General features: G+C 43.2%; 21 protein-coding genes and 1 non-coding gene across 27 annotated transcripts; 8 read left to right on the plus strand and 14 right to left on the minus strand.

Moving 5' to 3' along the window:
• Positions 1-2403: 2403 nt before the first annotated feature.
• Positions 2404-2548, minus strand: LOC120444170. Its single transcript, XR_005615636.1, has one exon. It is a non-coding gene; the product is annotated as a U4 spliceosomal RNA (small nuclear RNA).
• A 1987-nt stretch (positions 2549-4535) lies between these two features.
• On the minus strand, positions 4536-8866 carry LOC120453476 (glutamate receptor ionotropic, kainate 2). The gene is made up of 13 exons (XM_039638212.2): positions 8783-8866; positions 8574-8720; positions 8451-8513; positions 7766-7975; positions 7361-7572; positions 7141-7299; positions 6918-7076; positions 6482-6762; positions 6202-6391; positions 5769-6130; positions 5280-5710; positions 4963-5222; positions 4536-4892 (listed from the first exon to the last, which is right to left on the minus strand). The coding sequence occupies exons 1-13, from the start codon at positions 8862-8864 to the stop codon at positions 4707-4709; spliced, it is 2742 nt and encodes a 913-aa protein (XP_039494146.2). The 5' UTR covers positions 8865-8866; the 3' UTR covers positions 4536-4706.
• A 485-nt stretch (positions 8867-9351) lies between these two features.
• On the minus strand, positions 9352-13134 carry LOC120458270 (glutamate receptor ionotropic, kainate 2). The gene is made up of 12 exons (XM_039645863.2): positions 13000-13134; positions 12785-12934; positions 12653-12715; positions 12357-12563; positions 12080-12297; positions 11876-12025; positions 11383-11819; positions 11144-11321; positions 10862-11085; positions 10660-10797; positions 10165-10595; positions 9352-10094 (listed from the first exon to the last, which is right to left on the minus strand). The coding sequence occupies exons 1-12, from the start codon at positions 13100-13102 to the stop codon at positions 9670-9672; spliced, it is 2724 nt and encodes a 907-aa protein (XP_039501797.2). The 5' UTR covers positions 13103-13134; the 3' UTR covers positions 9352-9669.
• Positions 13135-13267: 133 nt separating this feature from the next.
• Positions 13268-14551, minus strand: LOC120444127 (cilia- and flagella-associated protein 299). The gene is made up of 2 exons (XM_039623690.2): positions 14127-14551; positions 13268-14064 (listed from the first exon to the last, which is right to left on the minus strand). Exons 1-2 carry the CDS (start codon positions 14424-14426, stop codon positions 13675-13677), a joined length of 690 nt encoding a protein of 229 aa, XP_039479624.2. The 5' UTR covers positions 14427-14551; the 3' UTR covers positions 13268-13674.
• Positions 14552-14641: 90 nt separating this feature from the next.
• Positions 14642-15533, plus strand: LOC120458271 (cilia- and flagella-associated protein 299). Its single transcript, XM_039645864.2, has 2 exons — positions 14642-14977; positions 15031-15533. The coding sequence occupies exons 1-2, from the start codon at positions 14648-14650 to the stop codon at positions 15424-15426; spliced, it is 726 nt and encodes a 241-aa protein (XP_039501798.2). The 5' UTR covers positions 14642-14647; the 3' UTR covers positions 15427-15533.
• Positions 15534-15625: 92 nt separating this feature from the next.
• On the minus strand, positions 15626-16735 carry LOC120454489. The gene is made up of 2 exons (XM_039639838.1): positions 16594-16735; positions 15626-16466 (listed from the first exon to the last, which is right to left on the minus strand). The coding sequence occupies exon 2, from the start codon at positions 16326-16328 to the stop codon at positions 15675-15677; it is 654 nt and encodes a 217-aa protein (XP_039495772.1). The 5' UTR covers positions 16329-16466; positions 16594-16735; the 3' UTR covers positions 15626-15674.
• An 868-nt stretch (positions 16736-17603) lies between these two features.
• LOC120452900 lies at positions 17604-18821 on the plus strand. Its single transcript, XM_039637362.2, has one exon. The coding sequence runs from the start codon at positions 17730-17732 to the stop codon at positions 18714-18716; it is 987 nt and encodes a 328-aa protein (XP_039493296.1). The 5' UTR covers positions 17604-17729; the 3' UTR covers positions 18717-18821.
• An 89-nt stretch (positions 18822-18910) lies between these two features.
• Positions 18911-21447, minus strand: LOC120458449 (glucosamine-6-phosphate isomerase). Of its 5 annotated transcripts, none has more exons than XM_044006912.1 (6): positions 21244-21447; positions 20732-20836; positions 20546-20673; positions 19946-20487; positions 19566-19630; positions 18911-19099 (listed from the first exon to the last, which is right to left on the minus strand). In XM_044006912.1, exons 2-5 carry the CDS (start codon positions 20827-20829, stop codon positions 19577-19579), a joined length of 822 nt encoding a protein of 273 aa, XP_043862847.1. In that variant the 5' UTR covers positions 20830-20836; positions 21244-21447; the 3' UTR covers positions 18911-19099; positions 19566-19576. The 5 variants fall into 5 exon arrangements, with proteins under 5 accessions (XP_043862847.1, XP_043862846.1, XP_043862848.1 ...); XM_044006911.1 differs by having other exon boundaries at positions 19571-19630; positions 21244-21446; XM_044006913.1 differs by lacking the exon at positions 21244-21447 and adding an exon at positions 20915-20933 and having other exon boundaries at positions 19571-19630.
• A 568-nt stretch (positions 21448-22015) lies between these two features.
• On the minus strand, positions 22016-26177 carry LOC120450531 (lamin Dm0). The gene is made up of 4 exons (XM_039633623.2): positions 26029-26177; positions 24847-25322; positions 23874-24577; positions 22016-23813 (listed from the first exon to the last, which is right to left on the minus strand). Exons 1-4 carry the CDS (start codon positions 26163-26165, stop codon positions 23112-23114), a joined length of 2019 nt encoding a protein of 672 aa, XP_039489557.2. The 5' UTR covers positions 26166-26177; the 3' UTR covers positions 22016-23111.
• A 296-nt stretch (positions 26178-26473) lies between these two features.
• Positions 26474-29322, plus strand: LOC120450560 (ATP-dependent RNA helicase WM6). The gene is made up of 8 exons (XM_039633673.2): positions 26474-26627; positions 26837-27090; positions 27148-27371; positions 27472-27655; positions 27719-27837; positions 28504-28635; positions 28707-29109; positions 29167-29322. Exons 2-8 carry the CDS (start codon positions 26892-26894, stop codon positions 29178-29180), a joined length of 1275 nt encoding a protein of 424 aa, XP_039489607.2. The 5' UTR covers positions 26474-26627; positions 26837-26891; the 3' UTR covers positions 29181-29322.
• Positions 29323-29458: 136 nt separating this feature from the next.
• On the plus strand, positions 29459-31992 carry LOC120450538 (glycoprotein endo-alpha-1,2-mannosidase-like protein). The gene is made up of 4 exons (XM_039633637.2): positions 29459-30123; positions 30232-30827; positions 30889-31117; positions 31180-31992. The coding sequence occupies exons 1-4, from the start codon at positions 29770-29772 to the stop codon at positions 31450-31452; spliced, it is 1452 nt and encodes a 483-aa protein (XP_039489571.2). The 5' UTR covers positions 29459-29769; the 3' UTR covers positions 31453-31992.
• Positions 31993-32032: 40 nt separating this feature from the next.
• LOC120450576 (protein tesmin/TSO1-like CXC 3) lies at positions 32033-32922 on the plus strand. The gene is made up of 2 exons (XM_039633698.2): positions 32033-32316; positions 32378-32922. The coding sequence occupies exons 1-2, from the start codon at positions 32148-32150 to the stop codon at positions 32920-32922; spliced, it is 714 nt and encodes a 237-aa protein (XP_039489632.1). The 5' UTR covers positions 32033-32147.
• LOC120450524 lies at positions 32894-43021 on the minus strand. The gene is made up of 7 exons (XM_039633610.2): positions 42182-43021; positions 36189-36475; positions 35310-36128; positions 35085-35248; positions 33841-35024; positions 33521-33774; positions 32894-33457 (listed from the first exon to the last, which is right to left on the minus strand). Exons 1-7 carry the CDS (start codon positions 42885-42887, stop codon positions 33068-33070), a joined length of 3804 nt encoding a protein of 1267 aa, XP_039489544.2. The 5' UTR covers positions 42888-43021; the 3' UTR covers positions 32894-33067.
• On the plus strand, positions 36629-38255 carry LOC120450543 (ubiquinone biosynthesis monooxygenase COQ6, mitochondrial). The gene has a single exon (XM_039633649.2). It carries the CDS (start codon positions 36716-36718, stop codon positions 38147-38149), a length of 1434 nt encoding a protein of 477 aa, XP_039489583.1. The 5' UTR covers positions 36629-36715; the 3' UTR covers positions 38150-38255.
• On the minus strand, positions 38181-40812 carry LOC120450586 (glycosyltransferase 25 family member). The gene is made up of 2 exons (XM_044006579.1): positions 40439-40812; positions 38181-40377 (listed from the first exon to the last, which is right to left on the minus strand). The coding sequence occupies exons 1-2, from the start codon at positions 40630-40632 to the stop codon at positions 38733-38735; spliced, it is 1839 nt and encodes a 612-aa protein (XP_043862514.1). The 5' UTR covers positions 40633-40812; the 3' UTR covers positions 38181-38732.
• LOC120450569 (cytochrome c oxidase assembly protein COX11, mitochondrial) lies at positions 40990-41903 on the minus strand. The gene has a single exon (XM_039633686.2). The coding sequence runs from the start codon at positions 41773-41775 to the stop codon at positions 41050-41052; it is 726 nt and encodes a 241-aa protein (XP_039489620.1). The 5' UTR covers positions 41776-41903; the 3' UTR covers positions 40990-41049.
• Positions 43021-44692, minus strand: LOC120450552 (putative elongator complex protein 4). Its single transcript, XM_039633661.2, has one exon. The coding sequence runs from the start codon at positions 44427-44429 to the stop codon at positions 43113-43115; it is 1317 nt and encodes a 438-aa protein (XP_039489595.1). The 5' UTR covers positions 44430-44692; the 3' UTR covers positions 43021-43112.
• A 315-nt stretch (positions 44693-45007) lies between these two features.
• Positions 45008-47646, plus strand: LOC120451876 (vacuolar protein sorting-associated protein 52 homolog). The gene is made up of 7 exons (XM_039635887.2): positions 45008-45246; positions 45303-45904; positions 45962-46177; positions 46233-46388; positions 46445-46563; positions 46626-46746; positions 46935-47646. Exons 1-7 carry the CDS (start codon positions 45102-45104, stop codon positions 47562-47564), a joined length of 1989 nt encoding a protein of 662 aa, XP_039491821.2. The 5' UTR covers positions 45008-45101; the 3' UTR covers positions 47565-47646.
• LOC120451907 (thioredoxin domain-containing protein 17) lies at positions 47558-48760 on the minus strand. Its single transcript, XM_039635919.2, has 4 exons — positions 48653-48760; positions 48343-48586; positions 48178-48259; positions 47558-47803 (listed from the first exon to the last, which is right to left on the minus strand). Exons 1-4 carry the CDS (start codon positions 48701-48703, stop codon positions 47650-47652), a joined length of 531 nt encoding a protein of 176 aa, XP_039491853.2. The 5' UTR covers positions 48704-48760; the 3' UTR covers positions 47558-47649.
• Positions 48761-48948: 188 nt separating this feature from the next.
• LOC120451897 (mitochondrial import inner membrane translocase subunit Tim21) lies at positions 48949-49949 on the plus strand. The gene is made up of 3 exons (XM_039635909.2): positions 48949-49152; positions 49214-49623; positions 49679-49949. Exons 1-3 carry the CDS (start codon positions 49023-49025, stop codon positions 49847-49849), a joined length of 711 nt encoding a protein of 236 aa, XP_039491843.2. The 5' UTR covers positions 48949-49022; the 3' UTR covers positions 49850-49949.
• LOC120451887 (transmembrane protein 231) lies at positions 49947-51088 on the minus strand. The gene is given in 2 exon segments (XM_039635897.2): positions 49947-50311; positions 50314-51088. Coding segments are annotated over 2 exon segments (1029 nt in total). The 5' UTR covers positions 50993-51088; the 3' UTR covers positions 49947-49961.
• A 52006-nt stretch (positions 51089-103094) lies between these two features.
• On the minus strand, positions 103095-109106 carry LOC120458466 (T-box protein H15). Of its 2 annotated transcripts, none has more exons than XM_039646118.2 (4): positions 107133-107222; positions 106395-106836; positions 105114-105399; positions 103095-104722 (listed from the first exon to the last, which is right to left on the minus strand). In XM_039646118.2, the coding sequence occupies exons 1-4, from the start codon at positions 107182-107184 to the stop codon at positions 103904-103906; spliced, it is 1599 nt and encodes a 532-aa protein (XP_039502052.1). In that variant the 5' UTR covers positions 107185-107222; the 3' UTR covers positions 103095-103903. The 2 variants fall into 2 exon arrangements, with proteins under 2 accessions (XP_039502052.1, XP_039502051.1); XM_039646117.1 differs by lacking the exon at positions 107133-107222 and adding an exon at positions 108640-109106 and having other exon boundaries at positions 103097-104722.
• Between the last annotated feature and the right edge of the window lie 27939 nt (positions 109107-137045).

Raw genomic sequence — 137045 nt, forward strand, 5'->3', positions numbered from 1 at the left:
AAGCGATTCGGGCCCTACAGTCCATACTCCTTCGGTCGCATTTCAGACTTGCAAGTTTGATTGGAGCCGAGATGAAAATTGACAGACGGGTCGAGCGAGACGAGTCCTATACACTTCGCCGCAAGTGATGATATAATAATTATTCATGGCCAGCCGCACAGTAGTAACTCGCAGCCAATTTAAATGTTAATCAAATTAAGGCGCCCACCCGCTCCAATTAACCGGAAGCCGCCGCCTGTGTACCCGTGCTCCTTCTCATACGGCGTATTTTCGGATTTCGATTTTTTCCCGTTTGCGTGCCAGTACATTTTTTAATAATTTAATCCACTGCAATTGAGCGTCATGGCATGTATTTCAAGCCTAGACAGATTTATCGAAAACACAAACAAAGAGTACACATGCACCGGGCATGAAAGCTAAGAGTGTGGAAAAAAGGAGAGGCAAATATTTTTGCGCAAACATTGATTGGCAATCGCAGTGAATGGAGATGGGAAAGGGGCTGTGGCTGGGGTTGGATGATGGGCCACTTCTCCATGCTCCATGTTAACACACACACACAGCCAGATATTTGTAAATATTTCCATGCAAGCCATCCGCCCACACTTCGCAATAAAGTCATGATTAACTACTACCGCACAATGGGATCATGTCGGGCTTTTCAATTGCAGTGCCAAAACACTTTGCTCCTAAAAGTCTAGATATTTCATCTCGATAATCACTGCTTAAATATGCAAATTAAAAATATCTTGAACCAAACATAACCATAACATAACCAACTCGAAAGAAATCATAAGCATTTTCATGGCTTTAATTCCGGATCCAGTTTATATCCTTTACAAAATTTTGCAATATTTTAACACAATATTTTGCAACAAGACCCATTGTGCGACTCACGCTTTTTGAGTGTGTGTCTTCAACTCAATGGAAAAAGAGCGGAAAAGAAAAACAAAGGAGGTGAAAGGTGAAGTGCAGGGGGGAGGGTGGGGAGTGAAAAGTGGAAGGCAGAAGGACTTGTTTTATAAATGAAAATTCATTGAAAACTGATAGCGTGTGAAAAATAAACGAAACGAAAAGTCGGCAGAAATATGAAGTGTCACTGGTCCAATATACGGAATGACATGGATGCACTACTAAAAATGATATACCATCAGTAACTCAACAAGTATTCATTTAATCAAACTGATGAAGTTTTTTGCAAAAAAACCAACAATTTAATTCACAACATTGATACCAACTAATATGCTTGTATACGATTAAATAAAAAATATTATAAATAAGTGATAAATTAGTCAAAGAGTATTGGAATGCCTACACTCACTCACTTTTTCGGGGAACCCGCTATATATGTGAATTTATGTCAACTGCTGCTTTGCAGAGTTTTCATTGAGCCAAGCTTTTTATGTCATACAATTTTTCCAGTGGCAATTAGTAAGCCAAAGCCTCCCAATTTGTTTTGCCATCCACTAATTAAAACAAATTGACGGATTTGTAAGCAAAGGTGAATGCAAACTATTCACATATATTCGCAATTTCACAAATTGAAAACAAGAAAGTATGTTATAGTCTGTATTTGATATCCGCAAAGCAAAAAACTATCTTAGATAAACCCTTGTAAGGGGGTAAAAGGGTATCTGATAGTCATATCACTCGACTACAGCATTCCCCCGCGTTGTTAAGTGTGCCAGCAACATTTTAAAAACGATGGGTTCATAATTTAAATTTATTTATGCACTCTTCTCGCGAACCACAATTTTGCGGGAAATAATATTTTAATTAGCCCAAATACCAACGGCGGGTGGGGAGGTGGTTGGGGCTGAAAAATAAACTACGAATATCAGAGTCCTGCGAACAACATTTTGTATGCATATCAGAAATAGCAATTACTGCCTGGCAACATTTTGCCGTCCCCGAAAGTCGGTCCCCAACCATTATTTCGATTCCATTGCATGAGGAATGGCCACATCGTCATCCGAGTCGGTGTGTCTGTGCAGTGGAATGTTCAATGGTGCTATGGCATTAACGTTCAAAAGTCAATTAGTGGTTTTTATAAATGTGATTAAATTAAGTGACAGTGTTGTTTACTGTTTTTCGATTTTTGGCTATTAGCTTGCATTTTTATTGGCCTAACATTACTCCGTAAATTGGCTTACCGGGCCACACAGCGGTTATATTGAACTTTAATTGGGCGAGGTAAATTGGAAAATTTCTCGACAATGGACCATTTACACCTCACATACATATAATGGTTGACCATATCTGTTGGCACATTTCATAAGCTGAAAAAAAAAAAATTGTCACTCCCCTTTCCCTGCTATGTAATGGGTATCCGATAGTTGACTGGATCGCTCTCTCTCTCTCCTTTACTTTGTGAGGAAGGGAAATGTACAATGTATTCTTAAGTCAGCCCACTTGGGGCCTAAAAAAATTGCCTTAGCGAAAAGATCGTAGATCCTTACGCTGGGCGAGCTATTGGTTTTAGTTTTCAACTAGCAATAATCGCAGCTCAGTTGCAACTTCATTGCTTGCGATGTTGCCACTGCACAAGGTTGTTGATGCCACCAAATGCAATTGCTTGCCTGCTCCAAGCGGAGTCTGTTAAAACAGTTTGGGAATTAGAAGTATGAATCTATCAAAAGAAGTAGACAACCCGTTGGACAAGAGTGCCACCTCCTATATCCAGTTGCCAATCGGTCAACCCTTAAATTCAGTTGCCCATTTGCAAGGACTTGCTCCCGGTCACAGTGAGCATTGAGAAAGTTGACCAGTGCTGAAACTGGTCTTCCCAGCAATTGCATTTTTATGACCTTCGAAGGCGCCTGGACCCGTTCGATGACGAGCATTGCCCGCATCGGGTCCGCAACTCAGAGAGCCCTGGGACCAACATAAAAGGGAATAGAATGGAAATGGCAGTTGCAGTGCAAAGGGTCAAGTGTTTGCCTGCGCCCGACTCAGATACTTGGATTATGCGAGTTAAGCCGCTTGGCCGCAAGCCGCCCAATTTGTAAGCGGCTTTAAGGTAGTAGTTGTCTGCCGATTTCGCCTTAAAGTTCAGAGCCACTCAGCACATCAGCATTCCAGCCGAGACGGCCATGTCCTTCGAATTTTGCGAACCGAAAGCCAGGACGAAACCGAAAAGCCGACGATTAACAAAGGAGTCCGCTGGCCCGCGAAATGGACAAGCACTGCGCTTTGTAATTTAAATGGCTCTTTTATGGTGGCGGCCATAAAATGTACAAATAAGGGTTAATTATGTCCCGGTAGTTGACGCCAAGCATGCCAACATAAGATGCCCAAATTTGTGGGGTGCAATTGGGTCACGGGAATGTAAATAAGTGCGAGTTTAAACGAATTTTATGCTTTCCTACGCTCACTGAACCGAACCAAATAAATACGAGTATATGTATTTTCCTTTTCAGCTTTAAGTTGTTAAAGCTGATTATAAACTATGGTGTGTGAAGGACTCAAATCGCCGTACGTGCTCTAAATATTTAAATCTGTGGAAAGAGCAGAAATCCCTTCTCATTAAATGGGGCTTATGGCTTGAACTGCCTACAAATCAGTTAACGCACCACTTTCTCGGCTTCTGTCGAAAGTGACAGGCCCACCAGCTTATTAACCCTTGTCAGCAACGCCCCCGGGCAGCAAATCGCTAAACGGATGTTGGCCCTGTATACACGGCAGGCAACAACTTCAACATGGCCAACAAAAGCTACGTTTTTTTTACCAAAAAAAGACGCCGTAAAAAGCAGACTCACTCGATTGCCTCATCGACGAACCGGAAACAATTGACTCGATTACCCGGCAAACAAAAACAACTTGCCAACATAAACATGACATACCAATAAAGGCAACAAAAAAAGGACAACCGAACAGAAACCACACACAAAAACATTGTGGAAAGTGCAAAGAGTGCGTGTGAATGGATGTCGAATGGTCGGGGACTTGGGTTAAATGTGGGTCGACCTCTGTTTAGTTTTCCGGAGTCCTTTGCACTAGATTTTCGCCCATCGGTCTAAGGACTTTTTTGACAGGGTTTTCTACTCGCTTTGATTTCATTTGATTTGATTTGAATAAATGTGTTTGACTCCTCGCCCTTTTATTCGAATTGTTTACGCTGCTGCGAATGCTCCAACCACATTGAACTATTCTGTGTTATTGTTATTTATGCCACAATTTTCACTTTCTTTTTTTTTTGAGTTTGTAAAAACGTTTATAAAAACCACAAACGGTTTTATTGTCAGTGTGTTTTTTATTGCGGATAAAATATTAATTGGTATTTATGGGCCAGCATGCATTTTGCATATATGCATGTATACATGCTGATACAAGGCGATTTGTGTTCTTGTCATGTTCCTCGCCAATAAAGTTAAATAATTTGTATTAGATAGGAAAAAGAGTGTGTAAAGTGTGTTCATACGCATATGTCAAGTATTAGGGTTTATTAACTACCCTTAAATTTATTTAAATTCAATTTGAAGTCCTTGATTTTGATTTGTAAGTTTTGCATTTAGCTGAGTTACTGGTATATTTCTGTATATTTCTTATTTTCACATAAACGTACATAGATTCTTTTATTAACAAACTATCTCTCAATTCTTAGAAATAAGCAAGTCTTTCGCAAAGAACTTCCAAAGGATCCCATCTAAAATATCATTATTCTAACCTAAATTGTATTTCACTGAATGTACGCAAGCCTTTTCACTTCTCTACTTCTCAAGTCGCCTGGTCTTTTTTTTCTTTTTCGCACTGGAAGCACTTGTAATTTGCTCCAGCGATGAGTAACCCGTGGAAGTGGAATCCCGACTCTGTCGATAGGTGTGCAGGGGCTTTCTGGTCAACCAGAAACGAATCACAAAGTAAAACTCTGCCTTCAGTGCCAGCATAGGTGGAATCTGAAATGGATACGCATACGAGTATATACATAAGTAAGTTGCCATCCAGGAAGTGGAGTTGCGTGCATACCTTCTCCTTCACCGAAATGCGCTGCACGTGCCACAAAAACTCGGCGACACCGATCACAAGTCCCACAATTACGCCGACGATCAGCACCACGAAGAGTCCACTCAGCGAATCCATATCGAACTGGCCATCATCGATGGTCGGGAGATTCGAGTCGCAGATGCTCTCATTGCTGGTGAACCATTTGTTTCGCAGCTTGAAGAGCTCACCCCTCTCGCTGAGCCGCAGGATTCCCACGCTGAGATTGGACCGAAAGTCGGCGTCTGTTGGAAAATGTCAGCGAAAATAGATATGAATGTGTATTAATCTGAGTTACTTACTCAACGGCACTGCAATGCCATAGTGCTTCTCGCCGAAACTTTCCCCGATTTGGGTTAGCTCGCAGTTGCGCTCAACGTAATACTGCAGATTGGTGGTCTCCATTAGGAAGGCGTAGGTTCCCTTGCTCAGCTTCACCCGATCCACGCCCTCCTCGTTGTTCTTGGTGAAGGCATCCGGCTTGAAGGACAACATCTTGTTCCACGCCATCCGGTTCTCGGTGTCGTTCGATTCCGAGAAGTACACCGACGTAGCGCCGCCACGTATGGTGCCAAATTGCACCTTGTTCTGGTCGACCAAATCGTGCAGGGAGCCTATATCGCCAGCAATCTTAGCGGAGGTTATAAAGGAAGCCAACTTGGCGATGTATGTCTGCGAGATTAGCAGGGCAAAGATCCACCAGAAGGCTGTCAGCAAACGCATTGGAACGCCCCTGAATAGAAAGATGCATTTGGATTATCCTATTAGCTAGTATAAGATCTTCCACTTGCCTGGGCAAAAGATCGCAGCCTTGATTGAGCATTGAGCCCAGCACCAGCCACATGGTGTTACTCAGATGCCAGATGTTCTGCCGCTCCAGCTCGTGATTCACATTCTCCACTGGCTGATCCCACTCGAATTGGTCTATGCGACCGGTGAAAATCAAGGCGAAGGCCGTGATCATCATGGCAATCATTACGAATAGCCAAACTTCGGCATTATACGGATTGAGGAATGTGTATATATCGGCCTTCGGTGGGGGCTCCTTGTACGAGAGAATACTTATGCCCAGCTGCATGAAGGGCACAGTGAAATCCACCACCGACCGACGCGCCTGTGTTATGGTCAAGTCACAGATTCCGATTTGAGCATTCTATTAAGAAAAATATTACAAAATATCAGAATGTGCAAGATAATATATGAAATATGTATATTATTCCTTACATTATCAATCAGTTGCCGGATTATACCATCCCATTCATCTGTGTTCGCATCGTAGCTTCCATATTTGTTATCCCTAACTGGCTCAAAGTTAAAATCGAACTTGCACTCTTGGGCCAACGAGTAAATCAAATCCACGGCATAGCCCTCAAAGCGTTCATTTCCCTCGAAGTGGACTCCTTCGGGCTCCTCACTAGAAAATAGTCATGATTTTTATACCAATTTCAATATGATAAGATAGACTAAATAAGTCCCTTGATGACATAACATCATATAAACTAACCGCCAGCTGAAGTAGGGTTTGCCCACCCGAGTGGCCACTGTGTATTTGATGGGTTTTTGCGAGAAATCCTCCTTGGTCTGGAGTCTTTTCTGCTTAAGGGCTTGAGTTGAGTTCTCCCTCAGTTTTTCAAAGTCCACCAGCTGAAACTCCTTGTTCCATATGTGAGTTACGCGATCAATGATGGGATTGTAAACCTCAAGATTAAAACCTTCTCGCTGGCCTTCGGCATTTATCTGTAGTCTTTGTGTTTTGAAGGGAGGTTTCGCCAACTTTGGGGAAATCTGCAAAATTACCCAACACAATTATTACAGTGAACTAAAATTATATCAAAGCGGTAGAAGTACGGGGTATACTAGATTCGTTGACATGTCCGCAAGTACGTCCGTTTGTCCGTTTTTCCGTCTTTCCTTATAGATAAATACAAAAGTATTCTTGCCTGTTTCATTTGCTCCACCAGACGAGGTCCTGGCTGCCAGAAGCCACGTCCGCAGCTGAAGTTGGGTATGTAAAACCCGGGAAGTTGACTTATTTCCAAGAGAGCATTGTAGAACAGCACAACAGAATCATAAATCAGCTGACTTCCAAGTGAAGAAAACTATAAATACAAAAGAAAAATCAAATGAGCACAGCATATGGCGACTTGTATTCTGCGATTCTACCCGGGTATCCACACTGTTGTCAAACACATCTATTTCATCGTGAACTGGCGGAGGCACATAGGTTCGTATCCTGACAGCCGCCACCGAGACGGTGAAGTCCCGTGAGTAGAATTGATCAATGCCGCTTATATGTGTATCCAAGTTTGTTAAAAATAAGTGCTGTTGATTCGGAAAATAATCAAAATTAGAACGTGTCTAAAGAATGCTTAAAGTAACTCACATTAAATGAACCAGTCATGTTATATCCAATCGAGGCATTGACTACGTCCACCAAAATGTCGGACGGACAGTCCAGAAGGACAAACTTTTCACGAGCGTCGTTAATGCGCTTCCACAGAATCCTGTAATCATCTCCTCGTTCAAATTCCTGCATCTTGATCCCTGCTTTGTGGAGCTGTTTCCATGCTAGGATGTGCTGCAGGCGAATGAGGTCTTTGTGGGGAAGGAGATGTTAGCAAAACTTGGATGGTTAAAGGGTGTACAACACACTACAACGGAAGCAGGGGTTAAAGTAAAATTTATCTATATGTAATAATAATATTTATATTAGTTTTTAGATTTGCACCATGCATATAAGAAGTTAAGTACTAACAAGCAATCGAAGGAGATAGGTAACAATACATACGGGAACTCCTCTCGTAGGCTATGGTAAAGGACTTCCAGTCGAAGCTCTTGCTGGCCAGGATATCTGAGAAGGCGGCGGACAGGAAGAGCTCCATGGGAGCCACATTGACGGTGAGTTGGTGGTTCATTCGCTCCCTGCTCGACTGCTGGGGATGCCAATCGAACTGCAGGTGCGGTATACCCGTCATATTGCACAGTACCTCGACAATGTCTATGTGTGAGAGAGAGAGAAAAAAGAAAAGGAGAAAGAGAGAGTATGGGGGGTGTTTATTTTTGTTTAGAAAAATCGGGGGAACGAGCAGAACGCACAACGAAAGTGGCGATCAAAACACAAAGAGCACAACGCAAACAAAAAACGCGGCGATTTGTGTTGGCTCTGCTCCAAATGGTCCCCAACCACCGGACGCTTTATTTACTGCAAAAATATTTGGATCCAACGATGATGGCTAGCCCAATTTTATGACCGAATTGTGTGAGTGTGTTTTGGGTATTTTGAAGAATCATTAACGAGGTTGACGAGCCTTTAGAAGATCTCCTCTGATCTCCGCTGCTCTTTTTCTATCCGTTCTCTTTAATGGATTCGTATACGTACATGCAGCTAGACAATATTTTATGACGCCGAACCAGATGATTCGGTTTAAAAATAATATATCCCCAGAGGGTATACGAAGGAAAATGAGACTTACCGCTGTTTGTCTTTGAACTTGGTCCGAAAATAGCAGCCACCCCACTTCCAATCAAATCACAAGCTAAGACAGGAAGATTTATTGGGTTAATTGTGCACTACTTCCGCACCGGACAGGACTCACAAATATCCTGCAGGACAATGCTGTCGTCAACGGTCACATATCGCTTGATTGCCTCCAGTTTCAGTGCGCCATTCACTGCATTCACTTCCTCGAGTGCCGCACTAAATGCTTCGGCCAACTTTAATTCCGTGTCGAAGAAAATGGCTCCTAAACGAAATCAGTCCGTACATTTTGGATATTCTCACCGTACTCTTGAGTTATCAACCAACCGATTTTGACCACTAAGTTATCTTCGTTGGCGCCGCTGGATAATGCTAATGCCAGAAGAACCAGCAACTGTAGACCGTGCATTATTTAAACTTTAATCAAGACACAATGAAGCAACGTAGAACGCACTAAACCTATATATTTTTGAACGCGCAGCGATATTATTCCGACCCAGAAATCGGCCAGTTCCGGGCACCGCTCCACGAGCACTGACAATCACAAAAAATGTATATTTTTTAAAGCTCCGCCACGAGCGATCTCTTCTAGACTTACTACGTCATGGAGAACAGCAGCCATTGTGGGTGGTAGGAGCGCACCGGAGTCCGATTTGTTCTCCGGATTCCACGCTCGCCCACAAGAGCAGCTACCACATGTCTAGACTCTAGACACTAGACACTCTATAGTCTATACTCTTTAATCTAGACCACGCAGACACGAGTATTAGCTGGAAATGGACCAGTGAATGAAAACTAAATGTGCCCTAAAATTAGGCAAGCCGGACGACCACGCCACTTTCAAAACAATATACAGCATTTAATTTCCCAATTAATTGAATATGTAAACACAAATATTAGTTTTAATGCTATTTGTAACGAAAATCATTTATTGTCAACTATTAAAGTATGAGTGGCAATAGAAAATTGTGCTAAAATTAGTTATAATTTCGACATGGCGCAGTTTTTTAAAATTATTTGGCAATTACTAATTTTAACCTCGTAAAATCTCCAAAACATTCAATATACCCAAATGCGCTTTCTGTGTTCTAAAATAGTTCTACAAATATAGCTCACAATATATATGAACAGCATGGAGTGCCTCATTTCGTAGAAGACTCTTTAATGAAATGCCAAAGTAGAAGACGTCAATCGTCCAATTTTCCGACGACCGTCTAGCTGACCGTCCTGCTGCGTGACTTTTCCTTGGAGCTGCGCCTGGAACCGGACGATCTCCTGGACGAAGATTTGTCCCTGCTGCTGGAGATCCTCATGGGCTTCCTGCGGACCCAGAACTTCAGGGCAAAGGTGAGCTCCGCCTTGAAAGCCTGCCACGGCGTCACTCGCTCCTCCACAGCCACCTTCTGCACGTTCCACAGAAACTCATAGATGCCCAGGATCACGCCGGTGAGGACGCCACCGGCCAGAACAAGGAACACGCCACCCAACTCAACTATGGACAACTCGTCACCGTCCACCTCGTGGTAGGAGTCACAAGTGACATTGTGGTTCTTCCACCACTTGTTCTTCATCTTTTGCAGGTCGCCCCGTTCGCTCAGCTGGAGAATGGACACGCTGAGGTTGGTCCGGTAATCAGAGCCTAATTGAGATGGAAGAAGCACTGGTATCGATATCCGTATTCACTGCATGCCGGGGGCATAGCTACTCACCCAGGGGCACGGCCAGGCCGTAGTGCTTCTCCCCGATCTGCTCGCCAATCTGGGTGAGGTCGCAGTTCCGTTCGATGTTGTAGGTCATACTGGTGGTCTCCATGAGGAAGGCGTATTTGCCCTTCTCCTTGCGCACACGTGCCACTCCCTCTTTGTTGGTGGTGGTGAAGGCCGACGGCTTGAAGTCCTTCATCTGGTTCCAGGCACGCTGGTAATCCGTGTCATTCGACTCAGAGAAGAACAGCGAGGTGCTGCCGCCTCGCATGCTGCCGAAGTGCACCTTGTCCTGTTCGATGAGGTCCTGCAGGCTCTTTATGCTGCTCTGCCACTTGTCGCTGGTCAAAAAGGCGGCCATGTTGGCCGTGTAGGTACTGAGCATCATCAGGGCAAAGAACCACCACATCCCAGTGAGTATACGCATGTGTGGACCTCTGTGGGTGCGAAGAGTTTACATTTTGATACCCATTAAAATATTATATTTATAATGTGAGAGACCTTGGTAGAATGTCGCAGCCCTGTTGCATAATGGAGCCCACCATCAGCCAAGTCGAATTGTTCACATTCCAGATATTCTCCAACTCATCTGGATCCTGAATGGCGGGATTCGGAGGCAACCATTCGCGATACGAAAGCCTGTAGGAGAAGTCAAGTCAAAGTAAGCTTCGAGACAGAGAGGTCAACGGTGAACTAATCCCACCTGGCGATGAAAACAAACGCCAAAGTCATGATCAACTGGGCAAAGACCATGTAGATCCAGACCTCGACGGCGAACGGTTTCAGGAAGGCAAACTGGTTCTTCGGTGCCGGAGGACTCTTGTAGTGCAGAATGCTAATGCCCAACTGCATGAAGGGCACCGTGAAGTCCACCACAGAACGCCGCATTTGGGTGATGGTCAAATCGCAGATGCCTATTTGCGCATGCTGCATATGTGAGATACAAATATCAAGTTGAGTTACCATTACATCTCGTGGAACCTACGTGGTCTATCAGTTTCCGGATAATACCATCCCACTGCTTCGTCTCCGGGTTGTATTTGCCATTGCCGTCAACGATCATGAACTCGTAATCAAAGTTCAGCAGCTCGGAAAGCTTGTTAATGAGATCCACGGCATAGCCCTCGTACTTCTCCTTGCCTCTAAAGTTCTCGTGGTCCTCCCTAAAGGAATTGAGAAAGGCTGTAGTCTGCGGAAAACTGAATGAACGCTATATTAACCAACTTCATCATGAAGTAGGGCTCCTCATAGTGCGTTACCACTGTATACACCTTGCGCTGCACCGAGAAATCCTGAGTGCTACCGCCACTTTCCAGTTCCAACGTGAGGCGACGCTTCTTTATGCCGTTGTCCGGTGTCCAGACCAACAATGGTTCGTTCACGGTTGGCTTGTAGATCTCCAGGTTGAAGTGGGTCCGCTGCCCATTCTCGTTCAGCCTCAAGTTCTCGGTCTTGAAGTGCGGCTCCACATCGTCCTCGGAAATGGTCTTCATCTCGTTGACGATAAATGCTCCCATCATCCATGGAGACGCACTGCCGCAGTGGCGATTGGGTGGATGGAAGGGCTGCATGGCAGCAATCACATTTCGGGCAGAGCTGGCAAACAGGACCACAGCGTCGTAGATGAGAATGGGCAACATGGTTTGGTCGCCCAATATTTGCTGGGGAGTACACTAAATAAGATCCGAGGCAGCAGACAGACAGGGCCTCCACTTACATCCACTTGGGTAAGCCGCGTCTTCTTTCTCTCGAATGGATTCGCGTCGACCACTTTTATGCGCACCGAGGTAATGTTGGCCTTGAAGTCTTCGTTATAAATATCCCTCAGACCCGAGCTGTGCGTGTCCAGATGGGTGAGAAACCAGTTCTGAAGATAAGTGACTTGTTATCCGTTAGCTCGCTTTCGTAAATGCGGAATTACCCTAAATGGTCCCTGCAGCTTAAAGTCAATGGATACTTGAAGCAGCTTCTTTAGAGTCTTCGGCTCACAGTCCAAAATGATGCGCTGTTCGTGGAAGGTCTCGTCGGTTTCCTTCCACAATATCCTGTAGTCATCCGCGTAGTCCGCCAAGTTTCGCAGCTTGACATAGTCATCGTTCAGCTCTTGGATGTTCATCAGATCCTGCAGACGCGCCAGACCTACGCACTTGTAATGCTGTTCATATCTGTAATGCTGTCCAATGGGGTCCACTACTTACCCTCCGGAGTCTCATAGACCAGGGTGAAGGTGCGCCACTCGTAGTTGGTTTTGATGATCTCGAAGTAGGCGCGGGATAAGACGGACAGGGAGGGTGCCACATTGACAGACATCTGGTGGTTGAGTTGCTCCTGGCGCGTGGCCTCCAGCTTCAAATCGTACTCAATGTGTGGAATGCCGGTCGCGTTCGCGATTTGCGCAACAATATCTGCCACGGAAGGGGGAAACCGTCACAATCGAAGCAGCATCGAACATATGTTTCGGGCCATGTTCACACACAGTGTGTGCTTTGCTTACCACTGGCTGCCTTTGAACTTGGTCCGAAAATAGCCGCAACGCCATTGGAAATCAGTTCACATGCTACGTGGTACACACGGAAGATGAATTTCTCGTAACTTGTCTCTCCCACAACCGAGCGTATTTACTTACTAATCTGCTGCAGAAGAAAGCTGTCGTTGGTGGGCATAAATCGCTTGATGGTCACGAATCGCAGCTCCGAGAACTTCATATTGTTGACCTCACGGAATGCCTGATCGAAGCTGAGCTCGATCTCCTTCTCGTTCTCGTAGAAAATGGCACCTTCAGGGGCAAAAGGTTGAGCAATTGCTATCAAATCAACTGATTGGTCAAATCGATGAACCTACCCACTGTGATTTCATTGCGCTCGTCGCCGCCGAGGGCGAAACTCAGCTCCAGAAATCCACTGATGACTAGAAATGCATAGATGACGACTGGAGAAAGGCGCATTTTGCTGCCTCCAAATTTCCGTTTACCTCAACACACTCGAAACTAATTGAATTTTCTAAATGCAGCAGCCATTTCGTGTTCACTTCTCAGCTGCATATGTACAAATCTATATCTACCGCCGCACACACAGACTGCCACACAAAAAAAAACTATGAAACGAGCAGATACAAAGTGCTGTCTTCTTCACAATTTATTTTCACGCAACGGAAGCACCCAGTCTTGGAGCGCTTTGCACGGCTACTGACTGCCGGAACTCACTGGCACGGCCAAAAAATGGGATCTCAGCCGGGGGAATCTCTCTCCAGTCCGTCCGTCGCGAGAGTCCGTCCCACACGTCGTATACGCAACGTGCTCTCGCGCATTTCCCGGCGACGCTTGTCCATGACGTCGACGGCATCAGTCAGTCTGGCGATTGTTTATCCCCTCATGATCACGATATTGTTTTGATTTCTATAATGCTTTGATTGCGCTTTATGGAGTGTTTTGGTGCTGGCAGCCAGGAGAACCTCTTTGATGCTCGGTGGAAGTGCATGCTGAATTTACGTTTCGATTATAATGCGATCTGGCAGCAGTCACATCTTTCGCCGTATTTGATGATCGTATATGACAGTCGAGCCGTGTTTCGGCGATTCTATAAATTTGCACAGCGGATGCTCCTCGGTAATGTATTTCTCTATGCAGAGCATCGAGCCATCGCCCTTGTGCGAGAAGCACAAACCCTTGACGGCATCCGGTATGACCTTGTAGTTGTCCGAGTCGTTGGAGTACACCCGGCCATTGCTCCAAGTGATGAAGCTCAGATCCAGATGATTGGGCTCCAGGCGGCGGCGCCCGGCGAAAATATCTGCCCATGGATGGGACTTGGAGCCTGCGGTCTTGAACCTGCGCAAACTCTGCTCGAAATCGATGTAGCCGGACACATTAAAGCCCTTGGCATCTCGGGTGCTCACGAATACGATGGTCTAAGTAATAGATAATGGGTATATAGAAAAGTTGACTAAGAGTTTAATAATAAATACCTTACCGAAATGGTTTTGGTTACATTCAGCTTCTCGCGCTCGACAAGTGCCATCATCAGTGGATCGTTGGCGACACCATGCTCGCTGAAGTAGAAGCACGTGCCCAGTGGAGAGAAGTGCACCTCGTGGAACTGGGTGGGCGTCATCACGACCGTTCCCACTGCGGCCCTCAAGGGGACCAGTTGGTGTATGACATTATCGTTGGGTAGATACCGCTTGTCCTCCAGCTTGATGAACGAATTCAAATATTGATCGTAGGCTCGATGTCCTCTGGAAGCAGGGTTTTTCCCCTGCGAGTCCTCCATTTCGTGGGCTAGCAATACAAATGACTGAATACAAAAGTAAACTTTTTCCCTGTGTATGTTGTGACAGCCAAACAAAATGTAGATAAATACACTATTAAACTCTGACACTAGCACACGACAAATTAAAAACACTCACACTTAAAGGGGCTTTTTCCTGAACCACACAAAGAGCAAGGACCTGCTCTTGGCTGAAGTCCATCTACACCAGCAGTAGGATTAGGATGGGCTCACAGGGAAAGAATGTGGACTTCAGCGTATTGGAGTTTGACAACTACACTGACTACATCTCCTCGTTCGCCACCGTCACGGACCACAGATATTTGGGCAATGAGAGCACGATCAAGACCATCGTCCAGCTGGGCTACCGCACCACCAAGATACCCTACACCGCAGAGGAGTACGTGAAGAGAGTTGACATAGCCCTGGAGGCCATTAGACCAAAAATGGCGCATGTGGGCCTGTTCAGCGATTTGTTGCCACCGACGAACACGGACCCAGTGCTTCTCGAGTTCAAGGCCCGCGAGCTGCTCAACTTGAACAAGATTCTTTCGGTAGGTTCGCAACCTCAGCTAATACCCTCGGTTTCTGAATATCTTCATTGCAGACAATCGTGTTTACCTCGTACATCCACGTGGACGGCTCGGAGATCTCCGGCTACATAGACCTGGACATGAGCTGGCGCAACTGCTACCGCGAGGCGATCAAGCACACGGACTGGCGGGGAGTCTTCCAAGGTCGCTCGCGCCTGAAGCCCATGCCCCACCATCTCAGCTACTCGAATCCCAGGTACAACATGGTCAAGTACACGGACAGCGACAACTACCAGGTGATGCACGACCACCACTTTGGACTCATGTTTATGCATCGCGGAGATCACAAAATGATTTCGGTCGGCGGCCAGAACAGCATTTACTTGAGAAACGCCAAGCGATCGATGGTATACTCTCCCAAGTTCGGGTATGTCGTCTTCTACGATCACTTTGTCCGCAAGAAGGTCTAGCACGGTGAGATGAGGTATCAAAATTATAACTAAGTTGCATGTGTAAAATATAGACACTGTAATGTTCCCATAGAAGCCTAAAATATACCTAGTTTAAAATACAAAAACCCCTTTTAAGAAGAAATAAGAAATTTGGATTTCCATATATTGATACTTATTTTTAATATTTCCTAATCTTAGCAGTGTATATGTACAATTACAACAAGAATAACGACTAAATTACCTAAGACTTAAACTACAATACTGCATTAATCGATGACAATGACTTCCGTGTGATCCTGGGGATCCGAATCCACCTGCTCCTCGACCTCCGGATGCGGATGCCAGTACTTGACCTTGTTCTTGTTGCTGGGCTTCTTGGAGGAGATCAGGGTGCGTCGTTTCAGGCGCTTGAGCTTCTTTTTCTCCCGCTTCTTCATCTTCTCCTGGGCGAACTCTAGAATGGTGCCCCTCAGCTCCATTCGGTAGTTCTTCAGGTGGCTCAGTTCCTGGGCCAATGGATCCTCAGCTGTGGGAGCACGGTTCTCCTCATCATCCTCGTCCGAGTACAAGGATGCGAAGTCGGTCCAGGACTCGTTGGTTTCGCCCAGCCGTTGCCTTTGCAACTTGAGCAGCTCCTCGGTGAGTACGAGCTTGGATGTGGCCCACTTCATCAGCTGGTGCTTCTTGCAGCCCATTTGCTGCCGATAGCTGAACAAATGGAAGGACAAATTTGGCACAATCTCCTGCGGCTCCACCACTTCCACTGGCTTCAGCGCCTCCTGCTCCTTTTCAGTCACGATCGGAGTGGGCGTGGTGTTTGTGGCACGTGCCTCTGAGCAGGACACCTTGCGATCCATTACGTTGCCCATGTTGTTGTCGATCTGAAGACTCGATTCTCTCTGACAGCTGCAATCCCCCATCTCTCTGTCTTATATGCCAAACCGAAAAGGGGTTTTTGCAATACGGGCTTTTACCTGCAGAGGAGCTTTACCTGTCCTCAAAAATTCGGGACACTTTCCTTTCCAAATGCTTCGCTGTTTATGGCCCAAACACCTGGACTGGATTAACACAAAGTTGACAAAGTTATAATAAATGCTGCCAAGCCACACACTAAATTCAAATCCATTTCGGGATTTCTTCCTATAGACTTTCCAAAAAAGACACGTGGGCTAATTACCTGCTTACCTTGGATAATTTCCCAGTTTCGGTTATTAGCTGTTTGCAGTATCCTTAATATCCTTGGCGTTCCTTAAAGTTCTTATAGTCCTCTTAGCTTTCTGCTTGTGACTGATGATATTTGATTGCCAGGGTTTCCGACTGTTTGACTTTTCTTACCTAACCTCAGTTAAAAAGTGAAATGTTAGATTCAGCAGAGCGAAATATTTGACTGAAATCAGAATTCGGATGAATCAAATTATTTTATAAAATAAGTAAATTTGTTCAAAAAATGAATATCTGCTAGCAAGATGAAAACTTATGAGCCACACGAATTGTGTCCAATTTGGACGGACACATTATTTTAGCCAACACTTACGACCTATTTGACAATTCAAGTATGAAAATATATGAAAATAAATATAAATATGTATTCTTGCTCATAGTTTTCAAGTAATATATTTACTTATGCCAAATCTAAAGTTGAATTTAAAATTCTTTAAGTAATTCTTAAGAAAAATCTGGAAATTAAGTCCAATTTAATATTACATATACATATGTACATAGGGTCTGGATCTAAGCGATAAGCACTGTTACTATTACTTATGGGTTAAAGTATGGTAACACGACTTCTAGTTAATATACGATATGCAAATCGTAAAAAACTTTTTAAATTGTACAGCTTATCTTATTTGAACACTAAAAACGTATACTTTATATATTTACCTATTCGTCTAAATTTGTCTTTTATCAGAAAAGAATTTAAGTTTAATACAACTTAAAACAAATCAAATTTATAAATACTACTTACCAATACATGTTTCATTTAAAACCAAAAACTATATTGCATTAAAGGATGTGTACCACCTAGAAGAACGAGTTTTGCCTGAACTTTGGCAAAATAAATCCTATTGTTAAATATACCTAAATATATACCATTTTCTTAGGGAAAAAGCAAATTGGCAGGCAATAATAGATCTAAAACACCATCTGTTGCATCCCAGGTATAAAATCGGCCATTCGAATTTAAAGCTTCAAAAAAACCCACCTTTTGACCTGCTGAAAATCACAATCAGCTCAGAACACCCAATTGACTACCTGTCGCACTATATAAGCCAACCAAATCAACCACATCATTATCACTCACTCTCCAACCACCGATAGCCATGGACCAGTCCACGAACTCCAAGAAGCTGATGATGTTCCGCACTCCCAACGAGGAGGAGGCCCTCAAGAACCAGATATTCATCTTCAACTCGCCCATCGACTACAAGGACCAGCAGCTGATCGTGTACCAAAAACCGGGGATCCTCACCGGGGACCAAGACTACGGCTACTGTGTGGTGTACAAGCGGGATCACTACGTGTTCAATAACCCGCCCAACTTCAAGAGTCCCACGAAGAGGAGCTTCCTCAACGAGTGCATCCGCCAGTTGTATCTGATGAACGGCATGGGTCACAAGATGTACTGGAGGACCACAAGTGCTATGGCACTGAGTACTCCCGGCGAGGTGTGGCACCAGGTGAACAGTTGCCTGCTCCCAGAGCGACTGACGCCCCAAAAGGAGAGCCTGAAGCGGGTGAAGAGGCAACTTTTCCGGGATCCCCGTGCCGATCGCAAGAATCCGAAGCCACTAAAAGGCAAATGCTGGGGCACCCAAGTGTTCAGCTTCAAATCGATGCGCGAGAAGATTGGCAGGAAGTACATCCGCAGGGGCTATCTGACCATTGCTCGCCGAGAAGCGCTGCAGGAGATGATCCGGGAGCACTTGGCACGCGAAATGGTCTGCACTCCGGCCGCCTGCAAAACGGTGATCAGTGCATCCGACGGCATCTTCAATGTGAATGCCGGCGTCATCGGGGACATCTGCAGCTACCACAGCCACGTGGCACGACATCAGCCCGTCGTGGAGCGGCGCCTTACGGCCGGAGAAGCCCGTCTCCGGAGCAACGAGGCCTGCCTTCTGACTCAGCGGGCCAAGCGACTGGAGGCCATGTTCATACACGAACAGGTGCGACGGGCCGTCCAGAACCATCAGCTTATCCTGGAGGAATCGGTGCGATCCATCTACTATGCCAAGGAGCTCTTTCGCCTGATTGAGGATCACGAGGAATTCGTCTACACAGACAACAAAATCCTGAGCAGGACCTGAAGGGCCTTCTTCTTGACTGGCATAGCCACTTCTTATATACCCGTTAATGTACGCATATTTGTAATTATAGAAAATTTAGATAATAAAATAGAAATCACAATATAATCCAATGGACTTTAACTTTGAATGATTATGGGGAACTTAATCATTTAAACTTTTTAAATGAAATACTACTCAACATTTTTCTCAAAAAGTTTAACATATAAAAATACATTTATTATATAAAAAATTCGTGTGATTTGATTTGAAAACTATAATGCTGGTTCTGATGGTAACGAGTTTTTAGTAGTTCGATGGAATCCAGGTCTCCATATTCGCTTGGTTATCGGGGGTTACGTCGACTTTTGTTGCTCTATCAGCTTGGAATGTACGTCCATTAGGCTCTGCAAATATGTAACGTATAATAATTAATATTAATCGTAACTACTGTTTATATTGAGACCTAATCTTATAAATTACCTTAATGCATATTTATCTATAATATAACAACTTTATATATATTTCAAATCATGTCAAGGTCCTGTGATTTATTTAATCATTACATCAAGTTGAATATCAGGCAAATTGCTTTATTTTTCTTAGAATGATAAAACATGGATAAAACAGCATTCAAAACAAATATTTAATTTTGTTCATAGTTTTAGTTGGTTTATTCTAACTTAAAGCCTAGCATATAAGAACTAGTATTTAACCACAGGCAGTCTTCCATCCAAATCATGATTGCTTGGCAGAGTTTTTGGTTCTTTTGATCGCAAAGATACTCTTAGGAATCAATATCATTTACTTAAATATAGCTTTGGTCTCTAAATGTGCAGTTTGGCATAGAAGAAGCAAAATAAAGCGGTATACTTTACGCAAAGTCAGTTTTTGTAGCCCTCCAGTTGGGAGCCTTCGTCTAGATCTCTGAGAATGCCCTGTGAAATTGTGGGAATGGCCAGTCAGCCAGTCGTTAACAAAGTTCAGTTTTTCTTAAGTCTCTACTTAACCATATACCTACAACCGTGGAAGCATATATATTACAAGCTTATAGGCATGCAAATTCTTAGACCTAACTAACAACCATATAAGAGTGCCCATGTATGCACTTTGGGATCTAAAGATTAGGCAGCAATGATAGTTTGATTAGGGGGTTATTAGACCAACACCTTCGGAAGCCACCTTAGCACCAGGTTACCAGTTCGTCTATGCCCAGTTTTCTACAAAATCGACGAAATGGAGGGCGGGCATACCTTGAAGTATTTCACGGTCTTAACTCTCAGCTCCAAAGTGGCATCCTCGTCGCAGATCATCAGTGTGTTTGCATGCTGCTGGAAGGCACTAACGGTCCACATGTGATTCACACCCTCCTCGATGGCCTTGTACAGGGCGAATGCCTTGTGAGCTCCGGTGATCAGGATCATCACCTCCTTGGAGTCCATCACAGTGCCAACGCCCACGGTTAGGGCCTGCTTTGGCACCTTGCTCATATCGTTTTCGAAGAAACGGGCATTCGCTTCCAGTGTATCCTGTGCCAGAGTTTTCACGCGAGTCCTGGACACCAACGAGGATCCGGGCTCATTGAAGGCAATATGGCCATCGGGTCCAATGCCACCGATAAACAGCTCCACTCCGCCAGCCTCGCGGATCTGATCCTCAAACTTGTTGCACTCGGCCACCAGATCAGCTGCATTGCCATCCAAAATGTGCACATTCCTGGGTTCAATGTCGATGTGCTTGAAGAAGTTGTTCCACATGAAGTAGTGATAGCTTTCGTGGTGATCTCTGGCCAGTCCTAGATACAGTGGATTACATGAAACATTTCTGGTAATCTTTATGTAACAATAACTCACCCACATACTCATCCATATTGAAGGTTTTCACATACTGAAAGGATACCTTGCCCTGCTTGTGAAACTCGATCAGCTCCTTGTACATCCCCAATGGAGTGGAACCAGTGGGCAGGCCCAAAACAAAGTATCTGAAAAATGGTGCCTGTTACCAAGTGCCAAATGTATATACAGTTTAAGTATGCATACCTGTCGGCGCTCGGCTGGAAGTCATTGATACGTTTCATCACATATTTGGCTGCCCACTTGCCAACCGAGTCGCTGGTTTCCAAGATCACCAATCTCATTTCGAATCTGAAAGTGTTATTAAAGTATGAAATAAATGCAGAACTTGCTATCCTTACTTTTCAGTGAAAAACTAAAACACATTACCAGCTGTGAGTGCCGAAAAGCAATGACAGTTTCGATATGAAAAACAAAGGCCTAATCGCTTCAGGGCGTTAACAATCCCAACCCAGGATTTAGATTAGATGTTGATATTGTACATATGATAAGATACAACAGTAATGCGACCCATTCAGCTGAGTTTTTCGTGTGTACTCGCTTGTTTATTGTCCAACTCAGCTGATAAGCCGCAAATACTTGGCCATTATTGACAATTAACCCATTTATGGCGTTGCCCCCACGGAAAACACTTTCGTTCTCACTTGGCAACGCGAATCGTACTTGAGTTTATTCAATGTATAAACTTGGCTACTCACCTTCAAAACACGCGAATGCAAACTGCTACTAACTTATTATTATTATTTGATTTTTGCTTCAACTGGCTTTTGTAGCTTATTTCCGATCTGAGCTGCGAACTGAGACTGTTCAATTGTTCAATTCGAACAGCAATTTATGCAGCGATTAGCTGCGAGTTTGAGTTTGTTTTTGCGGCTGCGGTTGAAATACGCTCTGCGGCTGAAGAAAAAGAGAGTATAATCAGAAATGCAACCGCGAGCAACCTTGAGATACTTTTGTTATCGTTATCGCGGGTTGAACGGTCACTGCATTTTCCAGTTGAACGAACTTTAAACCGCATCTCTCGCCTTTGAGTGGTTTGCATTGAGTGCGTTTCATTTGAGTGACTTGCTCTCTTCATTGTCGCACAGGGTTGACACCTCACAAAATTAAAAGAAACAGTCAGCGGCGGAAAAAGAAGAAATATATTTATAAATATGAAAGCACGTTGGTTTTGAACTTTCTGCTCTCCAAAATATCGATAGCAAATCGAGATTTGACTCAACATTTTTTTGTTTTTGAGCGATTACAGCGCCCGCATTGCATGTGTGCAAGCACACACAAACGTAGAAAAATTAAAATTCCAAAAATAACTCATGGCGACGAATGAAAACGCAAAGCGGGCGACGAAAAAAGGGCCACCAGGCGCCGAAAGTGAAATGCATACCCTGCAATGACGCAATGCGAAAGGGCATATTGGTTTCAGTATACTCTTTACAATGTTTTAAATTACAATTATTTTTTGAAAGTGAATTAAAATTTCTTCTTAATTTTTATCAAACATGTTTTCTTTATTTTAATTATCAAATTATTAGCAATTACATACATAAACGTAGATGTACTTAAAATGTAGTTGTATTAATCAGTTTGTTTTCAATAGTCTGTGTGGGCGTTGAATTTGTTGGGCCGACGTAAAACGCAACCACGCCCACCCATAAAAATGCGACGGATCGCTGAGCCGCTACATGTACCTCCATTTTCCTTCGCTTTTCTTCTGTAATTGTTGTACACCCGTGTGTGTTGTTGCTTATGTTGTTATTGTTACTTGTCCGGTAAAATGTCTGCAGGAAGCTCAAGAACCGGTCTTCACCGGGAGAAAGCCGTTTTTTAGGGCGTGGGGGTGTGGGGATCGTAAACCCTATGGCCATGGCTAAAAATATATATTGCTGGCTGGTTGTCATTTCCATGTAGGCATGATTCTATATATATATATGTTTATAATGTATAATGTATTTTATGTTGATTGTACAAAAAATACTTAAATAAATATGTCTGTTGTCAAGAGCATCTTTTAGTTAATCCTCTTGACCTGTATCTTATAAATTCCTCACTATGTGCTCGTTGTTTGTTATGCTGGTTGATTGGTTCATCTGGGCTATGGCTTAAAAACTATTTCCCTAAATAGGATGGAGCGCAAGTACATCGAAAATATTGTTTTCTTGCAATATTTTCAAAGTTCTTGTCGCCGCAAATACAAAAGTGAATGTGTTACGTAAATTCTATGTGGCATAAGAGAAGTACAGGCCTTCAGTTTATACTAAATAAAGTTTACAGTGGATCAGTTAACGCGGAAACAAAAAACGTGGACAGTACGTTGTCATCGAAACAAAAAAACTCTAGAATTGGTTAAGAAAGTGAATGGATGCACAGACGAAACGAAGATTCTCTCATTGCTGCTTGAGCAGATCTACACAAATGTTTTTGATTAAATTACTGGCATTGCGGCCACAAAAAATAACTTAGCTGAATATTAAATCTCTGTACCTCAGCGTTTGTTTGGGTTCTTGTTTATGCTCTCCGTGTGCTATTTGTTTGTCTGGTTCAGAAAAGATTTGTGTTGTGTTTGATTTTACATAATGGCGCACTTTTCGTTTGACGGCTGAGGATCGCCCTGCTGATGGTAGAGCTGCTCATTGCCGTCCACGGCACTCACGCTGCGGCGACGACTCAGCCTGGAGGAGGATGTGTGATGAGACACCACGCGCTTGACGCGATCCAGATTGGCCACAGCCTCGCCCTCGGAGTTCAGCAGAATCGTCCTGGTGTTGTCGGCGGCCACCCACTTTTGTGACTTCATCACCAGACTCGATGGCGGCTCGTGCGAGGCCTTGGTGTCCGCCGACCAAACGGTGACCACGCCATTTGGCTCGATCTTCACCGACCGATGGAACTTGTAGGTGGTCGATGGACCGCCCTCGTTGATCAGTCGCTGCAGCTGCCAGCCACCGATGGCCACCTCATCGCTGCCCTTGTTGAACAGCCTTACGAACTTGCCCTCGGGATCAATCTCCTTGATCTCCACGTTGCCCTTGGCACTGGCGGACACATAGTAATCGGAGACGCTGTGATCCTCAGACTCGTCGACCACGGCGCGCTTGCGCTTCACTGCACCAGAGGGAGTGCGACGCGATGGCGTGGCACGGGTGGAGCTGCGCAGCGATTGGCTGAAGGACTGCACCGTGGCCGCGTTGGCAGCTGGTGTGATGTTCAGACGAGCCTCCTCGCCCACCAGCAGCTTGTCGTATGCGGCGATTTCCAAATCCAGGGAGACCTAAGCGAGTTCGATTCAAGTATTAATAGGGAACCGTTTTAAGAAAAAGATTAAACTAACCTTGATGTCCATAAGGTCTTGGTACTCCTGGAGCTGCTGAGTCATCTCTTCGCGCAACCGGATGAGCTCTTTCTCGAGAAGGGCAATCTCCTGACCGTGGCGTTCGCGATCATTGTCCAGCTGGCGCTCCAGATCACGAATGCGCGCATTGAGGTCGGCATTGGTTTGCTCCAGATCGTTGATCTTAGCATTGAGCCCATCGATACGCACACGAGTGGAGCGCAGCTCCTCAATGGACTTGTGCGTGGAATTGGATGTGCGTGCGGCGGCCTCTTGCAGTCGGCGGATCTTGTCCTCGTAGAGGGACTCGATGTCATCGCGATTAATGCGCATCTGCTCCTCGTACTGGGCGCGCAGCTCCTGCAGCGATTGCTTCAACTTGGCATCGTACTCGGAGCTAAGGCGACCATCGATCTCGCTGTACTCCGTCTGTTTGATGCGGCGCGACTCGTTGATCTCCTGCGAGTGGATCTGGTCCTTGAAGGAGAGCTCCTCGCGCAGACTCTGAATGGTGTTCTCCAGGTCAACGCGCGACAGTGTCTCCTGTTCCAGGTTCTTGCGCGTTTCGTCGAACTGCTTGCGCAGTCTATCCAACTCCTTAAGCGCCTCATTCAGGTCGTCGTTAATCTTCTTCCGATCGGCGTTGGCCTGGTTATATTTGTTGTTCAGTTCGTTGGCGCGCGACTCGTACATGCGAACATTTCCTGCGGGTTGGGATAATTAATCAATTAATGTAGGTTAAATGCAGAATGGGGTGGATTTGGTCATTAAAAGGGAGTTAAGCTACTTAATGAACATTTCCTTCTTGCTTGAAACCACGCCTTATAATTTGCGACTTCTTCATTTTTTATGATTAATGCCAAGTGTCAAACGTAAATGCGTATATGTACGAAGCTTTTGTAAGTCGATCTATTTCCAACTCGTTACTACAATTTCATAGCTCTACACAACTATCTAGTACCCAAACACTTACCCTCAGCCGTGGTGCACTCCTTGGTCTTCTTGTCCAGCCTGCCCTTCAGCTCCTCGTTCTCCTCCCAGAGACGCTTGATGTCGATCTCGGCACGAGCGCGATCCCGAGCAGTGTCATCCAGAAGACGGCGTGTCTCCAGCAGCTCGGCCTCGAAGATGTTCTTGATGTTGGTGGTCTCGCGGGTGACCGTGTCCCTGGTGGTCTGCACCTCGATGGTGAGGCGGGAGTTCTCCGTCTCCAGATTGCGCACTCGGTCGATGTAGGTGGCCAGACGATCGTTCAGGTTCTGCAGCTCCACCTTCTCGGCCACGCGGGAGTGGCGGGTGGGGCTCAGTGGGCTGGAGGCCGTCTGCGAGTGGGTGGGTGGCTGCTGGTGGTGCTGCTGCGGACCAGCCGAGGGCGCCCGTGGGGTGGAGGTGCTGCCGGGCTGCGGCGTGGCGGTGCCAGCACGTCGGGATTTGCTCGACATGTTCACGCTGCAGAAGAATGAACAAAATAGCACGTGAAATATTTGTGGCTGACCCCTTCAGAACTACACTTGAACAAACGTTAAATAGCACATTTATTATGACTGATTTAAGATTTAGTATTGCTTTTTAGTGAATCGCCTGCCTTGTGAATACTTTTTAATAAAATTAAAGCATCACCTTTAATATATAAACCTTTTCGTTCGGTGTAGGGTATGCTACTTTTGCGCCCTGATAAAATTCCAAACAGATCCGAACACGAAAAAGGGGAAACGCACAAAACGCTCAAAAACAGAAGCTAAACGAGTTTCTCGTGCTGGCTCTCTTTCTCGCTCTCCCACTCACACGCATACACATGCACGCCACTTTCCACTCAAGCGACTGTACTAAAGCGGACGAGAAAAAAAAAGCGAGTTTGTCGGCGTTTGTTTATGGGCGTGGAGCCAAAAGGCGCGGTTAATACTACTTTAATCAATCGCAGCGCTTAACTAATCCAAGCGGCGCACTTTAAGCGATTTGATAAGCTCCCGGAAATTGCACAATATGGCGGTTTTAATTCAATATTTGCGGCATTTTCACGCAGCTGCAGGCAGGGGGGTTATTTCGATTTCGAGTGAAACTGCACCGCCACTTTCGGTTTCGGTCGGCATTTACTTAGTTATTTCAACTTGTTTTTTAAGTTCTCCTATTGCTCGTGGGCCGCAGCGAAACTCACCTGACTTTTACTAACGAACGTAAAATGCACAAATTGGAAAATGAAGTATTTTGCAGCAAGAAAACGCGGCCGACGCTGGAACGTGTAATCGAATTTGTTGCGATGGTTTCAGAGACTAATCGATAACTTTCCGACATGGCCGGTGTGACCAAATGCTTCGCAAGAAAAATGTCCTAAATAGTGCTCAATCTCAAAATTGTTGTTAAAATACTTTAAACGTAAACTTGGCAACCAATTTTAATTTAAAGCAGTAGAAATACGGTATTTCATGAAAACCTTTTAATTATACCTGTTACTCGCAGAGTAAAAAGGTATAACAGGTATATAAAGGTATATAAAGTATATATATTCTTGATCAGGATCAATAGCCGAGTCTATCTGGCCATGACCGTCTCTCCGTCCGTATGAACGCTGAGATCTCAGTTGTTATGAATAACTATCGATATCATTAACGATACCAGCGCAGCTCGTTTGAGGTCTGAAAGAAACTGTGGTCACACTGCTCTGCTCTGTTTTTTTCCTCCGCATCACGTTAAAGGTTTTTGATAGTCAATTTCACTTTAAAAGTTGTATTTTAAAGTGATAAACGTGCCCAAAAGGTGAGTTTAGTCCGGAAATTCATACTGCTCTAAGGAAAGAAACCGCCTGTAATAAGTATTTCGTTCTATTTCGAAATACATGCAATGCGGTGCGGTGAAAAAACAAAATGGCGGAGGGTACGCCGGCACCGGTTCCGCAAAAAAAGCGGCATTTTTTTTTTTACAAACACATGTAACTTACACCAAGTCGCATGCTCTTTATTCCCCAGTATCTAGCTGCGAATTTATAGCCGTTAACCAGAGAAAGAAAAGCAGTAAGCAGCAATGGCCGATAATGACGATCTTTTGGACTACGAGGATGAGGAGCAGACCGAGACCACTGCGGTCGAGAACCAGGAGGCGCCCAAGAAGGATGTCAAGGGTACCTACGTGTCCATACACAGTTCCGGCTTCCGCGATTTCCTCCTGAAGCCGGAGATCCTGCGAGCCATCGTGGACTGCGGCTTCGAGCATCCCTCGGAGGGTAAGTACTTTCCTCGAGTTGCCAAAGGTACAGTCGCTAACGTTGCTCTGCTTGTAGTTCAGCACGAGTGCATTCCGCAAGCCGTTCTGGGCATGGACATCCTCTGCCAGGCCAAGTCCGGCATGGGCAAGACGGCCGTCTTTGTTTTGGCCACGCTGCAGCAGCTGGAGCCGTCGGACAACAACACCTGCCACGTCCTGGTCATGTGCCACACCCGCGAGCTGGCCTTCCAGATCAGCAAGGAGTATGAACGATTCTCCAAGTACATGCCCACAGTCAAGGTGCGTCTATAATTTATACTTTATTTCATCTGTTATACACAAAAATTGAAAAAACCATAAGTTAGCAGACACTTATTGTTAATTTGGAATTTATTTTCAGGTTGCTGTCTTCTTCGGAGGAATGGCTATTCAAAAGGACGAGGAGACCCTCAAGAGCGGAACCCCGCATATTGTGGTGGGCACCCCTGGCCGAATTCTCGCCTTGATTCGCAACAAGAAACTCAATCTAAAGCATTTGAAGCACTTTGTTCTGGACGAGTGCGACAAGATGCTGGAGCAGCTGGGTAAGTTTCCTAACGATCACCCTCAACCCCTCACAATTTACTAACGATCAAACATTATTTTAGATATGCGTCGTGACGTTCAAGAGATTTTCCGTAGCACTCCGCACGGCAAACAAGTGATGATGTTCTCTGCCACATTGAGCAAGGACATTCGTCCCGTTTGCAAAAAGTTCATGCAAGATGTAAATATCAACGTGTTCATAACCAAAATGCTCGTACTTCTCCACCTCGCATCCACCGCTATCACGACAATTAGTTATTATTTTGTAAATGCCACGCGATATCGAACTCTCGATCTTGATCCCCCGTATAAGCCAACCACCATCTTGCAAATGGTTAAACGCGTACACCCAAACGTCCAGCGCTCTGTGAGCATAACCCGTATCGAAAAAGTTAGTTAATAACTACCAGACACCATTTTCTAAATGGTTAATCGTGGAAACAACAACCGTTGCGAAAGCATAAACAACCAGTAACCGCTGAAAGCATCAATTAAAATCACAATGATTTAACAATACCAACGATAGCAAAAGGCAAAATCCGAATAAAACTACAAGAAACAGCAAACAAAACATCCCGCCGACTGGCCGATGAGACAAGGTGAATCCAGAGCGAATGCGATGCGATATGCCGCTCATCTGTAATCCGCACACTTCTCAGAGCGATTGTCGATCCTCGGGAGCAGTTCAGAGTCTTGTTGATGAGATGTGGTGGTCGCGTGGCCGTATGTAGAAAATTCTAAGCATATTGTTGTATGTTCCGAGGCGAGCCTAGTCTAAGTTCGATTTCTGTTTACCCCTCTTAATTGTGTCCTTTAAAATGCGCCACATTCTATTTCCCAAATCTAGCCCATGGAGGTCTACGTCGACGATGAGGCCAAGCTGACGCTGCATGGACTGCAGCAGCACTACGTCAATCTGAAGGAGAACGAGAAGAACAAGAAGCTGTTCGAACTGCTCGACGTGCTCGAGTTCAATCAGGTAAGCCATTTTGGGGTCCTAACTATTATTTATCACTTACTAATGCTGAATGTTTATTATTCATGCGATAGGTGGTTATCTTTGTGAAGTCGGTGCAACGTTGTGTGGCTCTGTCCCAGCTGCTGACGGAGCAGAACTTCCCCGCCATCGGTATCCATCGCGGCATGACCCAGGAGGAGCGTCTGAACCGCTACCAGCAGTTCAAGGACTTCCAGAAGCGCATTTTGGTGGCCACCAATCTCTTTGGCCGCGGCATGGACATTGAGCGTGTGAACATTGTGTTCAACTACGACATGCCGGAGGATTCCGACACCTACTTGCATCGCGTGGCCCGTGCCGGTCGTTTCGGTACCAAGGGACTGGCGATCACCTTCGTTTCGGACGAGAACGACGCCAAGATACTTAACGAAGTACAGGATCGTTTCGATGTGAACATCAGCGAGCTACCGGAGGAAATCGATCTCTCTACATATAGTGAGTTACAACATAATCATCCTATCCAATGCAATGCTAACTTGATTTATTTTCCAGTTGAGGGACGCTAGAGCTCGAAGGTGCATGATAATCGGAACAGAACAGTACTGCGTAAGACTAAAATGCACTTCGAATAGATACAAACTAAAATCTTTTTTAAACTCTACTTTATAACTAAATAAAAACTATTCAGACAATGTGTTGACAAACAGATGCGGATGTATAAATAATTTATTTATTTCGGGAATGGATCTAACACATTATCGTTTTACATTTCCGTTTAATTTACTTTACTAGACTTTATATGAAATAGTTTTTCATAATTTGGGGCATATTCCCTTAAATAACCTAATACAACATTAGCAATATAAATATGTACAATTTTACAAATCAAAACTCAATAAAATGCCCAAAAATCCCCAACAAAATCAGGGAGTTTTCATCGAACCGATGCCTTGATGGTGAAATAGAAAGCGGGAACTCGCCGGGAATAGTTTAGTGTGTCCGTTTCAGGACATGCGCAATGGCCGGGAGCTTCCGGCAGCTGCATTGCGACAGGAAGGGAGGGGGTCGTAGGGGTTGCCCAAGGAGGACGGAAAAACAGGGGACGAAAAACAACGAGGACGTCCAAACAATGTGAGAAAATGCACGCGTGCGAAAATGCTGCTGAAAAAGTATGTGAAAACGCGGCGTAAGCTGAAGATCCTCCTCCTGCTGGCCATCGTCGCCCTGCTGGTCATCACCATCATAGTGCTGGGCTCCAGCGGACGTAATGCGGCCATCGAACTGCTGCTGGACGAGCGCTTCATTGCCCGAGCCTACAGGCCCGGGGACCAGCCTCAATCGCCGGAGAAGCCACCGCCGGTGGCCGTCGCCCTGCTCCAGGCGCAGCGGGAGAACGGAGTGATTGTGCCCGAGAAGTACGACGAGCAGAAGATCAAGGAGCGCATCATTCAGAGTAAAATTGATCTGATGAAGCAGCAGCAGCAGCGGGACCACGAGGCGGAGCAGTCTGTAAGTTTCCATACCAAAGTAGTTGACCCAAAGAAGAGGATAAATCTCGATTCTTAATCATTAAGTGTCTTAAACTTTACAAATGAAATCTTTTTACACTTCGTTCAGTCGAGAACCACTTTGGATGCAGTGATCACCGCAGTGCACATATTCTACACTGCCCCCGTGCCCTGGTACAAGTCCAAGAAGCCACCTCCGCCGCCAGCGGAGCACCCAAACGACGTGCCACTGACCACTCCGCGTCCGGTGAGGATTCTCAACACCGCCTTCTATCCGGCACTGGGCCTGTACAAGCCCAGTGCTTCGTTGCTCGCCCAGCACTTTAAGAACATTCGCAGCTGCGGCGTCGGAGTGCTCATCATGAACTTCTCCGGCGGCAAGCCGGCGGAGGCGGCACTACTGCATCAGATCCTGGAACTGGCGCCGCAGCACAATCTCAGCGTGACCTTCGAGCTCAGTGTGGCTGGCAATCAGAGTGTGGAGTTTGTGCGGCAGCAGCTGCAGGAGATTGCCACGTACACCAGCCGAGGTGGATTTTACAAGGTGTGGAGCCAGTCGAGAGGTGTATCTCTGCCGGTTCTCTACGTGAGCAATGCCTACAAGTTGAGTGATAGCCTGGGAAGGCTGTTGTGTCGATCGCCTTCGCTGGTGGAACCGGATGGCCTGAGGAGGGTTCTGGATGCCTTATTCATTGGACACATAAGGTGGGGCATCATAAGATATGATTCCAAGTACTTCCCATTCCTAACATCCGTTTCTCACCAGGCTTAAAAGCCATGCTGATGTCCTGCGACGGTTGTGCTTCGATGGCTTCTACAGCAAATTGCCCAGCAATGGAGCTGTCTTCGCCAGCACTTGGAAGAACTGGTCGTATCTGAAGTCGTTTGCCTTGTCCTACAAGATGCTCTTCGTGCCCACAGTGGGACCGGGATTCGCGGAGAGGAACAAGTTCCCGCGACATGGAGACATCCAGCGGCACCGCAGCAATGGAAGGGTGAAGTCACCACCAATGGGAAATGCAATCTAATACTGATTTGTGTACATTTCATCCCTTAGTACTATGGCGTGGCCTGGAGAACGGCCATACTCAATCACGTGGGCTTCATCAACATAGCCAGCTACAACAACTGGCCGGATGGCAGCCAGATCGAGGAGGTGGTGCCCCGGGCCGGCTTCCTGGACTACAATCCCGGCTCGAGAACGAAATATCTGGATCTCACGGCCCACTGGGTGGGCAACTTTCTGAAGACGCGGCAGGAGGCGGCGGCTGCAGCCTCGCCGGCATCGCCGCCAAACTGCTACGAGCTCCTGAACGGCACCATATGCTAGGAGCACCGGTCACTTGCGCAGCGGAGATAATCCTAGTTACTTTAGAAGCAATAGCAACGATTGCAGGCCACACAATTACTTTCCAACTGTTAAGAAGTCTTCTGCTACACACTTATACACTACCTATATCGTTTTGATAGTGATATTTTGAATAACGCGCCTAATGTCGAGTTTTTTGGCGGCAAGTTCACTTCACTTCATTCGATTTAAATAATATATGTACTAAATGCCAATCAAAGAGAGAATTTTGCAAGAGGGGTAGCTCTGCTGCCAAATCACTCGACGAAATATGAAAGGAAAGCAATTACGATTGATATCAATTAAAAATGTAACTCTAGAGCCAGACGTACTTTTTTATTACATCTATAATAAATAGCTTTCAATTATCGTAGACTATAGAGGAGAACAATATCATAACTTAACGCCATGCCATATTATGTAGACACCAAAGGAAATTATCTATGTTATAACGATATAAACTAAACACTTGTTAAACGATTGGTACTTAACAAATTTTAACTTTATTACCAGTACGATATATAAATACTTTAACTAAGCTTTAATAGTTTAGTGCCCAAAATCGCTGTTTCATTTCGAATTCCCATTTTTCCAACACTCATTTTTCGCTGACTTTTGAAGTGAGCTGTCATAAATGAGATATTCAATTCATTCGTGGAAGGCATTTAGGCAGCACCATGTCAACGCCGAAGAAGAAAAGTGTGGACAGGAGCGAGGGCCGGAAGGCCAAGGGCCAAGGACCGGGTGGCGTGAAAGGATGCTGCTGCAAGAGGTCGCAGTGCATCAAGAACTACTGCGATTGCTATCAATCCATGGCGATCTGCACCATGTTCTGTCGCTGCATTGGTAAGATTTCTCTACTACATATTCCTTAAACTACTCCTTCTACCACATAACCTGTAATCAGACTGCAGGAACACGGAGGTGCGCAAGCTGGTGGACTCCAACTCCGGCGCCAAGAACTCCAGCGCCGTGAAGAGGCAAAAGGCGGCTGCGATGAGCGCAAAGGCCGCGGCTGCAGCTGCCAGGGCGGGCATCGGTGTCCAGGTGAAGGGGCTCCCGGTTGGCGGATCGGCTGTGGCGCTGCCCGGCAAAGCGCCGCCCAACTTTGGCCTCGTGGCTGGCAAGCAGCCGATGGCCGTACCCATGAACATACCCATCTCCCGTCCCATGGCGACCAGTGCCACTCCAGCCAGGGTAATGAAGCATCCGGCGGAGACGCAGCCCGCTAATGTAATCATTCCGGTGAGGCAGGATGATCGCCGGGAGCGGAACCTCTTCGTCCAGCCGGTCAACGCGGCTCTGCTGGAATGCATGCTCATCCAGGCGACGGAAGCCGAGCAGTTGGGTCTGAACGAACTCCAGGTGGGCCAGTTGGTACTCGACGAGTTTCTGCGCGGCTACAAGAAGATCTTGGAGAAAATTTGCGAGTACAGCAAGGATTATTATTAACTGAAATGCACGAATATCTTGGCAGTACAATTATCGGGCTTATAGATATGTACATTTGTAACTATAATGCAAAATAATACAATATTCGATTTGTGTACAACTAAATAATTAACAAATTCTGTTTGTAAGGTCAAGAAAATGGAAACTACCAATCGGGTGGCTGGAAAATCAATTCCGTAACAAGCATATCGCAGCTGGTTTTCCTTTGGGACAAGCGGGAGCCAGCCGGCGTGGATTTGTGCCTGTCCAGCGGCATCTCACTGTCACTGTCGCTCTCCGACTCCTGATCCTCATCGGACTCGTCTTCATCCTCTTCCATGCGTCGTCGCTTCTTTCTGCCTCCTTTTGGAGCCTTTGAGGATCTAAACTTTTGCCAGAACTGCGCGGGCTGAGCGAACTCAATGTAGTTGGGGAATCTCATGGCCAGCGCTCGGCAAAAGGACTCAAAAGTGTGCCTGAGCTCGGGACTCATGACGGGCTGAAGATTGCGATGGGTTTCCTCCACATAGCGAAGACAACGCTCCAGTTGCTTGAGCTGTGAAGGAATGAATACATGTTTATGAAAGGGATTTCATAATCAGAAGTCAATTAAACATACTGGCTCCTCGGACAAGTCCGCCTTTCGGCCTCTTCCTCTGGCTGTTGCCTCTCCTGCCTCTGGTCTTGGTGGTGGAGGTGGTGCCTCCGATGGCCCATCTTCACCTTCATCGCTGTTGTCGCCTTCGCCCCGAGAACTCTTCTCCTTTCCCTTTCCCTTAGTACAAAAGCAAATGCGCCGCATGATGAAGAGCATATCCTGAACCACGATTAGGGCGCCGGGATTATTGATGAAAGCACTGTCTCTGGTTTTTTCTACAATAATAATTAATATATACTTAGCATATGTTTCTAATAAAAATATAAGATAGCGTTACTCACCTGCCAGCAGTTTTAGTTGACCAAAGTAAAGCAACAACGCGTTCTCATCTACAGAGGACATAATGTGATTGTAGAGCAACCTACGGTTTTTGGCCATTTGTGGACCCTTAAGAGGTGACTTGTAGTTGCCATCCGTCCTCACGCCCCTCAAAACAGCCTGACCATTCAGATCGAAGGGACACTCCTTCAGGCAGTGATCAAATAACATTTTGTTGTACAGTCTTTTGTAGCGCGTGAAGAAGGCATCCGCCTCCCTGGCCACCTCGGCACTTTCGTCCACCAGACCAGCCAGCATGGAAATGAGAATGGGACCCTTAAGCTTGATGTTCCCGGAGAGAATCACATCCTTTACGCACCGAAAGGTGCGCACTCTGGTCATGGCAAATTTCGAATGCAGCTTCGACAGAATCGCCTGAAAGTTACTCTCAAGAATGGATGGATGCTTCTTGCCGAGATCGTTGAGTGCTATTAAGGTGGTGTTGATGATCTGAGGTCTGTCATTTTTGGTCAGAATGGTTCTGTACAGCTTGGATGCGGTATTGGCCAGATGATTCTCCCTCAGGCACAAACGACCGGCTATCACAATCATCCAGTTGGTCATGCGCTCGTTGTCCGAATCGAATTCCGCCTCACTGAGCTTGGTGCACTCCTGCAGGTACTTAAACACAATGCTCACGATCCTATTGTCCACATCCTGGGGCACCATCACAATGAGCTCTGTATAGGCACCCAGCAAGCACTGCAGGCGGGCGTGTTCCTCCTGGAAATTTCGAGCACTGGTCAGAATGCCCTCGGTGAGATCTTCCAGCAAACTGAGCTGCCAGTCTGGTACCTCGGAGGCCATCGAAGGAGACTGGCTCGTAGACAGGTGATGGATCTGGTTGAGAAGGTTGATGGCACTCGAAATGATACCCAGCCAAATACTGCCCGTACGCAGGGCATTCAAAAGTTTTTGGAATAGCTGATTAAGAGCTGGCTTGGAGAAGTTCCCCAGGCAACCAATGATGAGCTGCAGGGCCAGAAATTGATTGGACTTCATGTTGTAGGAGGAGAGGCCATTGAAGATGCCAATCAGTGCGTCCATGTTGTTGGTGATGCGGCTGGACAGGAACAGCAGCAATCCCCAGGCATCGGTGGCCATGGACGTGGATAAGTGGGAGACTATTACGTTTACTAGCCTGGGTCTGCAAATGTATAAGGAGACTCTTATAATCCTTGAGATTCTTGGCAATGGTATAACTTACGTCACTATGGATTCCCTTTCCAGTAGGACAGCGAACCTCTCCTGGAGATAGGCTCTTGGTTGTGTCATCAGCAGGGTGCTGATGATTCGCCAGGGCATAAAGTGCTTGGGTTCGTTGGAATACTCCAGGGGCTGAATGTTTTTCAAAACTATTCTATCGAAGCTCTGAAAGGAAGTTACAAAGTTTATATAATTATGTTTAAAAACTTTCCAAGGGTTTTCCTACCGAAATAGCTAGTTTTTGGAGCGCCACATCCTCATCGCTCATTAAGCAAGCCCAAATCCGGCAGTACACACAAATCAGGGCGAAGCAATTGGAGTAGGCCTCCAGCAGGGTTTCTATGGTATCCAGCGCAGATTTCCTCACGGAAGCCAAGCGATCCACGGCCAGCAAGGAGGTTTCCTTCACAAAATTTGTGTTATAGATGATCAGGGGATTGACTAGGACCAGTCTTTCTAGTAGAGCTATGCCAGCGGATCGCGCCAAACCATTATCCGCAGCCAGGAAACGCTGGTACACCGTTTGTGGAACGTTCTTGACCTCCATCTCCAATTGCTCATGTCCCTGAAAGCTGAAGGCATACTGCACGATTCCGGGCTTCTCGAAACGCAGCTCGTTTTGCTCGACAGAAGGCTCGGCCAGGGCTTCCACATCAGTATCCTCAAACTGAACGAAACGAATGCTCTCCTGCAGAATTTTTTTCGTCATGGGGGATCCTTGTTTCAGGGCCAGGATGAGCACTTGACACGCCTTGCGGCGAACAGTTAATGTACGATCGTTGAGGCAACGCATCACCTCCCTCAGGAGCAGAACCTCTCTGGGTACCTTGGACACCTCGTAGCGGAAGATGCTCCACTCCACCTCGCTTTGCTGCAAAAGGATCTTCTCGATCAGATCCAGAGCACGCGTTTGAATGCCCACAGCATCGTCTGCTTTCACGGCATCCAAAACAAAATCGGCGCAAGATTTGTTGCACTTTGAGAACAGAACCCGGTCGTACTTGGCTGCATAGCCTATAGCCACCTTCTCGTCGTTGCTTTTCCACTGAAATGGTATAGATTACGGGTAAGTAGAGGTATCTCGTGGGGTTTCACATGAACTCACCGCTTTAATGGGGTTGGAAACCACGCACTCAATGTAGAAGTGCAGGATACGGATGACAATGTCGGGATACTTGTCTATGAGTTGGATAAACCAGTCCGATATGTGCTCCCCGTGCTGCATCGTTCCTCCTCGACGTCCTGCTCCAATTATCTGGGGACTATCCGTATAAACGTGCATTGGAAAGGTCTGTCGCATTATCAAGTGAAGAGTTTCGTAGACATCTCCATTGTGCTCGTTGGCTATTTCCCCGAAGAGCTCAAAACATTTGCCATGCAAGCCGGAAGCACCTGGAAAGTACAGTGAATTTAGTAAATATTTAATCGCGTATTTTAAAAGATATTACTACAAAATTAAAATTTAAATGTCCCATAACTAATAATCGAAAACTCGATAAATTTGGTGCAGTATTGCCAGCATGAAAGAGACAGAGAATCGATAACTGCATCGTTTTTTTGGGCATCTCTAGCGGACAGGGGAAAATAATGAAATAATCGTGGAATTACGGCAAACTTTTGAAATTCCGGAAGATGTTGGGTGTACTACGTATCCAAGGAGCGCTGGCTTCGGCGGGGCAGTCGCGTCTTCTATCCGCCCGCCTCCTGGCCAGCAAATCCTCCACTGACATGACCACAAGCCGAGGTGAATCCACACAATCGCCGGCAACCGAGCACTTTGATATAATCATTGGAGGCGGCGGATTGGTGGGAACCACTTTGGCCGCCGCTCTGGCCAAGAATTCGACGCTGGCGGACAAGAAGGTGCTGTTGCTGGAGGGTGCTCCTGAATTCCGTGGATTTAATCCCACTGGGCCATACCAAAATCGCGTATCCGCCATCAACCACAACTCCATTGAGCTGTTCAAGTCCATAGATGCGTGGACGCACATCGAGTCCGCGCGCTACAAGCCCGTCAAGCAGATGCAGGTGTGGGAGTCCAACACGGATGCACTGATCCAGTTCCAGCACGATAACTTTGCCAGCGATGTGGCCTGCATCATTGAGAACGATTTGATCCTGGATGCGGTATATGCGCGGGTCAAGGAAGCTGCCAATGTGGAGATCCTGAACAAGGCCAGAATCCAGTGCGTCCGCTTGCCCAAGGACTCGAACTCCAATGTCTCCGAGCTGCAGCTACAGGATGGACGCTCCTTTTCCTGTGACCTGCTCATTGGAGCGGATGGCGCCAATTCTGTGGTCAGAAAGGAGATGAACGTGGATGTCTTTTCCCTGAACTACGACCGCATGGGCCTAGTGGCCACGCTGGATCTCGGCGAAGATGCCTGTGATAACTCCGTGGCGTGGCAGAGGTTCCTGCCCAACGGACCAGTGGCATTGCTCCCACTAACGGATAGGCTGAGCTCGCTGGTCTGGAGCACCACCAATAAGCAGGCCAAAATGCTGCAAGCCCTTCCCCCGGCGGAATTCGTAGACGCCCTCAACGAAGCCTTCTGCAGGCAGTATCCTCGCGTTGAACTCGCAGACAAGGCTGTTCAGGCTCTCAACTCGCTCTTTGGACACAATGCCACCCAGCACCAGGTGCAGTACCCGCCAAGGGTATGCGGCGTGCAGGACAAGTCCCGTGCCACGTTTCCGCTGGGATTCCTGCACGCCTCGTCGTACGTCTGCAATGGAGCCGCTCTGGTTGGCGATGCCGCCCATCGAGTGCATCCGCTCGCCGGACAGGGAGTCAATCTGGGCTTCAGCGATGTGCGGTTTCTGGTGGAATCGCTGGCAACCGGAGCATACGCTGGCTTCAAGCTCGGCGACAAGCAGCACCTCATGAAGTATGAGCGCAAGTGCCTGGCCAAGAATGTGCCCATCATGCTGGGCGTGCATGGACTGCACACGCTCTACTCCACGCAGTTCAGTCCGGTGGTTTTGCTGCGGAGTTTGGGACTTCAGCTGACCCAGAACTTGCCGCCCGTCAAAAACTTGTTCATGCGCGGCGCGATGGGTCAGTAGAGCAGCGACAATAAATGGTTACAATGGGGAATTTAAATCTTAAGTGTTTACTGTTTGCACATCACTTGTGAGCGGAATAAAGTCAGAGTTTATATAAAGCTTAAAACCTACTTAATAACTAGGTCAATGGCATGCTGCTGATCTATTAGTCTATCGTTTGGATTCGGCCAATAACTTGTGCAACTATTCGACTGATCTACAGCTTGGAGATGCCTATGTCTATTCCAAAAGAAATATTGCTTCTCAGACCAAAACTGGTGGTTTAGGTTCAAAATATTGTTTTACAACAAAAACAAAGTTTCATATAACATTTCTGAGATTCCAAACACAATATATAGTTTAGTACTAAGTGTGTTTTCTTATAGATAACAAATGTTTGTCATTTAGGAACATTTTTGGCGAGTTTAGGTTTTGAAAATTGCACAAAATATTAGGCCAGATAATCAAAGCTTTAACTTAACCTATCATTCGTTGTTGATATTTTTGGTGGATTCGGGTTAAAGGCACATTTGGCAGTTGGCAAACTAAACCTAACTTAGTCTAGGTAAAATTTGGCATGGTTTCGTTCGGAAGTTGCAGGAATTTACAGCTCCTGGTGGCTCTTGGACAAGCTCTCGCCCAGCTTGAGTTCCGGGTTGAGCTTGAAGTCCAGCTCATGATCGAAAACCTGCTCCCGGTCGCTTTTTAGCCTGGCCTCGCCCTCTTCACTGGTGTCCACACTGATTTGCAGCGAGTCCTCGGTGTCGGAAATGTAGCCATTTTCGCCTGTATAGTAAATGGGATACAGCAGGAGTGGCGAGGCACTGAAGGCAATGAGATTCCGCTTGGGAAAGGCTTCGGTCCAGGTTTTGTTGGGATGACGATCGAACATCAAGGGCAGAAACTCATCTACAGGTATAAGTTTGTCCAGCGGCTTGGCTGCCAGCAGCTTCTGAGCACCCTGCAGGGTAATAACGTACCCCAGTGTCCAGTAGGAGTAGCCGGCGTGCACCAGATTATCCGCGTTCGTCACTGCAGGCTCACTCTCCTCCTTCAAACGCTTGCGGCCAAAGTAAATGAGATCGTACTCCGCCACGTTCCTGGCCTGATTTAGGATTCTGACTGCGTTGTGTCGGAAGTACGGCTCGAAGCGTATGTCGTCCTCCAGAATGAGCACTTCCTTCAGTTGCTTGCGCACCATCATCACCCAGATGTTGTAGTGGCTCAGGAAGCAGCCAATCTCGCCCATCGTCATGGCGCGATGGTGGTAGGGATCCTCGTAGCCGGGCAGAAATCGTACGCCGATCTCCAGCAGCCGTTCCGTGGTTAGTTCTTTGCCATCAACAGCCGGGAAGTGCTCCGCCTCTATGCCAATCTCGTCGAAGAGCCGTTCCATTTTCTCCCGCCTCTCCGGTCGCCTTTTCAGATTAATCATAAATATATGGTCCAGGGAGAGCTTGCTTTTCTCCGGTTTCTTTTCCAAATGCTTGAAGTAATCGAGCAGAGGAGGCACAGCCCCAAGGTCATTGACCATGATGCTCTTGAGGTTCACCAGCTGTTGTATGTCGTGGTCCAAGGTATCGCCTGGCTCCAATGGCTGCAGTATGTAACCAAAGATTATATCGTTGCAGATATGCAATGGAATGCCCGAACTATTGGCCCATATGGCGAACACTATGATGTCGTCGGCTGGTCCATCGTACAGTGGATCCTGCTGCCTGCTTTTCTGCATTTCCACCAGCTTGTTCCTATCGAAAGTGAGATTCCTAACCGCTCTGTGGTTCATGTTCACCAAAACGGCTGTGTGGACCATCGGCACTGGGAAACTTCCTTGCTTTTTCACGTGGTAGATTTCCTTGTACTCGTCAGTGCGCCTATAGTAGTAGTCCTCTGACATGCCGCCCCAGAAATTGGAGTACAAGCTCTCCGAGATCAGCATGGGAGCCACAATTGGTAACTGGAGACGCGTGAGGACGGTCAGCGAGTCTTTGGAAGTGAGCAAGACATCGGCGTCTAGGAAAAACACAAAGTCAGCCCAAATATCGCGGCCATACTGAAAGGCCTCCTCTTTCAGAGCGATCAGGTGTTTAAAACGCGATGCGGGCCACTCGTACGGTGAACTCTCGTTGACGAAACTCTGCTCCTCCGGCTTAAACTCGTAGTTTACGCTGTGATAGAGATCCCCCGAGTTATCCAGCCACTGCCGCAATAGCTGTATGCTGTCATCGTTGCTATGATCACAACGCAACCTGATATATTTCGAAACTACAGTTGAGATTCTAGATTCCATATTAAAACAAGTTTACTGACCAATATGCTATTCTTTCCTTGGGGTAGTCCTGCTGCTCCAGATAACTCAGGAACATGGGCAGTATGTGGGCCTTGTTGCGCACCAGCAGGGCAACCAGTACCGTTGGCGGCTCCTGGTAATCCTCCTCATCCTGTCCTGAAATGCACACCAAAAGGCAAGCGAGGAACAGGCCGAATATAACTTGTTTATTCATCTCCACGTCATCGATTCAACACATCGTCGGGTTCAAAGGGGTCACAATACACAATCTGGCGGAGCGGAAGCGTCCGGTTCGTTTGAAATGCGCCGGAGAATCAGATTCGGCGTTATCTATTAATAAACTGCCTCCTTCTTTTCCAGCTCCAGATGGAGTGCAGCTCAAACTGCATCAGCTGTGACGCCTCTCAAACTGTGCGGCGGTGTTATCGCTTGTTATCGATTTCGTTGGGTTTAAATGAATTTCGGTTGGAAATTTGTTGAACTATTTGTTAAATAATAGTTACTAACTTTAAATGCGTATCATTCCGCACAGCTTTATGAAGAAGAACTAGAATACAAAATGACTGGAACATTTTAAAATTGGCATAACAAAGATTTATTGTTTCAAAACAAAGACCTAACCACCTTTCCCTCACGCACTTGCCGCATGGGGTTTTGCATAGCTGGGGAAGTTCAGTTTCAGGCCCTCCTTGGCTTCAAAGAAGGTGTACGAAAGGGTGATGGTGTCACAGGTCTCCAGCGCCGGATCTGCCATGATTTCGGGATCGATGTAGAAAAATACGGGCATGTCCACTTCCTCGTGAGGATTCAGTTGCTGTTCCTCGAAGCAGAAGCACTGGATTTTGTTAAAATAGGCGCCCGCCTCGAAGGGGATCACATTGTACGTGCTAATGCCAATAACCGGCTTATCCGTGGGATTCCGGGCCGTGTAAAAGGCTAAAGCCGTCTCGCCAGGAGCCACTTTAATCTCGTACTGCTGCGGCTTGAAGTTCCAGCGCATGGAGGATCCAATATCGGCGTTAAAGCGAATCTTTAGCACCCGATCCTCAACCTTTTTCATGTGCTCCACCTTCTCGGCATCGTGCCCTTGCGAGGTGGTGCCTCCGTAGCTGTAGGCTTGGCAAAAGATGCTGTACAGCGGCACAGCCGCATAACTGAGACCCACGATCAGCACTCCGCCGGCGGTTATGTAGTAAAGTGTGGATTTCGCACGCAATTTACGGGCAGCTTCCTCCGGAGAATCCGTCGACTTCATCCGCCAAAATTGTTGTGACTTATGGACTGAGTTTTGAGGTCGGATGGAGCTCCTAAACAGCTGCTGGCACTGCCCACGGAGGGCAGAAAGGCTGCGCAGCATCGTTAGATCTTTATTTGTATTAATTAACGTTAACTTCCTTTAGGTTTTCATTTAATTTAGCACTTGTTTGTATAATCTTCAGGTCGTTAAGTGTGCTGCAGTGTGTACACACCTAGTTAAGTCAGCTGTTCGCTGTCGATAGGCAATCAAGTTTGTCATCGGCGGTGAAATTTCTTAAAAAATAGTAGATTTGCGACTGAGCTAAGCTATAAATAGTACTGTTTTACATTTCTTAATTACCTACATATAAAGTTTTAAGAAAGCATTCATCTCTGAACTTTCCTCTACTATATAGTAAATTAAAAGTTTTGGCGCCAAAAAGTTGTTAGCAATAATTTTGACGTTCAGCCTATTCTTCATCTTATATTTATGAAAGTTAATTTATAACATAACGGGCTACACTCACATGTATTTTGATATCCCACTTTAAAGTTCATGTAGATCACCTCCAAAAGACAGCGAATGATGCGGTCTCGCGGCTTGAGGTGCTCCTTAAAGTGGACATAGCGAAAGACGATCTTCAGGTCATCGCAGATGGTCAGGAAGAACATCCAGATGATGTTTGCGCGAACGCTCTTGTTGTTATTCGCTTCCAGCAGCCGGAAGATCTTTAGAACCTGTTCGATCACATCCTCGTCGAAGACGCCAAAGCTCTTGGCTCCAGGAATGGTCAGAGTGAGCAGGTAGGTGCTCGCCGCATTGAGGGCTAGCTGCAGATTGAGGTTCTCGTTCAGCGTTGTCGGAGCAGCCTGCTGCACATGTTCGGGCGGAATGACCAGGCTCACAAGCGAATATATGTACGCCAAATAGCCTTGCGCTGGAGAAACCCCAATTAAACTGGACCAATTGTCGTGGGTGTTGCTATAGCTGGCCTGGTTCTCGTCTCGCATGGCCCGTATGACCCCGGACAAATCCCGGAGCAACTGCAGCTGCGTCTCCTGGTGGCCAATATCCTGTAAACACATGGCCATTGACCAAAACTTCTTGGCTCGCCGCTGCAACGGTTCGTCCTCGGCTTCATCGCCGTACAACCAGTCCTCCACATCCACCCACTGCACATGCGGCTGATAGTACACTTTTAAATCACTAAAAATACGATGCAAATCCGACATGTTTACATTTTAGGCGTCCCGTGCCCAAACACACACCGATAACCCAAGCGAACAGCTGTTCGCAGTGCAGGGCAATCGATAAACGATGAGACGAGAAGAGCGGTTTGTTTTCAAAATGGTACAAAATCAGGGCTGATATATTAATGCATTTACTTGGCTTATTATTATGCAATTTAGTTGTTTCGTGGTTACATACGCGCACTTAGTTTCTAATTCCGCTGACAGCTAGAAATCCAGCGAGGCTGTGGCATTGGAATTGCTCAGTAGACCGGAGTTGCAATTGTCCGGCTTGGCAGATGACTCCTGCAGCTCCGGCGGCAGGTGGAACTTTTCGATGACGAACTTCTTGCGGCGCAACTTGAAGGCCAGGTCCGTGGTGTCCGGCATGTGCACGGCCAGCGTATTGAGGGCCGACATCTTGTGCAAATGGAGCAGTCCACTGTACTCCTTGAAGGCTGGATGCGTTTCACGCTCCGAACCGGCAAACGACTCCAGTTCAATGGCATAGTCCACCAGTTGGCGGATCTTGGGCACCAGGCTGGCATCGTACTTGGCAATCAGGTGCATGGGCATCGTGATCAGGCACACGGAGTTGCAGTTCCGCACACTGGCCATCAGCAGCGTGAGGAACTTGATCAAGTCCTCACCGAAGTGATCGTCGTACCACAGCGGCGATCCCAATGAGGTCAGGCAGACGCGGCACAGGTTCTTCTTGGTCCCAGCGACGAAGCTCTCGTCCCGCAGCAGCTGTTGAATATCGTTGAGCAGTCCTCCGTAGCGGGGGTTGTGGAAGACCTGCGACTGCGACTCCTGGCTGCCTGTTTTTGTGCTACTGGTCACGCTGCTGCTGTTGTTGTTGTTATTATTATTATTGTTGTTGGCAGAGTTCTCCTCCTGGGGAGGCACCTTCTCCTGCGGAGCAGTCTCCTCGCCTGGAATCGGTGGGGCATCCTCCGCGGGCTGCTGCTCCAGCGATGGAGTGGTCGGGGAGCTGCTCTTGGAGAACTCCTCGGCAATGACAATGTCCTGCTCCTTCTGGCTATCGTCCCACATGGTTGTATTGGCGTAGTAGAGCATCATCGAGTCCATTTGCTCCATCAGGTTGAAGTGGTGACCGATTTTGGCTGTCGCGTGCTCTGTATTTACCAGCGGTAGATCATTGTACCGCCAGGCGATCCTAAGGCCATTTTCGGCGCCACCAGCTTCCTGCGCCTGCTCCTGGCACTGCTCAACCTCCGTTTCCAGTTCGGTCAGCGGTTTGGGCAGACGACGCAGCATCTCGGCCGGAATGTCGTCCAGGCTGCCCAGAAATATCTCCTGCTTGGAGATCACGCCCTCGGCCAGAAAGTACTTGGCCAGCACCTTGGCGTGCGTCATGAAGCGATCCTCCTCGATCAGGCAGATCGAACCCATGGGCAGACCGCCGCCAATGACCACGTCCAAGGAGGGATTTCCGCTGGAGGTGATCACCTGCGCCGTGTGCGGCGAGGTGCGGGTGCCGCGGATCGGCTTCTGCACGGTGCGCTTGCGGAAACTGGTCATCTTCGTCGCACAGATTTCGCTAACCTTTATTTTTTGCGTTCTTTTTCGCTCTGTGTTTCCTTCTCTTCGCGTAAACTTCTATTTCGATAGTTTCGATAGATATTATCTATTGTCGATGGCTGCCAATGGAGGCACACTCTCCAATACCCTATCGATGGTGCAAACAGCTGTGAATTCGCCAATTCTGGGCAAGGCGATAGTTTCGTTTTTACTGCTTAAAAATAAATTGGTTTTAATGTTGTATATTTTGCTGAATAATGTTAAATCGTAGGATATGAGAGTGATGATCAGAAATGAAACTCATCGATTGCTTTGCAGTTAAACCTCTGTGCAAATAAATCATTGGAAAGAGCTATTCTAGCCTTTACAATAATAGTTACACAATATGTTTTAGTTAGCTTAATTTTACCTTTTGGTAAATATTTATTTTAAAAATATATATATTATATATATAATATTATATTTTTAAGAAATGATTTCCGAACAGCTATAAGCAAATATTTGAAATATTTAAACTATCGTCAGGGGCTTCCGAAAAGACCATCTCACTCCGATAACAAAAACAGCTGTTTCGGCCAAGTTCCAGTGCAGTTTTGATGACATACTTTTTTTTGTTGGTAGTTGAGGAAAACAATTGGGAAAAATACCTTTAAACAACAAAAAAAAAAAAAAATGGCCGAGGTGCCGTCGCCGCAAATGACGGAGCAACTGGATAACGAGGAGGTGCGGGAGATTTTGAAAAACACCACAGATCTGCGACAGTATTCACGACAGATTGAAAAAGAGTTTAAGGAGGTGGAGAATAAGTCCATAGAAGGTAAGCCCCACGTTCCATATGCAAACATCATTTTATAGATCTCTTATTGTCAACAGACTATATTGCTGAATCCCAGAATATTGCCAACCTGCACAATCAGATAAACGATTGCGACGATGTGCTGGAGCGAATGGAAAATATGTTGATGAGCTTCCAGAGCGTTTTGAACAACATTAGCACTGAGATCACGCAGCTGCAAAGAAAATCCGTATCCATGTCCCTCCAACTGACCAATCGTCAATCGGTCAAGGCTCAGTTGTCCCAGTTTATTGAAGACATGGCCGTGTCCGAGGAGATGATCAACATAATAATGGAAACACCGGTTACGGAGCGGGATTTCAGCACTCAGTTGAATGTACTGAATCACAAACTCTCACTGGTCAAGGAGCTCAGCTTCAACGAGTCCAAGTCCACCAGCGATGTGAGCGACGTGTTGCAGAAGCTTCGACTTAAAGCCATGGCCAAGATTCGCTCTTATCTGCTGGAGCAGATATACAAGTTCCGGAAACCCATGACAAACTACCAGATTCCACAGAACGCCATGCTAAAGCACAAGTTCTTCTTCGAGTTCATCCTGTCCAACGAGCGGCATGTAGCGCAGGAAATATGCAGCGAATACATCGATACGATGGGCAAAATATACTATAGCTATTTTAAGGTTTGTTTGCAATTTTGTAGAAGAAGATTTGTTATTGATTTTATAACTTTCCTGCAGAGTTATTCCACACGCTTGACGAGCCTCAAGTTTGAGGAATCCTGCACAAAGGACGATCTGATGGGCATCGAGGATAATGCATCCAAAGGTTTATTTTCCAAGACAACGAGTCTGAAGCACAAGAGCACCATTTTCACAATTGGAAAGCGAGGCGATATTCTTAACCAGCAGCTGGAGGCGCCTATTATAGTGCCACATGCGCAGCTAAAGAATCGAGTAAGATATATGGTTCATACACTTACAAAAGAGATACATTTTAAATATAAAACAGTACACAGTGGAAGCTCTCTTTCGGTCTGAGCAATACGCCCTAGTAGATAATGCCTGTCGGGAATACCTCTTTGTCACGGAGTTTTTTATGGTTCGTGGCACACAAGCGCAAGATTTGTTTAACCAAATCATGGGTAAAACCCTAACTCTGATGATTGTAAGTAAATGATTTTCATTCCCGAAATGTAAATCACTTATGTTTCTCGAACTTAGAAAAATCTGGAGACCTCCATACACGACTGTTTCGATACCATAGCCATGTTTCTGTGCATTCATCTCATTTTCCGCTATCAGCTAATGTGCCACAAGCGCTGCGTTCCTGCATTGGATAAGTTAGTCCTTTTATGGGCGTTATTTCGGTTCACAATTGACTATTTGAATGTTTTAACTCCAGATACTGGGACTCCCTGCAAGCGGTAATATGGCCACGTTTAGAACTTGTATTCCGCTTGAATATCCAGAGCATACATGACTGTGATCCAACCAAATTCAACAAGGAATTGGGACCGCACTATGTAAGTGTACGATCTGAAGTACGCAAAATCGATTTTGATAGCGACTTTTGATTTATAAAAAGCAATTAATTGGCCAACCACAATAAAGGAATACCAGTATTCTAAATGTCAAGAGAAGGCCAATAGAGATAACTTAAAGCATATGGTTTCAACAAAATGCCTTGTCATATAAAACGTATATTTTACAGATAACACGTCGCTACGCAGAGTTTAGTGCGGCCATTGTGGGAATCTCAGAGCATTTTCCTAATGAATTGGTAAGCCGACTGCTTCTGGAACTGCAAAATGAAGTGGAGTGCTTTATCCTTCGCATGGCCGCAATATTTCCAACGCGAAAGGATCAGCTCATCTACTTAATAAACAACTACGATTTGGTTTTGGGTGTGCTGATGGAGCATACGCGTGATAACTCCAAGGAAGCAGAGGCGTTTAGAGAGCAGCTGAACTCCCGAAGTGCAGAATACGTCGAGGAGATCCTAGCCCCACACTTCGGAGGCATCATTCAGTTTGTCAAGGAGTGCGAGCACTTTTTCGAGAAGGAACAATTGGATGAGCTGCGGAAGCAGGAGCGAAGAAGTCTAGCTCTGGTGGCCAGCTTCTCGGCCAACTGGAAGAAATCTCTGGAGGAGCTGAACAGGGAGGTGCTTCTCTCATTCCCTTCTTTGCTGACGGGCTCACAGTTGCTGCAGCTTGCGTTGGCCAGTTTGGTGCAATACTACCACCGCTTCCACAAACTCCTCACGCCCAATGCCCGCGCCCAGCTGACGAACATCCACGTAGTGATGGTGGAGATCAAAAAGTACAAGAGCAATTACTGAGGGACGTTTTAATTACATGTGTTTAGACTTCTGTGTATTCCAACTTGAGTAAAGTTCCAAAATATATGTATGTAAAGTATAAGACTTAATCCTCATCCTCGAACATCATCTCGACGAGATCCTGATTGGAGCAGCGCTCGCCGTCCAGGCGCTGTGGCTGCTTCCAGCGCAGCAGAGTGGGCAAGAAGATCAGATGTGTGTTGGGATCCTTGCGGAAGGGGCAGTTCAAGTCCTTCCAGCTGCAGCGAAAAATAAATGTTATTTTATTGCTTACCACGGTTTGCTGATAACAGGCTGTATGAATACAACTGAAGAGCATTGTAGAGCTATCGGTGTTTAATGGTTGTTTTTATCATGAATGTTCTCGGCGTGTGAATAAGCACTCGAGTGCTGTTCATTTCATCATCGCACAGCTGCGGCTGAATGACTAGCTACACATTGCCAAAACTTATTAAATTTTTGGCCACTGAATGAATAAGCTTGAGTTTTGTTGTCGAGAGCAATAATGGATAGAAACTTCCAGTTTGAGTTGTTTGAGTTTCACAGTGCATGAAATATTAATTCCTGCTTGTCTGACCGCAGCTGTTTCCCCCAGTTGGTGGTATTAACTTACTATGCCCGCTCGCCCACATCCACATGCACAAAGTGCGAGTTGCCGGGGGCCTTCTTCAACGCATCGTGTATCACCGGCTCCGCTGCAAACATACGTATGTGTGATGAATGTGATTGGAAATCGGATAGGCAGCGGTTAGCCGCATTGGGATCAGGGCATTCTCACCTTTGACGCAGTAGGGACACCAGCTCTGTCCATTCTCGTCCTTGCCGCCGCTGAAGAGGACATGGACCGGCTCGTTGCCGTTCTCCAGTTCCTCCATCTTCTTGGAGAACTCATCGTATCCCTTTACGTTGTGTGTGACCACCATGATATTGCTGGGATTCGTTTTCACCGCGCAGTAGCGTCTGAGAATGCGACCGAAAAGCGTTGGAAGCGACGTGATGGCGAACTTTGGAGTAACTGGCTTCTGGAGGGGAATGGACTTCTCCTAATTTATCAGGTTTTCTGACTTTTTGACGTAAAAAAAGCTTACTGTAACAGATGGTAGGGTTGCCAGCATACGCGCGAACTGATACTTGGCCATTTTCAAGCCAACGCCAGCTATCAATGGAAATAACAGATTTTTAGCTAAAAGTTTAGATGTTGTAACGTATGAATGGGGAATAAAACGTGAATGCTTTGATATAGAGATTGGGTTTTCATTTCAATTCGTAACATTAGTCTTATCATATAGATTTACATTAATAACTGCGGCTATAACTATTTTAGTGGAAATGGCTTGATATCACGCTACGTAATAAACATGTGGCAACACTATTTATATCTCCACTAAACAGCTGATTAGAATTCTTTTTTCATAAAGTGTATTTATTTGTTTTTTACCATTGATTTCGACGTGAACAATGTCACGGTTAGCCATATTGCGCAATTTGGTCAGTCAGCGGCAGAATTTGCTCCCCGCCAACTTTACCAGGCTAAAATGTGCGGCTGCGATGCACTGGAGTCCACATTTGCGCCAGGAAGCGTCGCGCGGTTTGTGCCTCAAACTTCTCATCGGGTTACACCTGGAATATTAACTTTGTTATTTATGCAGAGGGTGGCGGATCTCTTCAACGGTCGCAGGATAACACCCAGGTGTCTACGGATGTGCGTCCCATTGGCGAGAAGATCAAGGAGAACACTAAGACGGCTAGTTATACGGCCATTATAATCGCCGGATTAGGGGTGACCTGTGTGATGTTTTTCGCCATTTTCCGGGAGCTATTCTCCAGCGAGAGTCCCAACAATATATATGCGGATGCTTTGAGTCGAGTGGTCGAAGATCCGCGGGTACAGGATGCAATTGGTGCGCCCATTAAGGGATTTGGCGAGACATCCAGGCGCGGACGCAGACAGCATGTGGCGCACTCCAGCTATGAGCGCCATGGAAAGCCTCACATGCGGATGCAGTTCTATGTGCAAGGCTTGAGGAACAAAGCCACCGTGCAGCTGGAGTCCAGAAGGGTAGCCGTGATTAATATCTTGCATTCCTCATTCGTCTAATCCACAATCTTCACAGAATGACGCTGGCAAACTGGAATATCGTTATCTGTTCGTGCAATTGGATCACTATCCCCGCACAACCATCATCCTTGAGGACAACCGTGCATTTGATCCCGCCCCCGAGCCAGCGTCCGCTGGATCTTCCTTTGGCAACCTAGCCCTGATGTCCAATAGCCGGGATAAGTGAGCGGATCCTTCCGATCCCCTGCTCTCCACTTAAATTTCCTGTACATTTGTTATATTTATTATTTGACTGACAATGAATTTGCATTGGGTAACCAACCACAGCCAGCCTCGAGTCATTCGCCAATCGAGAAGTTGTCCATCTCCAAAATGGCGCCCGATTGGTGTCAGTAGAGCTTTTTCCAGGGTATGATCTCCCAGGAGCGAACGATGTGGCGCCCGAAGAGAAAGTCCTTTAGCTTGTTCATAATGTAAAACGAGATGCCAAAGAAGGAAGCGAAGTACAGCCAAAACTGTCCAAGCCGTTCCCAAATGCTAAGATGATAGCGAGCGGCAACTTGGAGCACGTCCAGCTCCAGGTCAATGATGAGACCTGGTTCCAAGCGAGGCGACGTTTCTCTATAGTATGTCTCCTGAACGGCCAGCTGGAAATAAGCTGGATTCGCCTTGACTTGCGCCAGAAGGATTCCATTTTGAATTGATCTATATTTCCGGTAGTAGAGTTCGTGTCCAAGTGAACCTGGCGAAACTGAGTCTTGATGTTGCGTCCGGGAAATGGACAGGTGAACTCCACGTATTGCTTCAGTTGAAGCTCTCCCTTCAGTTGAATGTGTCCATTTCTGAGGCGAGCGTGGATGGGAAGCTGGAGCTGATGGGCCAGCACGGACGGAGGCGATAGATCGCACTTGTGCTGCAGTTCGGCCTCAAAGAAGACCAACAGATTGAAGCTGACCAATCGCGTGGGCACATCCTGCAGCTCCAGCTGAAAGTGCGCCCGATCTGTGACGCCATCATAGTCCACATCCTCTGTCCAATATCTGGTGGTGGTGCAACTGTTGGTATAACTCGCCATTTGGGCATTGAACTGGCTGAAGCTGCTGCAGGCCACTAGCGATTCCTCCTCCTCGTATTCCCCCTGGTCCGTTGTGCCCACGAATATGTACTCGTAGTTGAACTCCACATTCGGCTGCTCGTACAGGACCCGTGATTCTGATATTCCCGAATAAGGACTCAGCAGGGACACGAGCAGAACGGGCAGCATTACAGAGAGCGCTACGAAAGCCAGGACCAAAAGCGAGGCAAAGGAGCACAGCGAGTTCTTGTACACGATCGCCGTATTCGTCGTGTGCAGCGGAATAAACTTCATCTTGGCTATTTTAAATTAACCTTTTTTGGAGCACCTGCTTGCTTGACACTTGCCACTATGATTGGTTTGCTATGAAAAGTGGTTTTCGTTGCCAGGCAACGTAAAAAAGGAACTTCCACCACTGATTTAAACCTTCTTTTTAAGTATATATTAAGTGAGTATTACGAATATGCGATTTATTTATTTAATTTAATATTTAGTTATTTAGGAATTAAAGCAAAATATATATATATAATTTTCGGGCTTAAGTTTTGCGCCATAACGATGGTATTGCTTTCGATAAGTCGATGTGAATATCGATATGTACGAGGACACATCAGTAAGTCCTTGCGAAGTATCGAAAGTAATGACAGTTTTAAATTCAAAAATATTCATAAAAGGGAAGCTTTCAATAAAATTTGAGGGGTAAAAGTATTGATTATAAAACCGAAATAAACCCAGATATATATAAATAAGTTTCTTAAAAATCCATTCCTACCCCATTTTTCACCTGCATGAATGAATCGCCTCCCAAATCGCTTTATTAGCAACTGGGCCGGTAGTTCCTCCACTTCTCTTAGCTGAGACGAGACTCCAACTCCATTCCCGTCCAAATGCGCATCCGTTCCGGCTTTAAGCCGATACCAAAAAAGTATTGATTGCACATAATTATAGGATTTGGATACGGGCCTTCTTGAAGCTCGCCCAGCCCAACGACTAAAGTGAAAAGTGAGCCTGTAAAGAGGGGCATCCGGGGGAAAAGTGCGAAATTGAAGAACGGAACGCATAACTTGGCCAACATTTGCTCATAATTAAGGCCGCCAACTGGTTTTCGGTTTGGCTGCAGGAGGCTCAAAATGCTTTCGTGTGCACCGCGCAAAAATCGGAAGTAGCAGCTTTGCAGTTAATGCGCTTATTTTAAAGAGTGTTGAAAGCGGAGTACTCAAAAGAAAGAAGAAAATCATACTATATATGAGCATAATTGGACAGGCCTTTCGCCTGAGGAAAATTATGGAATATAATGAGATACTTAATACGATATCTGACCCGATTTTTAGCAGAAAGTTTTCATAGAGCAATAAACTGCAAGGGGGAAATATTCTGGCTTAAATTATTATTTCTTAGTTTCAAGTCCTAATTTGAATATATATATAAATTAGTATTATATGTAAACTAAGAAGTGATAAAATATTTAACATATTCCAGAAATGAACTTGTAATGAAGCCCTTAATCCTCAATTGCCTGTCACCTTTGCAAGTTTCCTGTTTACTTTTGTCCAACCGAAAACTTGTACTTTTGATTGGAGTATTTACCTTCTATTCGTGTCATGTCAGATTGGGTAACAAAGTTTTTCTGATTTGTCTTTTGACTCTTTGCTGTGTGACATGTGTTTTGTGCATATTAAAAATGTGTGGTAAAAATGATGGGCTGCCAGTCGGTGTCAGGAATACCGAAAAATGATGAATAAATAAAAGTGAATCATATTTTGACAGCTATGTCAGCTTTATTTGCGGCTGATCCTCTGACAGTTTTCCCACAATTATTTCTCCTGTTTCAACGACGTAGCATCCTGAATTTAAGTAATCTTCCGCCCGAAAAAAAAAATCAATAACTTTTCTACATTTTCCGTTTCCACATTGCCACGCCATTTTACAAAAGGGCCGAGGCAAAAGAAATGGGCGAAAAGTCTGTATGTAAAAGCCAAGATGGCAGACAAGCAGACAGATAGGGCGGGGGCTATATACGTACATACATACCCATATATACATATATATATATTTAGATGTATACGAACGCAGTTGGAATTCAGCTCACGGCCCCAGGACAATGCCAGCTCTGTGCCCATATATCCTTTTTCAACGAAATTTCAGCTTTCACTCGTTTCGCGTACGTTACCGTGTTGCCACCAAGGAGCTGTTGAAGTGGCAAATTCGCACAGCGCCACCATTCCATTTGCCATTGCTCGGCTGGTTGCAGGTTGAAGGTGGGCTGTTGGGTGGCTCTGGGTGGTTTTGGGCGGTGCTGGGGTCAGAGTGGTGGTGGGTGTGCGCCAGGTGGGCGCTGGCAAAAAGTAGCAGTTTATTAGGCGCACCAAATTAACATAGGACTACTAATGACTGCCACGGCAAACTAACTAGGCGGGCGAAAAGTTGGACTGCGAGGATACGGGCGCAAGGAGGAGCCAGGATGCGGGAATTCGGCTCCATGGCAGTGTCCTGCTAATTAGGTTGTGCAAAAGGTGCTGGGAGGCTGGAAAAATTGTAATTCAGTTGATAAGAAGTAAGTGCCACTCAGCACCTTACATTATCTATGCTGATATTCCAAAAGAAAGTTTTCTTTCAACCACCAAATTAACCATCGGTAAAATAAATGTGATTATTTTTAAATTTTTTTATTGATTTAAGAAACAGTCTAATTACTGAATTTTTACATTGTAAATGCTTACGATTGGTGATTAGTAAAGATCGCGCGCTGAAAAGTATGCTACAAATAAGGTTCAAACTTACTTCGCCAAATAGAAATTGTTGATAATATTGAATATAATTAAAATAATAGAACCATTGTTAGTTTCAGAACTCAAAACAAGCGCGTGAGCCAGTTTATGCCACTCACTCGAGGGTGTTGAGCATTGAATGCCGGTTGAAAGTGATTACAACGCCTGCGCGGACTCACATCCTTTTTGCTCAGTCCAATGCGAATTCCCCGAGCCGACACCCCTTCAACTGGATGCTGGAATGGAAGGCAAAAAGGGGAAATGCTTTCCCTGAAGCTTTCCTCTTGGCTGGCGCCTAGCTCCCCAAGGAAATCAAAGGGAAGCACAACGTATGGGCTACGTTGAGGTTGCTTTAATATTTATGCGGGGTTCATGTCTCTATCTGTGGAAAATTCCCCTTACAACACTCAAGTGGAAAAGTGTTATAGATGTGTACATGTGCGGGGTATTCACTCAAGGAGGCCGCAGGACGAAGGATGGCAAAGAATGGAGGTTGCCGTATGGGGATGCTGTCGAGTTGCTTTGGTGAACTATATTTGACAATCAAGCCGCAAGCATATGTTACCCGATAATTTGCCGAAAGTTTTAATGAAAGACATGGGACTCATTTTTCCTGCCACACTCTCTTTTTATTTGTGTGCGTGTATGTGTGTGTGTGGGTGCAGGAGTTAATGTCCTTTTTGTGTGAGTGCGTACTGCTGCTTGCTCAGTCGCCATTTTGTGCATGTCTGTGTGTGCCAGCATATTTTGATGAGCTCGAGAAAAGCAAGTGTCCTTTTCCGAGAATTTCCGTCTTGCCGTTTGTGGACGTGGGTGGGAGTGTCTGTCCTCGGTTTATGTGTATAATTTCCATTTTATAAATGACTTTTTCCGACGAATTTTCCGACTAGCCGCAGGCCACTGTAATCACGCCATATCTGTTGAAAGTTTACAACTTTTTGCCAGCGTTTTCGGAATACAAATTGCAAGGGTTTAGTTGCTCGAAGTTTTGAGAAAATATTGCGTGTCTAGTTTGGCTTCGATTTGTTAAATAATATTTCACACAATCTCTCTAAGCGTTTGTCCGCTTTATCATCTTAATTATAATTCCCAAAATATTTATAAATTTCTTTTTATTCAAACCTTTGAAAGTATTTAAACATTTCTCAATGGGAAATAAATGAAAGCATAAATAATGCAAAATACCATGAAAACAACAAAGTTTCTGTCATTTCCGCTGTGACAAATCTGTTCAGTTAGCATGATGCTCATTTAAAAAAAAAAAAAAAAGGGCTTTCGGTCACAGCACCGACGTTCAAGTACTCTCAAAAATTAAAATAAACTTGTAGGTGACTATATAGTTATTTTAATAAAAATAATTTTTTTTTTTGAATTTACAACGGCACTGAACAATATAATTTTTCTTTATGAAAACCCAGTGCAATTTACATGGCAAAGGGCATGATAAAAAGAGTCAATTTGAGAACATGGCACACACCCACGAAACTTCGCCACCACATCCCGCTGGGCAGTGGAGCAGACGACTAAAAAGTGGACATGTTCGTGGTGCCCGGAAAGTGGCACGAAAATCGGTGGAAATTTGGGGGCAGGAGGAGACACCATGTCATACAATTTTTCAGTTGTTGCGACTTCCTTGGTCACCGTTGTTGATTTTTTTCGCCCCGCAATGGTAATAAGCGTAAAACTTTGACAGTTTGTTATCCGCATTTGTTCGGTGGCTTGCAGTTTTCATTTGCCAGTTTTTTCCCCCCAGTCTTTATATTTTTTATTTATTTTTTCTGGCTCCCTGCTGCTATTTTTTTGTGCCCCCAGCGAGCACCTGTTAAAGTTGCCGGCGTGACAGCAGCGGCACTTTCTAAACGGCTCGCCCGGGAGCTGCCGCATGATAAGCGGTGTCCACGAATGATCTGCCAGGACCTCGTCCTGTTTTTCTGTTTTTTTTTTTTGTGGGTGTGCTCGGGCAATTAGAACAACAAGAAGCACTTAAACAGATGCATGTTATTTTGCGGTTTTCCCAAACCCATTTTTTCGGCTGCATTTCCGTGTACTGTTCAATACTTTTCTCACCTTTTTCCCTAACGGAACTAAGCGGTTAGGGTTATCTTAACCGTTTTTTCGTTGCGTTTTTTTGGGCCACGCACTTACCACATTCCTTGTGGTAATTATAAATTTAAACATTTAATTGATGGATAACTGCGGTTGGAATAAAAAGTAAAAAGTACGCATGTCGACCACAATTAAGGATCACTTTTGTCAAGTTTATGACATGGAATTAAATGAATTGAACAGTTTTTTAGGGATGGCAAAGAAGTTATTTAAAATATACGTTAACTAAACATACTATTAGTTGTTTTAAATGTTTCGATTAAAGTAAATCTTTGCGGTGACATACAGAAACAGGTAATTTCACTTTGGACAATTATAATGGCCAAAAGTGCTTAGTACGAGAGATTCATCTGCGATACGTGTTCGGGATCTCTTAATCGCCTCGAAAACAACAAGGGCAGCAGCAACAACTCTATATCCTTGGGCCACTATAGCCTTATGCTAGTCCTGCGACATCCATAGTCCGACCAACGAACAGCAATTAAAACGGATTAAAAAGGCAGCAAACTGATTTATGAGCCAAGGAACTCAAATAACGACAATACGACCACTGCGCCCAGAACCACCAACCACCAGCCACCAACCACTGACCACTGACCAAGTGCTCTGGGCATCCGTTTCCTAGTCCGTTTCCCAATCCGGATGCCTGGTGGCTTCCACTCGGACCGCCTCAGTCGAAATTGAAATAATTGCGCAGCGAAGCAATTTAGAAGAATCACTTGCCATTTTCCAATGCGTTCGATGCTGCTCTTGTCTAATTGAAAACATAAGGGAAAGTTGGCGATTCGAACTCGATTTTTGTCGTACTGTGTAGATTATCTCCTCTAGTGGAGTATATTTCTACATATTGCTTAAAAAATCCATTGTTTGTTATGTTTTGAATATAACTTTGAGAGCTTTAAACTGGGCATAGAATTTATAGTATATAATTAGGTTTATGGTATTAAGTAAACAATATATTATACATACTCAAATCACAATATGCCTAAAGCCTGACTTTTCTATCGATATAACCCTTGAAATATGTTTCAAAGCTTAAGATGATTTTATATTTACAGCATCCTTAACCATCTAGTACTCGTAATTCTAGTAATGCCTCTATTACGCGGTATAAATATTAGGCAGAAAAGCGATTGGCTTTCGCCGATTGCGACTTAAAAAGAAAACTCTTTCACTGTTGCTGCTGCTGCAGCTGCTGTTGCTATTGTTGCTGCTGCAATTTGGCGCATGGATCTGGCCAAGCGGAGTCGTTCATGTATTTGGGATTTATAACCGCATATAGCGCACATAAATCCAGCAGCGGCAGCAACAACAAATCGAACTTTATGTGCTGCAATGGCCGCCATATGGCCATGGCATGCCACGCCCCCAAAAACTGGTGGCACTGTCGCCAAAGCTATTGCCACCGTTAGAAATTGCTGCCAGAGATTCGAATAGGAATCGCTTTGCGTTTGGGTTGGGGCTTCGGTGTGGGTGTGTGTGTGTGTGTGTGGGTTTGGGGTTCAAAAGGGCGAGGATTGCTGTGTGTACAACGCTTATAATTGCTTGTTGCTGCTGCTGCTGCTGTTGCTGTTGCACGCATCTCTATCTGCGACACCAGGGGCCGCCCACACTCGGCCAGCGTGCTGTAAAATGTAAAATTCCAAATAAATGGCCACGATGTTGCTGCTGCTGCTGCTGCCACTTAAGCGCCTCCACCATGTGTGTTATGGCCTAAAGTAAATCTTCATTAGATTTGCCAGAGTAACCAAAAGGCTGATGCTGCTGCTGCTGTTGCTGCTGTTGCTGCTGCGGATGCTGATGTTGCAACAGAGCCATAAAAAGCAGCGCAACTGGACATGAGTATTTATGGCCACTTTTGTTGTCATTTTAATTGATTTCAATTTTTGTGCATTGAGCAGCAGCTCCTGGCAGATAAGGATGAGTTGCAAGACGATTGCACAGACGTATGTCTTCTCTATATTGATTCGTTTATGCTGCTAATTTATGTTTCTGAACCCAGATAGTAAATATTTGCATCTGAATATGCGCAGGAGAGCTTTTAAAATTCAATTCATGAATATTTACTTGATGGATACTTGTTTCAAACCCAGTTATTTATTTAACACAGAAGTGGTTGTAAGTTGACTTAATTATGTTATTAATTCCATAAAATTGAATTAAACTGATGAAACCTTTCTCACATTTAATGTAGAAGCCATAAAAGGACGCTGTCCATCTCGTGTTAATCGGCTTGGGCCCACTTTCAACCCATCTGCTCCCTGCCAAACTTTCCCCAAATTGAATTCAACTCGAATTAAATGGAATGTGACCGGAGTGACCAGCGAGTTCAACGTTCAAACTGATCCACAGTAAATGACGGCAGCTGGTGCCACATCGAAGTCTTCAGGGTGCCGAAGTACCACCCTCCTCATCGGTTACCAGCCACTTTACTCCACTTTTTACCACTCATTACCAATTGATGAAGCGCACACGAGAGTGGAGAATCGAAAACTTTATGAAATTTTGTGGTTGCTACCGTTTCTGAAAAATGTCTGCGGTCTGTGCCATTCCCATTTGCTTTCGGCCCATAAAAAGCCCAGCCACATTGGCATACCCAGCCAACCCCTAATTGTTGTGGCCAGTGGACTCATGTAAACCCGGCCATGTACAATGCCAAACCGTCTTGTATATCTTGTATATAGCAGTAAAGTTGTGAAAGAGCAATAAAGATGATTAAAATGTAATTATCCTTAATATTCTGACGAACGAACGAACAACACACACACACAAAAAAGGAAAGAAACTTTCGGGCTGGTTAAATTTTAATTGATGAGCTCCGGGGTTGAACTTTTTCCACCTTTTCAACTTTTTCAACTCCTTCCACTGGGAAAGAAAGGATTGAGGAGGGTTTCTTTTTTTTTTTTGGCTACCGGCAGTTGAGTGCAAATTAATTTGTTTTGAATATTTGCCAAAAACTTTCGCTGGGAACCTTTTTACAGCGATGGGAAAATCTTGAATTGGGTTCATTTCGCTTTATTTTGTGCCCAAAGAACAACTTACACTTGTTACGGCAATTATTGATATTTGTCCTCGGGATTTCCCATTGGGATTTGCGAGCCACATAAAATCAGGGGAGTTTTCCGAATCCACCCTTTTGGGGGTGGCATTTGGTCAACATATTAATCACATATAGGCCCAAAATAAATGTTCCACGAGTGTGTGGCAAATTGATATGTACATGGGGCATATCAATTGCATGGTGTACAATGTGGTTTGATTTTGGTATGGGTGGGAAATTCTTTTCAATTTTCGAGGCTGCAGGTTGAGGGAAAATGACACATGTGCAATAAATTACGTTTTCGCGTACCGTATGAGTCATAGAAAAGCAGTATCTATTCTTTTTTCTGTACAAATTATTTGGTTGATTGAAAATAAATATTTCAAAGTTTTGAAAAATGAATAACTAAATAGTTATAGGTATTCGGCTATAATCTCCCAGCAAGCACAATAAAAATGACTAAATTAAACGTTAACTTGTCCTCGATTATACAAATCATTGTGGTTCAGTTTAGTGCCGCGCCACAAAAGAAATTATAATTCCAAACTTTTCGATTATACGGTTTTATGCTCGAACGGAACCATAAAGGCCAATCAATGAATGTATAATATCCATCAGAAGTGTGGAAACCATTAGGGGCCGCCAGAAGAATGAAATAAATAGTTATGGCCACAGAAATATGTGATAAAATATGCTATATAATTTGGGCTGGCAGAAATATAAAGCCAAGAAATGCGTAAAAAGACACTAAATTGGAAAGTGTGAAGAAAAGTATCAAATAGCTCAAAAAAATAAACATAAAAAGGGCGAACTTCAAGAACTTTGGCCCCGTCAAGTGACCCCTCGCCACTTCGACGATCTGAAGATCTGTAAGAATATAAAAAACGCTACATGAATCCTTCTGCTGCTCGAAATTAAAGCGGCATTGTTCGGTGGAACCACATAATGGACACGAATCGAAGTGGGGAATTTTCCACCCGCTGGGCAGCGCGGCAGGATGTGTGTGGAAATGTGTAGGGGCCGCAAAGAAAATGCCCAAGGAAAATATAACTGAAATGAAATAATAAGCGCTATAGGCATGCTGCCTCATTAGCATTTATGGCGCCTACTTTGAGTTCAGAACTTGAAAAATATAAGACCTAAATAAGTTTTACCTAACTATAATCTATCTTCAAATAGTATGTTTTTTTATTAAAATAGTACATTATTGTATACTATCCATTACACAATTTGTTTATATATCTTACTTTACTCACATATAGGGATTATATTATGATGCATGCATGGGGAAGTTAACCATATAATATGGCACTAATTGATGGAACATCCCACCACCCAAACCACCCACTCCACCCGCACCACCCACTAAATGATGGCTGCGACGTGCCCACGGCGATATCCGATCAATATGCATAATCGGCGTAATCAGTGCGTTGGCACAGGTGAGAGGGTTGGAGGGGGGGGGGGAGACATAGCGATGAGGTGTGTTGCCGTTATAACGGTGTTATGTCGTTAATGTGCAATTGCCATGTTGGCAATACCAATTGCGTTCGCACACTGGCACTTCCACTCGCAATCACGCATCCAGAAGCAGTTGCCTCAAATTGAGGCTGTTAAATTGGTAATGGGGTAATTCCTTACCCAGAAGGTACAGTACGTGCTCGCTAAGAAGCAACGGGGGCGTGACTGTGGAACCATAAGCCATTGCTTATAAGCCTACCGTCTGCGTAATAGTTGTAAATACAGCTGCCATATGGAAGTTAGTTGGCGTATGTTTGGTCCACGATTGAGAATAGCAAATTTAAAATGTTTTAATTAAGTAATATTTAATAACAACCTTAAGCGAATAAGAAGATACTTTAAATAGTATCAAAAGTATATTTACAAAAATAATTGAAGTCTTCTTTTCTTCTTAAGTTGCTTGAGTTTCTTCTGCTTAAGTTGCTTGAGTTTCTTCTGCTTAAGTTGCTTGAGTTTCTTCTGTTTAAGATGCTTAAAAACCCCAAAAATATGATGACTTCTGGGACAGCTTTGTAAACTGGTTTATGTTTCCTACTATTTTCCTTTTGATTTGCAAGGTGTAGTCGCCCACCCACCTGAACTTAGTCCGATGTTGTTGTCTTTCTTACTGCCGGCGACGACATCCAGAAATTCGCGCGCCAATTTAGCACTTGTCATTCGCTTGGCACTCTGCATCGCCCTCATCTTGGGCCTTTTTGGTTTGGGAAAAAAGTAAGAGACGACTGCGATGCGCAGACGTATCATTTTCATTATAAATATGGCACTAGAGAGGGTTGCACTCGGGATGAGCTGGGGTTGGGGGTTGTGGACGGGATTGGGATTGGGATTGGGCTGGATGAGGCAGGAGCGGAAGGTGGAGGTCCCAGGCATAAGCCACGAATTTATGACATTTTGATTTGCGTGAAATTTGCTTTTGGCACGCATGCGTCCTCCACAATCCGTGCCCGTGGGTCCTCCTCATTCGCAGTGACAAAAACAAAAATTTCAAGGTTGAAAAAGATATGGATTTTCATAAATTAATAAACCTATTATTATGTGCGTAGAAATAAAAAATTTAATCAAATGAAGCAGCACCCAAAAGAAGTATGAATTGTATGAATGAAAATGAATTGAGTACTTTACAGCTAAGTAGCATGACTTATGATCTATAAATAAGTGCAAGTAGCAATTATTTTTCCCAGTGCAGTCCACCTCATCCACCTCTGTGTCACGTGCTGCTGCGACTGCTCCCTCGACTGCTGCTGTCGTCGTCGTTATCCTGTTCGTTCTGTGTCACATTAAATGCGCTTAAGGCGCTAAACAAACCCGTCCGGATCGTCCGGATAGTAAGGTTGACTTGGATTCTGGATTCTGTGTTGGCATGGGAGTGAGGAGTGGACCTTGGAGGCCCACCTATGTGTGCGTGCGGTTGCCACATTTAGCGTCATCGTTGGAGGTGCTCATGGCTGGGATTCTCCTTTTTTCCGCTTGCCAATTAAAGCGAAATATGCGCGCATGCGCAGCAGATCCAGATCCAGATCCTGGAGTGCCATCCATGGAGCGGTGTTGGGCATGAGGTGCCGGGACAAAGCCTTGTATGCAACACACCATTTTTTGACATTTTTATGAGCAGGCAGCGCATATATCAAGTTGGAGCAAACAGTGGAGCGGACTCGGCAGTTGGATTCGGTTGGAGCTTCGGGTTTGGGCTTGGGTTTGCACTGAAAATTCCGCACATCAAGTTTTTTGTGTGCACTGCATACCCTTTAAATTCAAACAATTCTTTCGATTTATTAGGTACTTTTATTTTAATTATATCGCTGAATTCCGGTATAAATATATAAAGAAATTTGCAATCTTTATGTTACCTAATTCATTTAAAAATACATTTTACTTAAATTAATTTAAATAATGATAATGCTGTTAACTTGGCGTTATTACTCGTATATATGTTAAAGTTTAGGAAGGCATACAAATTATTTAATTCAATTATTTATTATTTATTATTAAAGAGTGCCAAGTGCTGCGACCAAAACCATTCGCATCTGTATTATTTTCTTGTGTTTATTTTTCCGCGGCGCCCACGTCGAGGTTAAAGAGGCGAGAGGCGCATTTTGCCCGGGGGCGCCAGTTTAGTCCATTTCGCGCCTGCGCAGACAGAGTAACAAAAAAAAAAAAAAAAAGATGGGAAATCCCCTGCCTCCCCACTTACGGAATCCTCCTGCCAAGGGGACATATATCGTGCGAATATTATTTATACGCGTTTCGACCACAAGGCACAAATGAAACGCAAATATTTATCACCATTTCTGTTGTGCGCATGAGCCTGGACCCGAGTCCAAAGCCCAAAGCCCAAAGCCCTACACCCGAACCTCCTCCAATGATATAAGGCATTCCCTACCAATGCCCATCCGCTCACCATTTCCCCCTTAACCAGGTCGAAACAAATTGAACTGTAGGTGGTTGCTGACCGCTTGGCCTCTGCTGTGTTGGCCCTTGTCATCTCCCGTTGTTATTTGGCTCATAAATTTCCTCACCGATTTTTACGCGCTTTTTCGCTCTTGATTTGTATTTGTATTTCAACTTTTGGGGGAGAAAAACTTTCCGGGGCCCTGAATTATTGAACATGGCTGCGATTTATGACCCAGAGAATTTTGTGGCCAGCGAGGGGAAAATGCCTCTGCAATGGTGGTCAAATGGTAGCGCAGAGCCTAACCCCATTGGCTGCAATTTATTTGTTGTTGGTTACGGCCATGTCAAAATATGTGTGATATGCAAAATAATGAGTTGTTGCGGCTTACAGCCCCACCCACATTCAATTTAAAATATTACCTTCATTTCTTGGTGGACATTGATAGGGTTTATAGATAGAATTTAATTATATTTTATTTGCCTTTATTTAAATCAAGTTTATATATTGTAAATATATGAAGCTCCGGAGCGTATCAAAACTAGAGGGCAATTAATCTTTTCTGCTTTCATAACATTACCCTCGCATTCTTAATGCTGACACACATTTTTCGTGTTCCAACCTAACCCCAATTGCCATATAACACATTACCACATAGCCCCGATATCTGATCGAGATTCAAGAAAAATAAAGGAAGATTGCGTGCCTTGACAAACAGATAGGAGCAGAAACGCACGAGAGATACCAATCAGCAGCATGAAAAATCCGAAGAAAACCAAAAATGTTTATTAAAAAATTACGATACATTCCCGGGGCCCTTGATGATGATCTGTAGTATCTGTCCGCCGATCCCAACCCATCCCATCCCATCCGATGCGATCCAATCCCTTCGAGAGGCTGTAGTGCACATTAAATTGTGATGCATCAATAAAATTTGCCTGCAGCAAGTTCCCAAAGCCATGCTACGAAAGTGTTAACTTCGAAATATCTTGCCGCTCTATAATTATGGATGGTTTTTCGGTATAATTGCAGCCGGGCATCGTTTTTGGTTTCTCCATGGCTTGGCTTTGGCTCTCGGCTCTCGGCTCTCGACTTGGTCCAGTCTGGTCTGGTTTTGAGTGTTTCAATCACAGCCGCTGACGAATGGCAGTCGCCGCTGTTGATAGCCCCGACTAAAGGTGCCCCATTCCCTCCACTCCCATCCCATCCAGAACCCAAATCTCTGGCATCCCTAGTTGTGCGTGCATCTGTATCTGTGTCTGTAAATGTATCTGTACCTGTATCTGTGTCTGTGTCTGCATCCATGTCTGGTGCACGGCAGCCGCTTGAAGTAGCGCAAATTCATTTATCTAAAAAACAAGAAAAGAACACCGCTGCCGACACGCCGACCGATTCTAAGGTGTTGGCCGCTGCTTTGGGCCACAAAAAAATCTGAAGGAGACCCAAGTAATTCCGGTAATTTACGAACATATTCCCAAAACACCACACTGACCAAAATAAAATAAAATTTTATTCCACTCCTTACAATGAGCTATCTGTTTCGTTCGTAATGTCTTAAGATATAGCGAATATAATAAATATGTTAAAATGTAGCATTATAAAGTTTGGCATGATTTTGGTTACGATTTTCTGACAGTGTAAAAGCAAACTCCACACCGTTGTCGACGCTTATGAATCATAATCACAATTTCTTCTGGGCCTGGCTGTGTGATGATGATCAATGATCTGAAAAGTGTTTCTTCGCCGGCCAGTTGGAGACTTGGAGCTGGAACTTGGGCTTTATGACGCGGTTTCTGGCCGCCGGCTAAACGTGCGCTCGCCTTAATTTTCAATATGTCTGGACGGCGACGATTCCCCGATTCCCCGATGCCTGATACTCTGATGCCCGATGCCCGATACCCTGATGCCCGTCATCAGAAACCGGCGACTGGGTCAATGCTGATGGCCTTTCGTTTTTATGGCAGACACATAGGCACCTTACGGCCAATTTATCGAGCAAAAACACCAGGCCTTCAGAACCCGAAAAATTCGTGAGCCACTTTGGGAGGGATATGCAGGATATGCGTGTCGCAAAATAATTTAAAAGGGGCGAAGGCAACGGTGTGAGACCAATGGAATTTGCAGGTTTTTTATTAACCAAATTAGAGCTCAGGTAGGAAGTGATATCGGAATTGGGAAGATATTAAAGAAAGACTGTTTTATGAATCAATTAGGCTATAGGTGAAAGGTGATGAGGAGGCAAACTTTAAGATCCTTTAGCGAAATTTTAGAATTATTGGGTATTCTTATAGATTTCTATTATTCAGCCAATTGACTTCCTAATTTAAACGTGAAATTAGCCACTTTGGTACAGCCTCTTAAATTTTCATGGGCTACCAATTTTGTGGCAGCACATACATGCATTCCAGCAACCATTTACGCAATCATTAAGCACGAAGCTAATTTGTGTGCCACAGAATTCAGAGATGTTGGCATGTTGCACGTGTTGGCCAAGACGGAAGACGGAAAGTCAGAGGATGTGGATGTGGAAGGAGCCTGAAATCTGGACACTGGACACTGACAGCTCCAGTCGGCATAAACCCCTTGAATTATGCACAATTATCGGGGCTCCGGAAAGTAGGTGCGATGAGCGCCTGTCCGAGGCCGAGGTGAGCAATAAAATAGCAAAAATAATTGAAATGTAATTTTGTAAGGCTGCGTTGAGGCCTCCGATTGAACCATCTCCATCTCCATTTCCATCGGCGTGTCACTAATTGGAACTGCCTGCGAACACTTCGCCAACACTTGGCGCCCAAAACAATCATGTTTATATACAAACTCTGCAACTAATCAAAATTCCATAAATTCATGCATTTAACGCTGCACTTTTGGCCATATCGAATGCCTTGGTATCCGCATCCACTGGTAGTCCATTGGTAGCATCTATCAATTCGTGTCTTCAAAACATCTCAACAATTCAAAGATCTTCGAAGATGGGAAAAATTGTGCGTGGCAAAATGCGCGTGAAATCGTAATTGCCTTCAGTGAAAATTGTTGTGCAATTATCTCGATTAGTAACGAGTGGAAAATGCTGTTTTTCCTACTCTGTTGATAATGTGTTGAAATGGGGATTTACTGAACAATTGATTGCTTCATGCGATTCGATTTGTGTGCCATCTGAATTAAAGGTCAATCGCTAGATTCACCTTAAAGTTTTTATTGGATTTATTGGATGTAACCTTTTTAAAACGATTTAATAGTTTATTTAACGCTTTGTATCATTATAAGTTAGAAAATGATATATAATGCTTATTTATAAGACGTATTTTCATTTTAATTTCGCATCCCATTCAACATTTCAATGCCAAGATCTCTCAATCAAAGTTTTCATTCGCATATCTTTGTTATTTGACAGATCACAGTTCTGAATGCTCTTGATGGCTCTGCTGATGTCTCGAATCCAGTTTCAATCTTATTTCTATGGCAGACAGAGCAAGTTTTTTAGATTACTTAATTATATATGTAGAACACGGCTAATTTATGTGCGCCCCAATCGGCAATCTTTCCACATATCAAATGGCACAAAAAGACATGTGTTAGCTTTGAAATTGGCCCAAAAAATCAATAAATTTCGCCAGACTTATCTGCATTTTTATTGCATAAATGCCAATCAACGCATTTCGTTCTAAATCGAAGAAGCGACAAAAAAACAACTTGCACTTATTGATTTAAAATTATCAAGCAAATGACATGACAGAGCACAGATATAAAATCCCTCTTATGCAAACTGATAAATACAATAATGAAAACGAGAGAAAAAAGAGACACAGGGCGTTCGAGACAAAAACTGATACAATATCCATAACTCTGCCACTTTACGAGCAATTAATTTATGCGTTGACAATTCTAATGACTCTTGATATATTCTCCCCATCTCTGTGGCCGTAGTTATTGCCTTTCCGATCGGCATTAATATACATACATATGGATTCGAATGCACAGAATGGAGTGTGTTGGCTGCTTGGACCATGGAATCCCGAATCCGAACAAAGCGACAATCAAGCTGCGAATAATCATATAATATTAATAATCATAAAACGTATTGAAATGGGCGCTAGCTAGTTGATTTGATTAAAAGGCCACTCGGGATGCCCAGCGCACCTTCAGATTAGCTCCGATCAGATTATCAAATTCTTGCCCCATGTAATCAGATACTGTGTTATATCTCGGCATATCTGGTGTTTCTGACGAGCTGTTGGCAAACACTTTGGATTTCTGGTCTGTCAACTGGTTTTTGGAGCATTCATGCCGGGTAAATCGAATATTTATTGTGACTACCACAGTGTGTTACAAATGGGAAAATAAACACATTTTACTTGCATTGTCTTGCTTATTTGTATCTCAAATAAATACTTTTCAGGGAAGTACCAATTAGACAAACAAAAGCTATTGGTAATAACTTGAAAACCTGCTTTGAAACTGAACATCTGAATAATTTCTAACTGCACCGGCTGGATTATTCATATTAGCATTAACACAATAATCTTTAATTTTTTGAAAATGCGGCATATGCCGCAGGTGATAAAAGGCCAACAGCCATAAAGACGCACAGAACGGATTTATGATCTCCACTCTTTCTGTGAATAAAATATAATTAAAATCTATTAGCAAGTCTTCGGCGAAAACGATTTAAATGTGGGCATTTTTCGGCTGCCCAAAAGCCAACTTTGTATGAACGGTGCGGAGTGGGTTTTTAATGGGTTTGAAAGCGGTTTTAAAATCAATTTCTGCGAACGCCACTTGGCACAGTTTTAAATCAAGCGAAGCGCCCCAGTTTGACATGTGTGCAACATTGTCGCTTCTTTCAGCCATTTGGGGCAATAAGCAATATGCTATTCCCTTTGTTTTAATGAGAACAGGCAAAAAAGGGGTGCAAAAATTGTTTCATAGCCTGTCATAAATGTCGGCAGCGGGGCCTTTGGCCGGTGCACAATTTCATCTGCCACTTCCGAGGCTCTATACATGTATATACATATATATGCGATCCAGTGCCGCCGCAATTTGCAGCATCTTCATCTTCGGCGAAGGAAGTGGAGAACAGTGGAGCGGTGCTGCGTTATTATGATCTTTTAATAGCCCGCAATTTTCTCACCTCGCAAAGTGTGAATATTATGGTGTAATTGCATCAACGCATCAACTCCTACCAATTTCAGGCTGAGGGCTAAAAAGGCCGCGCCAATTGCCAAAACCTTCCCGAGTCCAGAATCCACAGAATGCCCAGCACCGCCAGCATCCCAACTCATCCCTGGCCCAACTCATCCTGCCGAGAGGAGGACAGGACCAGAGCGATCCAACGCCGCCGGGGCCGGCCCCATCATAACTTCTGTTGGGGCCGCCAAAAGTTGTGGTCTCTCTTCAGCTTGCACTGAAAAAAAAAATATCTTGAAATGATACAAGACGGTGCGAAAAGCGCTCAAGAAATTATCATATCATCATACGAAGTATCTACTTGATCGGAATTTCAATCCATATTTTGAAGTAACCAACTTGTGTTATACATTTGAGCATACATATATTTAAGCTTGTTCGATTTGTTCCCAGTGTACATATGGGTATGATCTGCGCATGTGGGGCGTTGATTGTGGTGCAACTCCTTCTTTTCCGAGCCACTTCGCTGCCATTTGGCCGGGTTTTGTGGATTGCCGACAGGTTCATGTTACCTGATGCGGTGTCGGTGCCTTCTCTTGTCGATCCGCTGCCTTTTATGAAATTATGGCAATAGTGCGTAATTATTTTTTGTGCTCTTAATTTTTGAGAAGATTTTTATTCGGGCCAGCGGGGGGAGGGAGACCATTGAGGTCCGTTTATTGAAATTACTACCTGCATTTATACATTTTTTTGGGCCATAAAGCGGATCAGCAGGTAGTTCGATACTTTGATTAAAATAAATACCAACATTAATGGCAATGATAAAATAATTCGAACTAATTAGTTTAAATGGATATAAAGAGTAACATAAGTAACAAAACATGTTTATAGAAGAACTAGTTATTGCTATCATATTTTTAAGTTATTAAATTATTATATTATTATTAAAATAGTATATTTTCCTTGTAACTGAACATGTTTGGTGCATAATTCACTCCCACACTTGGTTTGAAAGGCTTTTTCCTTACTTGAGAATCCATTCACGATCAGCTTGGAACAACGTCTATATCCAAACCAATTAGAGTCGCATTTTTGCAGCAAGGCAAGTTGCTCTAATTTGCTTACAAGCTCGTGGCTGTTGCTGCTGCCACTTTTCTTGATGTTGCACCTCATGCTGCTGCTGTTGCTGCTGCTGCACGCATTAGGTTCACACCCAACAACATTTTACTTTGCACATTGCACACAAATTGTCGCTGCAGTGCAGCGCTTGTTGCAGGCCCAGAAAAACACGAGTATTCTAGCTGCAACATTTGCTGCTTCTTTCATTTGTTGCTCTTGTTGCTGCCGCTGCTGTTGCTGCTGGTGCTGCATGGGCTGTTGATACCAATTTGATGGCATAATTTCAGCATGCCCTGCGGCCATATAAATTTGTATGTTGCTGTCGTTGCCATCGCCCTGCTGATGTTGCTGCTGCTGCTGCTGCTGCTCCTGCTGCTGATGTCTTCCCTCCTCTGAAGCGGCTGTTGTGTGTCGAAGATGTGGCAAATTTAATGCCAAACAGCGGCGGCAGCCTCGCATCCTGGCCGGGATTTCAATTTTATGCCCAAAAGGTACGTCAACGTGGCCGGGATGGCTGCTTGTCTTGCTTGCAGCACGCCGCATAATTGTCGGTGCTCAGTCGCCTTTTGATACCCATGATGTTCAATGGCTGCAGATGCTCGTTTCGCTTATTGGCTACCCTGCAATTCATTATTAACATACTCGCAATAGGAATTTCTATTATACCAAAGTTTTTCTTGCCAAATTCTGATATGATATTTAATATGCATATATGTATATATAGGTAGAAAATGTTTTAATATTCCTTATTTTGACACCCATGATGGGTTTTCGTTTCACTTATTGGCTACCCTGCAAATAATCATCATTACAGACTCGCCAAAGGAATTGGTTTTTAGTTTTTCTTCCCAAATATAGTTAAAATCATACAATTTATTTTTATAATTTTGTTGGGCTAATTCTAGATTCCTGGGTATCAAACTATTCGACCTGTAGTCTTATCCTTATCCACGGTAATTGCGATTGGATAGAGCAGAGATCGCCTGAGTAACCCATCCGTTCGGCTGGATGGCCACGCTTGATGACCCCCGGAGGTGTTAAAAATTGGAAAATGCAAATGCATAAAAATAATTTATTTCGCTAGTTGCACTTCTAAGTTGGTGCCGCCATCAGCCGCCTTGTCGACGCTGGGATTATTCGGCGGCTCTGGATACAGTAGCTGACACAATTGTCATTTCCGCGGCTCCACTGGCTGCGCGGTGTAATTACAGTCGCGGTGAGAATAATAGGCTTTTTCAGCGCTTTATGCTAAATAAAGTGTTTTGTAGAATTTAAGTATAAGTATAAGTACAAAGAAATACCCTGTTAGGGCTATTGGGTTTAAGGTTTATCTTTTTATTGTTGAATATGAAATAATAAGAGATATAAATTATTTATTAAAACCCTTATAAATAAATCTCAATTAAAGTATATATTTATTTTGACCTAAATTGTACTTGCTGTTGCAGCTTTGGCCGGGTGAAAATCGACTGGAAGATTTATGCCGCCTTGGTGAGGCGTACGGCTACTGGTTTTGTACATGCGCTTTTATTTCCATACCACAAGGGTTTTAATTTCACACCAGACGCCGCTTGCCGCTTGCCAGTTGGCAGTTGGCAGTTTCCAGTTTTGGCCGCTTCCTTGGCTCCTTGTAGTTATGTTGTCTATTATTGGCTGTCAATATAAATGTCAAAACGTGGCTCTTAATGGCCTTTCATAAGGCCGCTCTCGCGAAATCGGGCTGTGGCTAAATTTAATTAAAAATAAGCTGCCTCTTGTGGCCAAGAAAAAGGAAGTGGAATTCAATTACAGCCCAATACTTGGGCATAAACAACCTCAAGGCTTATTAACTGCAATTTCAATTAGCTTTTCCCCAACAATATTTCACCAGTGTGTACATATCCGTTTGTGAGCTCTGCAGATTTATGTGTATGTATACGCTTATTTTTGGGTGTATGGCTACACCCACTCGTGCAAGCAGCGAGATAAACATAAACGCTCTGTTCGATCGTAAAAAACGTAGTAAAGTTGTTGGTAATTTGTAAAAGAGCGCGTCGAAAAGTTTTGCGGCACGAAAATGGTAGCCAAAAAATGTTGTGTTATGTTGTGCCGCCATTTTGTTTGTGGGTGGGCCCAACACACACTTATATACGAGACATGTATAAATGGGTAGGGTGATTCATTGATTTAATTGTGCATAACAAAAGTCACTTAAAAATTAAATGAAAAAAATGAATTAATATACCGATTGTACAGTCGAACTTACTTAATATTCACAAAATGGAGTCAATTACCTTTTTATTTTAAGGAAAATTGCACTAATGATTCAAATGTCCTTTAAAATTTCGAAAGAGGGATTTTAAAGTTTAGGTTTATTATTAAAAATAAAATATATTTTAATTTGTATATTATGGTTTTTAATACACCTTCTTTCATTGGTTCACCCTCGTGCACCACTCAATTTATATAAATATGTTCATCTCGTTTGCTCCTTTTCGGGTGCGGATAGGGTTTTGATAAACTTTTTACACATTATATGGGTAGCATTGTCCCTCCGCCCGGAAACGCTTAACCCCCTTTTTCCGCGGAGTGGGTGTAAAAAAGTTGAAAGCAGACTTAATGGCGCCACTTGCGTTTAAAATTTATTTTATGATGCGCACGCTAAGCCACAGTTGAATTTTAAAATACATCCACATCCTAGGTCCTGGCTTATCCTTAAGGGAACGGGTTCGCTGCTGCCCGAGAGGAAAAACTCTTTCGAAAAAGTTTCGCGCTACTTTTCCGTATGGGGTTGAGAGTGGGCGGAGGAGATGGGGTTTGTTTTTTTGGCAGGGTGGTGCGGAAAATGGCATGTTAGCATGTGCCTTGGCTGTCAAGAACGCTGCGGGGCTTAACGAAAGGATTTATGTATCAACGCTTTAAAATTTGGCTCAGATAACGCGCGTTTAATTGGCTCGGGGAGCGTGTGCAGGCCGGCGAAACTTATCCTGGCTCCTTGCGGGCACCCGGGTTTTTCCCATTCCCCCCCTTTTTTCCACCGACTCTCTGGGGCTCGTATGATTTCCGCATTTTTCCAAACCCCCCAATATGAATTCGGGTGTGTGCTAACTGCGCTAAAATCTTTTTCAAAACTGCGTGTCGCCGCTTATCTCAGTTTTAGAAAATTGAGTGTTGGTCGGTCGGTGTTGGCAGGGAGAAGGCTTAAAATAAGGTTGCTTTCCGGGAATTTTACTATAAAAACTTCCTGATAAAATGTGGATATATACACAATAATAAAGCATTAAATTAGTCTACTGCCTTTTTCCCTACTGTTAACAATTTTTCTGTCATTTTTTCACATGCTCAATATGCTCTTCTTAGCCACACTCTAATCTTCCGCTTGAGCTGCGGCCGTTACGGTCTTTAAACTGATTTTATTGCTTCTGCTCCACAATTATGAAACCCAATTTGGGACAAACGAAAATGATCAACGAAATCAGCATTGTTCAATCAAAATTCCCATCAACGTCGATGTGAAAGGTCTTCACGACCTTCAAAGACTTTGGCAATGGGCAACTTAACACATAATACAGAGCAAAAGTTCTTAAACAAATAAAAATTAGTCTTTCGCCATAATCAAGTCATAATATTGTGAGGAACTGATATAAGCTGCTTAGTCCTAACAAAAGTAGAGTCTCTTGCACAGGTTTATGGCTCTCGAGCACTTTTTCTTGTCCTAATCAGCTTATATACATATATACATGTATATACCTTTTTACCTGAACAAAATAAAGTGTTAATTTGTTTGGAAACCAAATCGTATGCAAACTAAGTTGAGAGATGTTGCGCAAAAAAGTGATCGAATCTCAAAACATGCCAGCCAACATGGAAATACACTTTAACCAGCGATAAAATGCAATAAATTAGAATTTAATTAAACTAAAAGCCGGAGCGATAATTTGACTGTGCCTCAGTTTGGGCCAACTGGGGAATTCTTTGGTCTTTCATAAGCGGGCAGTAAAAATGTCAAAATATTGTGCTCGCCCCAGACCAGAAAAGCTGTCGGGCTGTCAAGCGTATTCGAAACTCAGCTCTCATTGTCATAGACATTCAGAGATTCCCTCAAGCACTGAAAGAAAAAATACAGCCACATTTATAGACAAAATATTATACAGTCGGTTTTTTCATTAAAAGTTGGACATGATTGACATTGAAGCGTGTATTTAAACACGGAGACCAGGGACAATACGGACAGCGGACAAGGTAAGATCGCCTCGGTTAGTGATCCTGATTAAGACTATACGCTTCCTTCCTTCTGTTAATTACTTTTCAACGAATCTAGTATACCCTTTTACTCCTATGGCTTGAAGATGCTGCTGCATTTTTAAGCAAAACTGAAACAGTTGTAATCTTTTTTCTTGGTGTACACATCGGAATAACCAGCTGCCCAGGTGGATCCATTGTTGTGCCCCGCTTCTAACGCCTCACTAAACAACACGAGCTTATGTCCGTAAACCTAATGAACGGATTAACCATCCCCCGTTTCCCGATCGGCAGACCAACCATTTCCCGAGATATTTCATGGTTGGTGCTTTGTGTGAAAGATCTTACATCGGATCAACTGGGGCCGTGTGTGGCAAGGTGATAAACTTTGATATTTTAATGATATTTTCAACAAAACGCTCGTTGCACATAAAAACAGCGCCTCTTTTCCCATTCTTCGATCACTCGCCTGGTGTGGCATTGTGGAAGAATTGTAACTGTACGGCTTAAATCGGTTTTGCTTTATAGCCGCCTAGTGCATCGGTATTGGGAAATACCATGTGGCATTCAACTTATTTTACAGGTGTTTCGTGATTTATGAGCTGTAAAAATCGCAATTTTCAGAGCTGTCACTGATATTTGCCACCATGTGGGATTGATATACGAAAATGCATAGACAGAGTGATTACAATGTATAAAAGGAGTCGAACTGATAGAGATCTAAACAGGATATCTCCAGCAAAATGGTATAATTTAGAAAGTGGGGAAACTTCTATGACAATTTTTTATCATCCATATAATTTTGAACAAGCATCATCGCTTTTAGTCATTTAACGCTAAATTCATGGCCTTTCCTTGTTTTCTGGTATTTATGTAAATTTTTGAAAGAATTTTAAACGTTTTATTGGACCATACGAAATCCAATAGCTTCCCAATCGATCATCTCAAATATCATCTTTCCTCTTATCGAAGTGCCTAACTTGAACGCTCCCAAAAACAATTTGAATATGTTTTTCAATTCCGTGTAACACGAAACTCTTGCCGTTTTTTGTTTTTGTAGTTGTGGAATATCTTTTACAGTAAGAGACTGTTGAGTTTTTCTTCTCAAGTTTTATGGCAATATAAACGCGACGATTAAATCGTGAAAATCAACATTTAAAATCATGTTCGGTTTAATTTCGAATCGAATTAACGTGGATAACGTGGCCAAGTAAACTGGCTGGGCAACGGAGCGTCTATGTGGCATAGGCAGCTATATCAGCTATCCACGGCCATGTCAGACAATCAACTTAACCAAGTTAGTCAACCGGAGTTGGTCATTCCATTCGGCGGCTAATAAAATGCCTGAGTTATCCCACACGAGAGGCAATCGTGCCTCATGGCACATCATTAAAATCAACGTTTACATACGGCAAACATCAATGCAGACAACAAAACTTTTTTAAACTGCAGATAAAAATCAGCAAAGCGGCGCACACACTGCGAAACAAATGTGCAAAAATATTGTATAATTTACATTTAAACGAAAGCGCGAAACACGAACACATCCACATCCACGTTCAAGACTCAAAGAAGGGGTGCTGCTGGCCAAGATTGCCCACTTCCTCCTGAGCAGCAGCTCATTTACAATTCCAATTATGCACAACATTTTCTAATTACACGACGATCAAAATGCTCTGGCGGGGAATGCCTGAGATGCAGTCGGTGCACTGTGAGAAATAGGGGTGTAGTGTGGGAATTTTCAAACTAATTATTAAAGACTGCATTATTGGAAATCAGTTCTCTAGATTTATATTAAATACTTAAGTTAGAGATTAATTAATGTAGTTATTTCGAAAAATGCATTAGACCAGCTCTTAAAAATCCAGTAATTTCTCGTGCTGATTTTCTTTTAACTCAAGTGTATTATTAGTTTTGAGAGCACTGCACCTTTCCGCTAATGTTTTTTGCAGTGCATGCTCTAGAGCACACATATATCAGCGACGTCGTCGCGCTGATTTCATTTGACTACCAAAGGCGTGGGCCGAGTGTCTATGGATATGCCCGCTGGTCATCATCACCTGCCCCCCTCCCCACAGTCCCCCTCCCGTTCCGCCCCCCTTTCGCCAGCTTGGAAGCAAACGCTCCTTAATTATCGTATGGCTTTAATGTGCAGCTAATTGTGTTGCAATCATATTGCCGTATGGTGAGCAGATATTTTAATTGCCCTGCACTTAAATTCAATCATTTTTCTCGCCGCTCGTTTTTGTTGTTTTCATTTTTTTTTTTTGGTTTTTGCATTTGTTCGCTGCATTTTTATTTCAATTTCACATTTTCTCATTTCTGCTGCATTTCTCCGTGCATTTCACATACGCCGTGTGTGCTCGTATATACTATGTGCTGCATGCGGCATATAGTTTTTTTCAACAGCTGTTAAATTAGTTCAACACTTCAGTTGACGGCATGTTCCATTGGCATGACATTCAACTGACAGTTGGTAATCTCTGGCATGTTGGCAATTTCAGACGGAAAAGACGAACGGACCGACGGATGGACGACCGACTGACAGACAAGCAAAATGTGGATGAGATGATGGGCAGGGAAAAGGGGCAGTGGACTTTGCTACTGCGCGACGAGCGTGCACTGGCAGAAAATAATTAAATAATCGCAATTAATTGTTAACTTTGGCTGCATAATTAATGTGGCTGGGCTCGAAATAGAGAGATTATGACGTGGATTGCGGAGTGGAATGTGCACTGCTACACAAAAAGTATAAAATGACTTGAGAGTAATAGGTAAGAAAAAACTTTCGTGATCTTTACAGTTCAGTTTTCCACAAAGGGGAATTGGAATAATTATGAAATCAAAAGAGCTTCCGGAATGAAATCCCGTTTTATCATCAATAATTTATCAAAACAGTTAAATAGTAACTTCGTGCTAAATTAAAATTATGAAATACCCTAAAACCATATTATTAATTCGGCTTTTTGTGAAAGCAACTAGGCACCTGTTCTTCGCAGTGCAACCACTCGCATGCCTCAAGTTCAAGTTGAGTTGCATGCACTGCTGCTGCAAATAAAATTGTTGCACTTAAGCAGTTACAACAGCAACCGACAACCTAGGCAGCCAGGGATTTGGACAAGGGACTCGAGATCTCACTGCATTTTCCTGAGACCCGAGGGCTGCTTGTAAATATGCACGTTGATGTTTTTATTATGATTAGCATAAAGGGCGTGGCCGAGAAATGGGGCGGTGCAGCTATCTGCGGATTATCGAGCCATTTAACCAAATACAATTATCGCACGGCAAGCTCCTTTCTCGCTTATTTTCGAATTTTGATTCTGGGATTTGTGAATTCAAGACTGCGTGGGTGGAGTGCCCCACGTTGTGGCAATGTTCGATGCCCCAGCGATGACGATGCCCCAGACGCAGCGACGACGTTTCGGGTACAGTGAAAACCACCTGCTGTGCGCTGGACACAGGACCCAATAATCAGTTAAATGGCCGCGAACGGGAGACGGACAGCATTTGGCCACAATGAACACGCCATAAAGCAAAAGTCAAACAAAAAATTAATAAAAGCGAACACGGACCCCAGCAGTCTGTGTCCAAGTTCTCAGTTCTTCTCGGTCTCGGGACTTGCAGTTGGCCTTTTTGCATGTCGAACGATCGATCAAAATATAAACGAGGGTATGCAAATGTTAGGGGTCTCACCAGCCAACTACACTCGAAGAAAAAAGGTCTTGCTCTTTCCCACGAATTTTATGTTTACAAACAAGATATATCAAGGCATGCAAATGACTCCGAAATTATGCAGTGAATAATGCTACCCCATGTGTATTATGGTTTCTACTGTGCTAGAAAAGCCATACTTATATACATAGCATACTGTTTTTTTTGCAGTGGAGTCCTTAATTTTCTTCGATGAGGTTCAGTTGCAAAGCTGCTTATACGCATCCTTACGAATTCGCCTATAAAACGGAGAAACATCCACAAATACCTTGGGCATTAAAAGCGCATATAAAACTGTCAAATGGTTTTGTGCCGTTCGAAAATTATGAGCCTTCATTAGCGTACAGCTTGTATGCAGTTTGTTAAGTGAAATTGAAAACACCACTCGCTTACCTGGGATTCGGCCATCGCAGGTCCTCTGGATATTTGGCCTTAACACTCAGGTTTTTTTCGGTCCTGCTGTGCTGACCATTTTTTGGGGTCTAACGCATGTGTTGACAGCTTATTAATGTTGCGCCATAAATCGAGCCGAAAGTTACAGACGACGAACCGAATTTTCGTTTCGCAACATTGTAGATACGGGTAAGATTGGATCATGGAATTTTAGGTATGTCAAATACATTTATTATGTTTTAAGATTTCCAAAATCTAAAGTTATATGAGCCACTTCATATGGTGCTCATTCTATATTTACAGTAGCATTTTGTTGCTTGGTCAGTTTACACAGAGTCGGAGTTTCATAATCCCAGCGATCAACAAAATGCTTTGAAGTGCAGTTAGCTCATTTCAAGCATAAACTGGGTGGTCTCCCAAGCAAATGCGAAATTTGTTTTGCAAAATTGCGAAAATCCGCACCACTCCCCCTTTTTTTCCACAAAACTCACATCGCAAACTTGCCACGAGAGCCTGTAATGCTGTCAAATCTGACAGTTATAATTGCCCCATCATAATGCTGCGTCATGTCTATGACAATTTAATTGTGGCTAGGAAAGCTCGCAATTACATGTCGAGCGGTAGAATGTGTGGTGCCGTGCACTGAAAATGGGGGGAAAAATAATAACAAAAAATTAATATGTAATTGAAAGCAAAAATTTGCATTCCGCAGCAGCGACTGACGGCCTTACCACCCAATTAAAATTGTTCACACTTTCGCATAATTATTGCTCAAATAGAGTACTTTTCATCTTGCCGGTCGCGTCTGCATTGTCTTGGCCCCAAATCCTGGCCCTCAAAGTGCAAATTTGTCACAAGTGCTACTTCTGCGAAGGTCTCCCCTTATTATGTGGCTAATTATGATTTTTAACGAAAACAGACAGCCGTTTGACAGAAATGGGCGGTCGCGCCTGACAATATTTACGCATATGACAAATAAAAATGTTGCAAAAATGCCAAACAAAACAAAAATGCAATGTAAGAAGAAAATTGCACTGAAAATAAAAGGGGAAGAGTGGAAAAGCAGGCCGCCTTTGCCTTTGACTGACAGCCAAAGTGTTGCTTGCCATTGGGCAGGCAAAAACTGTCATCTGTCAATTTGACAGTTTAACTAGGTAATTAGTATGTGTGTGTCAGGAGTGTGTATGTGTGTGTGTGGCGACTAGAAGCGCGTCTGTCAGTGGGCAATGAAGCAAGCCACTTGAGCCTGCCACTGATTCTTGGAGGCCCCAAAGTGCACTGCAAGAAACAAAAGTTTAACTAAAGTATTTTACATTTTTCTACTAAACATTTTGTGCTTCACTCGATTAGCTTAGTACTAGTACTTAGGGAACATTAATTTTATATACAACACTGATCTTTTCTCTTTTATTCCGGCATTGGGGAAGGCAGTTCTTTCCGCGCAGTGTATTTTCCGGCTGACTGCTGAGACAGCCACCGTTTCCCGGGCAGTCTCACAGAGTCTCGGCCTCCGCCAGGGCGAAATGTCTCTCTTCCGCTTGTAATTCATCATTTGACATGGGGCTGACTGCGACTGCACTCGGCGCTGAATGCAGTGTAAAGTGATATGCGACTGCGATGATCTGCAGGCGCGTACTTCCTGCTGCCCGACTGCAGAGCACTTCAGCTTTTGCAGCGACTGCTGCAACTAGCTACTGCAGCTACTGCAGCAATTACTGCAGTTTTAAGTGCTTGACTGCCAACTTCATTGCAGCGCATCGTCATCGTCGCGTTTGTCATTCGCATTGAAATGGAACCAAACAGACGAGTTCGCAAATAAATCATCTTGCCAGGGCCTCCAGTTCGCCCATTCTGCATCCTCTGCTCTACTTTATGGCCACTTTTCCACCGCTTTTGCTTCGCTTTTCCCCCTCTACTCGTATTTATTTGTCTTTTGGGCGTTTCGTGTGGCTTGCAATGTGGCGGAAAATGATGTTGTATGGGGATATTCTACACTGCTGATCGCTATGCAAACACTTGCGAATGAGGACTTCTTGAAATGTAGCTCTGCAAAACTATGGGTTTGTGTGTTGCCAAATAGTTGTGTAAAATTTGGTATTACAAGACAGTTTTCAAAGGCTTTCAGCTCGAATGAAATTGCTTTCAAGATCTGGAATCCACCTTGACCAGTCGCCACATCTCCGTTTTTCTGCCCCTTGATAGGTATTAATCTTCGTGGCAAGTGCAGTTCGCTGCTTAAACTGGACCAGAATGAACGGCCAATTCATTTAACAGTTAATTAACCAAGTGGCTTATGGCTAGAATACAGACGGGATCTACACAGATCCACATACATATATCCGTGTGCAGCCCATCAACTTGCCAGGCGAGACTTAATGAACTGTCTTTAACTATCATTTCGTATGCTTGCAGCAACCGCAGCAACAGCAGCAGCAGCAGGCACATCATTATTAAAATCACCGGTAATCAAGTTCAAACGTCAAAAAAAAGAACACAAGAAGGGAAAGGAAAGAGGGGCAGACAAAATAAGTAAAACTAGTATAAAACTAGAACAGGCTGCGGCGATCAAAACAACATCGAAACCGATTTAAAATCGATTAACCTGTTTCTCTGTGGCACTTCATAAGCCAAGTGGCCGCCGAAAAACGTGTGCGGCAGCAGCATCAACACGCAGCAGCAGCAGCAACAGGTTGATTTACGGCAAATTCTCACATGTCAGACAGCAACAGCAACAACACCCGAGTTTAATGCGGCTGCAGCTAAAGGAAAAAAATCTAAAAATTAAAAAAAAAAACGAAAGAAGAGTGAAGAACACAGAAATGTTGCCGCTGTGGATGCCGCCTCTTTTATGCCGACAGAACGTTCAACAACGAACACGCCCACAACGGCGAAAGGTAAAGGGTAGCAGATACGCCAGCAACCTGAGCAAGGTGAGAAAATGTTTGATTAGAATTTGGGGTCGAACAAGATAAGGCACAGTTCCCAGATCGCGGAGGTAAGGAATTTGTGCACTTTGTATACCTACAGCATACAAATGCCTAATGATTGTTCAGATATATATCGCATTTAATTTGGCATTGGGATAAATTAACTTTGAGCTTGGTTTATTGTGAAGATATCTGAATTTTATATATCTATATACGCTTAATATTACTTTCATGGTACGGTTTTTAATCTTATTTGCCTCTGTTTGCCTTTCATATGCTTAGCACGTGGAAGGCCCTTTGTTTTCGTAAAAAACCCGCATTTAACCCTACTTTATTCCCCTGCCGAGCTAATCTCAATTTCACGCCCAATACTTTAAAAGTGAAATTTTAATTTATTTAGCGGAACAATTTTATAAATTGCTCTCATTGCAGTCGGAACAGGGATAAGGGACAAGGGGTTGTATCTATGGATATGGAGGAACCCGGTAAGGGTTGTTAATCCAGCGTAACTCTGCCGTTGTTGTTGCTGCCACGAGTGCCAAGTTGTGATATTTCGCACATTTTACCCCCTCGATTCGCACTGGGTTCTCTTTGGGTAGTTGACTTCTTTGTGAGGAGGGTTTTCTCGGCCGGCCGGAAAAGGGGCGGTGAACTTTTCCACCATTGGGGTTGACTTAATCAGCGGAGCTTTGTTGCTGTTTTGGCCCAAGTTGACAGTTGATTTTCGTTGTTATCTATGGTCTCATTAACGGGGTAAATCGCCATACATGCTTCAATGACTCTTGACTTTGTTGTTACTTTTGGCCGCTAAAATCAGTCAGGTTTGAAATCAGTTTCAGTAGGACAAGCCTAGAAAGGCGGGAACCGGGTCACGAATCAAATGGGGAAATGATTTAAACTTGGGCTAACTTTAAAGTATTCAGCGGGGGAAGTTTGTGTTATACTCGAAGAAATCGTATTACAAGTGTGCAAACGTGATTTGGATTTCAAAAAGTAGCATGGCTTATTTATCTGTGACAGTCATGTGTGGATATTTATTGAAGGGAGGCTTTCAAAGGCTCACTTTCTTCTGAGAAACATAAGATATTGTCATGCTTATTGGTTTATCTTTATCCATATTCCTTGTTCTGCAGTTTGCTATCATTGCAGCTTTGAGGGTCCAATGAACTCGGACATCTGATGACATATGTCCCGGCAGTTTTGCGAAAATTTTAATAATTTAGTTTTAATGTGTCTTTTGTGTCTTGTGTGTGTGTGTGCAAATAATGCAATAAATCGACGACACGCAAATGGCTCATTAGCCGTGCTGGTGCCGATGGGCTGGCGAAGGGGGAGTGCCCCTAACGCCGTGTGGCAATTAATAAACTTTACAGCTCATTATTAAGCATTATTGTCTTTCAACATCGCCACATCGCCACATAGACACAGAAACTCGACCAATGCCGGCCCATCCTGCCCCACACGGTTGGTAATTGCCGCACAAGCAGCGGCCCATATTAGTCGCAGTCATAACTCATTCCGGCCCATCTTCGCATCAATTAAAAGAGTAACATGTCCGCTATCACCTCTCCATCTGTGATGATGAGTAAATTGCATGCACCTCGATAACGCTTCAGTTGTCAATGCAATCCCGAAACCGCCAAGTTACTGCAGACATCAGTCCTAGTATACGAGTTAGTCGCGAATTCTTGAGACAGACAATGGTCTGTGGGATTGTGTGCGAACAGGCGGCTGCTTTCATCACTTGGATATGTGATGTTCTTTCAGGTTTTTACTAGGCCTCGACATGCAAACATAATTTAAGGGAATATTTAAGGCGCTCACTTTAATCTCTATAAAAGCGAAAGGAAGTTGTAAGTTGTACTCTTACACAAAAGGTGTTTTCCACAGTGGCTTAATTAAAACTACATTTTTTAGTTTTATTTTAGTAATCACATTAACACCACCATGCAGCAAGACAATAGTTCCTTTCAAACTCTGCCCATATGCAAACAGCATTTCACCCCATCACCGAATAGAATGGCATTTAAATTTTGAACAATTCCTACAATTTATGCAGACATATGTTGGCATTGTCTCGTTGCTCTTTTCGTGTTAACACTTTGTAATTTCCCCGTGCGGAATCAGTGAGCCGGAATCTTGTCAAGTGAAAGGTTCACGGAGTAGGCCATAAATCAATCCACCAGTCTCTGCACTAGACTTGTATAAATTTAAATTGAGTGACAAAACAAGGCGAGCTAACTTGTTTGCGATTAAATGATGTGTAAAATTGAACCGTTAAACATGTCCGTAGGGAGCATGTCCTTATAGAGGGGTGTGTGTCCTGTTTCTCCTTATTTTTTTGTTCCTATATCACAGCCTCTTGATGTATGCAAATTGCTACGAGACTACTGCTCCCCGGCTGCCTGATAAAATATTTGCCGTGTCCATCTGCTGTCATATTAAAACTTAACAAACACTTGGCCAGCCCAAATGCTTTTGACACATTTGGTAATTGTCATTTACGGACACAAAGCCGGGCAGAGAGGCCACAGCCACATCCGAGTTGATTTGCTAATTGCTGAATATGTCTCCAGATAATCAATGTTTAAAATTTGACACTCTGTACCAGCACGAGTCCAAGTCCAAGTCGGAGATGAAACAGTTTTACCAAAATTGACACGACATTTACCTGAAACCGAGAGGCCGAACAGGATGGGCCTTCTATGTAAGCGCACACTGAGGAAAATCAAGGGATATATGAGTTCATATGCAGATCTATATAGTGTATATATGTTTCTTAATTTTACAGGTATTTTTCGTTAGTGTTACTCGTTACCCTTTTTGGTCAGCTGCTCATTTGGTGACCACAGCGTGTCGTGCGCTAACAAGCCAGCCTGTCCCCATTCCTGAAGTCCTAAAGTCCTGGAGTCCTCCTGTCCAGTCCTGTCCTGTCCATGGCATCGTGTGTCCTCCTGCGAATGTGTTACTTTTGGGCTGTCTTGAGCAGTTATTGTTATTACAATTGACGTGTCGCAGAGGAGCAGCAGTCGAACCCTCCGTCCATCCGTCACTCATTTTGCGGTTGTGGAGCGTCTGCTGCTCGTACCTCTAAGCCACTAAGCTTTTGCGGTTGCCAATTCGCATTTTTACTACTCATAATTAAAAGCACATTAATTAGTGGCCGAGCACTGCCAACTGCTTGTGTGCAGCGCCTTTGTAGTCTCGGCATCCCATTTGGTGTCGATAGAGAAGCGTTGATGTGTCAACCAAAGGAGCAACAGCGAAGTGCCACCCTCTTTGATCTTTTTATATGGCTGCAATGTGGGGGAAAAATGAAAAGCAAATAAAGTGTAGATAGGAATGCAGTTTTGGGGGTATAAAAATGGACTCATTGCGCTACATTTCGCAGAAATGGCAGAAATCTCAAGACATTTTAAAGATATTTAGTATTAAAAGAATTGATAGCATGCTAACTGTTATTTTAATATTAAACAAAATGTAGGACAATTTCATTTGATACGATAGTGGATAGCTTAGGAGTATATAATTTCAGCAAGGCTTTAATTTGACTATTTTGTTCTGCTGATTTATTACAGGGGCTTTCGAAAGTCGCGCAAAACCCGCCATTTGAAATCTCTATCCGCAGCCAGAGGAGCCCACAAAACGCACTGACTAATGCGCGACGATTAGAAGCTGAGCCAAATATATGACCGCACATATATACATATATATATATATATATAGTCTATATAGAATCAAGACGGCTCACCCACACAGAGAGGCGGCAAAATCTCTTTGCAAAATGTCGCCGACGACATTTTATTTCGCCAGATTTTCTCGACTAATTTTTCATTTTCTTGCCCGCAAATGCGAGTACAGCAAGCGTAGAAAATGCTAAAAAATGGGGAAATGGGGAAAAGAGTAAGCAAAGATATAAGAAGCCATGTATCCGATATATACACTTATTTATGCAGAAGACTCGAGTGCAGTTGGCAGGCAGCACAAGGCACAATTAATCACGGCCACCGGGCAGAGCAGAAAAAAGGGGTGAAGCCGCAGCAATGTGACAAAAATGTCGCTTGATTTTGTCTTAATTAACGCCAAACGCTTCAATAGCGATAAAATATGCCCCAGCCGAAGGCTCCCCAACTCCAATTAATGCCCTGCAGCCCGGCCCCATCAGTCAACGCTCCTCCGCGTGTTTTTTGTATTTGGCTGACTTGGCTTTGCGAAATTCACGCATCATTCGCACATTTGGTGGCAGACACACCGAAGAGTTGCAAGACCCAGAGCCGCAAAAGTGTTTAATTGGACCACACAGAGTTGGCCCAGAGCGGTGACCAGTTCCACTGTATTTAGATACAGTGGGGCTTTTTTTGGTGAATTTTCAGGGCTGAAAAGGAAGTTGAAAGGAAGTATAAATATTCCATGGTATATCATATGTGGGTGAAATGTTTAAGATATTAGCATGATAAATCTCTTTTTAAAGAGCAGTTTAGTTCAGATTAAATGATTAGTTGAAGTTGATAAGAAATGAACTATTCCATGGTATATAAAATGTTGTTTAATTGTTAATTATATTAGCATAAAATCCCTCCTATTTAAAGAGCATTTTAGTAGATATTCAATGAGTTGTGATAGTATTGCATACCAATAGTTGAATTTACATAGCTACGATATGAATGACTACCAATTTTTATTGTCATATTTCAGAATTATAATATTGCACATCACCCCTTTTCGGTTTTTGTGCAAATCTCTCATTTTTTTGGCAACTCAGATGCGTCGCCATTTAAAACATTTGTCTTATTTTGCGCTGACAACTGGGGAAGCTGCTTAACTTTGGAGCGCGGTGTAGGTGTCTGCCGCTTCGGGCTGCCGCATCTTTGGGGGTCTTAAAGGTCGTTGAACCACCGAGTGGCAAGTGGTTCAGTGGCTACTGTCAGATCGGTTATTTATATTTATAAAGCGCCTTTGTAATACTGTTTGATCGGCGGCCATAATTAGCATACCACAAAGTGCAATTTAAATTGTCGCATACAATGTAAGCGGCATTTGAAAGTGGTCTAAATACAAAATTATACAGGAATTTCTGAGAGTACACAGAGAAAACGGAATCAAACTAAAAATGTGATCAAAAATGGAAATAACAAATTGAAATGCAAGTGAGAATAATGGTTGGAGATACTAATACTCCCGCTAAATCAAGGTTTTAAAGCAAGTTGGAATGTTGCAATATAGCACCGAATTGCAGTGTATGACAACACTGTGTATTGAAAGTCGTGCTGTCGAAAACGATCAGCAAACACACTTGTCACCTTCGACATCGACTTCTATTTCCATTTCCATCGCCATGCATAACTTACCTTTTGAGAGGTATTAATGAAGCTGTCAGTCAGCCAATAGCCAATAATCCGATCGTCCAGAGTGAAAGGCAACTTTCAAGAAGCGTTTCGATTCTGTAGGGCCCAAAGGAACCACATCTGACTCATCTACGACTATCCCCCACAATTTCTATACAGAATTTCATAATCGAGGCATTCATCGATCATTCGGAGCGGGCACGTCATAATTCGCTAGAAAAGTAGGGGCATAATAATAAAAAGAAAAAAACCAACTCGAATCATGTTCAACTGTCGCTGGCTCTGAATTGTGGCAGACAATAGCCGCATTAGACTCCCACCGGATCGTGACTGCACATTGTTTATAAGGTGTGAAAATATTTAAGACTTTACATGAAAACGTTTGCCTACAAAACTGTTGATCGTTGAAAATTATGATTGATGACCGCGCGATTGAATGCGCAACAATTGATTTGAGCGAAACAACTTGTCGTCCTTTCAAATGGATTTTCCTTTATCTTTTACGTACACAATTTTTATGACCATGCCACTTCTCTGAAGTTATCATAAAATAATTGCCTCAAGTTTATGGCTCGCATAGATTTATGAATTTTTCGGCGTCCAATCGATCAGCGTTTGTCAGCTGCCCATGTGGGTGGCTTACTTTTTGGACCCACTGTAATAGCCATTGTGTCTGCGTGTGGGTTAGCCGCGGGCCAAAAGTATCAGGTTTTTATAGCCATAAAATGTTAGGCTTCAACGGCGATAGTCTGGAAGCTGGTAAAGCCAAATGTCACTTGTAAATAGTAGGGCACAATTTGTTTTATTTATGAGAAGTATTACAATAACGATATGTAATAAAGTATATGTGCTAAATTTATATAAAAGTAACTAAAGAATAGATTTTTTTATTAACTCTGTCTCAAAGAGTATCTTACATTTCAGCCAACATTTTCAGTTTCTCTTTCTAGTTTCAGCGCGATTCTGTCCGCTGTATTTCCATTTTTATTTGTGGGACACACCTTTCACTTGAGCTTGGCCTACGCACGAAATATTTGGTGTGTAGATTTTGTTTGTTGATTGCCGATATCTTAAAAGACTTGTCAATCAACACAGTTGACAAGGTTTTCGATCGGTTAATTAAGAGTTATGATCGAAGAAACGCGCATAAATTGTGCCCCACGTTGGGCTACCGATCATGGGGCTAAACTGCCATGAATATCGGTAGATATATATGCAGATAACAATGCCCGGACTTTGGCAACGCCTTGGCCTCCAAGTGGCTCCCACTTGTCAAAAGCTAAACTGACTTCCAGGCCGACTTTTTGCTGGGAGTTTACTTGAATTGTTCGGCTTTTAGCACCCCAAAGCAAAATGAACACGTTACAGCCGCACTCACTTCGCATGCAAAAGTGCAAGTTGCCACAGCTCGGTTCAAAATAGTAGTGTTCAATGACTGAATTAAGAAATAAAATTATTTCTTTGCTAATGGGCAATGCATAGGGATTGCTGTTTGCGGTTTACATGTATGTGGCATTACTCGTTTTTAGTTTTATTTTAATGTTATATTTTTAAAGTCTTCTCTCCTAAAATGTTTATTACATCTGTGTGTCCATCTCCTGACATGGCACTCGGCTTTTATCGAGCAGCACAAATTGAGTTTATTGCGCCGCCGCCTTATTGCTGGCAAATTACAGGTCGGCGCTTTTAACTTTGTGGCAGGATACACTGCAACTGCAACACAAAGGGTGCTACTAATGAGCAGGGCCAAGAAATGTTATACTACTGAGTTTACACACGATTCCATTCACATTTCTGAAGAATATTTGTACGTGGAAGAAATCTGAGAGTTCCGGGATAAGCTCGCAAAAAATCTGGAATATTTTCTAATTGATTTATCTTACACATACTAGTCGTGTAAACCTGTCTTATGATACCTTTGGCATCTCTCCAATTCTCTGGCTTTTGCTTTGAGAAATGCTCTTAATTTTTTCTCACCTCGTTGCATTATTTAACGCAAATTAAAATAATTTGCGGTTCCGTTTCAGCGCGGCCGCTGCCCCAAGAAAAAAAAAAGAAGAAAGATATATGGTAAAAAAACAACGGAAAAACACAACAATCCATCTCTTGCGCGTGGAACAGGTTCAGACTTCAGATCGACTTGGACTCAAGTGCGACAGTCCAACAAATTCAAGTGCAGCACGCATATGAAGCCGAAGAAAAGGCCGAGAGAGAAAAATGGGAAAAGATATTGCAATTTACATTTGCTGCAATTATGAAAATGAATTGGAAACTTGAGGCAGCAGCAGCAGAAGTTGCAGCAGAAGTTGCAACAATGCACCAGCGACTTCAATGTCGGCTGGTCACCTTATAAATTGAAAGCAAATGCAGCAACATTTACTCTTAATACACTTTCCGATTGGGGTTTGAAATAAAATTGCTCTGATAATGTTACTTAAATAATATTGCTGTTTATAAAATATTAAAAGGAAATGTTGCTTATGTTTTAATGTGCAACTTAAATAATGCAAATATTAATCTAAGAATAATTGAATGCAATAAACCATTTAAGTGAAATGTGGTTGTAAGTGACTGTAATTGGCTAACCTTGAAATGCCAAAGTGAATTTTCCGTATGGATGAAATTTAAGATTCTAAATGAAGTGATGCATTTGATTGATGGAGTGCTGATGGATGATTTGTAGTTTAATATGTAAATGAAAAGTATAATTACTTAAAAAAGCATAAAGAATGTGTACATTATTTTACCTTCAATTTGCAGAGTAACCAAATGGTGATCCTCTTTCTTATAAATTTCTCATTACATTTTGAGCACTTTTTGCTTCCTTCTGGCTGTCTCTTTGTTTGCCGTTTGCTGCTTCCGCACTTATTATGACAGGTGACAACACTTGAGGCGCGCCAAGAAGGAAATGAATGTGTCGTTGTTGCCGCGATGCCTCTGCATCCTACCTACCCTTTACACGGTATGCGATGTGTGTACGAGTATACTATATTGTGCATATGGATGCCTGACTGACGACTGGCTTAACACTAGGGGTGTATTATCCACTAAGTTGTTTTTAAAAGCAAGACAAGCCATAATTTCTTTCTTACTGCGAACTGGCGGCAACTGGCGAGGCAAAACTTGTTAACTGCTTTTGGCATGCAAATGAGACATTAGTCAAACGCAGTGGCCCATCAGCCTGGTCCGCTGAATATCGCTCCATATACATATATACACGTTATATACGTACATAACAACAAAGAGCTAACCCTTTCGACGGGGGGCCATAAACAAATAAACACATTTAACCCCTTTTGGGGTTCAGCAGGTCCTGCAGGACATACCACACCATACAATAGCATAGCGTACTATACAATAGCATTCCCATTCCCACCTGCCAACGCACATGGCTTAGACAAAGGCATTAACAAATTTACTCCTATTCCGTTAATAGTTTGGCGCCCTGGCACCCAGCACATATTTTCATGTTTTCCTCACGTTTTTTACGACACAAAAGGCTTGGAGTTATGCTTTCCACCTTTGATGTTTATTTGTTTGCCTCCCTGGCGAACTGGCGGCGAATTGCATGTCAGTCAATCCAGGGTAATGCCTAATAGACTGCATTGTTGATAAGAAACTACCATATAACACAAATCAACACTTGGAAAAGTGTTTTGCCCCCCCTCCCCCTTTGCAGCCCGCTGCCCATTTCCATTTCAGCCGCGCTGACAGAAAATCAATTGCAGCCCGTAGTTGGAAAATTCATCCAACATATTTTCTTGTTGACAGCAATTTAATATTATCGCAAAGTTATTTTCTGCACGGACCTCAAGTAGCATATTCCATATGAACATGCAAGGATTGAAGGGGATTGGACAGCAGTGCGTGTTCGGGTTTTGGGATTGGAGTAGTCGATATACATATATGCTGGGAAATATATCTTGGAATGGTAGTTTAAAAAAATTTTTTTTATCACAAATCATATAATAAGGGCATAATCTTAAAGCCACTTGATAGGCGGCTTAGAAGATACTTAGATCTTTTCATACAGTATTTCGTACAAAACATCCATTTTATAGTTCCATTCTTTGGCTTCTTAAGGTAAGGATTGCTTCAGTGCCTTGTGACTCATAAACCACAACACGCAGTCAATCATTGCTGCCACACAGCAATCGGAATCTCGGTCCGCAAACAGGATTCCACTTATCATAAACAAGATGGCGCCACGTGTGGTCCTTCTTACGACCATCAGCAGCGAATGGCTCTAAATCAAAAAATGTAAACAAGTGCAAAAATATCAATAAAGAATGCGGGCGCGGGAGTTCGAGGATTGGGGCACGAGGATCCGGACTCAGCATGCTGTACATTTAATTTTCAACTTTTGACATATTTATGATAACTTGGGTCATTTACGTGCAACCTTTGTCTGGTTGCGCAGCCCCAGAATTTCGAATGCAACGCGAACGGAGAAGACGATGCCAGGTGGAAGAAGTCACATGGGCATGCGTGGCAACAGCACTGAGGAAAATGGGGAAAACCTAACAATTTAATTTTAAAACTTAAAATTGAATACTTACTCATAAATGTATTTCACCTATCGATAACAATGTACTAAACTAAGAAGGTATTTATTTGCAAATTGTTTTGATACTTTTATCTTTAAAGTTGCATCATTTTTTCCCAGTGCCCCACTTGATGGAGGGCAAGCTCAGGCAGACATTCAGTCAGCCTGCCGGCAGGACATCGTTTAATTGCGAACAAGTTTTTTAACACGATGTCGGACAACCTCCGCGCCTTGTTTGCATAAGAATCAAGTGGAGTGCAACATGTTCGTTGCCAGCTGAACTCGTTTCGAATCGCACGATTATCCTTATCCCCTTTTGGGATCCGTACAGTCCTCCATGGACTGATAATGAGTCCTAACCACTTGCCATATTGATCGCAGCTGCCCTCGAGCGGCGGCACACAATTCGCTTCGAGTGGCGATCTTGGAGCGGTGATAACGCGCTGAAAGCCACACCAAAAATTAATTAATTTATGAGTCCGTCATCCGACGGCACACACTGAATGCTGAGAAATGCCGCGCTGATGAGCATAAAATTGCCACGCCAGAGTGCCACAATGCCAGAATGCCAGAATACTGCACATTGCTAACCCACATTTCGCATGTGGCATGGACACCATAAATTCCCCTGCAAATGTTGATGCTAATGAGCGACACGCTAACTGGGCCAGCTCAACAATTGCCGTGGAGCCGAGCCACGTCGAGCCGAGTTGGCCCAGAGTACTGCCGACCAGGCCAGGATATGCATAGTCGAGTGCTCTATCCACAGATGCACAGTGGACAATATCGGAGTAAATCTAGGAAATGTGCTTATCATAGCACTCTTTTAGGAGCCGTTTAAAAGTCCTTTTGAATCAAATGATTTTGACAAGAATAAGATATGATAAGATACAAATTCGTACTTTTTTTATTAGAGTAGCAAAGAATCATTTAATTTTTGCGAGTGCAACTCCTAGCTGCGCGTGTGGAAATGACTATGACGGCGACTGCGGCTCCATGGCTTAGCAAATGAAGCTTGAGCAGGCCATGTCCTTGCCTAGCATAACTCATAATTTTTCATTTTCCGCCCGCTTTTCCCGCCGCCTTTCCCCTTTTCCCAACTTTGGCGAGTCGAGAGCTGCGAGCTGGGCGGCCCACACACGAGTTCTCCTCAGCGTCTGCGGCTTAATTTACACTTTTGTGCCTGGGCGCGTGTTTATCGCTCACACAAAATCTCTTTTGGAAACTTGCACACACACCTACGATGGGTGAAGGGCTAGGGATTCGGATTCGGATTGGGATGAGGATTGGGATTCAGATGGGGATGGGGAGTGGGTGCTGTATATGTGGTATATGGCCATGCGGCCGAGTGCTGCACTTTTATAAGCTGCCAACATGCGAAAATGGGCTTTAGCAGTTGTTATGAGTGTTAACACTCATGGATATGCCTTGGACCCACAACCGGTAACCGGTAACTGCCAACCGGGGACTCTCGTATATTTCACACACCGCCACCGCCACCGAAACCGAAACGGAAAATGAAACCAAAACGAGAACCAAGTCCATGTCACAAGACCATGGTTCTCCAGTTCTCTGCGCTATGACGAATGCTGTGGGATCCAAGGATATATGGGGTATATGGGTCTCTGGGGATTCGAGGATCGTAACTACGAATTAGGAACAAAAAGCAATAGAACAAATATTTTCGAACTTAATATAAGTTATATTGACTAGCTGTTTGATAAGTTGTCAAGTTTATAATAAATAATTATACTTTTCCTGATAGCAGGCTTGTGCTAAGAATTTCAATTTACAAAAAGTACTTGCTCAATGGGTATCCCATAGTCGCATAGACATCTAGTCTTCCACCTTCTCCTATAATATTTTCAGTCTGGTGATATAATATTTTTTACAACCTCACCACCCTTTGCCCCTCTCGCCATCGACTGCGTGCCCATGCCTGGCATTTGTAATTTGCTGTAAATGTTGTAAAATGCCTGGCGTGTAATTTAATTAATAACAAAAAAAACCCAACAACACTGAAACACGATATAAAAAACTGGGTGGCAAAAAACGAGCAGTGAAAGTTTTGCAGTTATTAGTACGTTATAAAAATAGTTTTCGAATGGGTTTTGGACTTCTACCATAAACCCATCCCATTTCCATTCGGGAAAAAAAACCTTTGGCGTGGCTTTTATGAGCGTGTTGGCCAAGTTTGATTGTGGGGGCTGGTGATATGGAATTATGAAAAATGTCAACTGGGTTGGTCAACAACATTTGCATGGCTACTCTTTGATGTAATTCCTCAAATTTGTTGGTGCAAGAATGGGGTGTGTGCAATTACACATACTTATTAAAGGCATACGAACTCGCTCCTTAGGTATTCATTAAATATTTTCATACTTAAAAAAAACAAGAGCTCAAACACAGTAAAATCCTTAAAAAACACGACAAGCTTGTAATCCTTATTGTGGCTTGTTTTTGCATATGTTTTCTTGCCGAACATGATAACCTGCTGTGACGAAAATTCTACCAACAAAGAAGCCAGATTTTATGAATGAACCCAAATTCGTTTTGGAGACGATCCGATATCCGATTCGATTCGATACGATTCGATTCGACTTGGATGCGACGAGATATTGTGGCTACCTGGTTCAGAGAGCCACACATACGTCATTCATAATCGCCGCTAACAAATGTTGATAAATGAACAAATTATTAACCGAATTCGGTGTTTGTTTTGGAGGTCTCCGCGGGTCGCTTGATTTAAATAAATAGTGCCATTTATCATGGCCAAGCAGCAGGCCCGTACAAAGCGCAACAATGTTATGTTGAAACCATTGGTTGGCCAAACTTTTTCATATGTAAATGGGTCGGCAGACCACCCGAAGTATAGCCACCATATGGGCAGGGCTATAGGAAAATCTTCTAAGCTTCGTGGAGAGTGCATTATTAGCCCGGCTTGCTTATCGATTACAACTAATCGTGATTAAGTGCATTCCATTTGGACTGCAACATGTTGCACACTCATGCTGCACGAAGGCGAAGACGAAGACAAAAAAAAAAGGGGCGAGAGGAGCAAGACAAATTAATCGACGCGATCAATTCCGCGACTCTCCGCTGCTGCTGATTTCGATCTTCGACACTTTTGTGACCACTATATACCACTAACCCGGTATACCCCGCCGCCACTCGGTATCCGTATCCCCAGCATCCAGTATTCGCCCAGTCACTGCCGCTGGCTCAGCGTTTCTGGCGGTGTTAAATAGCTTGTTTGTTCAGCTCCCCACACACAGCAGATAAACACGGATACTCCCGGCTGTCTAACGCTGGATATTGCACTCAGAAAAAAGCCTCTTCAAAATTATCAATTTATTTAAATGAATTCATTGAAAAAGCGCGGCTTTAGATTAAGCTTTGAGTAATAAAAAAAATATATGTATTAATAACAGAAGCGATTAATACTTGTATAAACCCAAAGAGATACTGTAATAAATGTTAAACGATTAAATCATACCATTCTAACCGATCAATTTGGTTACCTTGAGTACTTGAGCCATTTTCATTTTTCACCTATTCAAGTAGAACTGGCTAGAAAAACCCATTTCTCGCAGTGCATCCGCGGGATTAGCCGCCTCAAATAACTCACGACCGTTGTTGAGATTGTCTGTCAGTCAGGCGCGCTCAGTGGGTTTTATTAGCACTCGACATTGTTGGGCTTTTTGAAGTGTGTTCTTGCTTGTTTGCGCTGATGTTGCAACAATGACGCGACACAAATGCAGGGTATAGAAATCGTTGATGGACACATTTCTGAAGAGTCATGCCCCGGGGCCAGGCACGCGTCAAAATTGATAGTTGATCGGGGCTCTGTGCATTCGATCGGGATTCGAATCTCAATGCAGTGCGGTGATCGACAAATTTGTGGGTCAGTTGCAAATCTCAAACCACTGCGAAGGTCTCAAAATTCAAAATTCAAAACTCGAACGAGACTTACTGACTCGACCAAAAATCGACAGTAAAAAGTACTTAAAGAAAAGCAGCGCTTCCGTTTCGCATGGGGGCAATTCCAGGAATTGAGTCAAACTTTTTCACACACTCTCTTATAACACACTTGCCGTATCAACAATTATGGCCATGAATCGAGGTACATATGATATGCTACAAATATATACATATGTGTACTATATACATATGTATGTATATCCCACCGATCGTTTGACGAATGGAGCGTGCAGCGCCCGTTGCTGTCAACAAAACTGCAGCGACTGCAATTCTGCGCAGCGGAAGAGAGTCTCACAACAAAAATGTTAAAATAAAAATACATACTATATAGTATGGAAAAAAAAAAACAGAGCGGGCAAAAAAACTCGCTACAAATTATGCTGAAAAATTGCGCGCGCACAAGAAAATAATTTGCCCGAAAAAAAAAAACATATTACCAAAACTGGAAAAACTTGTTGCGAATCTTGGCCAGAAAGAGACGGCCCATACAATTGCGATATTGTGGTAGTAGTTGACGCTTTTCTAGGCGACCAACCAAGACTGGTTGGCTGAAAACTTGCGTGGGCTTTATTGGCAGTTTCGCTGGTGTGGAAAATATTTGGCTGAAAATTGTACAAATTAAATTAACGACATGGCGGCTGTTTGATATATGTGTGCTGCGGAATCACTCGCTTTTTTTCCTTCTTTTTTCACGGGTTGGTAGTAGCAACCCACTCTAAATTTTCATCGTAAAGAAAAAGTTTTCATGACTATAAATCTATATATGTAAATACTAAAGGAAATCGATAACACTTGCAATATTGGCCAAAGTTATACACAAGCCGATGTTGTTTGGAATAAACTCGTAGGTGGTTAATACATTGTACTTTTGGCATTATAAATCAAATCAAGGATGCCCCTCTTCTGCCATCAGTTCTCATGGATTGGTGAGCGGCTTGTGGGGTCGATACGCAACACTTACACACACTCAGATCGACACTCACACTCGCATTCACACTCACACCCATGGCATTCGCAGCGGGTGACAGGCGTTCCATAATTTAGACGGCTGTTCATCAGCGGGCCACGTAGCCAGCCACGAATCCATCAACAGTGGCGCCTCAGTTTGAGTCTGGTTTTTGGCTCTGAACATGAATTTACACAGAAAAAAATGTGGGTATATTTTATACATTTTCCCTACGTGCAAAATGTCCCTACAAAAAGGAATGTAGCATTGAGCCAGCAGCGGTTAGGCAGTCATTTTATTTGGTTAGCTTATATTTAAGCAACAGAAATCAAGCAAAATATTAAGATGCAAGTGTACATCCATTTATTTTACAGTGCACAGTTGCATCACTTGTCTCTTTGAACTGTGCCAGAAATTAATGCATGTAATTAATAACGTGGCTCGGCAATTGTGTCTGGTTCGTGGAAGCTAGTTTCTGCCACCAGGTTGTTTCTATTTTCCAATTTTCTGGCTCTAACCATTTGTGTTTGTGGGCTGGATGCTTCGCCCTGGTGTTAATGGGTGTGCCTTCCATTGTTGCGGTGGTGTCCACAGAACTGGGCCTTGATTTTTGTTCATTTTCTTCCCATCGACCATTAATCACAGCATCTTACAAGTGCTATCTAGACTGCAGACTGCAGACTGATCCCTTCGAGTGTCGAGGGTTTTGGTTTGGGGCGTTGCGAGTCTGATATCAGGTAGCACTTGATTGGGCCTAACCTTTTCCGTGATCCTTTCGATTGAATGATGTATGAATGATGTATGCTGGGGCGAAACACGTGTAAGTTGATTTCTTGATAAAGGGATTGGGTGCTGAGACTTTCTCGGAAGGTGATGCCACTTATATATGTATGTATTAAATTAATTTATTTTTTGTTAATGTTTCTATAAGAAGCAAAACATGTATGCCTTGAAAATTTGTAACTAAGTCACCTTGAAATTATCCCTCCCGAAGTTCCCCCAAAGACTAGAGATGTCCCTGACATCTCCCACAGATAGATGAGAGTTTTCCAAGGACTTTCGTTTAGCTCCAGGCTCAAGAACCGTGCTATTAACCGTCGCGCGTCCGGCAGTGCGTCCTTGAGATCCTTAAACCAGGATGCAGTGACATCCTGAAACTTTCCCAGCGGCAACAAAAACTTGTCACCAGCTCCTGTCGCGTGTCCCTCAACTGAAGCAGCACGACGACTACTTAAACATTCTTCCGAGTTTGTTTATAACAAAACAGAAATCCGTAAGCGAATCGCCAGACAATATGTGTTCAATAAAATTTTACAATCGCCGACGACACCCGCGGATTCGAAGGATTTCTTTAAACACGCGTACGCAGCGAAAGAGATACCATTATTAATTTCGTAAATGCGCGTGTCAAATGTCAAACACTAAAAATCAAGGTGAGCCAGTGCCATTAGTTGCTTGCACCTCAAGGACACTATAGGCCATAAAGACATTTAGGCCCAATCAATGCCTTTTATTGTAGTGCCCTAAATGCTCATAATGAAGTGCCACACGCAGTTAATGGGCCTGCATATATCGGTAGCCTTGACAACCTGACAAGGTCATACTATGTACTCCTAAATACTCCCAAAAAAATCAAGGGTCTTCTAATTATTTAAATTACTTACTTATTCGCAATTGAGTTGAGCCATGCTAATGTTTTCATTTGCCCTAAGTACTTCCGCTCTAGTTCGAGGACCACCCACTGGAATTTCACCCTTTCCCAAAACGCGGTGCCACCTCATTTCATCACTCATTAATCAGATGGCTGCCTTTGATGTGGTTTTTGTGGTGTTTTTGATACGGGGTATATGACAAACTAACTACAACTTAAAAACGTGGAAATGTACCTTAAATACAGATGTATAACTTAGAGTTTACATGCTGAGTAGAGTACCCTCCATTCGTTGACTGCATCTTAAAACATCGAAAAAATCCGTATTTATTATGGTGTTTACTTTGTCGCCTGCCGCCTTAAATTTTATTTTACTATTGTTTGTGCCCATAAAAAACGGGCAGCAACAATTTCCCGTTTCGGTTGTTGTTTCTTTCCAGTTGCGACTCATTTAAAAAGTGTACATCATGTGGCCATTAGCTTTGATGTTCGGCGTTGTGCCGAAGGCAACCTCCCGCCCTGACAATTACGCATATTATTTGCACAAATTACGCATGGCAAATCATTTGTACATATATTTTATTGGACTTTCTCGTTATGCGTGGGCACGCAATCCATGGATCGGTGAATTTCGAGCTGGAGCCGCGACTCTAACAAATTGTTAACAACTTGATTATGCGTCTAATGGCGAAATTGCAAGAGCGGAAATCCATCGAGTGGAAGTATATAAACGAACTGCCATACAGACCACCCCAATTCCAATTTCATATTTTTATGGACTTCGGCTACCATAACTTGACCATAATTGCGTTTTCTTTGCCATACTACATATATGTGTGCAATTTGCTGCCACATCAGAGGCGACATTTTCGCCTGCTGCCCCACCCATCAAAGGAGCACAGAACGCAGAAAAAATGTGACGACGACCACATGAAAGCAGCCAGCAACATAAACATATACTTAATGATTTTGTACACCCAGAAAATATCATATGTACGGGTGGGTATACATATCTGGAAATTCTGGTGCCGCTCTGTCTTCCATTCATGATTCAGTGGGAGGCAATTTCATTGTTGTTTACATAGTAAATTTATACTTTTTTACAACATGTTTCCATTATTTTAGTAGAGTAAACACAGTACTTGTGGCACCACATGTGGCACAAATTTTGTGCGGTTGCAATTGTGAACTTCAAAGTCTCGGAACGTGCAGACTGCGTGGCAACATCCAGGCAAAATATTATAGCCCCCGTCTAACCCAACTCTATTCCACATCCTGCACTTGAAACTACTTGTATTCTGCTTCCCAGACAAGTGAGATATCACTTTCAGTTGGATGTAAAGAGGAATTGTTGTATGAGATAACTTATATGCCAGGTTTTCGTTTTGAATCCATCATAGGCAACACTTTATTGCCTCATAAAACATTAGCCAATCAATCGATCATTATTAAACGTTTTTTCTCCCGTATCATTCCCAAAGATATCGCATTGCAAAATTAGCAATTACATCTCGTCACCCACAAAACAAGAGAGCCGAATGGTTCCCACGCATATATGAGTGTTGGATATGTAACCAAATATATGACGAGTATATACACATATTGGGAAATATGTTTGGCCATAAAAATGACAAGTGCCGAACTCCGTGGAACATCAAAGCCTCGTGAGGCGTGTGGCACGTACACACATGTGGCAGTAATAATGAGGCAAGTGCAACATACTTGCAAAATGTCATTTGGTGTCACCGGCACCGGCACCAGCCGAAAAAATTATATATATTCCCATCAAAAATTGTCTTCCTTTGCTCGTTTGGTGGTTGAACACGAAGTTTTCCCCCTGGAAATTGGCAAATGACAGAAAATTCGCTTAACGATGCGGATACATCTATATATGTGGGTAATTTTCCAGGGGTTGTGAGAGTGGTACAATTTTTAAACCGTTTCGTGTCTTCTCTTTGTTTATTTAACTACCTGAAAGTATTGCAACATTTTGTCTGCCATGCACTTGTCATTTTTGGGGGCGTAGACTTCGGCAAAAACCTTGTATGAAAAAGAGTTAAAGAGCTGACAAAGTTCCCGAAGTTCAAGAGTGCAGTTGAAAACTTGGCCCTGCCCTTCTGACTTCGCTATATTGTATTAAAATTTTTATTGAGACATTATTAGCACAAATATTTATGAGACTGGTTTGAACACAATCTTCTCTTTTTTTTGCATAAACATAAATCATTTAAGTCGTTGACTGTATATTTTACGATTTTTGCATAATTTATACTTATTAAAAGGAAAGAGAAAACAATTAAAAAGATTCGTATCGAGCCCGCAGATTTGTATATTTACAACCATTTCTTACCACGTTTCGGACTTAAGTATTTCTGTTTATGTTTTAAACTTTTTTAGATTTTCTACCTTTCTTCAGGAACATAATCATTTCGAAGCTGCTAATAAAGTGAGTATCTGTTTGGTCAGTTTTATGTCATTCCCAAGGGGCGATTGGTCCAGAAGTCAATTCGATTTTATATATTTTGTTTCATTTGCATGCTACATGGGCAGAACAAGTTTTCTGATTTTACAAATTCGTTTTATCGTAATTTTTTTTTGATTCGAAGATATCGCATAACGTACACAACGCATATCTTATGCTTATCTGCACTCAATGGCAACGTTTCATCAAAATGTCAGCGTATATCATAGAAATCAATAAATTTCAACTTGCCAATGCACAGGCGAAAAATAACAAAAAATGTTTATCAATTTATTGTGGCAGCATTTTGCATAACCCCCTCTTGATTTCCAGTCATATTTTAAAAGCAGTCGCAGCTTGAAAACAAAAGAATCTGAAATGAATGCGAATTTATGTATTAAAGGTAATATATATTTCGCTTTCAAATGTTTTTTTATATCAGGGTTACACTTTACATTCATCATTTTATATATACAATATAAGATCCCATTTAAATGAGCAGAACATTTATGGAATACAATTTATCTGGCGAGCTTAGGCTCCTAGAATAAGTGCAGTAAAGATTCGGGTTTCGTCAAGAGAATGGCCAGTCTCACACATGTTGGCTTTTTCCATCTGACCATAAAGTCACACATTAAGCACACAAGATTTAACAGAATTTGCTCATTTCGCACTAATTTGCAACTAATACCCCAGAGTATGCAGCAAAACACTGACCGCAAGGCGAAGGCCGGTCTGAAATGGCCAATTGTCTGAAACGTTAAGCCTTTTAATCAATTGCCAAAAATACAAAAAGACCCAGACTGCAGAGCCACATATATGTATGTATGCCCAAATGGGGATTTTGTTCATTTCGAAAGGCATTAAGTTCTCATTGAGGGGACAGGCAAGGTTTAGTTTTGGTTTTCCTTTACGGATCTTAATGGCACCCTTTTTTCTGGCCAAAGCTGAGCCTGTTTAGCTCCACACACGCATACCCTTTTATTTGAGTATAAAAATCAATTTTCCTTGGTAATTACAGTTATGCGGGGGCGTAACGAACAATTTGACCTGAGCACTGAGTACTGAGTACCCAAAAAATGATTTTGTTTTTCCGCTCTGCGGTTGCATGTGTAAAATGTATTTGAATATTTGATGACTTTGACAAGTTTGATTCGTTGGCAGAGTGACAAGCCGATAGACAAAGGTTCCCTTCGAAGATATCAGGTAAACGTAAACGTAAACGTAAACGGCATATGACATGGAAATTGTTAATGATACATGAGTTCGGCTCTCCGATTTCCCATCTCGACTTCTATCCATCTAATTGATTTCGCTGTGTGTCCAGCCTAGCATGTTACTTAGTCAGCAGCCTGACAGTTGGACAGTTTTCTAGCTCTCACCCCGCGGACGACACAGGCTGTGTTTATAAAGTCATTACCCACCGGCCAGCTGGAAATAGTGGGTATCAGTGGTAGAAGTTGGGAGTTTCATTCGCATCCCAGCCTGCACATCATCAGCAACGAGTCTCAGCACCTTTTCCAAATCCTTTTTATATCTACAGTCGAACTTCTCTAGAACGAAGTACATGTGTGCAAGTCAAGTAACTTAATGTTGAAAAAGTCATAGGCCAAATCATAATATTCTACAATTTAAATATATAATACAAATATAACAATGATAATATGTTATTCAAAAATCCCTTAAATATCTATAATTTTGGCATAATTCTAAAGTTATATATACTGTATTCTTAAGATACCCTTGTCATTGAAGTTATGGACCGCCAGCTGTAGTATTTCTCCCATTGATTTTTATGCAATTTCACTTAATGACAAAGAGAGGCGCACAAAAAACGTTAATATCTACAAATTTTCACCGTGGCGCCAAGGTGACAAGAGATTTGGTGGCACCTCCATGTCACCGCTGTCCATAAACTCGCAGCCGGCAGCCGTGGCAGTCGCACTTTGTGGCACACGTGCCGCGGCACTTGGGTGCACGTGCCACGCCCCCTTTCGGCCGCCCATCTACCGTTAGACATTTTGCCCGATCATGTTTGGGTTAATGAGTGGGGCGTGGCAGGGGCAGAGGCAGCGCTGATTGTTGATTGCCGGTTCAACTTGCAACTTGCCTCAAACGCGTGGCCACTCATTCTCGCGCTGCAAATGCCACAGAATCTGAAAGTCATGCCAATACCCCTTTTAAGTTTTAAACTGTAAGGAATCAAATGATTTAGAAACGAAGTTAACAACACGTTCAGACTGCATTGTATTTCTTAGCCATTTACTGCATTATTTTATAAAATCTGCATAATTGTAAAAAGATATATATATATTATTTTTTTTTTTAATAAATTCCCCGCCAATTAACCTCTTATGCATATCTATTTGCTTTCAATTATGTTTAATTGTCCGAACTAAAGGAATTGAACTTTTTCTCGCCCCAATAAGCCATAATTCACTTGAAAATATGTTTATTTGAAATGGATTCATTTTCAAATCGATTTCCCTTCGCTGGCATAAATCAATTCCGGGCCAGCCCATCCACGCCCCCCCAATTAAGCGGCTCAAATATTTACAAACGCCCCGCGGGAGAATTTAAATATTTTGTCACTGTTTGTTGGACACCCGACATTTAACCTTAGCCCACAAGTCTGCCGCTCATCAGCCGCCCGACTTCCTCATGGTATAGTACATATATTTATATTTATGGTTTGGTATGGATGCTATGGTATGGTATGGATGGTGTGGTATGGTGTGGAGTGGCGTGGGGGCACCAGAAGCCGCCGAGATCCACAGCTGCGTCAGCATCATTTACATTCAAATTAAAACGAAAACGCCAAAAGGAAATTTATGCCAAGGGAGCCAACCGAGAGTTGAGCCCAGAGTTTCCCCATCTTGTTCTTGTCGGGCAAATGATGAGTTTGTTACCATTTTCGTGTGGGGCGGCGCTCTGTTTGTTTTGACACTTGGACTACACGGATCTGCGGCGTTGTTGGCCTATAAATTACCCCGACATTTGACATATGTATGTACAAGTATATGGGTATATGGTAGTGGTTGCTCCTGTAAAGATCGCCGACCGGCGATAGCCTAATGTTTTGTTTGTTCTCGTGATTAGTTTGTAATTAACTTCGGGTCCCACATCGAAGATTGCCCCTTCAGATAGGTATATCCACACAATGTCCGAGGGAAAGTGAATGAGCAGGTATGGAAATTAAAATTTGGCAAGTGAGGTGCCAGATAGACAAATGCCGATAGCACCTTTTTCAATGAGTTCACCATATAATTAGAGGAAGTGTTATTATTTTTCGAGTCCCCCCTTAACGACAAGAGGTTTATCCCTCAAGTTAATTTCTTTATAATTAGGCAGAGAGATGGGTCCGTCGAGGGCCCAGAGTATATATTTAGTTATCAAAAATGCTATTATATCCGATTAGTTTGGGCTCTCAATCAAAGTGGGAAAAGTGGAAATTTCCAAAGGCCTTCAATACGATTACCGTACGCTTATCCACACCAGAAATTGAGAACCAAAACCAAACCAAGACCCAAATCCAGACCCAGTGCCCAATCATCCATCAAGACTCCACTTAAGACCCAAAACTCCGGCGTGTCAATCGAATTTTCTGAACACCCGAAAGTCTCAGTGAAAAATTTCACTTTGAGTGACCATGAAAATGCATTCGTCGAACACGAGAGTGTGTATCTGGGTATCTGTATATTTGTATCTGAACTGCACATATTCCCAGACCCCTTCAGTCTGTTTTTCAATTTGTTCTGCCGCCAGGACGACACTTGCACCCAAGGAATTACGCCTATGTGGAACAGGATATATCTGCGATATTGTGTGAGAAATTCAAACAGGATTTCTGGCTACTTTGCATAGCTGTGAACTGAAGTGTTTGTCAGGGCGTTATAATGCGTAATTTATGTGGAGTATTTCTTATAGAGGGAGAGCCACCGGTAATTTGAGTATTCAAGATACCCGAGATGTATGGAAAAGTGTTGAAAACTTATTATTATTAATTAACAAAAGCTATTGGCATTCATAATGCCTTGTAAAAATGGTGTATAAAAATCCCAATAATAAAACGTAGGTACTTTTTGGTTCACAAGTTTTTATTTATTTTTGATTTGTTTTTGTATGTTTGTGTTTTTTTTTTATATATTTTTGTTTAATAATTTTTGTTTAGATATTTTTCGTGTTTTCACTTTTTTAGCGTTCACATTGAATACAGATTATGGTTTTACTCTCCTTTAATTTATGCTAAATAATTCCTTATGTTTTCGCCGGATAAATACAACTAACTGAAGCGTCTATGAATTTACTGTTAATACTACGAATATATCATTATATTTAATAGCATTACTAACGGTTTATGCTTACACTACATAGCTATTTATAGTTTACAATCGTGCAGCGTTTTATTTATGTATATATATATTTGCTTGTTTTGCATAGTTTTTGAGTGAATTTCGTTCTAACTTTACACTGAGATGAGTTTGCGAACAACATTGAAACATTTGTACAATAAATTAAACTAGATTACAAAAATTCTCTAGGGAAAAGTGAGAAGAACTGTACAGCTTATGCATAATTTAAAATTTTTACAACAAATAGAGAAAAGTTTTTTCTTTGCCTTTATATAAACAACAAATAATTTACAACATTCAAAAAGATAGCTATCTTTTCTGTTCTGTTTCACTGCACTTAAAAGTCGTCTAAATTGAAAAATTATTGTTGAAGTTAAAGTTTAAACAATTTCATGGACTGAAAGGAAATTCAAGCTTATCATTTGCAAGAACGGATTTTTTATATCCGGATGCAAAATGTTGTATAAATATTTGTTGACCGTTATTGAACTATATGATGTGTAATCCAGGATCTTTTTTGAGTTCAAGACGACCTTTAAGCCCAGTGAATTCACTTTTTAATACTGCTCGTGGCAAGAACTTGGTGGCAAGGGCTGTTAACTTAGTGGGCGGGGCTGCGGGAGGCGGTGACCGTGGGCGGCGAGCCGGCGGCCGAGGAGGGCGGCCCCTGACCGCCTGGCAGTTGATAGGGACTGAACCGCTGATACTGGCGCGGTCGCATATCGGGCGACGGCGATCCCGAGGACGTCGACGAGGGCGTGGATGCGGTGGGCGGGGGCGGGGGCGTCCGGTTGGCGGCCATTGCTGCGGCGGCCGCCTGCGCTTGCGCTTGAGCCTGAGCGGCGGCTTGGGCGGCGGCAGCTTGCTGATTGGCGCTGGCCAGAAAGCCGGCGGTAAGTTGGGGCCACTGCTGCTGGAACATGTGGAAGGCGCCCAGGCCCGGGGGCGGGGGTGGTGGTCCGGCTGCCGCTGCCGCCGCTTGGTACATTTGCGGCATCATCAGCTGGGCGTAGGGGGAATTGCCGCCGAACATTTGCAGGTGCTGGCGCGCCTTCTCGAACAGCGCCATCGAGGAGGGATCACCTTGGGCGGCGAACTGTTGCATCAGCGGATCGGGAAAGAGACGCAGTGGCGAGCGGAGCTGCTGCTCCAGCAGCAGCGCCTCCATGGGATCGCGATCGAAGTCGGTGAGGCGGGAGGAGTCGCGGAAGCCCTTGGCGAACGGATTCGAATCGATCTTCAGCTTGGTGATCAGCTGATTCTGATAGGCCGTCACCGCCGTGAATACCGTTTCCGGGAACACGTAGGTCTTGTGGTCCAAGTCCTGCAGTTCCTTGGGATTCGACGGAATGCTCTGGCCATGGCTCAAACGCACCAAGTGAATTCTGGGCTGGTAGCGATGCATCGAGTTCAAAACGATCTGGAAGGGGATAACAAAGAGAGAAGGGTTTCATTGTAGTAAGTCGATTGAAATTTACATAGCTGGGTATTGGGAAAGTGCTAAACATGATTGATACACCTGATGAAAGTTAGCTTTAATATACATTTCAGGATTATTAAAAAGCATACTATCCTAAAGTTCTTTTCTTGATTTAAGCATGAACATTTTCCATTTTCACAGCAAAGCAACATTAATCATCGAAGGTCTCTAGACTCGCAACTTGGCGAATATTTCTCCGTGTTGCAAAATTATCAATCATTTAGCACTCGCGACTAATCGCTACCTCAGCATCTGAATGTCTCAGCAGCCGAGTATCTGCGCATCTGAGTATCTCAGTAACGCAGTATCTCGGTATCTCAAGTCAACTCACCTGTCCGTTCTTATCCATTTCGTTATTAGTCAGCTTCACCTTCTCGAAGGAGATAACTTGTTTGCGGAGCGCCTCGCAGCTGAAGGGACTGTCGGGATGGGCGTAGAGGCGGGCTGGGGGGGCGGGGTCGGCCTTGCCGGCCACCAGCCAGGCGGACCGATGGTAGGCGTAGCGATACCGCTTCGAGTCCATGGGGATGATGTCCATGAGGACGGCGTAGCGATCGGCGGGCTGGATTTGCCTCAGCGGACCCGAGAAACTGACGCGCACAGTGGGGAACATGCGTCTGGAAGAGGTAACAAATAAAAATTAACTCGATTAGATTTTTGCTTTCATTGAATGCTCCTTCTTTTGGGGATTGCTATTGCCACACAGCTAGTTAAGTCGACTATTTATGGCCCAGACACTGGGGCTGCATACAGATTTTCCCATATTTTCTATTTTCCATTTCGATTTTCCCTGCTTTGACAAGTGCAGACAATGGTAACAAAAGCGAAACTCTTCCCTCTTTTTAGAGTCACAAACCTGTGTCACAAACACATCTCTCTCTCTCTCTTCTACATCCTGTGGTTTAATGTCCCTCCAAAAATCCGGTGACATAACCTCGGGCCAAAAAGGCCAAAGGCGGGAATCGGGGACCGCCCTGATGTCTGCGACTCCGAGGTGTGATTTTTACAATATCATTAAGGTGTATATATCTATCTGAATGTGTGTGAGCTGTGTGCGTGTGGTCAGGTGTGTGGGAGCAAAGGTGTGGACAACCCGTGGTCACTTGGATTGAACTTGTTCCCATTCTCCCGCTGACAACAGCAACGCCCATAGCTCTGATTTTCTCATTTCCTTGCTGCAGGTATACAAATGTTTTCCTTTTTTGCACAGTTTCCCTTTTTGTAGGGAATAGACCCCACACAGCACCTCGAATGGCATGAAATTTGTGTTGACACTGCAAAACCATTTGGCGAGCCAATTTATGGGCATTGAACATAAAGAGTGACTTTGGGAGAACATCTTGGATGATGGAACACGCACACACTTGATTTTTCAATAAAGAAGTTTTGCAGAAAGGTGATGAATGCAAAATATTGTATACCAGAAGGGCATAGATACATTTGAACTATAATCTGTTTAAGAAACCCCTTTGGGCCACCCAAAATCTCCCACGTTGCTCCCCAGTTAAAACTAATGCCTGTTTGCACTAAACTCGACTGACTGACTGATGGTTGGATGGATGGATGGCTAGATGGATGGATGGATGGCTGGCTGGTTGGTTTGGATGCTTACCTGCCCGTTTTGGTGATGATCATCTCGGTGCCGAGGTCGTGAAAGCGATCCCACAGCTCTTTGGTCTCCAGGTGGCACTGCACCGGCTTCAGATCGTCGCAATTGCAGGAGCCGACAATTTTGGGTGCCTTCTGCACCGGTTCCGGTGTTAAACGCTCCTCACTGTCCTCCGTTCCCGGGGATTGGGGCGGTGTGGAGCAGCGTCCTTGGCTGCTGGTGGAGCTGGTGTTCAATTGGGATTCGGCGGAAGCTGTTTGTGCCACGGCGCCACCGCTGTTGCGACTCTTGTGTGCCACATTATTATTGTTGTTGTTATTGTGGTGGTGCTGGTGATGCTGGTGGTGCGGATGGTGGTTCAAACGACGCGCCTTAGTTGGTGGCTCCTCGGCATCGCTGCAGTCGACCACATCAACGTCAACCTCATCCTCCACCGAAATGGGACCTTAAATGACACAAGAGGGAAAAGCGAAAATTGAAAATTAAATCTGAATTGCACCGTTCGTTTGAAATAAATGGAAAATAAAATGAAATGCACATGGGAAAAAGCGCTAAGTAAAATATGCAGTTCAACTTGTTAGGCTTGTCACACAAATATATGCCTTTAATATATGTTTAATTTAATTAGGCACAATGTTTCCTATACTTTTCATCACTAATTCTGGCAGAGATTTTGCGCATTTTTAACGCTTTTTCCGCTGTGCATTTGGCCAAAACGGAGGCCGTGCTTCCGTTGACAACATTGAGTGGTGGTGGAGCTGATTTCGCGGCAGACAGCGTGGAGTCGTCTCATATTCTTGGAGTTTCCGCTTCGCTTCGCGTTTCAATTGCAATGAGACAGTGAGACAGTGAGACGACGACCGCTGGCTTAATTGGCAAACTGAACACAAATCGGCAATTAAACAGCCCGAAACTCTAGCTGCGATTGCTCTTTTCCATTGCATAAACAAAAGCGGAGGGCTGTCGTTCAAGGTGTGTGCAAAAGTTGATGAATAATTTTTTTGGCCACATCCATGGCCGAACTCTTACATACGCTTTCCACTTTCCAGCCAAAAATGGTAACTAAGTAATGGGATGAACTAATACGCTCGTTTTTTACAGGTCAACCCAGACGGTAGGTGTTAAAATGCAAAGTAAGCAAACGGAAAACGACCACAGAAATAAAAAAAACAAAACAAAATATGAAATTAAAAAGCTGCATATTTGATAAAGAGATCGTAAAATACGAACACCTCATAGCTTTTGATTTTGTTTTGGTTTTCGTTTTGGTTTTGGCCGTCGCTAATTTTCTGCGCCTCGTAAAATTAATAAAATGAAGCACATTGTTGAAAATTAATTAACATAATTAGCAGCCTTTGTTAAATATGAATTCCGCGCGATTAGATGCTGTGCACAATTTGCATATTATCATATTATCGGCCACAAAAGAGCGCTGCAAGTGTTTGCCATACACATTCGTACATATATAACATGTATATCTGATCCGCGATCTTTGGCTCGACTTAATTGCGAATGCCGTCGGCTGCAGAGAACTAGTTTTTTTCGCTTTTAACGTGGCCGGAACGCCTGCTAATTGTCATTAGCAATTAAATGGAACTCTGCGCACCCAAAGCGACAACAGTAATTTAATAGATTTGTTGTGCAATCAATTAGCGATTGTCTTGTGGCTAATAATGTTTGCATTCGCCGGTCAAGTTTGCGGTTCTCTTCTTGGGCGTTGAGTTGTTAATCACGTTTAATTTGAATTAATCGTTTAAAAATTTGTGATTTGTTTTATAAGTTTCATGTATTGGTATGTAAAGTAAGTTTTTGTACAGAAATGCTACTTGAATGCTACTACTATGCTGTATGTGTAATGATACAAATTTCACTTTAAACAACTACCTATTGTTAAAGTAGGTAACATGTTTGCTCAATGTTTAAATGATGACCGTGTTCTTAAAGCTTGTCAAATGAAAACTTATTCAAGACAATTGTACCTATTTGTAATCACAACTTCACAACTTCCAGACCTTTTCTTTAAGATACATATTCCTTAACTAACTTTCAAGATATCTTTGATATCCGTAGGTTAAAACGAGGTGCAACTTGTTTAATGGTCAGTATATCATAGAACTACATCTGCATTTTGATGCATAAAAAGATATTTTTTCGAACAGATTGTTCTAACAAACAAATAGAGATTCCTCCGCTTTTCACCAGAACTCCTTTCCTATTTAGGATAGTTTCAAAATGTATCTCGACTTACTTGCACTGCGAATGGAGGACTCCCGACTGGAGGCATCTTCGCGAGCCATGATGGCGGCGATGGAGAAGTCCGTCGCTGAGCCGGCGGCACTTTTGCTGGCCGTTGTTGTGGTCTGTCCACTGGCATTTGGAGCGGTATTTGCGGGGGCGGCGGGCACGCCGTTGCACAAATACGGATGCGATCCAACCAGCATTTTGAAGGGTATGTAGTTGTTCTTAATGGGGTTTTAACTGGGGACGAATACCTTGGAAAGGTATTGGGGTATTGTATATGGTCACTTTTCAACACTTGGCACTTATAAAGCTAGATGCATCTTTAGCTTTGGTAACTCGAGGGGTATGTGTGTGTTTCAAGGTGTAAGTATCTTGTATCTTTATATCTTTGTATCTTTCTTGCTTTCTTTTTGCTGTATCTATGGCGCACGCGAACTGAGAATCTCGCGGACTGAGTGTGTGCGCAACGGAAGGCAGGCGACGACGAACTGAATTGTGTCAGGAAATTGTTGCCGCTGAGAAGCCAAAAACGACGGCAGGCGCAAAACTCGGGAAACCAGTTTTCCCTCTTATGATCCCTGTGTGTGTGAGCGAGACCACCATACAGCTAGTTCAGCAAACACGAGTGCAAGTGGGACAGCCGTAGGGCCGCACACTCTGAGTGAAAACGCCGCTCGCTCTCTCGTTTTCCAATTGGAAAAGCGGCGGGGGAGTGAACGTGCGACAGAGAGAAAGGCGGCGCTGTCAGCAGCTTGCGCCCCTCTCTTTTCTTCGCCTCACCTCTCTCTCTGACGAACGCGTCATAACTCATTTACAATTAAAAATGTCGGCGCTTTTGGCCTTCTCCCTCGCACCTCTCTATCTCTCTATAGCGCGGTCTCATTCTCTCTCTCGCTGCCTCTCTTTCTCGCCCATTTATGAAGTGCCAACGTTTTGCTTGCGGTTTTTCTTCGTCTTTTTTTCTTTTAAACAACTTTTCGCCGTTGTCGTCGCATTCCATTTCCTGTTATCTCCTCTTCTGACGTTTTCTTCCATCTTCCGTCTGTTCCATTTCGTTTCCAACACGTTCCGTATCTCACTCAATGCTGTTTTGAGTGAGTTTTATGTGGCTGTTTTTTCTGTTTTCTGCAATTGCATCCTGCTGTTTTTCCTTTCTTGTTTATCTGCAAGGACATGGACCTTGAATCAAGGTTATTGCAATGAGACGTTGGCAATTTATTAGTTTCAGCTCTAGAAATATTGCTGTGCTTTAAAAAATGTATCTTAAAAATGGGACTATGAAACTTTATAATATTCACTTTTGACAATATTATATTACTAATATAATATATAATTGTATTACTATATAATACAATTTTTATTACTCACTAAGAAATTAAACTTTCAAACATAAATTTATATGATTAGAAGTATCTGGGATAGTTAGTAAAGCTTTATGCATGCATCTATGCTGATTACAATTATATATAATAGAAGCCAATCCTCTGGAAAATTCCCCCACATTATTTAATATTTACAAATGTCAACAAATTGTTGTTTCCCAGGCAAAAGTCAAGACCTTTGTCAGTGCCAATTAACCCGCTAGAAAATGCAAAGAAAATGCGTCTGCGACAAGCAAACTCAGAACAACTGACAGTCCGTCACATTCATTACGTATCGTTTGGAACGCCAATTGCAATGACGGAAATCGCGCGATCCTGAAAAACGGAACCCGGCGGAGTTCCAAACTAACTAACAAGCTGACTAATCCCGCTTATCCTGTGCGAGGAACAAAACGTCTTGTTGTGTGATTTTTGTAATTTGAGACATTTTTTAAGTCGGGTAGCGACAAAGTGGGCATGTCACATTGACACTTTCGCCCTGGGAGAAATGGTGAAAGTGGAGGGGTAGGGATACGTCGTGTGTGTTCTGTTTACAATTGCAGTAAAGTTAATAGTACTTCGAATGCTGGTTCTTAAAAAGAGAATAAAGTTCTTCATTACAAGAATGGTCTTAGTTCTAACATAGTAACATTACATTTTGTAAAACCTATATTTACATTTTAAAAATCCCGCAAATGCTCCTATTAGTTTGTCCCAGTCTGTGCGTCTACATGTGCGTCTTTTTAGGTGGTAGTCGCGTATGTCACCAAAATGTCAAAAGCCAAGGAAAACACGAGTTGTGAAAACAAAGGGCAGCCGCTCTGAAATTTAAAAAAAAAGTGGCCACTTGGCACTTGTAAAAATAAACAATTCTGCTTGTTAATTAGTGCGGCTAACTGTCCTCGTTTGACTTTCTCCTTGTTATGTCCTTTCCCTCTCGAAATCTCAAGTATTTGGCCCTTGGCTTTGTCGGCATTTAATAATTCCTTCGATGCTTTTCCCTTTCTCACTTTAACGATCGTTTTGGGTAATCGAATACTTTCACTTTGATTTTGCCCGACGCAGGACTGTGGAAATTTTTACTGGTCAGCAAGAAGGACATACATACATTTTCCTGCTCCAATTTTCCTGGGCGGTCACTTTGATTGATGATTTGTGGCAATAGATAGCTAATGTATTGAGCTGGCTTTAATTCCATTTTTCACTCTGCACACTTGAGTTTCCCCTGCGTTGTCTGCAGCATTTCCGCTTCTTAAGTTCATATAACACTTTCCGGGGCTTCGATTGCAAAAGGGTTCAACTTCATCCAGGGGGTTTTCGATTCGTTCGTTTTTCAAGCACTTGAGCCGCCCTGAAGTGGGAGGCACGTGTTCGTATTATTTTCATTTTCATTTCCATTTATATTTCAATTTCTTCAGGGGGTCTGAAGACGAGGCAGCGGAGAGTTTCCGCCTGGCACTTGCCGCGACTCCAAATCTGTTTGATAAGCATTAAAAGCGGAAGCAACCCAAGCACTTTTCAGTTTCTATTAATAAAGCGGAATTGCAGCAACATGTGTGCTGGAAGTGAACATGATATTTATATGCACTCCGGATTGTATGATTACATGTAATACATTTCATTTTATTTGATATCACTTTGTGGCTTACTTTGTAACGATACAAAGAAAAGTGTTATCTGATAGCATTTTGTTTCTCGAACTTAAATTTATATATATTTAACAGGTAAACATTTTAATCTGATAAGCTGCTCATTTTCGTAAAAAGAAAAGACATTTGCTCAACCTTTTATTTTTCCCATTCCAAATTTCGATTTATGAACTTTAATAATTCATAATCCATAAATGAGTTTTGATTTCTTCCCTCAAGATCCTTTTCCTCAAATCACATTAGCCATTTCCAGTTTTTGGTGCCGCATTGTCTGGCGAGGATATTTGGCAAATCATCTTTCATCCTTCACGCATATCCCTCGTGTCCTGTGTCCTGCGGCCTGCCCGCAAATATTTACCAAATATTTTCCATTCTTTTCAGTTGTTTGCACCGAGAACGCCCACAAAAAAATGAAAATACAAATAATGAATATTTCTGGGGGGAAAAGAGGCGGAAGGCTGGCCAACCGGTTTGTCTGGATGTTTTGTTCTGGAATTTATTAATGAAACTCATTGGGTTGGGTTTTGCTTTTTGGGCTTTGCCCTGGGGACCCAGTTGTATATAGTTTGTTTTCTTTTCTTTTTTTTTGCTGTTTGGGTGCATCTTCAAACCGGAGCCGACGCTTTGATAAATGCCCGGCACTCTTGGCTACCGGCTCCGGCTTTTCCACTCTTTTTTCTATTTTTTCCTTTTAGCCCGGTAGCAATTCCGCTAAAAGTTGGACACTGCCTGTATTCCCAAGCTATTTGTTTATGCAAAAAACCACAGAAGTGAATGAGGTAGCAAATTTTCTGGGAATTCCCCTTTTGCAGTCACCATAAATCTTTGTGTATCTCCGACCTGACTGGCTTTATATATAAACATATATTCGTATAGTATATATTCGTGTGCAGTAACAATTGTCACACCTTTCGGCGGCCACTCAGCAGAGTCCTCTTAACCCCTCGTTCTCTTAACCCCTCTGTGGTGCTGTGTGTGTGTAATTTGACTCATTAACAAACCGAATCCGAGCCTCAATCTCTGATGTCTGAAGGGTTTTCGGGCTGTCTATGCCACATAAATCACAACTTAAACGATGCGTAATGCTGTGGCCCCAGATCTTGGCTTTATTTATTTGTTTTTCGCTGCACTAAAATTTATGTCATTGTCGGGGAACGCCTTCTCTGGTTTTCCCTTCATTTTTTGTTAAAGGTTTTGTTGCCCCTGCAATTGGAGTCCAAGCTCGCTCCTCTTGCTTAATCTTCACCAAAACGCCCATTTTGTGCACCTTAACACTAAATTTACATATCCACCGAGGCAGCTGGTGGATGCAGCTCTTCTTTCTTTTATGGCCCAATTACAGACGGCGATTTCACATTGCAAATCCGGAGACGGCTCTGCCCGGCAGCTGCAAAATCAGCGGCTTGGGGATTGGATTGGATCCCAAAGATGCCGCCGATTACCCAAGTGCCCATAATTGCAAACGGGCGAAATGAGTTCACTTTGAGTCGGCAATTTGCCGGTAATTATTACCCAATCCGATGGCGAGAGCAGACTGCGAAACAATAATGAAAATTCATAAATTGGCGTTGAATATTACAAGGCGGTGAAATGTGAAATGCAATATAGGGATATTTTATAATGAATGTATTATTTTAAACGTTCATATACTTGTATAAATAGTTTTGCTTGCAGTAAGAATACATGTAGGTTGGGCAATACATAAATAAATAAAATTATATTACTATTCTTGCTTTTATTAGCTTGATGTATGGCTGTTTATTTACTGTTTCGTGATAATCCTTTCTCTTCTATTATATATTTATATGTATTCTAAGCTCAGGCGTCATTGAATTATCCATAATTTGCGTATGCTAATCCCCAAAAGATTTCCCCTTAGTCGGCACATTTGTAGTGGCAATTTCTGCGAATTGCTGCCACTTCCTGGGGCAGGATCAAATGCACCGACCGTTTGACAGATCTCCGCCAGTGCGGTTGATCGGAGGACTCCGTTTTAAGGTGTCAATTACAACAGGTCCCGGGAACAACATTTGCCATTTGAACTTGGCCGACGGGAGGAGTCTCTTGCATTTGTTTGCCAAAGGAGTCCTAAGCCGCTAAAGGCGCAACACCCACTTCTGCAACGGGCTCGCAATTATCCTTTTTGGCCAGTGCCCACCAACTGCGACCCAGGTGCTCGGGTCATGGGTGTTCGAAAAAACAAATACCCAGCTTATGTCTGAAGGAAAAGTGCGAAAGTAGGAAGTGCTCGGAGTCCTTTGCCACTTGCCGCAATCTCACTTTCATTCATTGCACAACATAATTGAGGGCGTCTAATTGCAGGTGGGCGAAAGGAAATATGCCCGAAAAATGGGCGGGTATCCTGGCATTTATATAGATTGACTTCTTAGCGCCTGGAACACGTGCAGCAGTTGATTAATGGTAGCCCAAGGTTGGGGAGTTTTCTATTTCTAAGCCTCAAAATGGTGGTTCCCAAAGATAGTCACAAAAAAAACACACGAAACGGGGCAGCCTGCAAATGTTGCACATGTCCTTTTGTCATAAATTTAACGGAGGGAAGGCAGAAAACAACCAAACCAAATGTCCTTTCTTCCAATTTTTTCCTGCTGCCACAAGGCACAAGTCAAGTCAAGCCGAACCGTTTGCTCTAAATTGAATTCAAATAGTAGACGAATACGAAAAGGGGAAGACTCCTCGAAGATGCTGCTGCATCTGCTCAGCAAAAGATCAGGCTCGGTCCTTCGTCCTTTTTACTCGGCAATAGATCATTTTCCACGCTCTGCGCGTTCGTTCCCCTTGGCATTATATTGAAATTTGTTGTGTTGTGCCAACAAAATATTAAAAAATGTCATATTTGATTTGCATTCGAGACAGCGTCCTTTGAAATATCCCTGCATTGTTCGACTTTTGATGCGGTTTTAATGAGCACTCCATAGATGTGTGGAATCGCTTTTTCGGTTGGGCATCAATCATAATTAGGTTGCTTGTGTGCGGCTTTCAGGATGCTGTTTTTGGGTTGTGCCCAAGAAGGTTTCCATTCTTTCAATTGTGACATATATGGGATTGATTTGGAGGGTTATAGTTGGGTTATGATGGTATGATGGCATTTTTATGAGATATATCTGTTTACTAAGGGTTAACAAAATGTGGCAGCCGAACGGGGTAAGTTATGGATTTTAATTATGGATATATTTAACTATTTAAATGTGATTTTTGAATACTTAACAAGTTTTGGGCAAGTTAAATATTTTGTAAATATATTTTGCATTTTTATTACAGTCAATTTTCAGCCAATACATTTACTTTGTATGCTCCTTCGAGTGATTTACCCCTGCGACTTTGAGCACTCATTATTCACACTCCACACACTCGCACGTTCACGTCCATTCAAATGAGTCAATGCCTTAATCTGCTTGCCTCATGTGAGGTCTTTTGCAACGCCCAGAAATGTTGTTTTTTTTTTTTGTTTCTTGGTGCACGTCTAGGGTTTCGACTCCGTCTGCTCCTTCCTGCTGCAACACCCCTTTTGATGTGGCAATGGCCAAAAGGATACATCGCCCTCCTTGCCACTTTCGGTAGGTGTTGCTAATGAAGCGCTGTGTGCGGTCTCTGGAAATTTGAGAGGCGTCAACAGGCGCTAAATCCGCTTAAATTGTGGCGGAAGCAGGCTCTTTTCGCTGCCCTCTGCTGACACTGAAATATGATTGCAACTGTTTTAAGAAAGAAAAAATAGTAGGCTTCGTTGCTTCTTTAAATTATAAGTACTGGCCAATTGTATACTTCAAATGGTTTCCCTACATGCCACATAACCACAGGAAATCGCACTGGCTTGTCCAGAACTTTTGTTTTACGTAGACTTTTGAACTCATCAAATTCTGTACCTAAATTTTCTTTCAGTGCTTTGCATTTTTGGGACTTGCGTGCATTTAAACAGCCGCCAGAAGCCAGAGTTTAAATGGCTTCGTTGCATTTAGCTTCGTTATCGAATTGTAATGAATTCATATTGCGTTCGATTCCGTTGCCAGCTGACTCCCGACTTAAAAGGATGACTTTGACCTTATGTCGTCATTGCACGCAGCTCGATTGAAGCGTTTAATTGCATCAAGCAGGACTCGTCATTAGCGTAATTAGATCTTTCAGCTCAGCTCAGCTCAGCTCGGTTACAGTATCATGCCTGGCGTGTCCTTCCGCAATGCCAGCTCCTTTCTTTCTTTTTAATTTTATTTCATTTTTTTTTGTTTTTGTGTGGCTCCTGCTCTTGTGCCACTAATTTTGATGCCATGGAACGTGCGCAATTTGTTTACCATCAACATAATTGGCCTGTCCTGTTTCTCCGGGGACCAATTGAGCCGCTTTTTTAAGCGCTTTTTTATTTCATCGGGAAAGTCTTGTGGCCCCAGGCAATTAGTTGGAATGATTAAGTTGATGCCACTGACTACTGAGTACTGACTACTCCCGGCGAACTCTCCTTGGTAATTACATTAGTCGCTGCCCTTCGATGAATCAGCCAAACTGCCACGCACTCACTCAAATTGGCCCGACCATCTATCATAGGGATACATACTTTCATGAAGGGAACCACCGAAAATTCGATCGGCAAACAGCTGCGGTGCTTCAATTGTGACACTTTCCACACAATGCGGAACTGTTTTTCAATTGGACCTTATTCAAATATTGTGAGTCCTTGTTAGCTTGTTTGTTTGTTTGTCGCTTTGTCAATCACGCTGATCGATCTGGTCCACCGAAGCCATCTTTACAGGGGGTTTGTGTTTGGTTTGCCCTGGGTTTGCCACACACACACGCCACCCAGAAATCACGATGATTGATCACACACTCGCATGGCCCAGACACTTTTCCATTTTCTGCATTGATTTCGCCTAGACATTTCACATTTGATCTCTGGAATATGATGGACGATCGGGGATCATGTTGCGCTTAAGTAATATGAAAGGATTTTATTTACTTCTGCTTTGAGTTGTAAATAAAAAAATATATATATTTTTGAAAAATAAAATTGACTTTTATATGAAATAAATTCCCAAACTCTGCAGATCCAATTCATAGATCTGCGGCTATTAATTTCAAGGGTATAATTAGCTATTGTTGTTCAACCAGCAGGCATAATAATCTTCATCTTTACGAGCCTGATCTCCACAGCTCTCTGCGTTTTTTTTACTGCATTTCTAATTTGTTAGGCCACCTTAAAGCGATTGTACGACATTTTAGTGCCCGCTAAATGTAATAACTTAGCTCTTTTTCGTTTCCCGCCTTTCGTGGCACTCCCTTCAGGAATTTCCCCCTTTTCCTCACGTTTCTTATTTTCTTTTTTTTTTTATTGTCGACTGGCCCACTCGCTGACTAAACGTTTACAACTCCCCGAGCGCCTTTGGATAATTTGACACTTGACTGCACGACTTGAAGAATTTTTTGTGTTTCCAAGTTTATGACTTACAACTCTTAAAAAACCGCAGCAGCTCGGCAACAGCTCCCCCACAATAATATACGTATGTAAGAATCCCACACAGGAAAACTAATTAAAAAGACCTTTTCTGGGGCGACAATAAAATTTATGAAAATTAACATAAAAATTTCTGTGCGATTAACTCGAAGGCGCACGCACATACATAGAAACGCTTTTGGCCATATGGAAATATGGAAAATCACATAATAAACAAACGCAACCAGGGCAATAAAAGCAAATATGGCGACACACGTGTTGCAGGGGCACCCAAGACGATGACGATGATGATGATGATGGCTGGAGGATGGAGGATGGAGGATGGGGTATGCGGTATGGAGGCCTGCTTATCATTTCTCTGGGCCCGGAAACACGCTCGATGCCACGGTGACAGTACATGAGCGAGTTGGCCAGGCCAATTTCAACTTTGGCGACAACAAGTCACGCCAACAGCAGCAACTTCAGCAAAAGTTAAGCTCTGTGGCGCAACCAAAGCGATTAGGCTGATTGGAGTCAGTGTGGGTGCACTGGGAAAAATCCCTACTTGATATTGAATATATTATATATAAGTAAACGAGCATTTTGCTTCTTAGAAAACCCAAATTTAGTCAAAGGGCACCATTCGAGCTGTTTCTTTATTGATAAAGTAATGTTCAACTACGAGAATATTTGTTTGAGTGCATTTTTATGATCCTGAGTCAAATGCCTTCGAATGGGAAAGGATGAGTCAGGGGGTGAATTTGGGCTCGATGCGCCAGTTGGCGCTACCCACTTTCGGAGGTGTACTGTGTGCCACATAAAAAAGCAAGCAAATGCTCCGAATCTCACGCACTCGCATTATGAGTAATGTGCACCTTATGCCGCTGCCGCCAAGTCGAATGTGATTAGGGGAAAATCCCTAACGGCCCCGCCCCCTTTTCGGCTTTATTAACCCCTTAACTGATGATGTGGCCGCGTCTGTTGCGAGTGCTGCTGGGCGGCAACTCAAAATATTGTGATGGCATCATTTACACGCCGCTTTTCCGATTTCCGTTGATCCTTGATCTGCACAGAGGGTTGTTAGTTTTATGCGTCTATATATATATTTGTTTCTTAGAAACTTTTATGGTTTAATTTGATTTTGGGCTTAGCTGCTTGAGCCGAAACTAAGCGCATTCTCCACAAAATGACAAACTCTGGCGGAGCTCATCAAAATTAATTTTATGGCCAGCCAAAAACTTTCGACAGCAATTTGGCTTTTCCGCCACCACCCCACGTTCATTAGGTTCATTTCTAAACGCTTTTTTGGGGGGGAAAAACTTTTGGTTAATTAAACGCAAATTGTTGTGGTGGCGGCAAATTGCGAAAAAATTGCGAAACTTTGTCGCCAAGCCATTAAAGGCCTTTTGTCACAAAAGTTTATTGTCTCACAGTCGAAATAATAACAAAAACGGGTTAATTGCGCGCCGGCAAAAATAGACAGCGTGAAAAAAGGCGAAAAGGAAAGGCAAACAAATGACATTCGGTACTTTTTGGCTTTTATGTCGTAGCCATAAAAAGGTTTTTTTTTGTTTTTGGCCAAGAGAGAGAGAAGAAAACCAACATGGCGTCGCCAGCTTCCTTGGGGTTGCCCACTTGAATGGCCAAGTATGTGTTGACACTGGCATGTAGTTGTTGTAAGTAACGAGGAAAATTCAGGGGAAAATCCAAGTCCAAGGGGGGTGGTGGAAAAGTGGTGGAAAAGTGGGGGAAATGGGGCCTGTGGGCGGTTGTCCTGCGTCGCTCTGCGCAAATTTGCCACTTCAACAGCTCCTTGCGGATGCCGTAAGCACTCTTGTGAACGAGCTCTGGAGCATTTTCATTTATTTTCCGCACATTTTCCCCAGTTTTTCTCACTCTCTCTCCCTCTCGCTCTCGTGTCTGTGTCTGTGTCTCTCCTGCCGCCCCCGGAGAATTTATGCTTCTGCATTTTTCCCTCCATTTTCCGCCTTTCCACTTTTCCGCTTCGATTTTTTGGCAAGTTGGAAAGTTGTGAAACGATGCTCACGGAATTTTAAGCAGCCGCTTTCCCAGCTTTTCCTTCTGCTCTCATTTCTTTGCTGCAGTGCGGAGTTTTGCTCCCCTGCCTTTTTTGTCAATATTGTTACCGAGCAGCGGAAAATGTGCTGTGAATTTTAAATTGGTTTTTCTTGGCCGCGCTGAGTTGCTTACATAATCAGCGAGAAGTTTGAGAGCAGTCTCCTGGAGATTCTTGTGTTTTATCTAACTGCGAAATCCACACCAAAAAGTCGGTGTGCAAACAATGGATTTTTAGGCGGTGCTAAAGATATTTGAGTTATTTAAAGGGAGCTGGAAGAGCGAACATTAAATTGTGGTTGCATTTTACATTTAATATTAATGAATTGTTATACAAACTTGTGAAATCATTCAACGTTTAAAAGCTTATAACTTCTTTTATTTGAAATATTACTTAGACAAATGACCTTTTAATATTGTAATTAACCCGAAGCTTGCCTCATATCCCAACTTAAAACCATACCTTGCACCAAGAGACATAACAATTACCTGGTATTTCCCAAGCCAACGGCCCAACTGTTCATTACACTTGGCAAAATGGTGGGTACTCAGTATAACTACACCCCGCCCCCTCCACAAGTGCCACCCAACCAGCATGACCAACGAAAACAATTAAGCCCAAAAAATGAGATAGACAAGTAGTATGTATGTATGTATAAACAGACATGCATAGTAACCGACACTTATGCTTATCTGCATAATTTATGGTTTAAATCGGACGCAACCATTTCCACCGTTTTGTTGGGAATTGCACCACGTGGTACCACCGAAAATGCTAATAGGCGCCACCCAAAAAAATTGTAAAACAATTAAAATGTAATAAGCCAAGGGGTCAGCTCTGAAAGTCACTGGGCGGTTTTCCTTCTATTATTTCCTGACCAGGTGGGGATGGTAAATAGAGTAATTAATAATGGTCGGAAATTTTGAGGGCAGGTAACGCCTCTATTAGGCAAAATATGATAAACAGTTTTTCTTGGCCAACTTTGGTACGCAAGCAAGTAAGTAAGTAATGCCAAGGATGTCAGTGGGTTAAGCAGCGGTTAGGGTTAATGCACAGCACCCGCTGTGCTTTTGATTGACACTTGACATTTCTTTTTGGCCAGCACCGTTAGCGGAACATTTTCTTGACATCGTGACTTGTTGGGTTTTTCTTTTGCTTTTTATTATTATTTTCACTCAGCCAAAGCCAAAGCCAAAGCCAGATGAAAATGTGTTGATAGTGCTGTGTGGAAACATTTGTCAGGCTTTGCTGGCTAACTGTGCTACTCAGTTCAAAGTACAGTTGGTGGAATTATCATAATCATCTTAAGTAATTTGAAATGTTATAACCATTTTAATAATAACATATACTATTTCGCTTTATCGCAGCCTACATGTAATGCCCCAAAATACAATAAAAATCCGGAGGTCTCTCACTGGAACCCAAAGCGTTGAGTGAACATGGCAAACCAGGATACCCATATAAATTTATATCCTCTTACATATAGTAGTATATGTATACACACATATGTAAAGGACACGACTCGGGAGTGGAAAGAGAGGAGAACGAGTAGAAAGGATCCACAGCGCAGACAAGCCCAAAGCGTCAAGTTGTGAAGCTGTGTGCAAAAAATCATTAACACGCACACGCCCACACACACACATAAATGTGGTTCCTCCCACTCAGGATACATATTTATATATGTATGTATGTGTGTGTGTGTGTGTGTGCTAGAGGGACTGAGTGTCATTTTTGGTGCGCTGCCTCTGCGAGACTTGCCTAAATTACTTGGCTTTTTACATGCGGCAGTGAGGCACATTAACACTGTAATGTGCAAAAAGTGTTCCTCTGCCTTTGAGTGTGTGTGTGCAAGTGGCTGGGTGTGTGAGTGTGTAAACAGAATGGCGTCCTTGCTGCCTCAGTGTCTCTGTAGTTGTAGTTGTAGTTGTAGTTGTGGTCCGAGTGGAGCTCATTGCCATGCATAAAAGGTTTCTGGCAGAAGAGGTTTATACGCAGAATTCAAACAAAGTATTTGTATAATAAAACAAGTTCAAAATTACTCAAGGATATTTCTTACTATTATTATAGAGCTGATTAACAAGAAGATTTGCAAATCAATATTTTTAGGCCATTTACTAATTGGACATCTTTTAGTTAGAGACATTCGGAGTGAGTCTAAACAACTAAACGAATGAAATATAAGATTTACTTTTAATTCTGTTTTCTGCCGCATAAACTTTGAGGCTCCAAGGAGCGCTGGTGGGCGTCTGATACTTTTAGTTAAGATTAATTGTTATATATTAACATGGCGTCGAGTTACGAAGTCTGCGAAAACGAGCTATTTACAAGCTAAACGAAAGTTGACTTTGCCGAAACGACCACGAGAAGCGAAACGAGCTGAGTGGAAGCGGATGCTGCTGATGGTGATGTTGATGTAAATGTTGTCTCCTGGCCGAAATGGCAGTGAAAGTGTTTGGGGCATGGGGGAAAATCAGTGGAGTGGGAGTTGGGAAAGGGGGAAAAGGGTGAAAAGAGGAAGAGCAGTGGCACTTTAATAAAGAGCAGAATATTTAAGAACCGAGAGAAGGTCCGACTGTTTATGGCATATCTTTTGTGTGCGTGTGTGCGTGATTTATGTTTGCCCATTTTCGTGTTTTATCATCAGCTGCTACTGCGACTGCGACGGCGGCAGTGGAATTATTCATGCCATTTGCCATGTTACTCATACGCCGCGTATGAAAAGGGTTTCAAAATGGCTGCCATTTGGCCTATTGCGTTTGAATTATGGCACAAAAGGGTGCGTTCTTGGGGGCCAGCTTCCGCTATTGTACACTACGGCTTTATCTGGTAAATGCTGGCCTTGCTTTTGGCGAATGGAGGCTTAAATGTAGTTCGAAATTTGGTGCGAAATGGAAAGCTTGCTCAGATTAACCAGTGGGTTATGGAAAATGTATTTAAATTTATAGGTTTGCTTGCATACCCCATATACAAATGAAGTAGTCTACAGCTCTTTAAAAAATGCATTCTAATTCTTATTCTTTCTTAAAACAAAAATATTTTACTACATTACCATCCTAATCAGCTACATCGATTCCCCATCTAATTACACCCCTGCATTGTAAAATGCACATTAAACATTAAATAAACTTCTTGGGCCATCAACCCCTCAGATTTCATGTCCGTGCCCATAACAATCGATCGTTGTCTGTTCCATTGACATCCTGGCATATGTTTGGAGAATCTGCTACTCGCCCATTTTCCCTTCTGCTTTCCATCGCTGCCCTTGTCAATTTTTCGCAACTGTCGCATTTGGAACCACAAACAAATTTGTCTACGACTTTCGAGATGAACGCACCAACGGTCGCAGTCCAAAGGCATATTGACAGTCCTAACGGAAACTCAATACGGAAATGGTTAGCGAAATGCCAAGCGCACATCCTGCCACGCCCCACGCCCAGCGATGTCCTTGCCGCCCACACTCAACGCTCTGTCACTTTGGGCGCAAATTTCGCCATTTCCACCCTCGCTAATGTGCAAATAAAAATGTTAAAAGGGTCCTGTAGCACTCAATTACACGCCCTGGTGACCATTTCCCCAACCCCCATCCCCGAATTCTCGCAGTGTGCGTGACTTGTGTGTGAGTGTGTTTGTGTGAGTGTGTGCCAAGGATCCTTGCTGTGTAGGGAAAACATTATGGCGCGCGAACGGAAGTTGCCATCTTGTTGATGGCAGTTAAAGATAAGCGAAAGCGAACACAAAAAATAAAATAAAATAAACCCAAGAAGGACGCGGTCTTTTTTATGTTAAATGCCCTTTGTTTTGGGTGGGTTGTATTGGTTATGCCCAATATAAAGTTAGCATAGAAGATATAAAAATATTTAAAAAAAATATTTAAATATATTCTATTTAGCTTAACACTTAATGATGCAAGACTAACGTTTCTTGTCATGTTTCTTGATTTAAGATTTCAAGTTTAATTATTTCAATTTCAAACTTAGACCCACATTTTTTAGGGTATCTTCTCACCAAGTCGACCAGGCCATCGCATTTTGAGTGCCTTCTATCTTTTTTGGCCATTTTCCCTGTTAGATTTTCATGCTTTTCCGCGTTGCTCGCTGCTTGGCTGCTTTTTATTGCCTGCATTTTATGTTATTTGTTTCTATTTTTTGGCTTTCCTCCTTTCTATTCCACTGTATTCCTTTCTGTGAGCGCCATGTTGGCAGTTATCTCGACTTTGGTTCCTGTTTCCGGCCCCTAACCAACCCCCCAGTAATCCTCCGTCTGTCTTTGGCATTTAAGTTTTATGGCTGTTTGCTTTGTTATTCTCCTGAATTTTTTCCACTTGACGCCGGGTCTCCTAATTTGCAATTTTGTATGGAGACATGGACGACGACGCCTTAAAGCGGTTTTGTCATGTCATTTGGTAATTGGGTGGCAGCGGTTGGCACTTTATATATTTCGCCGCCAGTTGGCAGCACTCGCCGTTTGCGTCTCGGATACACATGGTCACACTGGTCGGCGCTTGACAAATTATGATTTGTATGCCAAAGGGGAGTGTCATCAGTTTCACATCTAAATTCGACGGGAAACTGCCCACTCGACATGAGTTTGATTTTTTTTGTTTAATTTTGCCGCCTTATTTGGCCAAATTAAGTGCCCCATAAAGTCCACATTTTTACAGCTCATAAAACAGGCCAGAAATTGAACTTCAACGCTGCCGCAAGGCGTTCGATTGGGTGTATAAATAAAATGTCCGTTTAAAATCAATAAATTATAATTAAATTATAACTTAAGCGCATGCTAATTTCACCGGCTTGTGGATACAAAAATACCTGAAAGCTCCCCTGCGGCGTTTGTCGTCGCATTCGCGCAATGCCTTTTGTGAATTTCATAAAAAAATCAGAAAATTAAACTCGCGCCCGTAAAAGTGACACATAAAATTGGAAAATAAAATTGCCTAAATAAAATGTAAGGACACTTTTTAATGAGCCTTGTAAGTTTTTTAAAGTGAATAAAATGTCAGATGTGCCTTGGGTTGGGCTTAAGATTAAACTTCCTCGTTTTGCCATATTTCTGTACTGCTATTTGGCTAAACAATAAGCTGCGCTTTAATATTCGTTCCATAAATAAAAATAAGCTATTATTCCTACCAATCCTAGCATGGATTCTCATAAGCCCGTCAAACCATAATTTTGTTCTTTATCCGAAACAAAAGTAAACAAAGATCTCAATTATGTTAATAAGTTTCACGCCCTTCCGCGAGACTTGGCAAACCCCTGTACAACCCTTAAGTTTCTCCCATAACTCCCATGCGAGATGCAGACACAGACAAGCAGTCAGCATCCTTTCAGGGTTACCACCTTTCACCCCAAAAGCGGAAAATTTCACCAGCCACAAGGCAAACTCCATTCAACACCAATTAGGGATGATCATCGGCAAAGCAGAGGAAAAGCGCTGTCTGAAAAACCCGGAGGGTGGCAGGTGGATGGCTGACGGAGTTGTCGTCGGTCCACCCCAATTGGGGTGTCATTTGTTATTGAGGCAGAAAAAAAGAGAAAAAAGTTGACTTCACTCCCCGGGTGCCATAAATACATCCCACAGCATAGACAAACAATCAACAATTTATGCGACTTGCGAGTGGATGAGTGGCCCACTTGAGAGGGTGGCGGGGGTGGTGCTGCAGGAGCGGGTGGTGCGGGGTTGTGCGGGTGGTGCGGGGTGAATTGGTGGTGGGGGTGGCAGGATGGTTCCCTGCTAAATTGCTCAATAACGGGGGCGCATGTTAAACATGAATTATGAAATGTTATTGAGATTGATGTTGTTGTTGCTGCTGGTGCACTCAAAATAAATGTTTTTACTTTTAAATAGAACATATATTCTGTTACAAAATACTATTAATATATTTTTAAAGTATGTTGCAACAAAATTATTTAACCTAATCCTTTATTTTTGCAATAAAAAAGGCTTAGATCTTAAATAGTTACTCGCTCATTTAGCAAAACTATAAGAAAAAGAAATATATTACAAGCTGTAAGTCTTGTTCTTTAAGTAATACCTTTTCATTTCGCATACTTTTTTCCAGTGTACTCCATCTCGACAAGGCTGAGAGCTAGCTTCCTTCAAAACCAGCTTGGCTTTGTTTTGTGTGCGGTAATTTCATTGAAATCATGTTGAGTAATTGGTGCTGCCGCTGCTGCTGCTGCTGAATTTTCAGGGGTGTATAAATAACCCAGGGGGTGACTTTGCAGACCTCCGCCCACCCAAAAGCACCCCCCATTCGGAGGATTAGGCCACCGCTTTATGCGGTTAGTATTTATGGCCCGCTTTGCCGCCACTTGTACTCTGCAAAGTGTGGTTGTGTTTGTGTTTGAGTTTGTGTTTCTGCTGGCATTATGCTACACATGTAACGTGTATCTGATTGATGGGAAACCACCCAGGGGGTGGTATTTACAAATGCACCACCCTGCGAGTGGTTGTTTGCTTGCTAATTTGGGCATAATTTGTGACAGTTTATTTATTTTGGCCACTTGGAATTAATTTCCTACAAATTGTGACAGCTACGCAGCGATGGAGTTATTTTTTACATATGTTAACATTGCTAATAAAAAGGGAATGGGTAAAGAAAGAAAACTTGGGGGTAATATTTCCATTTTCAAAATACTACTTGACATATTGCATGGATTTCTTTTTTTAAGAAATTGTTTTTAGCCATACAAGTATATACATATGTATATGTATTAAAGTCCCTTCTCTAATAAGCTCAGCTTAAGACCTGTTTTCTTTTGAGTTATACCAATACACAACCAAAACGTTCGTGTTGAAAAATGTGATGTTTAATTTCGCACATTAAAATCAGAAAATTATCAGACACGAAAACCCATAAACCGCACACCGAATGCCCCCCTCCCTCAACGACAACAAAAGTGAAGGAAAGCAGCTGAAGGAGACGGAGACGGAGATGGAGACGGAGACGGAGACTGCAGTGAGTAAGATTAAAATCTTCCCAGAATTGTGTGGACAAAGCCAAGAGGCAAAGCCACATAAATGAGCAAGAGGGGGAGGGTCTACTGCAACCTGGTGGCAGACAGGGCCAAGCCAAAGGAGTCAAATCGATATTGGCAATGAGAGACGGAGGCCAGACTGCCAACGACACCAGCTGAAACAAGGCACTGAAAAAAAGAAGGAAAAAATGGTATTAATTTTGTCACGAATAAATGGAAAGTCTTTAGGACTTTAACACAAAACTTTGAGTCGCATAAGTACAATTAAATCTTTATATAAATAAAATATTTTATTGATAAATTTACACAAAAGCTTTTCCCTCAGTGCAGCAGCTACGCCGTCGACGTTGGCATGTAAACAAATCGATTTGTTTCATTGATGACATTCTTGGCGAGATTTTTGCAAAATGTCATAAAGTTTATGACTTAAGTCTTTTGTTTGGCTCCGACTGGGACGCAGCCTGAGTTGGAGTCCGCGTCCGCGTCTGAGCCTGAACCTGGGCCAGAAAATATCATTATTAAACAGATCGAAGTGGCACCCAACCGGTTTGCCATTAAAATCAGCAACCGAGTCTCGTCTCAGAACTCAGAACACAGAGCTCAGAACTCAGAGATCAGAAATCAGAAGTGTCCCCACAGCCCGTTTGGCATTCACACCTACAAAAGTGTCATGCGTTTGGCATTTAACTTGGAAATACGAAATGCTCACCTTTCAGCCTTTGGCGTTGTACGAATATAGTGTTTTTCCTTTTTTTGCGCATCCACAAATTTAACGATTAAGACGTGTTAAATTGTTAACAAGCCACTTGCAGTTATTGCCAATAAGCTGCAAATTTACGAGTCTTGGCCTGGGTCTCTTTGTGGGTTTGGTTTGGCTTTCCGTTCGTTTCCACCTTGTGGTTTCCAACGCTGGATGGGATTAGCTGCTTCTCTAGCCCGAGGTCGCCTCCATTTGCATTGAAACTGCATTTCTTGGCCCACAAAGTGGGAATATGCCGTCTGGCGGTTATTCTTCGCTGGTGGCAAATGCATTTGAAATGCGTGACAAGCTCGTTGGGTTGCCTTGTTTGCCATTGCTTTTTATGGCATCGTTTTAAGAGGGGCTAGAACTGCAGTGGCACAAGGTTGGACAAGTTTAAAGGAAGCATTTATTTATAAGAATTCTGTTGGGCAAAGTAAGCTGCAGAAATTTATGTACATTTTAAAGAAAGAGCTTAGGCAGTTCCACTTTCTTCTAGAGCTAACTCCCATTTAGCGCTGAGTATATGGCTGTAATTCCCCTTGGACTGCTCAATTTTCCTCTCGTCTACGATTTCTTAGCCATTATGATGCCCCCGCTTATCTAGGCTCAGCGCAGTTCAGATCACCAAAACCCGAAACCGAAATCCAATCAATAATGGACCAAATCCTCGATCTATACCCGTCCATAGATCAGTCTTAGCCATGCTTATTGCAGTTTAAACAGACACCGATATAGACATAACACTGCCGTTGAATGCCCACATCCAGATACATAAATTGGGGCTATCCAACTATGGCCAGAACCGATATCCAGCTATGAAATCCAGCCAAGATATCCATCAGTGCTTGGCCCTATTTTTGGGGCGTAACTTGCATATAAACGGTGCTAATAACACATTTAAACTGGCCAACAAATTACCGTTTTCACATTGCCTGGGCAGGCAGTTTGATATTCGATTCGTTTAAACATCTTTTCAACAAATTTTCATGCAAATGAGATGGATGTAAATGGTAAATCTGTCTTTTGTTAGCGGCAGTGGTGGTTAGTCGGCGGTTTTCTAGCTGGATGTTACGCTAATTAAAAACTTTTTTAGATACAAGAGATAAATTGTATGTAACAACTTACAGCTGACACTGAAATTTATTTAAAATTGTATTTATAATTCTATTTGTTGCTCAGAGTACTGCTTTCTCATCGAATTTGAATAAAACAAAACCACGAGTACTTGACCAAAGCAGCTTAATTGAAGATATATTTTTTATATTTTCATGATTTTCGTAGCTAACACTCCGCTCCCTTTTGAAGCTTTTTAGTAGGCCCAAACAGATGACCAGCATCTGGCCTAGACAATGCGACGACGGCGGTCCAACTCGGGCGGGCTCATTTGTCGCGGACGGGTTCGAACTTTTCATGAAAACTTTAGGGCCATAAAATGTGTCAAGCGGCGGACAAAGCGGCCAACTGCTGAAAAGAAATTTTATGTGAGCGGGAAAATATCAACAGCGTGCCATTGTCCGGATATTGATTTCCAAAGGTGTGACGACCTCTTTTGTGCGCATTCGATTGGATTTCGAGGCGATAACGCTGGGGGCGATTTATGAATGAAGTCCAGAGACTCAGATACGAATACTTTATAGACATAAAGTCTGGACAGTATTTGGATGTTTGGATGTTTGACTGTTTCGCTTTTTGTTTGGTGACTCACAAGCGTCTAACGATTTTTTTGCCTGCTGCGCGTTTGTCTGTGAAAGTGTAATATTGTGACACTTTTGATTGTGGCCCCCCTCGAGTTTTGTGATTAGAAGCAGAATGGAAATGGAAATGGTAATACAGCACTGAGCTCTGCTTAGCATCCGTAAATGGTTCTATTCGAGATATTGTTGCATTGCTTTCTAATTAGCGGAGTAAAGTCAAAATTTATGTTGCATTTATTACATAATTTGTCCAATTTTATGTCGAGGCTCAAGAGTTTTACGAGCCACGTTTTGTGCCCTCCTTTTCTATACTTATGTACATATATATATATATACTGCTATCCCTATCTACTGCCTTGGCCAAGGTTTTTCCAATTTCAGTGCCGGATTAACAGGGATTTTCCGTGCTGAATACTTGCTCCGCTTTCCATTGCCATTTCTCCTTGTTTTGTGTGACGACATTTTTCAATTAAGAAAGGATCACAAGGCGCTTAGTAAGGCAGTTTGGCTTTGGCTCTGCCGAGCTTCTTCTGTGCAGAAGTTGGCTTTTAATTAATTACAGTTTCTATTGGAGATGAGAAAGTTACACCACCCCATCAAAGAGTTCGTGGCATTTCGAGCAATAAAACATTGCCTTTAATGTAACAACATGTTTAATTTATTTATTGCGTTGCCAACTTAAACAAGTATATATTAAATATGCATACATCACGGAAACATCTTTGGTTTATGTTTCTGTGCAAACTTTTTGGCAGCTGAACTTATGACAAACTTACAGTTGGCAAGTTTACAAAAGAGGTTGGGCATCCTCCAAATTAAAATGCTAGCTTATTTATGGCAGGGCTTCTTACTCCTTTTATCATTTATTGTAACAGTAAGCCGGCTGCCATTATTCAAAGCATCTTAAACTAGACACTTAGCAGCAGTTAGCAGTTAGAACTAACCGGCTGACTAGGCTAATCACACTAATTAAGCGAATGGGGCATTACGTGAGCTGTTTCTCGCATAGCATCACATATTAGATGTATGTGGCTTATATTTTTTGCTCAATTATCTAATTAACTTGTTAACAGTTTCTCAATAGCCAAAGCAAAAGGTGTACTATACTATACGTACATATATGTTTGCATATAATTGCCTTCGTTGTTGTGCACCTCATAAACAATTAGCGACACTCAACGATTTCGTTTGTCGTCGCGCATTAAATTAATCACAAAAATTAATAAATAAATGTGAATAAATGTGAGTAAGCACACACGAGCTGCTAAGGTGAATGGCAAGGTAAAGCTGTTTAAATTATTGCCGTACTTAGGGGCTGGCTGACCACACGACGGCTACGTAATAATTAAGAAATTTACAAACGATTTATCATGTTAATTAAACGTTGGCAGCCGTTGGGTTTCATTATAAACCAAAGCCAAACGAATCGTTTCGAATCGAATCGAATGGATCGAGCGAAACATTGATAGATGGCCAGTGATCGAAATCATTTCACACGATCATATGATTGAGCTTACGAATAAAACTCTCTGCTGATTGTGATTGTAGCTGTTGCTAATTTGCCAACTACTTCGAATCCATTCAATTCAATGGCGAAAGCTGCTCGTTCGACTCAGACTTGGCCATACAAATATCTATGTACATATATGTACATACGAGTATACGAGTATGTAGGCAAAGTGAGAGTAGCTCTTCGAGGAGACAATGAACTCGGCTGGAAATTGAAATGAAAATGGCATACTGCCAGATGTGTGTAATTAAGTAAATGTGGAAATTATATGCTAAAACGCGAATAAACACGGCTGGTTGAGCGATTGATCTATGACTTGATTTCGCTGCGGTGAGTGAATAGAAATTGTACGATCACCAATTTGATGAATTGTACAGTACAATTTCTTTTATATCAAACAAATTATTCATATCAATACTAATTTAACATTTATTTGACTAAATTTTATTAGGAAATATAGCTAGATTTATGGTTATCCACTCCACCGTGTTATCTGTATTACCATTTAATTTTCTGGCCTACAGCATATGGCCATTACTGCACTCTATCGACCACCTTGCCATCCACCCACTCAGACTCTTTGGCCATCAACCAATAATCATCATCATTACGGAGGCCAAATGCTTTTAGTCATCTGTTTTTCTGTTTTTCCACCATTTCCTATATTTGCCTCTCAAGCCGATAAGCGAAATTAAGCGCATTTTTGAGATACTCGTACTGGGAGTCATTGAAAGCTTATCGAAAGAGCAGCTGAAACTAAAGGCCTGCGATAAAGCTAATGAAAATGCGTTTTCTAATTGCACATTAGGCAAAGTGAAACGATTTTCCACGTAAGTGGAAATTCAGCTGGAAAATCCCAATCCCTTGGCAGGAGATCTCAAGTGCAGCTTCTGTTTGTAGGGCGCACGTGTTTGTTTCTTTTTTTATCATTTGTATATGTTTTTTTTTCTATTTGCACAGTGGGTGTGTTGTCGTTGTTGTGGACTTTTTGATGTATCGTGCTGGGCTTGGGATTTTTTTTGTATGTTTGTGCCGTGTTTTACGCACCACTGACTGCCATTAATTTTAATTTGTGCGTCAAACTCAAACGCAAAACGCCTTCGTCTCTCGTTGACTTTTCCGCTGGACAGTGGGCGAAAGTGAGATGGAAATAAAAACCTGTATGAGATGGGTATAGAAGCTGACTGGAGGAGGGAAGGGGAGGGGAGGGGAAAAAAACAATTGCACACAATCATTTTCAATTTAATGTCATTATGTGCAATTTGTCAACAATGTCCACAAAGCAGTCAGTCAGCCGTGTGTCTGTGATTTGCCTAAAAGGCAAGGGCGTAGTCAAGGGGGTTCAATGGAGTTCGAGTCTTGCATCCTTTCATTTATATGGCTAATAGTACAAAAAGTATGTTAAATCATTCCTTTTGGAATATAGCTACTATATATTACCTTCTAAATTAAGAGTCTTTTGTACATGAACTCGTTTCTTATAATTCTAAAATATGTTTATTGTTTTGTGTATCTTATCCCCTTAAACAAATTCCCCACCTTGCCCACTGAAAATATGCAAATGACCACCGGCAGCTCTTCCTGACTGAATGTTCAAATGGAACACCTCCCCTTTGCGATTGGCTAAACCCCTCAATTTGGGCATTGTTTATTTATACGGCTACTTTTTATACATCCGACGAATTCGTGACGAAAAGTGATTGAAAGTAAACAATAAAAGCGACACTCGCCTGTCACTTTCCACTTCCACTTCCAAATCCAAATCCACCTCCACTCGACTACTTGCAGCTAAACAATCTAGCCATCGGCGAATTTCTTTCGCTTTTTCGGGGGCCACTTGACTCACGGCCTTTCATTTGGCTAACAATTTCTACTTGGCGTTTTTTTTTTTTTTTTGCCATCCGCCTGCTAAATTGGCCAATTGCGATTGGTAACAGCCGCGGCCGACATGCCAAACAATTTAATTCAATTAAATATTTTTTCGTTGACTGCCTGTCGTTTGTTATTTAGCGACAGTTGTTGCCTTCGCGGCAATTGTTTTATGTGAAATTTGTCACACTGTCATGTGCGTTATATAAGAAATGTTTGGGGGAAAAATGGGGCCACCAGGTGGACAATGGACAATGAACAATTTGCGCCACTTGAATTATTCAAAATTTCAGTGGAAAATGGCGAGAAAATTAGCTCTGGATCGGGAAATGGTTTAAAAATTCATTGCCAATTCCGGGCAAATTGGTGACAGTTGAAAGGGCTGAGATTTAAATTGGCCGAGCAGCTGGTTTTTCTCCGCTCAGTTCTCAGTTCATTGAACGGAATTATTTTTGGCTTAAACAGTGCTTTTAAGAATGTCGAATATCCAATTAAAAACACTATTAATTTCAGCTAATTCTATACTTATCAAATCCCATTATGTGTCTAACCATTTCCTTTCCCAACCTTTCGAGCCCGCATCCCAAATCATTCATGGTTGTTATCTCCACGATTTAATTTCCAAAACTGCCATCAGAGTATTGTTCCTAAGTCTAAGGCAAATCAACCTCTTGACTTCCAAGTAAAAACACCTGTGGTGTCAATATTTCAACACTGCCAGCGGTGTTGAAGCTCTCTGTCTCCGATTTTTTGTGTATTTCGTGACTGTTAACTGGGAATTTCTCTTTTTTTCTGGTGCGTCCAACAGATTTCTGATTTCTGATTTATTGATCGAATCGAATTAATCAACAAACTTATGAGTCAATACACTGTTTAAACACAGCCAGACAAAGGGCAGAATAAAGCGAATGCAAATTAATCATATGCCCAGATCCCGATTCCGATCCCCGATCGGAGAAGTCTGCTGCTGTTTCCCATTTCCTCTGCCAGTTTCCCCCGTCGAATAATGATGATGGTAATGATGACGAACTAACTGACAGTTGTTTGACATGCCCCAGTCAGTTTCATTCGAATCGAGGGGGGGCAGAAACAATTAAGTGACGCCAGCCAGCAAACAAGTTGTAATTTTTTATGGAAATGCAAAACGGCAAAGTGAGGAGAAAGATCAAAACACAGAAAACACAAAAAACACCTCGAGGCAAGTGGGTGCAGCATATGGCCCGTAATTAAAAGGTTAAGCTGATGTAACTATTACGTTGGCCATGCACTGCACTGCAAGGAAATTGAATTTACATGCTACTTAAAGTTGCAACAGTTGCCAGTGCTTGCCCCAATCCAATGCCCCTTTCGACTTTCGTGCTGTTGGCTGTCATCTTTGACATTTGTACATTGTAAATGTTGACACTTTACCACACACAGACATCGGGGAATGATCTTGTTACACTTACATGAATGATCACCACAAATTGGCATCAGGCAGCCGGAGAATTGTCGCCCAGCAGTCAGAAGCTAGCAGCTTTTCCGGCTCCGTTTTCCTCTCGGGGAGTTTTCATTGACACCTCGCCGCCAGTTTTCCTCCGGACAAACTCGATTCACGCAAGAGCGATGAGGCCCGCTTTTATTTTTAGGTGCGATCGTGAATGACTTACCGTCTGAATGAGTGAATGATGAGCAAATTTATCGCGGCATTGTGTCAAACTGTTTTTGGCTTTCGGCTCTCTGTTGGCCATGTGTGTGGGCCTGACACCATCAGACGATCAGACGATTCCCCCACCTTTAAGATACAACATATACTTGTATGTGGATCTCTGTGTATATAGATAGCTGCTCCAGCTTGTTCTGCTTTGTCTGACAAGCGTTTAATTATTTTGGCTTGATTGCCTACTCCGACTCCTTATATAGCCGCCGATTCATTCATGTCTTGCCATGTAAGTTGTAAGTTGTAAGTTGGGTGGCAGTGTCACATCATTGACACGATCCCAGCTGCTGTAAGTGGATGTTGCAACATCTGTAAAGGTGAACTCATTTGGTATCGTTGGAGCTGTGCTTTATGTTTCTCTGAGGGATGGAAAATGGAAAGTCGTGATTGCGTTAGATTAGACATCAATGTACATGTGTGCCCAGAAAGCCACAGAGCTTTTGTATTATGAACAGTGCCAAAATTGTTTTGCACATACTTGGAGGCAATTATTTTTCTCACGTTCCCCGATCGATGGGGTCACCGGTGGCCGCAGCGTCTTTTTCCAGGGGCAGCTCCTTCAAAGTTTAGCCGCCAACGCCCACAAATATGTGGACCCTCCCATGATTGATGGGCATCTTGCGTACAAATTAACACCGGAATTACTCCTCGTGCACTGCAGGCCAAGTTCGGCGAACTTCCAACGATTCTCGACTCCGCCCCGCAACGCAAAAAGATATAACAAAAAAAAAAAGAAGAAAAGTAACAAAAATGGAAGATGCGTTTTGGCCCATTTCAAATGAAGCCGACTTTCAATTAGGCAAAAAAAAACTGGGCAGCAAAACCAAAAACAAAAGCCAGTTAATGAGACGACGACTGAGTTTGGCCGGAGGTGCGATCGTGACTTCGATGGCGAGTGAGTGAGTCATGCGGCAAGTTAATTATGAGTATGCAACTAAATCATTACATTTTAAGCCAGTGTCAAAGGCGCAGCTGGATATGCTGATTAATCGCCATGAGCCAGATCCTAGCTGCCTCTTATTAATTACGATCCAGCTCCAGATCGAGTGCGTATATGCATGTGGCTGTGGACATGGATATGGATGTGGACATGGACATGGATGTGGATGTGGATGTGGATGTCGATGTGGATGTCTCGGGGAGACGCGTGCTCAAGGCGTGAATACCATCGTCAACAAGCTAGCACCTCTCGCTCTGAATTATTGCTGAAATATTTGCTGATTTATTGGCACCAACTCGCTTGTTGCACTTGGCACGCCATGTGCGTGTTTTTTTTTGTAGCGAGATCCAAAGAGAGAGGGGAGCTCAAGATCACTGGGAAAAATACATCCTCCCAGTTTCCTACCAATAGATAATTATATTGAAAAGAAAGTAAGCTTGAGCAGAGAATGTATTAAAAACAATTTGATCAGTTGTATAAAGCATACGTATTAAAAATAATTAATATTCAAATTTATGTACTATATCTGCCTTACTAACAATTATTTCATTTACTATAACATAATAGCTTTCTCAGTGCCCATGCAACCTTGTTGCAATTAGCTTTTGCATCACCACCCAGCGAGTAGCGAGTAAGCGTGGCGTATCGTCTTACCTTTTGGGCCAACCTTGAACTGGCCAACACTGAGGCCCTAAATCTGGCTCTCTTCTTAGCTTGCCAGCCTTTCAGCCTTTCAGCCCTCCAGTGAGCCACATGACGCGACTTGGCAGCAACTGCAGCTCATCTCATCTCGGTTCAGTTCGGGCAGACTTCCGTGTAATTAAGTGGCGTTCACAATGCGCTCCACCACCCATTGTGTGCTGGATTCCAGACAGAACCCGGATCCTCCCTTCTCCAGCTCCATCTCCTTGGTCTTCTTCTCGTGCCCCACAGATGGTTTCACAACCAAATTCTTTGTGAAGGCCCAGACAAGCGAATGCACATGACTTCAACGAGGAGACGTCGTCGCAAACTGGATTTGGGCGCCAGTTAGCCACAATGGGTAGGATGTCTCTAACAGAGATACAACGAAGTTAATGATACCCTGAAATGTGCATTACTTGTGGTATATGTAGGACAAAATAAGGTTCTAAGATCTAACTTTTCTTAAAAACCCGTACTGAATATTCAAATAAAAATCTATTGAACCCTTTGGCAGTGTAAGAAAATACTCTTAAAATGTAGAAAGATGGCCAACTTCATGACAAAGTCATTCAACCAGAGTTTGGAGCCAGTGAAAATATGATAAATTGGGCGCTAACTCCACAACTGAAGGCAGCTCCTTCTCCGACAAAATCTAGTGGCCATTCTATGACCAAAGTCCTGCTCCGGCTGCGACTCCACATCTTGAATGCCACCAGTGCCACCGTAATTTGAGGCCATTTCGCTGCATGACCATGGCAACGAAATAAAGTTGTCAGCTGCTCCTTTGGCCGCAAAATGCAAATGATGGCCATAGCCCGTTTTGGCCACAGACTGCTGTTAATTTTTGGTCCGTGTCTTGCAAATTGGACTATCGTGGCCTGCTGAAAAGTTTCTAGAATTTCAATGCCGATGCCTGCCGTTTAATCGATGTGGTGGTGGCATCCACGAATCCCCGCCAACCGGTTGCCACACACTCGGTGGCTCTGCGGAAGCAGTTAATGTTCATGGAACGGGTTCGATCCGGACAAGAGGAGGTGTCCAGTTTGGTTAATCTATTCAAAACTCTCGGGCTGATCGAAGTGGGTCACTTGGAAATCGATTTTAATGTGATTTGTTCTTGACATGCAGTGAACAACTTTATTCTGCCGTAATTGGGTCGGGCTAATGCTTAGTTTTTTAACTAAACAGTTACATACTTAAATTATGGCAACATACTAGCAAGGCTATCTATATCCTTTTACTAGTCAAAGATGTAACTGCATTTTGGTAAAGTCCACTGGCAACATGTCATATGGGCAGCTCATTAACGCCAAAGCCAACGTAATTTAGTTTTAACGCTTTGACAACGAAGTGCATGTGTACTTGGCACTTTTATTGATATTGCTTCTATCGATTGCCCGCCATAAAATCGATCATTAGCGCTGTTAATTTGCAGCAACAAAGAGTGTGGCGCGTTGATGGCAACGCTTCAACAGTTCCAGTTCAAATTCACTGGAAATAACGGGGAGTGTATATTAAATGTATGTATTAAACGTTGAATATGGATATGGTTTGCTATATACCGCATTTATAGTGATTTTTTCAGGATCTACTGCAACAATTGTTTCTTATTAAATGTGAATTAGTACACAAGAAAGTTAAACCTTTAAGCTATATACAATTTAACGTTTTGTAATAGTATATGTTGCTATTTATTTTTAATATTATTCTATTTTTTTCTGTGTGGCAATTGCAGTGTAATTTCCACAAAGGCGGAAAGGGTGCAACGGTC

The sequence above is a fragment of the Drosophila santomea genome, chromosome 2L, assembly GCF_016746245.2.
Source record: "Drosophila santomea strain STO CAGO 1482 chromosome 2L, Prin_Dsan_1.1, whole genome shotgun sequence".
NCBI classification, from domain to species: Eukaryota; Metazoa; Arthropoda; class Insecta; order Diptera; family Drosophilidae; genus Drosophila; species Drosophila santomea.

Excerpts from the sequence above, each read along its gene's own strand:
- LOC120450543 (XM_039633649.2), top strand. The coding sequence starts at position 36,716 with ATGTTGGGTGTACTACGTATCCAAGGAGCGCTGGCTTCGGCGGGGCAG.
- LOC120450552 (XM_039633661.2), bottom strand. The coding sequence starts at position 44,429 with ATGACCAGTTTCCGCAAGCGCACCGTGCAGAAGCCGATCCGCGGCACC.
- LOC120453476 (XM_039638212.2), bottom strand. The coding sequence starts at position 8,864 with ATGCACGGTCTACAGTTGCTGGTTCTTCTGGCATTAGCATTATCCAGC. Across the intron at positions 6,392-6,481 it reads AAACCCTACTTCAGCTGGCG|TGAGGAGCCCGAAGGAGTCC; the intron begins GTTAGTTTATAT and ends ACTATTTTCTAG. Across the intron at positions 5,223-5,279 it reads TGGCATTGCAGTGCCGTTGA|ACGCCGACTTTCGGTCCAAT; the intron begins GTAAGTAACTCA and ends ATTTTCCAACAG.
- LOC120454489 (XM_039639838.1), bottom strand. The coding sequence starts at position 16,328 with ATGGGGGATTGCAGCTGTCAGAGAGAATCGAGTCTTCAGATCGACAAC.
- LOC120452900 (XM_039637362.2), top strand. The coding sequence starts at position 17,730 with ATGGACCAGTCCACGAACTCCAAGAAGCTGATGATGTTCCGCACTCCC.
- LOC120458270 (XM_039645863.2), bottom strand. The coding sequence starts at position 13,102 with ATGCGCCTTTCTCCAGTCGTCATCTATGCATTTCTAGTCATCAGTGGA. Across the intron at positions 10,798-10,861 it reads GCGTTTGTTTTCATCGCCAG|GCTTTCGTATCGCGAATGGT; the intron begins GTGGGATTAGTT and ends CTTCTCCTACAG. Across the intron at positions 10,095-10,164 it reads CGGCCTGGCCGTGCCCCTGG|GCTCTGATTACCGGACCAAC; the intron begins GTGAGTAGCTAT and ends CATCTCAATTAG.
- LOC120450531 (XM_039633623.2), bottom strand. The coding sequence starts at position 26,165 with ATGTCGGAAAGTTATCGATTAGTCTCTGAAACCATCGCAACAAATTCG. Across the intron at positions 24,578-24,846 it reads GGAGTGCACCACGGCTGAGG|GAAATGTTCGCATGTACGAG; the intron begins GTAAGTGTTTGG and ends CCCAACCCGCAG. Across the intron at positions 23,814-23,873 it reads AAGACCTTATGGACATCAAG|GTCTCCCTGGATTTGGAAAT; the intron begins GTTAGTTTAATC and ends GAACTCGCTTAG.
- LOC120450524 (XM_039633610.2), bottom strand. The coding sequence starts at position 42,887 with ATGTCGGATTTGCATCGTATTTTTAGTGATTTAAAAGTGTACTATCAG. Across the intron at positions 36,129-36,188 it reads TTTCCAACCCCATTAAAGCG|TGGAAAAGCAACGACGAGAA; the intron begins GTGAGTTCATGT and ends ATACCATTTCAG. Across the intron at positions 35,025-35,084 it reads GAAAGGGAATCCATAGTGAC|ACCCAGGCTAGTAAACGTAA; the intron begins GTAAGTTATACC and ends ATACATTTGCAG.
- LOC120458449 (XM_044006912.1), bottom strand. The coding sequence starts at position 20,829 with ATGAGATTGGTGATCTTGGAAACCAGCGACTCGGTTGGCAAGTGGGCA. Across the intron at positions 20,674-20,731 it reads TTCCAGCCGAGCGCCGACAG|ATACTTTGTTTTGGGCCTGC; the intron begins GTATGCATACTT and ends ACCATTTTTCAG. Across the intron at positions 20,488-20,545 it reads CAATATGGATGAGTATGTGG|GACTGGCCAGAGATCACCAC; the intron begins GTGAGTTATTGT and ends CACTGTATCTAG.
- LOC120450586 (XM_044006579.1), bottom strand. The coding sequence starts at position 40,632 with ATGAATAAACAAGTTATATTCGGCCTGTTCCTCGCTTGCCTTTTGGTG. Across the intron at positions 40,378-40,438 it reads AAGGAAAGAATAGCATATTG|GTTGCGTTGTGATCATAGCA; the intron begins GTCAGTAAACTT and ends GAAATATATCAG.
- LOC120451907 (XM_039635919.2), bottom strand. The coding sequence starts at position 48,703 with ATGGCCAAGTATCAGTTCGCGCGTATGCTGGCAACCCTACCATCTGTT. Across the intron at positions 48,587-48,652 it reads CAACCCTACCATCTGTTACA|AAGCCAGTTACTCCAAAGTT; the intron begins GTAAGCTTTTTT and ends ATTCCCCTCCAG. Across the intron at positions 48,260-48,342 it reads GTGTCCCTACTGCGTCAAAG|CGGAGCCGGTGATACACGAT; the intron begins GTGAGAATGCCC and ends GTATGTTTGCAG.
- LOC120451897 (XM_039635909.2), top strand. The coding sequence starts at position 49,023 with ATGTCACGGTTAGCCATATTGCGCAATTTGGTCAGTCAGCGGCAGAAT. Across the intron at positions 49,153-49,213 it reads GCGCCAGGAAGCGTCGCGCG|AGGGTGGCGGATCTCTTCAA; the intron begins GTTTGTGCCTCA and ends TTATTTATGCAG. Across the intron at positions 49,624-49,678 it reads TGCAGCTGGAGTCCAGAAGG|AATGACGCTGGCAAACTGGA; the intron begins GTAGCCGTGATT and ends CAATCTTCACAG.
- LOC120458466 (XM_039646117.1), bottom strand. The coding sequence starts at position 108,832 with ATGCTGGTTGGATCGCATCCGTATTTGTGCAACGGCGTGCCCGCCGCC. Across the intron at positions 106,837-108,639 it reads GTCCTCCATTCGCAGTGCAA|GTCCCATTTCGGTGGAGGAT; the intron begins GTAAGTCGAGAT and ends GTGTCATTTAAG. Across the intron at positions 104,723-105,113 it reads AAATGGATAAGAACGGACAG|ATCGTTTTGAACTCGATGCA; the intron begins GTGAGTTGACTT and ends ATCCCCTTCCAG.
- LOC120458271 (XM_039645864.2), top strand. The coding sequence starts at position 14,648 with ATGGGCTCACAGGGAAAGAATGTGGACTTCAGCGTATTGGAGTTTGAC. Across the intron at positions 14,978-15,030 it reads ACTTGAACAAGATTCTTTCG|ACAATCGTGTTTACCTCGTA; the intron begins GTAGGTTCGCAA and ends TCTTCATTGCAG.
- LOC120450538 (XM_039633637.2), top strand. The coding sequence starts at position 29,770 with ATGCTGCTGAAAAAGTATGTGAAAACGCGGCGTAAGCTGAAGATCCTC. Across the intron at positions 30,124-30,231 it reads ACCACGAGGCGGAGCAGTCT|TCGAGAACCACTTTGGATGC; the intron begins GTAAGTTTCCAT and ends CACTTCGTTCAG. Across the intron at positions 30,828-30,888 it reads TTATTCATTGGACACATAAG|GCTTAAAAGCCATGCTGATG; the intron begins GTGGGGCATCAT and ends GTTTCTCACCAG.
- LOC120451876 (XM_039635887.2), top strand. The coding sequence starts at position 45,102 with ATGGCCGAGGTGCCGTCGCCGCAAATGACGGAGCAACTGGATAACGAG. Across the intron at positions 45,905-45,961 it reads TATACTATAGCTATTTTAAG|AGTTATTCCACACGCTTGAC; the intron begins GTTTGTTTGCAA and ends ACTTTCCTGCAG. Across the intron at positions 46,564-46,625 it reads TGCGTTCCTGCATTGGATAA|ATACTGGGACTCCCTGCAAG; the intron begins GTTAGTCCTTTT and ends TTTTAACTCCAG.
- LOC120450576 (XM_039633698.2), top strand. The coding sequence starts at position 32,148 with ATGTCAACGCCGAAGAAGAAAAGTGTGGACAGGAGCGAGGGCCGGAAG. Across the intron at positions 32,317-32,377 it reads CATGTTCTGTCGCTGCATTG|ACTGCAGGAACACGGAGGTG; the intron begins GTAAGATTTCTC and ends ACCTGTAATCAG.
- LOC120450569 (XM_039633686.2), bottom strand. The coding sequence starts at position 41,775 with ATGCTGCGCAGCCTTTCTGCCCTCCGTGGGCAGTGCCAGCAGCTGTTT.
- LOC120444127 (XM_039623690.2), bottom strand. The coding sequence starts at position 14,426 with ATGGAGGACTCGCAGGGGAAAAACCCTGCTTCCAGAGGACATCGAGCC. Across the intron at positions 14,065-14,126 it reads ATGTAACCAAAACCATTTCG|ACCATCGTATTCGTGAGCAC; the intron begins GTAAGGTATTTA and ends TCTATTACTTAG.
- LOC120450560 (XM_039633673.2), top strand. The coding sequence starts at position 26,892 with ATGGCCGATAATGACGATCTTTTGGACTACGAGGATGAGGAGCAGACC. Across the intron at positions 27,656-27,718 it reads CAAGATGCTGGAGCAGCTGG|ATATGCGTCGTGACGTTCAA; the intron begins GTAAGTTTCCTA and ends ACATTATTTTAG. Across the intron at positions 28,636-28,706 it reads ACGTGCTCGAGTTCAATCAG|GTGGTTATCTTTGTGAAGTC; the intron begins GTAAGCCATTTT and ends TTCATGCGATAG.